Source organism: Ochlerotatus camptorhynchus, unplaced genomic scaffold (assembly GCF_037179485.1).
Source record: "Ochlerotatus camptorhynchus isolate MF236.1 unplaced genomic scaffold, CSIRO-AGI_Acam_v1.1 ptg000111l, whole genome shotgun sequence".
NCBI lineage: Eukaryota > Metazoa > Arthropoda > Insecta > Diptera > Culicidae > Ochlerotatus > Ochlerotatus camptorhynchus.
The window spans coordinates 390-144,568 of NW_027040601.1; the positions used below are offsets into that span (position 1 = coordinate 390).

General features: G+C 40.2%; 1 protein-coding gene and 1 pseudogene across 1 annotated transcript; one reads left to right on the forward strand and one right to left on the reverse strand.

Moving 5' to 3' along the window:
* Positions 1-20,839: 20,839 nt before the first annotated feature.
* On the reverse strand, positions 20,840-67,862 carry LOC135699499 (small ribosomal subunit protein uS5m-like; annotated as a pseudogene).
* A 52,799-nt stretch (positions 67,863-120,661) lies between these two features.
* Positions 120,662-124,679, forward strand: LOC135699500 (uncharacterized). Its single transcript, XM_065219780.1, has 2 exons — positions 120,662-121,196; positions 124,477-124,679. The coding sequence occupies exons 1-2, from the start codon at positions 120,662-120,664 to the stop codon at positions 124,677-124,679; spliced, it is 738 nt and encodes a 245-aa protein (XP_065075852.1).
* Positions 124,680-144,179: the final 19,500 nt, after the last annotated feature.

Consider the following 144,179-nt stretch of genomic DNA (forward strand, 5'->3'; position numbering starts at 1 on the left):
TATATAGCAAACAAAAAAAAACATGTAAGTTACCATCTCCAACTATCACAAGACTGCTTTCAAGGATTTTGGTTCCCAGAACCGAATTTTTAAGTTCAGTTGTATTTGGTTCTCCATCTTCTTCTTCAATTGTAGGCCGATTTTCTTTGTTGAAACCCTTTTTCCTTCCGCGGATTTCTCGAGGCATTGAAAAATGTTTAGTTTCGCAATATTTGACAAAGTTGCCTATTAGCCAGCATCCTCCATGTTGCTTAGTAACTTTCAAATGTTTTTGACAATGAGGACATCTGATAAAAGCAAATAATTTGCCACTTTCGGCTCCTTTAAGATGACTAGAAACCTTGCGGATACCGGCGAAGAATTCATTAAAATTCTGAATGTTTGTAGGATTGTACCTTCTAATGTTGCTGAAAATAAAATAAGAAAACATAAAAAGAAGAATTAAGGAAAATTAATGTAAACTCAAAAACTGATTCTAACAAACCTCAGTTGGGATTCGTAATAGTAAATCACTTTATTGTTTATGATTTTTTCCTCGCAAGAAACATGCTCGTTACTTCCCAAATTTCGGGTTTCCATGCTCGTTAGCACCTGTTTCTTGGAGTTCTGGTGAACTTTCAAATATTTGTTTGCTCCATTATCTTCGAACAATTTGCACAATCGATCTATGCAATCAAATAATCGGCAACCAATCGCATATCCGCCTCGATACCCGGTATGGAAGTAGGTTTAAGGTTTTCTACATTTAGGCTGGGAGTGTATCCCAGATAATTTAAGATATTTTGAATTTTGAGTGGTACTACCCCGAAGTCCTTTTGGACGGCTTCCCAAAATGCAGACTGAAAACGAGAATAAAAAAGAGCAGTCATATAAACATGTTGGGACAACTGGAATTTATAATGTATGATCAAAAGTCACAATCGGCCCTCATTGCGAGAAATATTAAAAAAAAATTTGATATTAAAATTGATGCAGATTTCTAAATTTTGCACGGTGAGGTAAGTGATTAAAATTGAGCTGGGACCGCTTACACAAGAGGAGAATCGTGCTTAGCAAACCATAGACGAGTGCACGGGTTCTGTATACTAAAAATGAACGCATGAATAATACACATGATCAACAGTATGATTTTTGCGGTGATTCCCATAAGAATTTCCAGTGCGAGTTCCTGAAAAGTTTGAGTGTGTCTTAACGTGTGGAGAAAGCACGATTCTTGGGCATATGCTTTAATTTTCTGAGGAAAGGTCATCGACTGCGTGACTGCCCGTCAGACAGAAAGTGTTTGAAATGTCGTCAACGTCACCATACTCAACTCCATGATGATGCAAGGTCGAAACCAGACCAAGGCGAAAGCAAGAAATGACTCGTCGGTTCCTACACAACTGCCGTTACATCAACCTGCTCAATTCAAGCCGCACCGACCAAGAAGAACGTTCTCCTGCTAACAGTCTGGAGAAAACCGTCGTGAAAATCCATTCGCGTTGCAATGACTACCGAGTAGCAGTAGAGTGCACTGTTACTTCTTCAGTAACTGGTGCAATTCTGAACAACAAGATCGATGTGAGAGATTGGTGTATTCATCCTGGATTCCAGCTAGAAGATCCCGATTTCAATACTCCTCAAGAAATCGATATGCTGATTAGCAACGATCTGTTATTCCAGCTACTCAAGTCCGGCCAGTACTGACTGGATAAACATCTTCCACAGTTGTGAGACACGAATTTTGGTTGGGTGTTCACTGGAGAATACGAAGAAACGTGTAACCAAATCGCATCCAATTCCCACACGATCACTGTCGACGACGTGTATGATGCTGTTCAGCGTTTCTGAAACATCGAAGAAGTTTCCGAGCAAGAACCCATATCAACCGAAGCTGAAGAATGTGAAAAGCATTTCCGCTCCACCTACGAACGCAACGAGGAAGGACGATTTGTTGTTCAGCTCCCGCTGAAGGAAATTTGAACCAGCTGAATGACTGTCGATCGCTGGCTTTGAAGCAATTCTATCTCCACGGACAGCGTTTGGTTCGAGATCCGCGCCTACGTGAGCAGTATGTGTAGTTCATCAGAGAATACGAACGCTTGGGTCACTGCAAACAGATCGATGAAAACAGAGATCTTCCAAATATTTCATAGTGCTACCTACCACATCATGCTGTTATGCGCCCTGATAGCTCCTCGATAAAGTGTCGAGTTGTCTTCCATGCTTTTGCCAAGCCATCGAAGAACATTATTTCCTTCAACAATTTCTTCAAGGTAGGTGGTACTGTCCAGTCCAATATTCTCGATATTGTCTTGAGATTTCGTAGGCACAAGTATGCATTCACGGGTGACATCGGCAAGATGTATCGTCAAATTCTGGTTGCTTTGATCCATCTGTGCCTTCAGAGAATTTTTTGGAGAGAGAGTCCCGAAAAGCCGTTGAAAGTGTACGAACTAACCACCGTTACATACGGTACAGCGAGTGCACCTTTCCCTGCTTAGTACAGTTGGCTGAAGATGGCAAGTCTGAATATCCTTTGGGAGCTTATGGAGCATGCGTATATATTCGAAGTATGCTTCAAAACTAATCTGCCGAACTACAGCTTCTTTGCAGCAATTCAAAAGTAGCTCCTTTATAACAAGTGACGATACCCAGGTTGGAGCTGTGGTGCAGCACTCTTACTGTCACGCTTGGTGAATGAAGTCGTACGTTCAATCAAGATGCCGTCCAATAGTGCTCTGGTCGGACAGTCAAATTGATGTGGCTTGGATGCGGAAGTCTCCGGACCAGCTGCAAGTGTTTGTGAGAAACCGTGTCGCTGAAATCTAACGTGAAACAGCAGGTTGTGAGTGGATGTATGTGCGCTTTGAATCCAACCCTGACGATATCGTGTCGCGTAGCCAGATGCCGAGTGAATTGGTGAAGAATAAGTTGTGGTAGAATGGACCAGCCATTCTGGGTACCACACATTTTGAGCAAACGTTGCAAAAAGAGATCTCTGAAGAACTCCCTGAACTGAGACCTGTACCCGTAGTGCTATCTGTAATTGAAGAAGAAGAGTTAAAAGTGTTTTCCAAGTACAGTTCATTCAGGAAGTTACAACGTGTTATTGCTTTGGTGTTACGTTTCATCCGCAACAATCCGTGTGAAAAAATCCATTCCCACGGTCCCAGAACTACGAAGTGCGATGGAAGTGATCGTAATGGTAGTTCAGCGTAAAGATTCGAATCGGGTGTCACGTGCCGAAAGATTGGTTCTTTGGGTCCAATCCAAATGACCGCTGAGCTACGAGTTGGAGGCCGCTCGGAGCATTAACAACTTCCATATGATGCAAAGCATCAAATTATCCTGCCAAACAGAAGCCCAATTACGCGAATGCTGATTCGTGCCAAACATGAAGAACATATTTATATTGGATCAACCGGTCTGGTTCATGTACTGCGTCGGGAATGTTAACATGAAGCAGGTGAATGCCGCTTCGACCATTCGAGCTGTTACGAGAACCTGTGTGATATGTTCCAGAGTTCAGCCTATCGATACAACTCAGTACATGAGGAATTTGCCATCCTGTCGAGTGACACCTGCACCTCCTTTTTCCGTTGCCGGTGTGGATTACGCCGGCCCGTTCCAGATCAAGCAAGGTATACGAAAAGCAATCATTGTGAAAGGATATGAGGATTAGAGTTGATGTCTGTCATGACAACAATAGCTGCGCTCCAGAGGCTTGTTAGCCGTATCAGCTGCACTCGGATAATGGAACGAACTTCCGTGGTGCTAATCATTAACTGAACCAAGTTGAACTGTTGCACCAACTGAACTGTTGAGCCAAAGGAATCGAATGGCATTTCATTCCACCTGATGCTCCTGAATTTCCTAGCGGAAAATGAAGCGATCCTGAACTCACGTCCACTATTTGTCACGTCCGTCCTACGAAGATGTCCAATCGTTTGGATAAACGGAAGCATTTGCAGAAGTTGAGAGAGCACTTTTGGAAGGTCTGGAAACGAGACTACCAGCTTGCAACCAGGAAAGAAGAACCAGAAACTTACAGTCAACGTGAAACCTGGAATGATCGTTCTAGTACACAACAAAACCTTGCCTCCGTTGCAGCGATTGCAGCTTTATTCAATATATTGACGTATACATCAAGAACGCGAAAAGGCCTCCCCCAATTAGCTGTCACTGTAATTACAATTAATCAGTCTAGCGTTCAGAATCATAAGGGCCTAACTGCAATTATCGATTATTTTAATCGATTTTCTCTTTGGATTACTACAGTTAAGTGAACCAATTTCACGAAAATGTTTTAATACAATGCTATAAAAATTCAATTGGCTAGCAAAAGTAACAACGAATGCACCGAGATATGTTAATCCAGCCGAAGAGAACATTAGCAAAAGAGAAAATCGATTAAGAGAATCGATCATCCCAGTTATATTATTATATTATGTTGCTATTGAGTTTCTTTTTTTACAAATTACAAAAAACATGGATCTCAAATTTGTACTTACTGTTGATGCAAAATTCTCCATCTATAGTTTCCAGGTATCTGTTAAAGAAACGTACTCAGTTAATATTTACTCAGTATTTATTTAACTTGCTCCTTCTCATGCTAAAACAGATAATACACGACCCGTTGGCTACCAGGTTAATAAAAAAATCTAGAATTTTGGTTACAGAGCAGGGAAGAGCATTACTATTTCCGTCGCCCACCGCCGTTTCTCGGCTGTCCTTCAATCAGTTGCGCTGATTTCTTATATGTGATTAATGTCCATCATAATCTAATTATCTACGGAACATCAGCTCAATTCGTTGAGGGACGGCCGAGAAATAGCGGTGGGTGACGGAAATGGGTCTTACGCCGAAGTAGTGCTCTTCCCTATTGACCAATTCTTTTCTTCTTAACTTTGGAGGTTAAAAACAAATTTGGGACCTTGTGGCTGCATTTCTTCCGATAGATACCCAAAATGCATTATGCACTTTTTTTTTCTAAATATTCAAAATTTCACTTCGCAAATTTCACCCGGCACCCGGATTTAAAATATTTTACTAACCTGACCATATTTGCCGCAAAATTTGAAAAGTAATGTTTCCAGATTTATTTGCACACGCGTTCAAAAACAACAAATAACAAAATGACGGCAGACATGACAGCAGAGATAGCACACTGAAAAAAAAGGATACTACAAAGTGGATGAGAAATATTAGGTCGGTTTGAAAATATTAGACGGGAATCAAAGATATTTGGAAAGTATTAGAAATATTAGCTAAACTATTAGATATAAATATTACAATGTCTAGCCCCTCGGCGATATCGCATAAATTTGCAATATTGTATGCAAACTTGTAAACAATTTCACTGTATATGCCAAATAGCTCTAAATTAAAATTCGGATTTTTTTTTCTGTGTGCATTTGATGTAGGACATGGAGTTTTGATGTCACAGTAAAAGTACATTAAATACTAAATTGATTTCTTAACTCGTTATCAGTGAAAAAGTTCGATAGGTTGAAATTCGGAAGCAATTTGAGAGTTCTATTTTTGAGGTGCTCTGTCGCTGTCCATGTAGTACAAGCCAATCCTGGACGATATGTCTTGGTTAGAAGCTCTTACTTGAACTCTTTAGCTAACTCTTTTATCAGTAATTTGTGGTCCTGAAAAGGACTGATGGGTTGGAAGCTTGGAAGCCAGTTTAGGACAATGCTGTGGAATTTTTTCCTCGATGTTCTTGGAGATGACAGCGATACTCATGCGTTGCACCTGGATCTATCGGTGAACAGTTTGGTGAAGGGCGATGGCATAGTAGTCCTCAATTGATGTTCTTGCAGAAGGTGGAAGCAGTCTTCATCCGTTGCATACAGATGATTGAGATTATTTCAAATTACTAATGTTTTCGTCATTTTGTGAACTATGACGGTATCGGTGAGTTCAACATGGATGAGACTGGCGAGCTGTATGTTGTTTGGAATGAAGGTGACGCGCTTGGCATAGATGTCCCACAGTGGCTCATGACGAGCAACTGAATCCGATCCGGCCTAACTGCTTGCAGGGAGCCTTTCGTTGTGTGCTCGATAACACCACCACTCCCTACACACCGCGTGTAGATGACATCCCGATTCAAACAAATTCCTATATTAATGGGTATTCGGCAGTATTTTTCACCGCGATTGAATAGACACCGTTCGGTGAGACCAGATGAAATTCAATTGTGAAATCTTTGTTAGGGAAAGCGATTTTCGCAGGCAATCGGTGATAATTTTAACTATCATAGCAACAGTTGCACATTCGTGCAATTTTCAAAAGTGAAATTTTGGAAAATGATAGTCTTAATTTTAACAGATTGTCAGAAAAATTTTCTGCCACTTGGCGTATTAAGATATGAAATCCATCATCTCTGGATCAAAATCAGACCACTTTCATGCCGTGCCCGACTTTGGTTTTTAAAATTACACCCAATGTTACCTTAAAAATACATGGTATGTTAGATTTAATTCCACTTATCGAGTCCATTCCGTCCAGGGGCCACCATATTGGATTTTTTCCGCACTTTTGGATTCCAAAATGGCAGTGGATGTCGGTTTCTTACTTTGACTGTAATACCAAGCTATTAATTTTCCGTTTGGTTTTTTGTTACCTCAAAATCAGCTAAGGTTAAAATCAGCCTTGATTTTCTGCTTTGTGATTTTGGTACTCTCAAGATCAGCTAAGATGATATCAGCCTTGATTTTCTGCTTTGTGATTTTGGTACTCTCAAGATCAGCTAGGATAAAATCAGACGTGATTTTCTGTTTGTGATTTTGCTGATTTCAAGATCAGCAGTGATTTTCGGCCGTTCCTGATTTTGGATTTTTTTTTATTTTTTCCATCACTGTGCAAAGGTAGCAGAGGAGTGCGAACCGGATAGGAAAATGAAGCTGCACGATAGGAAGCTAAACAGACTATGACATGAGTCTCAACGGAGTCTCACCGAACGGGTGAGCAGATTCCATCCACCATCACCACGACGCCGAGGGTTCACTACATTGATGGGTTGGTTGTCAACCGATCGACGACCGCATTCACGCAAGAACAATTGACACACCTCAACAAGGGGCTAGGATACGCGGTTATTAGAGTGTTCAACACAGATGAGGCTGGTGAGCTGTAAGTTGTTTGGAACGATGGTGCCGCGCTAGGCATAGATGGCCCACAGCGACTCACGAAGAGCTACTAATTTCGGTGCGGCTTCTTCCTCCTGCTTCGGCGAATGGATGGTCATGCAGCTTCGTTGTGTACAGAACAATGTTCAACGCCGCGCGCCGAAAGCACTGCTGCTGCTGCTGTTGATAACGACCGACCGGACACCACCATATATAGTGAGACCGAATGGAATTCGATTTTGAAATCTGTGTTAGGGAAAGTGCATTCTGCAGGCAATCGGTGATGATTGTGATCACCATTACAACACTTGGACATTTGTGTCCTATTGAAAATTGATAAAATGTTCATTTTAGCAGATTCGAAGAAAATTTTCCAACCGATTGGCATGCTTAGAATTAAAATCCATCCGCTATTGACAGAGCTATAAGTGGATAAGTGGTGGTTTTTTGAATTTGCACCCCCAATATGTTGCCGAAAGACGTAATCCTACGACAAAAGCTCCTTTTAACTTACTCACCTCAATTGATTTCCGGCTGCGCCACATTTTAGAATCTCAACACTGGTCAAGCTACCGCTTTCCATCAAGGTTCGATCACGACTGCATGCTCAAGTATCAGGAGTAAATTAAAGTAATCATGCAAATCTATATTTTCTCAGGAATAAATCATAAACGTAACTGAAATAATGATTCATTCAATTTCGCAACTCTACTGATGTTTTTTTTTAACTAAAAGATTCTCTAAAGACATTGACTAAATTTCATCGTTTTGCCCTTTTTTATTTCCCCCCTGAAATTCGTATACCTTGAACATCCATCATGAAGATGAATGTGAAAGATTTGAAATTACCGTTAAGTGAAATTATTGAAAGATAAAAGTCTGATGCGCTGAGGGGTTGACAAATCGGGTTATTACTGTGGTGTATTTTAAGGAAATTTGTTGAACAGATCAGAGCCATCGATTTAAAAAAATTTATCACTTGACTCCAACCCCCACTAACCGTCCATTTTCAATTTATCTTTCCATCATCAGCTACCATTGTGAAGGTCACCTTTGAGACGAATGGATTATCCCTGAAATTTAAATCGCCCCTCTAGCATGGAACCATCCCCGCATACAATTAATTCAACCGGTTAGTTTCTATGTTTGCATTTGACTGGTCCTACACTGTCGGTTCGGTATGAAATTTATTCCGACACCTAGCCCCCCCGAAACCTTTTATCTGCGTCGACTGCAGTAGCACCAGCAGTTCACCTTTGGTCCTTCCTCAGTGTGGTATGCGGTAGGTACTTGAACGCATGCAGCACAATTATTTGGCGTACCATGGGACCCTACTTTTTCCCCATGTAGGAAGCGCCCTCTATGCTCCATGCACAGGTTTCTTATGGTTGTGACTAATGGCATGAAAATACGGAAAGTGGATTTTATCTGTGGCCTTCCTCCGAACCGGGGGTAGCTGGCACCGCCTCCGGCACAGCACCAAATCTGCTGCCAAGAACAACCCCGTCTGGTTAGCAGAAAATCCAAATGCACCAGATTGGCCGCAGCAGCAACGTTGCAAAAGAGTACCTTCCAACAGTGCCGGAAAGCCCCTTTGCTTCCTATCTCTTTAATTAGAATTGTATTGAGATTATGTGAGATTACAAACGAAAATACAATTCTTTGTTATTTGCAATTTCTTTATCGCCTGGCTGGCGGGCGGTCGGGGGTCTTGCAATGCGGTCGTATTTTATGTGTTTTCGGGCGGGATTTCCCAACAACTGCTCGAACGAGAAGTGCAACGCTATATATATGTGCGGTCGTGGGCTATGTGTGGGAAAAGAAAACGAAATGAAATTGGAGAAATCCTTCCGCATGACTTTGCACACAGGATCTACAAAGGAAGCAAGACTTGAGCCTCGGACGTTTCTTTTCCATTTGCAGTAATAGGATAGAGTTAGCTAGAGCGAATAGTTTCTCTTTAGGATTTTTCTATTATCCTTCAATTTGTCCTAAGCTCAAACAAACGGAAATTCGTTTTCTTTGTCAACATTATTTCTGTATCAAATGAATTCAAAACTTGAATGCCAGTTCAAAAACGAAAACATTCTTCATGGCATCACATCGTATTCAAACGAACCAGCAATAAGCAAATCAAACGTTTTCTCGACCTATTCATTGTGGGCACACTGCTTCGTTACACTCAATTTTAACTTAATTCGTTTCCTTCATGGTTGACTTAATGGAACGGAATAATGAATTGATAAGAAGCGAAGCAGCAAAGTGAATGACGTCCGGACGTTTCCTGCATAAGCAAACCTGAGAAGGAAGCTTCTGCGGGGCTACAAATAACGCTCGGGGTGGACTATCTCGGTTCTGGCATACTACTTCATGGCATTCAGAAAGTTGCCACAACGTTAAGCGACCGGATAAGGGGATGTTGCCAATGCTCACAGGACAAGAGTCAGGAAAAGTAGGTATTGCTTGGTAGAAGTTGTCTTATCCTCAGAAATCTCGGTGAAGCTCGGTTGAGGACAGTATAATTTGCGATTCAAATTGATTCCATAAGTCACGATGGCTCACAATTTGGCGTAATCTAATTGAGCTCCATTAATCGCGTTATTGTGGCAATGAATTATTCCCGGCAAGGTCATAGGTATGCTTGAATAGATTTTCTGATTTTTCGATGGAATAATAGTAGGTTTCAAATTGTATTTTTTTCTGTATCGATAATATTATCTTATGTTTAAAGGAATAGTAATATAAAAGAAACCTCTGAATTTTGGCTATACTGCGATTGCGATATTGAAATTTTTACCTTCATTATCTGTAGAGTGTCCCAGAAAGTGTCAAAATGATAAGATTTACGCAAAATGTTACGTTTTAAAAATTTATTTGAGCTCAGTAATTCAAAATTTCAAAAGTGTATGAACTCGAAAACACTATGAAGTCTTAGACATTTTATTTATTTTAAGTTAGCAATGTAGAAAAGTTCAGCATTTCGAATAAAGCTTGAATCATGTAATATCTGGACACACTATTTGTTTTACTGCAGTGCTTCTAGCGGTCGGTTCTGGAATGTTTTGACAGTAGTATGTTTTGAAATGTTTCCTCTTTCACTGCTGAAAACTTTGTCACGTCAGTGCTGTGATTGGGGGTAGTCGCGGGTAGTCAACGACTACTTAGCTACAAACCGAAAAAATGTTTACAAAATATGTAAAATACAGCAATCCAATAAGAGCAATATCTCACTGCAAATGTTAAATATTACAAATACACTGCAGCCAGGTCATTCCTCTTGAACACTTGTGCCCCCAATTAACAAGTTCGACGAAAAGTTTAAAAAATATTGAATTTGAAATAGCTAGCGTCTGATATACAGGGGTTACTCAAAATAACTAGGATAGGCAAATTTTTGGTCAACTTTGGAGTGTTGTAACTTCGTCAAATATGATCCGATTTTAAATCTTTTAAAAGCATTTGACTGGAAAACTAATATTGTTCTACGGTGTAGCCACGAAAATAATCCTGATCACCGAATACCGGAGATATTCCGGGTTTCCGGAGGGCTTGTCTAACTTGCTAAATTTTTGGTGAAATTTTATATATGATGCTGGTTAAATATATATATATATATATTTAGTAAATACAACGAAAGAAGAACTATTTCTAAAGCGAATCATATGCAAAGAACTAAAATCGGCTTATAATCAACCGAGATATGGCAATTTCCCTGGAATCGGTTCTGGTGGAGGGTTCTGAATGCGGGCAGATCATTTAATCACTCAAAACATACCGTGCGACAGCTCTTTCTTCATTGTTTCTCGTCAATAGACTTTCGATAAACTTTAAATGCATCATTAACCACATTGCCCACTCTCGGAACATATGCCCCCCGGGGGAACCTGGAGCAGGGAACAATTGCATTTTTACACCAAAACATGCCGTGCGACAGCTCATTCTTCATGGTTTTTCAAGAATAGGCTTTCCATAAACTTCAAATGAGTCATTGACCACATTGGCCGTTCTTGGAATCTCGGGATACCCCCGAGGGATCCTGTAGCAGGGGTCAATTGCGTTTTTACACCAAAACATGCCATGCGACAGCTTTTTATGCAAGCTTTTTCATGAATAGGCTTTTGATAGACTTTAAATGGATTAGTGACCACATTGGCCGCTCTCGCGACCTCCGGTATGCCCCCGGGGGAACCTGGAGCAGAGGACAATTGCATTTTTGCACCAAAACATGTAGTGCGACAGCTCATTCTTCATGGTTTTTCATGAATAGTAATTCATTAAACTTCAAATGGATCAGTGACCATATTGGCAGCTCTCGGAATCACGGGATACCCCCGGGGAACCTGTAGTAGGAGGCAATTTCGTTTTTACTCAAAAACATGCCGTGCGACAGCTCTTTCTTCATAGATTTTCATGAATATTCTTTCTATAGACTAAAAGTGAATCATTTACCACATTGGCCGCTCTCGGCAATACACGGAATTGCTGTCTTCGGAAAAGTTGTTCTAGAGGTCAAATACCCTACAATACGGATATTTTTGGAATCGGGATGACACATATATTTTGAAAATCAATGTAGGTCACCATTTTGAAATCCGTCATCTCGGCCGTTGGTTTCGGGGAAAAAAAAACTGTCAAATACCCTACAATATGGGTATTTCTGGAACTGGAATAATGTGTAGATGTTGAAAATCGATGTCAACCACCCTTTTGGAATCCAATTTGGCGGCCTTAGAACTGACAAATACACTAGTCAACGGCGGCCGAAATCAATTTTAGACATCTACAGGTCATCCCGGTTTAAAAATGCCCACATTGTAGGGAAGAGTGGTTTCTAAAATCAATAGCCGCCATCTTGGATTCCCAAATACATTATTTCTCATCGCATAGAGTCTGCTGCAATACCCTCTTAAGTAAATTTTTATGCGCCCTTTAGACCTCTTTGAACTCGAAAATTATTCTTTGAAAACACATGTAGCAAAAATTACGCAAAAATCCATCCATCGAATGCTGCGACATCACTATCATTTGACATCACTATGTAAAAAAAAAAACAAAAATAAAATAAAATCTATACTAAACCCTGACTAAAAGTAAATTGGTACGTCCCTCGCGCGCCGCTAGCACGCCTCTAGTGTTGGGAAACGAAAATCTTTGTGAGTGGTTTATTTACACTTCTATAGAGAACAATTGGTGCAATTTTGATCAAAGTAGTAGATCGCGTTCAGAAATAACGTCAAATGGAACTCGAAAGAAGAAAAAATATTGTGCATAAACATTTGGAAATCCGAAGTGGTCCGGTTCCAAGTTGGCTAAAGTGCTGAAGATGCCGAACACAACAGTTTGTCGAGTGCTCAAAACCTACAAGGAAACCCTGAGTGTGGAAAAGAATCAGCAGACCTACAAAAAAAAAAAAAAAAACTTGGAATCGTCAGCTGCGCAGTTGAGGTACGCTAAAGCCAACCCCGGTCCTTCGATCCGAGATGTGGCCAGAAGGTACAACCCCAACTTTCAAAAGGTGCGGAACTTCCTTGCCAAGGAAGGATACAAGTCGTACAAAGCCAGTAAACATCCGAGCCGGCACATGAAGCAGAATTCCGTGACCATAAGCGTGCAAGGTTCTTGTACGACCGTGTTTTCACGAAACACAAGGGCTGCACTTTGATAGATGACGAAACATACGTCAAACACGATTTTAAGCAGCTTCCCGGTCAAAAGTTTTACATCGCGACTGAACGTGGGGATGTGCCGGGAAGATTCAAGTTCGTGTTTGCCGACAATTTCGCGAAGATGGCCATGATTTGGCAAGCGATTTGCGATTGTGGCCTGAAAACGGAACCATTCGTCACATCCTCGAAGATGACATCCCAAGTTTACATCGAAGAATGCCTGAAAATGCCGTGTATTGCCGTTCATCCGCAAGCATAGGGGTAATGTCATCTTTGGCTCGATTTGGCCAGCTGCCACTACTCCAAGATGATTCTGGAGTGGTATACATACTGCCAACAAGAACGATTTGGTCCCCAAGCTAATGATTCCAGAATTTCGACCAACCGAAAAATAGTGGGCAATTTTAAAAGCAGCGACTTCGACAAAGCGGCGGGACAGTCAAGGACATCCAGCGAATGCGGACAAAAATGAAGAAGTGTGCTGATCCCGTGTTCGTTTCCACTGTGTGGGCGCTGATGGGCTCCATCAAGAGGAAGGTTCAAGTTTCCGTTCTTACTGGAGAAATGTAACCATCTAATGCTGTAGCTTTGAAGTTTTAATAAAAGTACTGTAAAGCAACCATTAATGGACTTTTTAAACTTATTGAATCACGAATTACAGGTCTTTTGGTGCGTACCAATTTACTTTTAGTCAGCCTTTAAAAGGAAATAGAAATAATGTATATCATGCAAGCAAAACATTGTAGTTATTGTATGTAGTCTACTTTGCTTGACGAAATAAATAAATAATTAAATGTTAGAAAAGAGATGCCAATCACTTCTCACTTTTACTTACATCGTTATGTAAAATGTATGTAATGCAGACTTTTAGTAACAAATCCTGCAGGAGCTTCGTATCACATGCCGCATGTTTGGCTTAAAATACCCAAGAGAGGGTACAGCATCCAGGTGACACACACTTATTTCAATGGTAAAACACCCTTAAGCTTGGATCATGATGAACAAGTTCCGGAACCGTTATTCTATTGCGCTGCATACACTGGCGCTCCCCGCACCGGTAGCTGGTGGTTTAACCGATGAACACTTGCTACTTTTGTGACCGCATAGCACACGGTAACCGGTCCTGTGTTCCAATGCGTCCATGTACATAAATCTGTCATAGTAACCGGTTACAGCGCAGTAGGGGGACAAACTTGATACACTGTATCTATCAAACAACGCAGAATCTACATGTCAGAGCTCCCTTTTTCTCGCACGTCGCTGGGAGCAGGATCACCGTGGTATAATGAAGCAAAAAAGGCCCACTATAATTTGACTGGCTCCTGGGGTTGGAAGTACACCGAACAGTGTTAGAACGAAGGGGTTGTTTGTGGGAAATTGTATAACATTCTAGGTTCCATGCAATTATACGGCCCACGTTCGACGACGGGACTAGGATTGTTGATTTTCCAGCACATCCCTGAATGGGGCTTAAATTTTGATGTTTCAAAAAACTCCACACTCGGAGACAACGCACACTACAGAGCAAAGCCTCGTCATCAGCAGATGAGACAATTTATCGGCATGCCCTTTTCAGACTTTTCCGAACATTTAATTTTATCTGGTTGCTCAGAACCGCAAACCATATCGGTGGTGCATTCTGCAGTACTTGTAGCCTCCGATCGCCCTCAAAGCCCTGCGTAGGTGTGGGGGCTTGCGGGAGGAACAGGGCAAGGATTGATAGCATAAACCACATGTATGTAGTTTACGTTGCAGTCATGACGGCGTGTTTTGAAATTGCATCAGCGCTGGAGTTTTGACGCCTGGTAGGAAAGGGAGCCAAAGCTTACATTGAATTTATATTATCGAAATCGAAAGATTTATTGACTACGACGAGGCATCTACTGCGCTGGGGATGTGCCTATCCAGATTAGAATTAATCAGCCATGTTCATCAGTAGAGAAGACCTAGGCGCGAACGGGGTGGATTATAATTTTTGGACTTAGCGCAATTATGCTGTGGCAGTTTATCGGTTTACCGAGTTTACAACCAGATTTAAGTGATTTAATGCAATCGTTTACCTATCTACTGCAACGTTGTAGAATTGAAATCAGATTAGAGGAAATTACAACCTACACTAATCGTATTAAAATGTAGTTTGGGAGAGCGCTTATTTAGTTTACTGAGCGGAACATTTCGACTTTTATCTCAGTTTACAAAAATTGCAAAATATAGTATTGATGTGCTACAACGATATTGCGTTGGGTGGCAGTCGGAATTGTTTCGGAAAAGTTCTCTACGAACCGACCTGTTTGGGAATCGATCGCACCATCTCCAGCATGATGCACTTTATAAGTGGTTGCCATGCACTCACGCTACTGCCTGCCGCGGTTTCAACATTCGATCCCATATTTCACTTATTGACCAGCTCAATTCTCGATTTATGACCATCATTTGCCAAACAGATAATCGGCACGGAGCCTTCGCATACAAACGGCAAGCGCGGGTCATTTGGCAAACTTCGCAGTCACCAGCCCATAATCAGGCAAACTCCCAACGGCGGCAAACGATTCGGCAGAAATGAAAACAAGATGTTGATATGACAAATTCCACTTAGCACCACATCTCCGTCATCATGTTGTCGACAGCCGGCCGCTGCATATGATGGTAAGCCGAACACCATTCTTATGGCCACAGCAGCAGCCAGCGCAAATATTATTTCAACGCGAGCAATTTTCACAGAGTAAATATGATTTAGAGAAGGTTATGGGCACATCGACGTGCCACGGTGCGATGTGGCATTTGCAGATCGGAAAAGCTCTCGGACCACACCAAAGCCAAAGCAAAGAGAGACCGAATGCACGCGCTGGAATTCGGTCTTGCCGTTGGTCGCCGTCGGTCTACATTTATAGGTACTAGGTGAGGAGAGGCTGTTTTTCCCTTTGGAGATGATAAATTTTCACCAGTTGAAATCCCTGCAGCATCGACGGGCGATCGACCGACCGGGAGGTGGAATTTTCCGGGTCTAAGCATCAAAGCGCACGACACGACCGAAGAAAATATGTTTGCGATTGGAATCTAACGAACATGGCCAAACACGATTTTGGCATTTCCAAATAGTTTCGAACATTTCGGCCCGAACCGACTAGGAGGCTGATTGGCGTGGCACCGGGACCGGGAAAAAGCAAACTGGAATCTCATTTGGCAAACATGCGCCATCATGTGTGTGAGTGTGTGCGAGCGCGAGAGTGTTGTCGTCGGTGTTGTTGTTGTTGGCAGGTTCCCCGAATCCCCGCGGAGTCTGCTCCACACCACGCGTGGTTCTGAGACTTGGGTTGCTGCTTCGCACCAACAACCAGCCCCCAAATGCTGTTGTTATTGCTTATGGTGCTGGGGATGGGACTGGCAACCACGGTGCAGTGTGGTTTTGGTCCCCCATCTAAACGGCCAGGCAGGGGGATCACTTGGAACAGCCACACGGAAATAAACCATGTTGGTCACTGCGGAACATGTCCGCTTCGATGCAGCCAATAAACTGTGACTTGACTATGCGATGTGACTGCTTCACAGTTGTTGTGGTTTTGGCGGTAGGGCTTTCGATACCATCTTTTTTAGGAAAAGTTGCGTTCATTTTTACCATTGTAAAGATCATGGTCAACGAGGAAGCAGCCGTCTTCGGCAAATTTTTTAAGGAGGTCAAGGTCTTTCGAAGGGCAGTTAAGTAAGATAGGTTCTCACTATTTAGCGCTACAGTGCAGTGTGGTCCACTTAGAATCCGGACACTTTATTTATTCTATAGCAGCGCCTCTAGTGGTCGGATTTGGAATGTTTGGACAGCGATTTGATTTGAAAGAAGCCGCGGACCCAAAACCAAGCTTTTCAGTACCAAAAAACGGTGTTTAGGATCAATTTCATTTTCTTGTCTTCCATCTAGTACAACTTATTTCAATACTGCACGTATCGAGACGAAACTTTCTCAAATGAATAACGTGTACTTTCAAAACAAATCTCTGTAAAAATATTCCAAATCGGACCACTAGAAGCGCTGCTATAGAATAAAGGTTCGTTCGAAAACTCCCAGTGCTTGCAGGTCCTCCTCGAGCATCGTCCATGTCTCATGCCCGTAGAGTAGAGCCCGGTTTTATCAGCGTCTTGTACATGGTACACTTAGTGCGGAGATGCAGTTTACCCGACCTTAGGTTCTTGTGGAGTCTGATTTCAAATACAGTCAAGTCTCCTTCTCGTGAATGCGATAATTTCCCTAACTTCAACCACATATACCATGCAAAATTCCAAAATTTACTACCGTAACTCAAAATTATTTCTTTTCCCGTTGATCACAAATATCTGTTTAGAACGAGTTTACTGTAATACGGTTATCTTTATTTCACTCCCTCGTTTTTGCCCTCGCTCTCGATTTCTCTACCATTCTCTCTTATTCTCTCTAATTATCAAAAGGAAATCAAAATTGAGCATGGTTTGAACTACTAGCCCCTTGGTTTGAACTTAAATTGATTATGGTTTGAACCATTCGAATGATGCCCCACATTATAGCTGCATCTACCACCGAAAGGATACTGGTTCCGATACATGAACATGTATGCGTGAGTCCATATGCGGGAACACCGCTATGTCATTTATCTCAAGAACGAGTAAATATATCGTGTTTACTTATAGACGCTTACGTTTTATTTGAAAAAGCTCATCGTTCGACATTTTGAACTTAGACCCCTCTGAATGTAGCATAGCATAGCATAGCATATGCGATTGTACAAATCGTGAGTGGCTATATAATGGTCAACTAATACGTTTTGCAGAAAATATCGAGTGTTGACGCAGAAAATATCACTTGGGATTAGTGATTTTCCCCACACAAAAATAAAATCTACAATACAAGCATCGCATTATACACCTGGCCACATCCTTACAATCGCAGGGGAAGGGAGGGAAAGTTAATCCAACATCTACTTAAGAAGGTGCAGGGAACCCATACTACCTTCATAGGTGTCACAGGAATCAAAGAGTTGTGTTAGTGGGAGGGTGAATGATTTGGTAACTCTATTCGTCAATATAGAGCATTTGATAAATCAGTGACAAAAAATAAAATATAAATAGATAAAATGGAAAGATCTCACCCGATTGGCCTAGAGACTTTGCAGCGTCATGTTTTCAGAAATGCTTTATTTAATTTTCCTTGAACCACCGCAATCACTGATAACGCTCTTCTAGCTCGTACGTACAAAAGAGTGCACTCCACGCATAATCCCCCGATCACCATGTCGTTATTGCCACAAAATTCTGCAAACAGCTCACCGTTCTCGCTCATTTCGCCGAGACCATGGCGTCCCATGACACGCTCATAGTCAGTGTTGTCGGAGCCGATCTTCGCATTGAAGTCGCCAGTGTAGATTTTGATGTCACCCTTTGGAACCTTATCCACGACGGCATTCAGTTGACTGTAAAAATTCTCCTTGTCCTGTAGCTCGGCAGCATCGGTTGGCGCATAACATTGGATTATGGTAAAGGTTACGAACCCGTGTTCTAAATCTGGCAACGATTATCCTCTCATTAACAGGCTCCCACATGATGAGCGCAGCACTTGCCTGGACGCTAAGTAGGAGACCAACTCCACGATGGCGGGGAGCGTTTTCACCTCGAATACCAGAGTATAGTAGTACCTGTCCCGACGGCAGTTTGTGTTCTCCAAAGTTTGGCCAACGAACTTCACTCAGTCCCAGGATTTCTAGCTTCATGCGTCGCGCCTCGTTGGCGAGTTGTGCCAGTTTACCCTGCTGGGCTAACGTCAATACATTCCATGATCCAATTCGTGTCCGTTGTTTTGCGCTAAAAGTCGTTGCCGTTATATCAGTTCGATGTCTTTCTCTGTTGGTTTCTGTAACAATTGTAAAGGTTTCAGAGACAGTAGGTGGTTGGCCTAAAGTCTCCTATCCGCCGTGATGGGGCTGCCATCTTAGGTGTAGCTTCCGGGGAAGAGCATTTCTTATTCAGCCGCTGGATGCCAGTCAGACGCTGTTTGAGCCGCACCTCCATGGTGAACAGACGCTCAGGATGGCGAAGCATTTCCTCTATAACCGTGCTATGGTTACCGCGCCAGAGTTCGCGTCGCACCTCCTCACTCTGCTATTGTCGGATTGACAACATTGCCCAGGCTACGCCAACCAGCTGTGTCCATGTTTCAGCTGGCAGTCTTTTGTGATCATATGACTCGTGGAGGCGTGAGGTAGGAACTTGTGAGGACCGGAGCTAGGTATATCGCTCCTTCCAGATTGTCACTCACCATTTTGTAGCCCTGAACTTAGACCCCTCTGAATGTCAACAAAAAAAAGCTAAATATTTGATATGTTACATGATTAGTCCCAATAAACATTTTCCACATGGGAAAACATGTCACAAACGGCGATTGTTGATGAGTGGATACAGTGATCTTATCAGGATTTTACACTTGGTTTTGGTTTTGTCAACGTGCTCCCTGAAAAGAAGCTTGCTGTCTAGTGTTAGCCCGAGGTACCCGACCTTTTTGGACCATTCCACCACTGAACTGTTTAAGCAAATCTGATTATTCTCCGACGGAACAAATCTAGGAGATTTTGAGTGTGGGAAGATGATGACCTGGGTCTTTGCCGCGTTGATACGGATCTTCCAGCTGTTGAAATATTCAGACAGGACGTCCAGGCCTCTCTGAAGTTTGGCAGTCAGAGCTCCGATGACCCTACCCTTGTAGACGATGGATGTGTCATCTGCGAACAGAGATAACGATCCACCATCAGGGAGAGCCGGCATATCGGAGGTGAACAGGTTGAATAAAATGGGGCCAAGGATGCTTCTTTGTGGAGCTCCGGCACCGATGTTGAAAGCATCCGATGTGATGCCATTCAGAGAGACTCGGAACGTTCTATCCGATAGATAGTTATTTATTATCTTCACTAGGAAGATTGGAAGACCGTACTGCTGCAATTTGAACACCAGGCCAGCATGCCAGACATTTTCGAACGCTTTTTCAACGTCCAACAACGCCATGGCAGATGTTTTCGAAACAGACTTGTTTCATCTGAGAATGTTTGTTACTCAAGTCAGCTGGTGGACGGTCGAACGACCTTTCCGAAAACCAAACTGTTCCTCGAGTAAGATGTTAGGAGCCGGTGGTAGACTGCTCTTTCGAACAGTTTTGATAACCCTGAGAGAAGGCTGATTGGTCGATAACTTGAAGGAGAGGACGGATCCTTCCCAGGTTTCCGGATGGGTATGACTTTAGCTGACTTCCAACACAAGGGGAAGTAGCCAAGTCTGAGGTTGTAGAATCTGGAACTCAAGTGTTTGAGTTTCAGATTCAGGATGTTGTCGAAACCTGGGACCTTCATGTTTTTAGATGATTTGATAAAGGCCAACAGTTCGTCAGCCGTAATCTTAGATTCCTCTGGAAAAATGTTATGATGAAGATTGGTTGCATTTTCAGCAACCTTAGATTCATGAGGGCTATTATGGGAGCTGACGAAGTGTTGACATATCGTGGTAGACTTCTTCAGGAGTTATCAGGTGAACCACTGGGTCGCCGGGACGATCCAGTGGGTTCAGTGGTGGAATGGGTCTTGGCTTATTTTTAAGGATTTTCGTTAGTTTCCAGAACACAATCTGGGAGAGAGCGGATCTTGTTAGCAAAATCTTGATTTCTGAGGTCCACCATCCTGGCTTGGATGGTTTTTATAAGACGATTGCAATGGGTCTTCAATACACGTAAACCAGAACGCTGGTATTGCCTTCGGATGGAGTTACGGAGTCTGATGAGATCTTTGGTAATTCTATCAAGGTTCAGAGTATTGCTCACCTGTCTGGATACTGGCACTTGTTGTTCCCTGGCCCGAGATATCGCTTCCTGGATGGAACGTAGACACCGGTCAACGTCTTCGGGCGTCTCCGGAAGTACACCGTAGTCGACAGTGGAGTCGACACAGTGTTGGAACTGATCTCAGCTGACGCGATGGTAGTTGCGTCGGGAAGCTTGGAATCGGTTGACGGATGAGCCCATATCGGCCACCACCGGATAGTGGTCCGAACTCAGCTCCTGGTGGGTCACAGGTTGCGAGATGTTATCTCCCATGTTACTGACGAAGATGGTGATGGTGGAGTGTACGCCAGACCGGTTCAAGCGGGTGGGAGAGTCCGGCGCTATTATGGTGTAGTGAGCCTCTTGCAGGTGGTCGTTCAGGATACCGTTTTGGTTGTGTCGACTGTTGCCCCAAGCCTGGTGTTTGGCGTTCAGGTCACCAGCAATGTTGTACTTCTCACGCCGTTGAGTTAGTCTGATGATGTCTCTCCGCAGGTCTGGTGCCGACCCGTCCCTGAGGGTGACTTGTGATGGTAATAGGGCCGGCAGGCACACCCACCGCTTCGATCATATTCAGCTGGAAACTCGGTAGCAGTCGACAGTCAATATTTCTCCTTAATGCGATAGCCACTCCTCCCCCGCAGGAGCTGCTCCGGTCTAGCCTTACGAGCCGAAAATCGGGGAGGAGAACATTTATCTCCGGCTTCAGGTGTGTTTCGGTGATGACGGCGATGTCAATGCTATGTTCATTGAGGAAATCTACAACCTCAATGATTTTTCTCTTGAGCGAACTAATTTAATGACTTTACGGTCCATACTTTTACACGAGGGACATAACTGCACGAAGCTGTTTAGGAAGTGTCTTGGTGGTGCGCAAGCTTATGATCACCTCAGTCACGAGGATCACCAGTTCATCACTTGTGAGTGGAGAATTGTCTTCTGACTCACCTGACACAGCACATGCGTACGATAATCCCGGGGCAGTAGAGTCATGGCTCGGGTGGGCCGCAGCGGCAGTGAGGCGATGCTGAACTGAACGGAGGCTGGGACCCGCTTGATCTGATGGTGGATACCCAAGGGGGGGGGGGGGGGGCTGGTTCCTCGTGCAAGCCTGTTGTCGGATCTGGATGAAGACCGCTCGCTTGAGACATCTCCTATCGCTGCCCAGATGGTTGAAATCACAGTTTACGCGCTTATGTTCAGCTTCTTCCTTCTTGCAGGCGGTAGTATTGTGAGCCCCAGCACATTTGCCACAACGAGCTCTCATGTGAAAATCCTTCGTACCGTGCCCAAATGCCAGACAATTAGTGCACTGCGCCACGTCACGGTGCCGAGGGCGATACTGTTCCCACTGAATCACGATGTTGAATCAGCCGCAGAGCAGCCCTTATCGAAGTGCACCAGGTACTTCTGGTCCCGGAATGCACTGGTTTCATCTCGTCCCGCAATGGGAAAAATGTTGATTGGTTGCAGATGAAGGTGCTCCAATTCCGCTTTAATCTCCGCAACAGGGAGATTTGGAAGACCACGGATCACCATTTTCAATGGTTTGCTTCCAGGGACGTCGTGAGTATAGAGCTCAAACCGGTTCAGCTGAAGAAATGTGCCAACAGCGTTGTAGTCCGCCAGCGTCGAGCACAAGATTTTGATCCCCATGCTGCACAGCTTGAACAGTGGATGGATTTGATATTTAGCCAGCTCATTCCTGAGCAACGCGAGTTCCTTCGTCTAGGTGAACAGTGAGGGCACTTTTTCCCGTTTCTCAACTGGATCTATATCTGCTTCTTTGGGGAGTGCCGAGAACGGATTACTCTGAAGCAATCTTTCCGTGTGGTTGCTGGCACCAGCTTTCTTGCGAGGCCTTTGGTTTTTTCAGCGGGTGAGTCTCATGCAACTGTTGCGAAAACTGACGACACGTTGCTAACCAAAGCGAAAACTCTCGACGGGTACCACGACCAAACTGTAGTGTCTGTACCAAAGAAATGAAATGCGACTATTCCGACTGATGGCCAACAATAAAGTGAAGTCTTTATTCTCTAGAACTTAAAGCGAGTACAATATAATTCCCATGTGTTGGTATCACTTATACTATATGTATGAGTACTATGAACTACCTGTTTGCCCTGTTGTAATTTATCTTACTCGTTATGAATACTCGTCACGTCGACTCTACATTCCCACACTTCCTCAATAGTCCTGATCTGTAGCCAATTGATAATCTTACAAATATTCCGGAAGTTTGAGGCCCCGTTGTGGTCGCTGTCGCAGAGTGGAGGAATTCGAATCTTGTTGTTGTGCACCATTCTGAGTTCTTTGAAATTCTTTCGTATCGATTGCAACCGCTGTATCATTCCGTTTTGAAGTCTGCACTACCGGTTTGAAGTGTGATACGTTTCGATGACACATTTTGCCCGTCTCACTCGATTGAAGTTTAGCATCCGGTCCCGATCGATTCAAGACTACAAACTCCTCTGGATCGAAATTACTTGCTAATTTGTTTTCCTTGACCATCCTTCTAGCAATTACAACATCCCCTTCCTTCAGCGTGTTAGGTGCTCGACGTCGGCCGTGTGCATACTCCGTTCGTTTCAGTTTCCTCTCTTGATCTTTGTCACGTGCTTCTTCTATCGGTCTCAATCCAATTCCTGACATTGACGGAAGTTTGTCTCGCAACACTCTTCCGAACATCAAAGCAGATGGTGCCACACCGGTTGTAGAATGAGGAGTTGAGTTGTACATCAGAAGGTACATCCGCAGATCCAGTCAGGATTATGATTATCTTGGCTTATTTGTAGACGCTTTTTCAGTGCTCTATTTGCCATCTCGACTTCCCCATTGGATTGCGGCCAATAGGGAGTTGTTTTGCGTAGCTCAATTCCGAAGTCTTTGAAAAATTGTCCTAATGCTTCGCTAACAAACTGTGGACCATTATCCGACTTCATCGATTCCGGTATGCCGTATCTACAGAACGCTTCGTGTAAAGCCTGAACTGTAAGTTTTGCTGTGATTTCTCTCATCACAATAACTTCCACAAACCGGCTATAATAATCAATGAGAACCAAAAGGTTATGCCCAGACGGTAGAGGTCCCATAAAATCCACCGCGACATGACTCCACGGTTTATCAGGCATCTGAGTCGGGATCAAAGGTCGACAAAGACGACACGATAGTGCAATCCCTGCATCGTTTAACATATACTTCTACCTGCCTATCCATACCTTCTGCCTCAACCTTCTTTTCATGACAACAATACCTGGATGTCCTTCATGCGCTAATTCCATCACCGGCGATTGCTTGCATATGATATTATTCTTCGATCTCCGTTTTTGTTCTGTTGCAGAAGCACTGCACCCATAGCGGCGCTGGTGGTGTAGTAGTAAGCGTGATTACCTCTCACCCCAGCAGGCCTGAGTTCAATCCCAGTCGGCGCCGCCGGGATGTTCTGAGGCATAACATCTCTGATCACGCCTTCCTTCGGATGGGAAGTAAAGCCGTTGGTCCCCGGTTCATGAGTTGATGGGTCGATAGGTAGGGTCCAGGTGTGGGAGCTGCCTTCCTGGCACGTCGGTAGCATTGGTGCTCAGCACGGAAAACAAGATCGACGGAAAACAAATCAAGGAAAAAAAAAAAGAAGCACTGCACCCAATCCTGTTGGACAAGCGTCTGCCACCAAAATAGTCTCATCTTGGGGACTGAAGAAGCCTAGATGTTTTATGTCAGCCACAGCTTCTTTAATATCCTCGAAAGCTTTCTGCTGGATTCTTGACCGTTGAAACTTCTGACCACCACGTAGCAATCTCCGAAGAGGATCTGTTTTGGTTGACAAATGTGGAATAAATCTTCTGACATAGGTAACCAGCCCTAGAAAACCTCGCAGTTCCGCAATATTCAAAGGTTCCCGAAATTGGTGTACAGCCAAAACTCTGCTCTCTACTGGTTTTACCCCAGCTATTGAAAGCTCGTGTCCCAGAAATTACAACTTTTCTACGTTGAATACACATTTGTCCCAGTTCAGAAGTACTCCGTATTCCTTGAAACGTTGTAGCAGAGCATTCAAACGACTATCGTGTTCTTCTTGTGTGCGACGGGATACCACGCAATCATCAAGGTATACCATTACTCCTTCGAGCCCCGCAACAATTGTGTCCATAACTTTTTGAAAAAGTTCTGGCGCACAGCTGATGCCAAACATCATACGCTTGTATCTGAAAAGGTCGTATTTCGTGATAAAGGCTGTCATAACCCGTGAGTCTTTCGAAATTTCTAACTGGTGATACGCTTCCTAACAGCTCTTCGATTACCGGAAGTGGGTGGGTTTCACGTAGCACCGCCTGATTCGCCTGTCTCATGTCAACACATAGTCTGAGGTCACCTGACTGCTTCACAATAGGCACAACTGGGGAAATCCATGGAGAAGGACCGTCAACTTTTTCGATGATATCCGTTTCAAGCAAATATTGCAACTTTTCATGGATCTTGCCTTCTAGAGCAATTGGAGCGCGTCGATATGTCTGTTGAACTGGCTGTACCGATTTATTAATTGGAATTTCAACAACTTAAAGCGAGTACAATATAATTCCCATGTGTTGGTATCACTTATACTATATGTATGAGTACTATGAACTACCTGATTGCCCTGTTGTAATTTATCTTACTCGTTATGAATACACGTCGACTCTACACAAACGACCGACTTAAAACACCGAACGACTCGAGAGAGCGAGCGAAAAGAAAATCGGACTGTACAGCTTGATGGTCGAGCAGAGAATTTAAAAATGCAGGGAAATCTAGCTTCTTATCTACAGTAACTAAAAAAAAATCACTGTGCAGGGCCCTTCAGTCTGGGTACGAGATAGGCAAAAAGACACGTTTCGCAAACCCTCTACCCATCGCACATATTGGCAGCAGTTTTGCACCAAAACGCGATCCTTGTACGTTCGAACTTTGACCAAATATCCTCCATGTACACACAGTAGCTAAAATCAGGAATACCTACAGTAACCTCTGATGATGGTGTTCCGGTGAAGAAATCCTTCCAGTTCTGACCAGGAAACATAGGAAGGGCGCAACGTAGCATAGGCAATTGCGTGATGCGAAGAGCTCTCCGTCTCCTAACTTTTAGAGTACGTGCAAACAGGATCGGTCGGTTCGGTGATGAGGTGGACCAGGCGAGCTGTGGGAAACTGTAATCGAGGTTTATTTATCGACAGATATTCCGCAAACTTTGTGATTTACGGCAAAAACTTTGCGCTACATGTATTTTCACTCTCTTCTTGTTCGATGATCGGCCGGCCGGTGGTGGCGCTAGTTGTGTTTACAATGCCGGCCAAGAGCGGTGAAGGGGGACGCGAGATGCCTTTTCTCAAAGCAACGAACGCTCCACTGACTCGAAAGAAAACTAAGGAAATGAGTGTTGAGCGATTTTTGCTGGCAAGCAATCCCCAGTTGGGTATAGGTTTGGGGAGTTCCCATCCACTCTGAGGAATGGTTGAAAGTTTGAGTCGAAAAAACAAGCACCACTGGGAGAATGGGACAGGGGAGATTTACAGTGTTGAAGCAATGACTTCCTTGTTGTTGGCAACTTTGGCTCAGGCTTGAGAGCGGTAATTGAAATTTACTGGCTGATTGGAACTACGTGACAAATCTGGGGAATTTATGCGAGGCGCAGCGTAATGGAATTAACATTTTTCACCCGATTGGAGGTAAACAACTTTTCACTTTGGAATAGTCAACAAATAGGTTAATTGAACGAAGTTGCACAATTCATCGATCAAGTATTCAAAAGTTCTTAGCTGTTACGTTTTCATACCACGATAAAATAAACCCCCTCTTAAATTGATGTAAATCGATTTCAATTTCTTGTGCAGTTTTTTGTGTCACATTTGACTGCTGCACCCGGGCACCAGATGTCAAGCGACCAAAATGCTATCACATCGATTTAATCTTCAATTTGTTCCCTGATAGTCCTGACTCCAGTCTCCAACCTCACCGTTTCCCCCCACCACCCAGAGGTGGAGCCTCTGGAAGCGCGTCGTTTGTATCACAAGTTTGACAGCAGCATCGAAAAAAAAAACACCATTACAGTATCCTCCTGATAGATAAAAATGACAATGTTATATCACAGTGCAAACTTTGCACGGTGTCATCTCTTCAGCAAATCCCGCTTGCCCTGAACGTTGAAGTGAGAGACTGGCTTTTGTCGGTTTAATCGGAAGAGTGTGTGAGACAGGTCCCGAACAGCAGTTCCATTACAAGTTGGATTAAACCACCCATCGGCACCTGGGGTACGGATAGAGCGTCGCAATCATCGGGTTGCAATTCTTGGCGCGTGAAGGAGTGCAGCCATGCGACGATATGCACCGGTGATGGTTGACTTTTGCTAGTATGCCACAATTTTCGTATCCGAGTTACAAAGGAAGCTCACCCACCGAATCCACCCAGCGCCCATTTCACGCGCTTATCGTGCATTCCAAAGCAGACGCTCCGAAGCAGCAGCAGATTTCAATCTAGCACCCGGCAGAACCAATTCAATCGGAATGGGTAAATCGAAAATAGATATGACGAAAATTGTTATTAAATTTTATCGAAATTTAATTTTGATTCTGGGACGTGCCTTGGTTGCCAAGTTTGCAGGGGGTGTTGGTGGAGGTGGGTGGTAGTCGGGAGTAGCCGTACGTTACAAATCGGAGCAGCTACTGGCTGGTGGCAGGGAAATTCAATTTGGGATGCGATGCAAATTTGACGTGGAGCAGAGCAAAATGTAAGGTTATTGCTGTACAGTGCACATGAATTAGGAACAGTTTTGGATTGAATTTTCCGGAGAATTTGCCATGGTAATATGTAAACGTGCCATCAGCATTTCGAGAAGTGAATGGACCATTGATGACGGCTACTAGATTAAAACAAAATACACCATAACTTGCTTATGGATTTAAAGGGATTTATTATACTTGGACGGTTCTGTATAAATTATCCTTCTTCATCATCGGATTTAATACGTCCTACCTGGGACTTAACGGTGGCTCTCAACTTGGAGTTTCTTGAGAATTTCCACAGTTGTTAATTAAGAGCTAACACCATGTTTGCATTTAGTATTATTGTGTGGCAAGCAGGCTTCCGGAAATCTCACGCGTACACAAATGCGACAGCGAGCTGTGAGACGGAGCGTCGCATTACTCTCAAATCCATGGTGTGCTACATTATTGTACAAAAGAGAGACCAGAACGATGCGCGCGACAAGCTACACGCTCTCAACAAATTCGAGCGTTTCAATTTTTGTTTGTCTCATCGCATTGCTCTCTCAATGCGACGCATGTATTCAATCACATGCGACTGTTTCATTGAAACATCTCAATGCGCTCTCTCAGGGCGCCATCGCCGTGCGCTGTTTCGCATGCTTTGACTCTCGCGGTCCCATCATAAGTGATGTTGTCGGGTGACGAGATAAGGGACTGCAAGGGTTTGTTCACAGAAGACTTGTGGCCCTTTGCACATGTGGATTTTAAAATCGGGTAAAGTTTTTAGATGGTTCCAGAAATATCTTCTAGTATAGATTCAAGCAGACTCAACTCATGATTCCAGAGATATACTGGAATCACCGTAAGATCACCACTAATGATCCTAGGAAGACGCAATTGCTTGTCGAAAGGATGCTAAAGGAAGGTAAAGGAAGGCTACGTGAGCGGTGGATGGCAACCTTACGGTAGTTGGGATACCGTTAGCATGTTAGCACCCAAATAATACCGGAATATCTGTGGAACTATGTGTCCTTCAACAAGTCCTTATGCGGAAATATTCTAAAATACATTTTTTGGAAGCCTCTGAAGCTTTCAGCCCATTTGGTGGAAAAATAAACAAGTTATTCCGCATTTGCACCAAATTAAACTCAGAATCCCTCAGAATACTTTTACTCAGACCAGTAAAAATATAAATGGACGATTTTGAATGTAAAACAGCACTATGGTCATATGGTCGGCCTTAAGTCAGAAGGGACTAAGTAGCAAAATAAAAACAAAAAATGAGTTAATGATATCATAAGATCAAGAATTCCCTCAGCTACATTTCAATTTTTCAGCCAGATTTGAGAAATTAGAGTAGCACGAGAAAACGGTCAAATGATTTTTCCCATTACATAAGACACAATATTGAACAGCCAACTTTTATTCGTTTTTCTCAAAATCAAATAAAAAATTCACATTTCGGTCTGACTTGACCGATCATATCAACACGCTAGTAATGATAGAATTCTGAAGATTAATATTTTTATTTGTCTGGCTTGAGTGAACACTATTTTAAGGGATTATTTTCAACGCAGAAGTGTACTTTGCTGCAAAAACGTTGGTGGTGTTTCATTGCATACACACAAGTCTGCACTTAAAAATTAACCAAGTTTAACATGTTGTAAATGTGTTCTGTCAGATCAATTGAGTTGAAATTTTTGACACAAAACTTGCTTTTCCATTGACCTTTGTCCGATCAGCTATGCACAAATTTTATTTTTATTGTCACCTTCCAGCAGGTGCTTCAAAAAATTTGGTATTTCTTACACGTAAAATTCAACATATTTGTAGTTTTGCGTCAAAATTTCAGCGCAATTGATCATAACAGAACACATTCATAACATGTTAAACTTGGCTAGTTTGTATGAAAACGACCTTTGTCCGATCAACTCTGCACCACAGTGTACGTAGGTACGAAATGCTGGATTAAGGTTAAAGTAATAAATTTAGGAACAATTTGTGTCATATCTGTATTACGGATTGTTGCTAAGCTTCTTGCTTCAGGAATTGTATTGAATACCTGTCAATCAACAAAACTTACTATGGCAGCAACTGAATTCTTCAGATGTGTTAGCGCTCACAGGATAGTTCATATCAGCCACCATGATGCTGAATTGAAACAATCAATTTGCGACGACAGATTTCTAAATAGTTCTAGTGTTAGTACCGTGGACCCTCGGTGAAATTAAAAAAAAGCATATTAACGAGCAAATAAACCACAACTTGATTGTACATTTCGCTTACCAAAGCTACATCTCTTACTTCGTTCGTTATGAATGGGCTATTTTTCAAGTTAATCCTTTAATCAACGAAAATTGCCGCTAGGAAAACTTTGTTGGTCATAACCATCCGACACTTCTTCTCCATGTTCGATAAGAGTGTAGTAGCTAGGTCGCTTTCCATCGTTTCCAAAACAAAACAACACTTTCCCCACATCAAGAACACAAGTTGGTCCTCCAGTTGAGTTTGTTATTTAGATGTCGCATTGAAACGTCGCTTAGCGACGTCTCATTGCGAAAAGCGCATGAGCTTCGGCTCACGCGACGTCGCATGATACTCGTTCTCATGAAACGCATACATCCGGAAATGTGCTGTGCTTACAAAACAGTGCGACACACAGACATTATGAGAATGTGAGATGCGACAAAACTGAAGAGAGAGAAACAGAGTGCTACAAATCTCTTGCGCATGAGACTGCTATGATTATGAGACTATTCGTATTGCGTCTCGCATACGGTAGCGCGCGCACTGGAAGCCTGGTGGCAAGGATGAGGAACTTCAAACTGGATGCTCTTCAAAAAGTAAATTCAATTTCTATTCGTTAGTCTGTTATAACTGCACATCTTCTTCTTCTTCCTTGCATTTTAAGCTTATTGTATATCGCATATTAGCTTATTGCATGCTCTCAACATAGTGTTCTAGATGCACTTCCACAGTTATTAATTGAGAGCTTTCGATGGCTGTACCATTTCTGCACTAGTGTAATTGTGTGCCATGTACAATAGACTGATACAAAATTTGATATTTTCGTTCCACAGTGTTCAAATGGTTTAAAATCGGGTCCTGATTAGCCTCCAAAAGTTTTAACTCATTTGATAAGAAACTGACTTGGCACAAACCATTTGAAGTTTATATGGAAATTACTATGGGAAAACAAAACTTTTTGTTCATTGTCTTCTAGCCTTTTCCATATTGTATTGTTAACAAGTTCTATTGCTATTCTTATTGGAATTTTTATCAGCTACAACTTTGCAGATAATCGTTTTTCAGCCAAACGTCAAATTAAATAGCTATTAAAAAGAGATTGATAATTTTATGGCAAGATGTATTGTGGGAAACACTGTATTCTGCAGTGTGACACCGGTCAAATGTATCGTGTTTTTTATATTAATTTATTTGTACAGGCTCAATCGAATAAACTTTACAGAGCCGAGATATCATTTGCATTATACGTGATTAATGTCTTAAATCTAGAGTTAAAGGAATTGAACCGATTACTCGCGGTCGTCTCGAGGTTAGTGGAGATTTACAATTTTTTGGATGGGGAAAGGGAGAAGCAGGTTTGAAATATGATTTATTATACAAATATTTAATTAATCCTAAAACATGAACTTATTTCTATTCATCTTGAAAACAAACATTTAAAAAAAAAAAACTAAACGCACAATACACAAACTAAAAACAAGGTTAATCAAAATTACAATCTAAGGTTAGTATTCTTAAATAAACATATATGAGTTTCATAAACTCCAGATCACGTCTAGCCAAAATATCCCGAACTGGAACATAAATTGACGATAAATGAAGAAAAATTCATTGTAGGCGATTTGTCGATTGTAAATACCGCCTTGCATAGCGCCGACCTTAGCAAGTGAGTCCGCCTTCTCATTGTCCAACGAGCAATGAGATGAGACCCATGCAAAGGTGATGACAAAAGATCTTAAAGATAAAGCACTCAGAAGCTCTCGTATTTTCATGAGAAAATACGAGGAGTGGTTTACCGGCCTCATGGAGCGAATAGCCTCGACAGAACTGAGACTATCCGTAAAAATAAAATAGTGATCTGGTGCAAGTGAGGCGATCGTTTCTAGCGTATAGTGTATTGCCGCCAGTTCAGCAACATATACGGAACAAGAAGCATGAAGCATTCGGGAGACGCTATGAGATTCGTTATAAATACCAAAACCAGCGGACGCCTCTATTAGTGATCCATCTGTGAAGAACGATCTTGCGGAATCAACTTGGCCAAACTTCGCAGCATAAATTGACGGAACAATCATGGAACGATGATGTTCTGGGATTCCACGAATCTCCCGCGTCATAGATAAATCAAAATGAACAGAATTGCCGAAGTCGGAGAAGCATACACGATGGGGATTATGCTGTGAAGGGCTGACATCCTGAGTTATGTACACGTAGTACAATGACATAAAACGAGTTTGAGGGTTTAGCTCAAGAAGCTTCTCAAAGTTTTCGATTACCAGTGGGTTCATTACTTCACAACGGGTGAGGAGCCTGAGGGACAATTCCGAAACCCGATCCATGCCCGCCAACACTTCGAGACTCATCGTATGAGTCGAGTGCATGCATCCTAACGCGATACGAAGACAACGATACTGGATACGTTCCAGTTTGATGATGTGAGTTTTAGCCGCCGATTGGAAGCAAAAACTACCGTACTCTAAAACCGATAAAATCGTTGTCCGGTACAACGTTAGAAGATCTTGCGGATGAGCTCCCCACCACGTTCCGGTAATTGTTCGGAGAAAATTGATCCTTTGTTGGCATTTTCGTCTCAGATACTCGATGTGGGATCTCCAGGTGCAATTGGAATCGAACCAGATCCCAAGATATTTGAAGGACATAGAATGAGTGATCGGCTTACCCAAAAGTTGAAGCTTCGGTTGTGCTGGGCTATGCTTCCTAGAAAAAACGACCAACTCAGTTTTCTCCATGGAGAATTCGATACCTAGCTGGATAGCCCAAGTAGACAAATTGTCTAAGGTATCCTGTAAGGGTCCTTACAGGTTGACCCCTTTGGGCCCTGTCATAGACACTACGTCATCATCTGCAAGTTGTCTCAACGTGCAGTTGTCACTTAGACAATTGTCAATTTCTCTGACATAGAAATTGTACAAAAGGAAATGTATCGTGTTGGCAGGCAAGGAAACCTCATGAAAAGGAAAACGTCGCGGGTCGTAAGAAGCACATCTAAAAAGCTTTCAAAAATCAGACGGGCCTTATAATCGATGTTCCCAAACAAGGCTCTGATTCATCAAATGATGGAAATATAGCCAGATGATTTTTCGAGAAACCGTCAGTTTCAGCATCAATTACGGGACTCAACGCGGGATTCATTGAGACATTTTCCAAAATTTTATCAGTAATTATTTTTTTTTTATTTTTTAGCACTTACAACTTTGTAGAATATTAGAAAAACGAGAAAATTAAAAAAAAAGTTATGGAGAAAAAACGCGATAACTGGAATATTACCGTTTGTACTCCATTTTCACCCTATAACTTCGTCCACTTGAGAGATAGAAAGTTTAAACCATGGAAAAAATTTCTTAAAAAGACTTCAACTGCAATGTTTTTATAGGTGTCAATTTGAACAAGGCATAAAGTTATTTTTTTTTATCTGAGTGTATACCCCCCTTAACAAAAAAATTTCACTACTCAAATAAAGAACTTAAAAAATTAAGAAACATTCTGGAAGACAACAAAAAGCTACACTCAATAGTCTCGTCGCATATAGCCATGTCCCACTTTATTTGAATTTGTCGCACTGGCGCCGCCAAGCATAATTACCCCACACGCCGCCGCCGACCATTTTTGATTCGACGCACACCTCTATTTTCAGGTAATAAATAACCACATTTTAGCTATGTTTTGGCAAAGTTGGTTTATTCAACCTCCTCTATTAGGCTTGCATCCTCTACTCGACTGTCGAAGCTTCTCGGTAATCCTCACGAAGGTTCCTGCTGAATGTGGGTGTCTTAGTGGAATACCTGTATAAAGAGAGAAGAGATGAACTAGCCTCAGGCTAAAAATCTCTAAAATAAAGACAAAAAAAAAAAAAATGTATAAAGAGAGAGAGAAAGATTAGCAATTTCCATTTAATTCCACTACCTTATTTGCTTATCCTTGACAGATACGCGTATTTCGTCTACAATGTGCAGACTTCTTCAGTGTGTTGTACTAATACTCGATTAGTACAAGATACTGAAGAAGTCTGCACATTGCAGACGAAATACGCGTTTCTGTCAAGGATAAGCAAATAAGGTAGTGGAATTGAATGGAAATTACTAAACTTTCTCTCTGTCTGTATTCATTGTGAAAGTGTACTTGAAAAGTTGGTATATTTCTTCATGTGGCGCCATGGCACCGAACAACGATTTGAACTTGTTGAAGATATTGAAGGATTGTGAAGGTATCGATGAAGAAGCTGCGAAAGCAAAGCATGAAGGCTTTTTGACTCATTTGCCTGAGCATCGCGTTGTGACTATTCGATGAAAATGTAGGCCTAAGAAAAATGTTATCAAAGCCTTAGTTGCAACTTGTAAACACCTTGTTTATTTCTTGAATTTGAATTCAGTTTTCTATAAGTCTTCTTACAATAAATAAATAAATAAATAATGATGTTTTTTTTATAGAAACCCAGAAATACGTTCCAGCCAAATCCATTGTGGAATCGAAAAATATTTTAACAATTGAATTGATATTGAAGATAATTTTAATTAATATACCACCAAGAAGTAAGTTCAACATTTTTTTAAGTTTAATCGTAAAAATCCATGCTGAATTCAAGAAAAAAAAATCGTTTTCCCTATGCTTGCATACTCGCCTCAACTAGCGAATGGCTGGACTTAGGGAAAAAATATGTATGTGTAAATTTATCAAAACTGATCCGTAAATTAAAATATACTATAATTTTTCTAAGAATTATGTAATCTTATTAAAATATGAAAATCAACAAACATTTAAACATTATAGACTTTTTTAGCAGCAAGCTCTTCTTCTTCTTCTTCTTCTTCTTCTTCTTCTTCTTCTTCTTCTTCTTTTTCGCATTTCATGCTTATTGCATATCGCATATTAGCTTATTGCGTGCTCTCAACTTAGTGTTCTAGATGCACTTCCACAGTTATAAATTGAGAGCTTTCGATGCCTGTACCATTTTTGCATTGGTATAATTGTGTGGCAAGTCCAATCATACTTCTATGCCCAGGGCAGTCGAGAAATTTTCCAACCCCAAAAATTCCTAGACCGGACCGGGAATTGAACCCAGCCACCTCCGGTCTTGCTTTGTAGCTGCGGCTTTACCGACTGAGCTAAGGGAGGCCCCGCTGCTTACTCTTCACCAAATTTCAGAGAATTACTTCAACTTTCTTTAAAAAATAATATGAAAATGAATGCATTGATTTTTTTTCTTTTAGTGTATTTTTTTCTCAAATATCATTTAATTACCTACACGGCCAATGAGATCAATCCAAAGCTGTGTTTAGTTAAATAGATAGGATTCTCTCAGTCTATTGCTACTTCTTCTAGACTGAGTATTATTTTCGTCAATTTTCCTTATTTTCCGGCAGATATTTTAGGTTTTGCACAGGAAAATATGAGGCAATTTTACTCATCGCTGAGCTCCTGCACTTTTTGTGATTATGAGTAAACTGAACTCAAATTTGGGTTGATCTTATTGGCCGTGTTCAACTTCTTCTCAGAAGTCATTTTTATCAGATCAATCGTTTTCATATGATAGTTTTTTTTTTCAGTGTTCACTCGGCTGTCGACAAAAGCAGGCCACTCTCGATGTGTGCTACGCGATCGTCTGTTTTCTCGGCAGCTACCATTGTGTGGTCCTCCTCATTGTTCGTCATCAGCAGTTCTTTCGGTCGATGCGTCGTCGACTTTGGAAAGCAACCGTTTCGTGATGAGTGTGTGAGTGCTGACCACGTTTTGCGTCCATTGCTGCAATGGACGTGCTCTGACCCTCGTTGGCGTACAACAATGAAACTACTGGAAGCGGCTCCAGTTCTAATGGAGGAGGCTTTTTTGATAGCGGATGATAAAGTGTTTATTGTGTTGTACCTTTTGACTATAGTTTTAAAATGTATTGTATAGTGACCAAGAATCCTCGGCTCTGTAAAGTTAATTCGGTTGAGCCTTATCAAATAAATTAATAGACAAAAAAAAAATATGATAGTTTTTTGTTTTTTTTTTTTGAAAAGTGTAATCCATTTTTTGAATACACCCTTTTCAAAAGTAACTCTTGTTAAAAAATACATTTAGTTGAAAAATGCAACCATTGGTAGCAGCAAACATGAGAGCAATGATTCATTCAGTTCGGAAGGGTTCGAGACAAAACTGACATATTTTAGCGTTTTGGACTGACCAACTTTGAACTTCTTGAAGGAGGAAATTTTTTTGAAAATTTGAAAGCTTATCAGAATTTTTAAGCTTTGAATAAAAGGTTAAATTTTGGACTGAGAAAACCAGTCATGAATTTGGAACCTGGTAAATTTTTCATGATGGAAGATTGAGAAATTTCAGACAAGAATTTTGGCTTCAGTTAACTTAATTTAAATTGAAACTGATACTAAAATTACGTTATAGACCATCCACAAATGATGCGTGTTGTTGACCCATTTTGCGTTTGATTGAATTGATTGACTAGCATGTATCGGTCTCAAGGCACCGACATTTTCACGACTGTTCCATAGTGTGTGCCCAAATAAATGCGAGGCTAATGGATTTTTCATATATTCATTACGTAATGGAACCCATTCTCAAGATGAATGCTGTTACTTAGCCTCACTTAAGAATCCGAAATATTTCATCAACTGCCTTCGAAATCCCACAGTTAAAATGCCCGTGCTCAACTTTGCCTCGCCTGATGCCGGAAGTGCCATTCTGCACACTCACACGCCCACATGGAACCGAAAAACCAAAAACAATAGAAAACTTTCCTCCTAGTCCTAGTCCGCTACCACACCGAAAGTAAGAAATGTTCAAACTTTTTTTTGTTCTTCCCCCGGCCGGAAGTCGCCCGGCTCGCAAACTCCCGAAAGTGGAATTGTGGCGTGAAGCTCTTTACAATGTATAATAAAATTTATCACTCCCTCGACTCGCTTCTCGGTAGCTAGCCTAGCGGCAGTCAGCTTCCGGGAAGACGCATCTCCTTTGGGCCGCGCGTAACTTCTGACGGCCACATAACGATCCATTTAAGTACAATAAATTCCACAGGGGCGAAGGGAAAGGGGGCAGCCCGCTTGGCTGCCCACATGGTTCAAGACTACAAGGGGAAACAATTTCCATTTTTTCGCTACTATTCTGCTGTAGTTGTTTGGCGGCTGCTGGCTGGCTTCAAGTTGGCCCTAATTTATTCCATTCTTCAACCGACGAAGTATGAGGTGGAGCCCCATGGCTGCTGTCTCCTGATGCATTTACATATTTTTTAAGGCGTGCGGGGAAAATGTAAAAAGCTGGTGACAGAAAAACACTACTGAACGAGCAGTATTGGACCATATTCTGCTCGGCTGGAAGATGAAGGGTTTCCTGTTTTTATCTGCTGGGTTTTTGTTTTCGCAAGAGACTGGAGGTCAGAAATGTTTTCAGCGAGAAATCAATGTAGTGGAAGGGCTGAACTCAATGGGTTGAACAATAATGGTTTCGGAAAGTACACCTCATGTGGAGATTTTTTTAAATTATTGGTTGCAGACAGTGATCACCGGTAAGCTTGTCCACGCAGTGTCCGAAGCAATGTCTGTTTTTTTATCATTTACCATTGCACACAAGGAGTAGTGACTCAACTCAGTGAAGATGAAATGCGTTTGTTTTGAAAATATTCGCTGTCACGTACGAACGAAATGAACATAATATGAGTTCATTATACATCAGTGAATACGTGCTTGATTATCCAACCTAAAATAGTCAATATCAGAAGCAATCCTCAAAAGCAAAATAATCAATTTAATTTTGGGCAAAATGATTATTTTCAATATTGTCGACCCCAGAGTCTAAAATTTTGATATTATCATCAATTCAGCATTAGACAATAATTTTCCATCAATCTGTGTGTAAAAACCAACACAACACGTTCCACAACACAACGCTATATTTGTGTCAAATGAAAATATTCAATTTGCAATTGATCCTCAAAACAATCCGCACCAAGCTGAAGACGAATACTAATATTGACAACAATATACACGGTAAGAAAAAAGTACCCAACGGTCAGTTCACTTATACCTATTTGTGGCATGGTCATTTTTATGTAAATATAATTTAAGAATTGCCAAGTATTATTTTGACTTTATAATTTGTTTTGCAATTTTTTTTTTGAATTTCAATATTAATTATCGTTTACGTTATTTATTAACCATTTACATTTATTCATTTTGTGGAATAATTATACGCTCACTACAGTTTTCGTTTTTTGTGTATATACAACTTGGAAGCCAACCCTGAATGGGAGGCTCAAAATATGAATCCAGCATTTATCACACCCGCTCCGGAGTCATGAAAAATTCCATCATATTTTTCTAAACGCATTTCCGGCAAAAAGAAAACCAACATTGCTATATATGGGGCCTAGCGTGGGCATTTGATTTAGGAGGTTGTTTTTATTTTCTGCGTTCTACTGAGATCGTAATTCAAAGCAGAAGTTCCAGCCTCAGAACGCTCACAACAGTCGCACCGGTCTCCATGGGCTGTTCATATGGTTCGTATTTTGAAATGCTTTTCCACTCCCACTTGAGCAAATATGCACAGCACACGTATCTCCAGAGGCTTTTTGTCATATCGTTTACGAAAGAGCATCCCCGGTGCTCGTTATGGCTTCCTTTCACAATGTCGTCATTTATCATGCATGAATTGTTTTTGCAGTTAAAAACCCATGGGTGACCGTGCGAGGATTGGTACGCGAGTGTTTTAAACGTGCGCTTTTCATCACTAGGGATTGTTGAAATTTGTATTATTGTGCACCCTTCTCAATCTTTCCCGACTCTCTCCTAGCGTTAGCGTTAGCGTTAGCGTTAGCGTTAGCGTTAGCGTTGTTATGATATACTTTGTAGATTGGATACTAGCGACACTCACGTATCTTCTGAAATTCTCAGTTAGACTACTTTCAGGAATAATGCTGAGGAGTAAACATTGGTTCCAATCTAAACAAGAGTAACAGAAGCATGACTGTCGCTATTCCCGGCCACGCCCATCTTTACCATAACTAGGGATAAGGAATGAAATGTTGATGTAGTACTTACTTAACGAGAGGCCACCGACTTAGCGACACCCTCATAAGTGCTACGGAGTTGGAGGGTTGGGTAGGGTATTCGGTTAGGATTCACCTCAAGTTGGCGATGCAACCAAAAGTATGTATTGTTTATTTGTTGTTTATTTAATCTCTCGATAGCCGGCTATCGAAAGAACATATTAATTTTGTTTAGTGATAATGAATTTTAAGAGTCATGACGGAGAGCTTGGGATTAAACCCATAATTTTCTGCTCAGTAAGCAAAAACGATCCCTCCAGGGTCATCGAGCATCTCAGAACCATAACGCTTCGCGACAATACAGGACTACGTTTTCGCTTGATATGCAAATAGTTTCCAAGGTTAATGTTTAATATCAAATATACACATGATGGTGGCGATTTATTGTGCTGTTGAAGAGCTTGGGGTTAAATCTATGATTTTCTGCTCAGTAAGCAAAATCGATCCCTCCAGGGTCATCGAGCATCTCATAATCCACAGCGCTTCGCGTCAAAGTACGAATATATGGATGAACTATCTATTATTGAATAACTATTATTTACGATAATTACATGAATAAATAAAATATAAACTACAAACAAAACGTGACTGTTAAAATCTCAAAAAGATATTCTCACAAATATATTTCACGCCACCAGGAATCTCAAAACCAGTAGACGTTATAATGATACTCTGCACATGTTAGACACAAGAAAAGGCCAAAAACAAGCGTCCGAAACACAAAACCCGTCAAATCCACTTGCAGTCACAATCAACGATTCTACGAATCGCGAGCGCTCACGAATCATAAAACCGCTTACTGCGACACTCTGAAAGCGAAATTGACAGGTTCTATGCATCAAACACCCGCCCTCCAATCTCCACCCGCATCCAACAGCACAAATCTCCACTACAACATCTAACGAATTCAAAACTCCGAAAATCACCCATCTATAGCAAGTGAGTGGAAGCAACCCTGCATGCAACCATTCTTAATGATACACTTGTTCTGCCTATCTTTCTATTAGGCCTGTGGACATGCGTTAGCTTCGAAACTTCTAACCAAACTGGGTAAATTTTCAGATCACAAAAAAAAAAAAACTTAAAAAAAAACTTTCAAAGGTAATTACAAGTAAGATAAATATTGATTATTTTACGCGAAAACGAGCAAGTAATATTAAATCTCTTGTATCATATGCTAATGCAAATTGACTGTAACAAAAATAATATGCTTAAATAAAATAAAATATTAATAAAATTAAATGCAAAATTTACTAGAAGATCATTATTTTATTGGTGATAAGTTTCTAATAAGCCCTCCCAGTTCCTCTGTATACAGAACAAATCTGACACTATAATCAGAATTGCTCAGTCTGCATGAAGCAGCCGATTTCATCAAGGAAGTTCTATTAACAACTAAGAATTAATCGTTTGAGGCATACTGAAGCATTAAGAAGGTGATATGTGTCACTATAGGAAATCATCAACGTTGCAATGATCAGTGAACGGGCACCATATGGTACATTTTCTCACCATGAACCTATCATTTCCAGCCTATCTGAACTATTAAATAAATGGAAGCCATAACATGGGTTACGCTCCCCCTAAGCGGGCCCTCCGCATCCTGTCTCTGTCTTTATCTCAAATACCAAATGCCAATGGTATGAATGTATCTTATATCTGAAAAATCCAAACCTGTTCTAATCCACCTGAAATGACTAACGAATGGAAGACTTTGACTACGCAGCCATGCAATAGTCTCATTCCGTGCCTTATGGCAACTTGATGATTCTATTGCGCTCATCTTTTGGCACCACCCAGGGGAGACTTGGTCCTGTACCCAATGCTTAACTTATCTCCATTCCACTCAGCTACTCGCAATTTCTTGTGATACAGTGGGCGGAATATTATTATATGAGACAATTCAATGCAGACGTCTTTCCAAATTTGGCAGATCGACAGGTAATCGGTGAGTTACCACGATAGTTGCTATTCAACAACTCGCAACGTCCCATCGTCAACGCCTGCTATGAGAATTTCCCATTGCAGACGCCAACGAAATGATGTCATCGAGCTATCGATCAACTACCCTGGTTATCGCCTGGTACCTTATAGCACGATGCTAGGAGGCGAACCGGAAGAATCGATGAGCTACCTCCCCCTCTCCTAGCCAGCTCAAACTAATCGAGCGGTGCCAATTAAAGCTGCTGCCTCCTGGAAAGCAAACTTAAATGGTGGTTTGCCAGTAATTGCCAGATATCCATTTCGGAAGAAGTTCCTCGTACTACGCGCCTTGTAGCAAACTCGGTACTTTTTTCTCCACAGGAGCTCCAATCATGCAATCTACTGGAGAATTAAACCTACAAGCACACAATAATTACACTGCTGGGAAGTTGAAAGCAATCTGCTGTGATTAGTGGCAAACTACTGCTGATTGTGAGCTAAGCTGCAGGGGGGCTCAGACCAGCTCCAGGCAGCAACGAAGGAACTCGTTCTGCCGGTTAATTAATTCTATTGATATAGATAAAAGGAAGGATTACTAGAGGGAATGATTCATGATCGTTGAAAATATATTGGGATTTTTAACAGAAAGTGATTTGGGTTCTTGATCAAACACATCACAGGTATCATTTTTCGTACATGTAAATACTTTGCTGATTTCCGAGCATAGCCTCAATCTGTGTTATATCGTTAATTCCCAACAATCAGCTTGAGCTGATTAGATGCTGAATAAGCCCTTTCTTAGCTGACGAAGCATATTTTTACCAGCATATGTTTTTATTAAGTTTTCAATAGTTGGAAATGCTAAACGTCGATATCAGAAAATATAGAGCTGATAGCTTCGCTTAGTACACCAGTGTGAACATTGTATTCAGAAAGCGGAAAGCGAGCAAAGAAAAGTTTTGCGGAAGGTACGAATCGGGTCGAGCATACCCTTTACCAAACTCATCCGTGTATAAGGGGTGATGAGGGGTGCTTCCCCTCGCCACCAAAGGGGGACGAAAGTAATCCGCTTCACATTTCATAAAACGGATTTCTATGAAATATGCTTAAAAGTTTAGATTTTCTAAGATAAACTCGAGGCGGAATGAAAATAACATGTACTTGCCGATATTATTCTATTTCATTCACTATTCATCGATAATATTGGATGTGGTAGAATAATCGAGCATTATGCTAAAGTTGTTTTTAGTGCGTTGTGTGATGTGAACTGTCACTTAATTAATTTCTCCGACTATAAATCAATAAATCAAACTTTAGAGTACTTTTTGGAAAAATTTGAATAAATCTGGGACTTTCGTCCCCCTCGCTTGCCCCCACTAGCAAAAGAGATAATCGCCGATTCGTTCTTGTACCTCATTTTGTTGTTTTATTTTTTTTGTGATTATTGGATAAGATTCCGGACAACACTTTAAACGTTGCTAAGTTTACTAATTTTCAACGGCGCCGGTGGTGTAGTGGTAAGCGTGATTACCTCTCATCCCAGCAGGCCTGGGTTCAATCCCAGTCGGCGCCGCCGGGATGTTCTGAGGCATAACATCTCTGATCACGCCTTCCTTCGGATGGGAAGTAAAACCGTTGGTCCCCGGTTCATGAGTTGATGGGTCGATAGGTAGGGTCCAGGTGTGGGAGCTGCCTTCGTGGCACGTCGGTAGCATTGGTGCTCAGCACGGAAAACAAGATCGACGGAAAAAAACAAACCAAAGGAAAAAAAAAGTTTACTAATTTTAATGATTTGTATATTTGAAAATCAACAATTTAAAGCTCTCTTAAAATACCTGTTACACACTCAATTTTAACGATTGATTTTTTCATGAATTAAAAAAAAAAGTTTAAAATAGAAGATATATTTTCTTAGATATTTGAGTTTTTATCACTTGATTAGAATGTTTACTCCTAATTGCTAAAAAAACATGACATTTTTTCCTAGCAAAACTTTGTTTTCTCTACAACTTTGTCTCACACGCTATTTCGATGCTACTCATTTTTGAGTCGAAAATCACTCAGTTCAGCCAAAAGGGAAGTTACTCAAAAATGAGTAAACATGATTTTACTCAAATTTGAGTAAACGTGCTATTGGATGGAACTGGGTAACGGTTACTCATATGATGACATTTGTCAACTGAGTAAACCTTACCCATTTCGATATAAACGAATAAACGCCATAATGAATGCTTTGCGTTTAATTTTTTTCGTCCGGGAAGAAAATTAAAAAAATAAAATTATGAAAATTATAATTTCTTTTGCAATTGAAAACCATTTATTCACATGCGCTCCTAGTCGCAACCTTCCAACAATAAATTCTATTTGTCCTCCGGTGTTGGTCCCATCTTGCACTCCGCGTCTCTGTCGCACCTTATCTTGATTCCGCATATACTCCCACTTTTTCAGATAAATTTCGTAGGATCGGTACTTGGTGTAGAACGGAGGCCACTTCTTCTTCTTCAGTTGAACCTTCCATGCAGAATTGCGTAAAGTCAAGGATTTTATTGCTTTCCAATTCATCCTGGGTTCGGCAAGCGGTTGGACTTGCGACCGCTTTCGGAAAATTACCATTCTCCGGACGAAGGTCAACGACGTGCAATCATTTGGATTCTGCAATTGGCTGATGATTCCTTTTTTGCAACAAACTAATGAAGAATGCCTTGATCACATTAGTCGAGCCCTCGCATTTTGCCCGAAGATTCTTCATTCCTATCACTTCGCAAACGTCTTTGATGGCTCGATGACATTTCAAGCCGTAGCCTTCCGGTTTACGCTCGACGAAAATATCTGTCGTACCAAAAGCACTATAGAAGTCGTGGAAAACAGTATGACCATTGTTCGAAATGCATCAATTTCTGACCGGCACGATTTTTTGTCTGTCGCAACGCTGCCTTAATATCGATGGTCTTGATGAATCCGAATCCTGCCAAACCGTCGTCGTTTCCTGTCACTTTCATTGCTGAAACGCGTCTCTTCCGACTATGATTGCCCTTTATATTGACAACGGTCTTCAGTTCCAAACGTTTGGTGTCAAATCCTTCAAACTGGTCCCCTCCAACTGCATACGGCGGTCTTACACTACGGCTGACATTTTGTATCCAGGCCAACCTCGCTCAAGGGGACTGAGCTTCATCCGTTTGAAGTTCACCATCGCGAATCTTCTTGAGCTTGGCTTCCCGCTCCTTATCTTCCGGAAGCTGCTGCTGTTGTCCGTGACCTCGAATAATCGGCGCTGACAATCCTGGCCATACAATGTTGGCCTTACCGAAACCAGGCGCCTGTCCTTTGTTCAAATCCTTGGGAGTAATACGTCCGGATCCCTTGCCTCGTCTTCGTTTCTTGCCGGCATTACTAACCGAAATGTTTATATCAGAACCATTTACCCAGAATATGGGTAGATCCCACTCATCAGAGCAAAACCAGTTTACTCATTTTTTGACAACTCCATACAGCATGCAAAAATGAGTGCGATCCACCCAGTCACTGAGTAGCCTCAAAATAGCGTGCAGACGGCAATTTGATCCGAAGTGACTTTTTCGGGCCGTTTATTGAAAAATGGCATAGACGGCATCTTGAAAAAGATTAAAACATCAAAAATTGAAGTGGATGTAGATTATTGCTTATAACACACAATTATGTAAAATTTTATGAAAATTAAAGAAGGTCGAGTTTTTCCGATTCGTCATTTGGCGTGGAACTGCTCAAATGTGAATTTTTGACTATAACAAACAATTATGCAAAGTTCCATGCAAATCGGAGAAGGTCACGTCAGATTGGTAAGTCATTTGGCACCACATTTTTGTTTCGATTGCCGAAAATTCATATCTGTGTAATATTTTGTAATTTCTGAAGGGTTGTGACATAGAATTAAATGAAATTTGCACAGCCTTATACCATTTTAAAGTGGTATTGTTATTTTTTATAAAATTTGAAAAATATGCCTAAATTCACCTATTTACACATATATTGCTAAGTAGCCAAACAAAAATCAACCCGTTTTTAAATCGTCACTTGTTCTGTGGTTAATCCTTAGACTTTTTTTTTAAATTTATTATTATTTAAGTTGATTATGCATTCATATTTTTCTTCCATTCTTTTTTTGAGTGATGTCGGACGTATTATTAAATTAATATTTCCATTAGCCTAATGATAGTAATAATTTTAAACATACAATGTTCACCAGCAATTCTTTGATGATTTATTCAAAAGCACGTATCTGCTTATGTAAATAAATATTCAAACGTCAATTTGACGAAATTCTTAGTTTGCTCACGTAAACTAACACCTCCATAAAAAACTACAAGGGACAGCCCTATGGGGTTTTATGCAATGGTGACGTATGACTACGTGGTCTTATATAAAAAATGTTATTTGCTAACTGCAGCAGGAGCTTGTGTTTTGTGTAGTAATAGGAATTTGAGCGGGGTTCTCTCTGTTTATACCCTTTAGTATGACTATGATTGCCCAGAAAAGAACGTTTTTATACGCATTTTAGTTAAGACATGTTCAGAAATTTGACTCTTTTGGAAATATGATAGTACAGGCTTTAAGCCTTTGGAAGATGATGATGACGTGTAGGCAGCTGGATCTGAAAATCCCATATTCTTCGATTCAATTATTGGGCACTCGCAAGAGTCTCAGCCCGCCTGCTGCTGGACAGGGGTTGAAATGGTGTCTGCGATAGGTTGGAAGGCCGCAGAATATCAGTGTCCATCTAGTTAAAGCTCCTCCCTTTTTAAATTTTTCTCGTTAAACTCCATCTCTCAACAAGTTGGTAAATCTTAGCCTTTAGCAGAAAGACGCTAGGTGATGTCGGTTACGCACTCAAATAATTGAAAATTCAATAAATATTTAAATGGAAAAAATCTTTACGATTAATCGATAATCGTTTAATTGGACTTTAGGTATCCCTAGAAAATAGTGTAATATCATGTTTTTTGGTGGTCCTTCGACCCAAGAACCAAATGCGGTGCGATGCTAGTTTACATTGCTAAAGTTCTGTCCAGCTAGAATCCGACACTTATTGTGTTGCAGCGGCATGGAAAGTGATCGCTGGAAGAATTATTTTACAGCGGTTTGTTTACCTACACACCAAAAAATTCTGAATTTTACTGGCGATGTAAACATCCATGTATGCAAACATTCATACATGTAAACTTCCTTTTCACGTAAACTAGCAGCTTGCAAGAAATGTTGCAAACAAAGGTGGAAAGTTGCATACAATAAATGGAATATTGCATGACATGTCTCATAAATTTACACGATTTATAGTGTAAATTTGTATGATTTATGACGCTTCATTTATGTGCATCATAGTAACGGAAATTTACACTACTTTTTTTTTAGCTGTGTAGGCACCCACTTTCTGTGGTATAAATTTCACGGTGTTTTGTGCAGTGAGTCAAAAATGATTCCAGATGGAAGCTGAGAGGAGAGAAAAAATTCTGCACACCCACGTTGATAATCCAACGTGGTCCGCAATAAAAATCGCAAAAACGTTGAAAATCACCAAATCAACCGTGTATGATGTGCTCAAACATTTCAGGAAGCGAAAGAGCGTGGATCGAGTGCCTCAAGGTAAGCGTCGTAGTGGAACATATGACCACAAGCTGAACCAGAAGGTGTTGAGAACCGTCAGAGCAAACCCTGGACTATCAGATAATGAAATCGCACAAAAATACACTGCTGCTTGCAGTACCGTTCGAAGAATTCGTTTGCGAACAGGATATTGTTCTTATCGAGCCAGCAAGCAACCAAACAGAACGTCGAAGCAAAGTTGCGTCACCAAAACTCGAGCTCGGAAATTTTACCAGCATGTTTTGACGAAGTACCAAGGATGCCTGTTCATCGACGATGAAACCTACGTCAAAATGGATTTCGGACAGCTTCCTGGCCAAAAATTCTACATGGCGACGGCACGAGGAGATGTTCCTGCGAAGTTTAAGTTTGATTTTATGGACTAATTTACCAAAAAGCTGATGATTTGGGAAGGGATATGCAGCTGCGGAGCAAAGACCAAAGTGTTCGTGACGAATAAGACGATGAACTCGAAGCTGTACAAGGAAGAATGCCTCAAAAACCGCGTACACCTTACATTAAAGCCCATAAAGGTCCCGTGAAGTTTTGGCCAGGAAGTCATCCAGTGGTACCGCGATAATAACGTAGATTTCATCGATAAAAACATAAATCCACCCAACTGCCCGCAGTTCCGGCCCATCGAGAGATTTTGGGCAATAATGAAGCGCAAGCTTGAAAAAAGTGGAAAAACGGCTCGGGACGCGATTCAGATGATTAAAATGTGGAACAAATGTGTCAAGGAAGTTGACTCCCGAGGTATGCAGCGTTTCATGGGAGGAATAAAGAAGAAAGTGCGAATTTTCATTAGAAATGAAGAGAAATGATTTGTATTGATATTTTTTTTCTTAAAGTACAGTGAATTACCTTAGTGTTGATGTATTAGCCTTATTTGTGCGTCCATTCGTTACCAAGATACAGATGATTTTATTATTCAGAATTGTAGCTTTATGACGATGACTGAATTAAGGGGCTTAGAAGCAGAGGGGTGAAAGTCAATTCTCTTCATCGATTTCCTCTTTTGATGGCCATGGCTTCACTAACCTATTTCGTACTGTTTCTGCTATGCTCTTCTATCATCCAGAACAACAAACGTATCAATTAATGTGTTTGCCGTCGAGTTATTAATTAAACAGAAAGTCGATTAAGAGAATCGATCAAAATCATTTGCACTTCTGCTTCCAAGTTTGGATACAAGATTACAACTCTGGAGAGCATTTTGTGTTGTCTCCCTATTCGCACACGCCCGAAGATCGGAAGCGAATGCCACCTCGACTTGTTTCGTCTACTAGCGATTCTCTGATTACAGTGTTGGGGAAGCAGCATATGCATGTACGTAATTGGTGGATTTGTTAGTTATTCCGACGCTTTAGGACAGTGCTTGACATTTACCACATTTTTCAATACTTTCTTGTTGAAAATCAACAGTCGGAAGTATTGCTTTTGATGTATAGAAATATTTCTGATCAGTTGATAGCGATTGGTCCATTTCTCTTGTAACGGTCATGTCCAAGAAGGGCAGCCGTCTGTTGTTTTCTTCTTCTACAGTGAACTGAAATTGTACATACCAATCCTGGCTGATATGGTGCTCAACAAATTGTTAGTGACAGTGATTCAAGATCTAGGATTTCCAATCCCATTCCTAAAGAAATATGTGGACGACTTCTTCTTGGTTCTACCACAGGAAAAAGTTCAGTCTACAATGGATGCCTTCAACAACTACAATGTACATCTTCAGTTCACTGTAGAAGAAGAAAACAACAGACGGCTGCCCTTCTTGGACATGACCGTGACAAGAGAAATGGACCAATCGCTATCAACTGAATGGTACAGCAAACCGATAGCCTCAGGGAGATTACTCAACTACTACTCTCTACATCCGATGCAGCAAAAGGTCAACGTAATCATGAACTTTACGAAACGTGTTAAGAAACTTACATCGAGCCCGGATAACCAACGAGTTAAGCAGATTGTGCACTTCCATCTTCGACGAAACGACTATCCCACAACACTGATCAATCGCATCGTCAACCGTGTTATCCCTACCAATGACACTAACAACATTGGAAACAACAGTGAAAAACGAAATACTCAGGAGCAACCAACACAATATGTATCTCTCCCATACGTTCCGAATCTGAGCAATTCCATCATCAGATGTCTGCAAGAGGACTATCCGTCGATCAAAATTGCCAACAGCAATATACACACTGCCAAGATGCTATATACAAACGTGAAGGATCCAGTCGAGCCGTTGCTGCAACATAACGTCATATACAACATTCCCTGTCGAAACTGTGAGGGATGCTATATAGGTATGACTACGAACAAGCTGAAAACCCGAATAAGTGGCCACAAGTCCAATGTAAACAAACTTGAAGGCCTACTAAATTCGGGTCACACACACAATGATCAAGCAATGATCGAGATAGGCAACAAAACAGCACTAATCGATCACTGTATAAAATACAAACACCGATTTGTACTGGACCAAGCCAAAATTATGGACAGATCCTTCATTGCGTCAAGATTACCAATGTTAGAATGCTTCCACATATACAATACACCACGTACCGTAAACTATAGGACAGATGTTGAAGGTATAAGTTCTATATATTCAGGAGTTCTGCATACAATAATGAAGTCGAGCCACAAAACCAAAACAAATGTCCCACATCCACCACCTTCAATTCCACCACCTCCAATTCCAACAGGTCCACTACCACATTCCTTTACCGCAGCCCCACCAGAGTCAACCCTATCTCCAGTTTCACAACATCACAACAACCAATGAAGCCCATCACCAACAACGATTATCCCATTTTTACAAACCAATACCCAAGCAACAATAGTGAATCAGAAATAGTATCTCTCTCTCGATTTTGCTCTCCTGTATTATACCATGTATCGATGTATGTCAGAGTCCATTTTGGTGTCATAGTAGGTGGTAATATAAAAAAAAAAACAGGTAGCAAGAAAACAACACAGAATATCCACCAACGCATTTATCTCTCCAATGCGGTAAAAGCTGTAGGTATTTTAAGCTTTCAAAAAAAACTAACTCTAACGTTTGCAGATATCTTGGAAGAGAACCGAGAAAAAAGCTATGACAACCGATCGTGAAGCTTCAGACGCTGAACGAAAAACGGTACAACCATAGAGATAACTCTAAGACAAGTAGGTCCCGAAATAACGTGCTCAACTTTTTGGCTCACCTCTGGTACTATCTTCGGTCCCAAGCTTGTCGAATCACCCCTCGAAACATAGGTAAAACCAATAACCCCTCATTTTATCTGTCAAACTTTCATAGTGAATCAAAACAAACATTGCGTAGTACTAGAATTTCGACTAGAATAGGGTACGTTAATCGTTTGCTTGGGACCAATAGGCTACTAAAGTGGTGAGCCAATTTAAAATCGTTAGTTTCGTATTGATTGTTGGTACAACTTTATGTGAGTCTTTGTGTAAAAAAAAAATAAAAAAAATAATGTTAGAGTTACAATGCTAAATGTTCAATGTATTAATTGTAAATAAAACTTGTAGATCCCCTGAAGAAGGCCAAGTCCCAAGGCCGAAACGTCGGACATAAAACATAGTAGCGTTTTGATTATCCGTTAGACTGAAAAGCCGTAATCCTTACAATAATTTCTACTGCAGTCGTTTCCGAATTTACTCATAATAAGGTTGCATGTGTTCATTAACAAGAATGGAAAATCGTAAGCATCTATTTTTTTTAAAATCGTAGGCTTGAAAAAAAAAATGGGATCCAGGGAAAAAAACAGATCTTTCCATCCATGAACACCTTTGATGTCCATACTGAAATTGTTGTAGTTTTAAATGTTTCGCACTTTGGAAAATTTTTAAGATTTTATAAACTTTTATCTTAACTTGAAACTGTCATCAAGATTTCAGGACACTATTTCAGAATTTAGATTTGTTTTATGATTTTAAAGTTCTGTTTTATTTTTTAGATCTCAGGAGTTCTTCAAAAACCTTCGAATTGTTTTTAAATGTTTCTTAAAATCCCTTTGGGGTTTTATCCAAGATTTTAAAGAAACTTCATCAAAGTACAAAGTACAAAGTACAAAGAATGTAAAATTTTGAAAATACTACAAGGTTTAAAATATTATATTTTGATTTGAATGTCTCCATGCTACGAGGCCTCTCTTAGCTCAGTCGGTAAAGGCACAGCTACAAAGCAACACCATGCTGGAGGTGGCTGGGTTCAATACCTGGTCTGGTCTAGGAATTTTTCGAGTTGGAAAATTTCTCGACTTCCCTGGGGATAGAAATATGATTGAGCTTGCCTCCCAATTATACCAATGCAAAAATGGTACAGGCATCGAAAGCTCCCAATTAATAGCTGTGGAACTGCATCTAGAACACTAAGTTGAGAGCACGCAATTAACTAATATGCGATATACAATAAGCTTGAAATGCGAAGAATAAGAAGAAAAAAAGAATAAGAAGATGCTACAAATCTTGATTATAAATTGTATGTATTCATGCTTTTAAATCTGAACAATTAGCATTATAATCTTGAAGATTCTCTTTCAGTCGTTTATTTTCAAAAATTCTTCACTATAATACTTTTTCTGGATGTTTTCAATGGAGAGATGTTGACAGTTGATCCATCCCTTAAGACCAGTTAAGACTGGTGGGATCAAATCTCACCAGTGTCCAAGATCACGCTTCATTTTCGTAGACAAAAAAATCAACAAGCAAGCAACAGCGGATGATGGTGGCGCCGGTGGTGTAGTGGTAAGCGTAATTGCCTCTCACCCTAGCAGGCCTGGGTTCAATCCCAGCCGGTGCCGCCGGGATGTTTGGGGTATAAAATCTCTGATCCCGCCTTCCTTCGGAAGGGAAGTAAAGCCGTTGGTCCCCGGTTCATGAGTTGGTGGGTCGATAGGTAGTGGCGTCGGTAGCATTGGCAAAACAAGATCGACGTAAACAAATCAAGGAAAAACAATTGTCAGCTTAATTTTTACATGTTGTGAATAGTCTCGCAATATCAGAGGAGCTTGTAAAATCAATATCAAGCATGATATTGTATGAGAGTGAATAAATATCATATTGATGAGTTTGCCAACACTGCTTATGACCATCGATGAACATGGTTTTGAAATCTCAGATTATTTGATATAGGGGAATTTACGTATTCTCGTCAATCTAAGCAGCGTCTGCACTTCTACTAGCATTTTCTCAGCGTCACGCACATATATGATGTGTCTGTTTGTTTACATTTATCTGCTGCTTGCTTCTCTATCCATTCCAATCGACAGAATTTTTCAAAACGTTTTGAAAGCGTTTTTACAACGCTCCAAACTTCTCAGGTGAGTGTGACTATTGTCGGCAACCTTCCCATTAGAACTGCGTGTTAACCAGCTGTTCTATTATCGGCAACTCGAAATCAACCCCATTTTGTAGTGCGTATGCTTTATTTGAAGAAAAATGTAGCATTACTGGATTGCTCGATCGTTCAAATAAAATCAGATTGAAGCTGAAAGGCTAAACAATCGTTTGGACACATTCAGGGAAGTGCGTTGATGGGAAAACATAGTGAAATTAACGTTTAAATTTTGGTTGCCGAAAACAGTCAATGGGTGCCGAAGCCAACATTTACCCTACCACATAATTAATTTTGGACAATAATGGTAGTGAAAAAGCTGAGTTGTCCAATAATCACTTTTAGCTGCAGACAGGCTTATACAGGCAAAAATTAACAATATTAACCATTTTTTGCCTGTATTAGCTAATCTGCAGCTAAAATTGTTTGTTGGGAAACGCTCTTCAAACCATTTTGTTAGCTTCAACCTGTAACTGAATAAACGCAGCTTATGAACATTGTTTCCGACTGCCAACTACCACCTCTGTGTAGTGTGTATTATGCCGTTTCACCGTACTGAACCGTCGGCTTTAAGTCACCTACTGTCAGCATCGCAGGAAAAGGCAAAACTCAGTGACGCTACTCAGTTTGCTGCCAGCCTTTGACTATTCGAGGGAGAAATAGAACACGGCCCAATGAGATCAACCCAAATTTGAGTGCTGTTTACTCATAAATCAACAAAAGTGCAGGAGCTCAGCGTTTTTCCAGGAAAAAATCCTGAACATGAGAAAAGTCAAGATTGGGTTCACTATTAGTTCAACTGGTACTACTTCCAGACTGAGTAAAATTTTCATCAATTTTGCTCATTTCCTGGCAGATTATTGAGGTTTTCAACAGGAAAACATGAGGTAAAACTCGTCACTGAGTTCCTGCACTTTAACGGCGCCGGTGGTGTAGTGGTAAGCGTGATTACCTCTCACCCCAGTAGCAAGGGCGTAGCCAGGTTTCGAGCTAGGGAGGGGCGAAAAAAAAATTACCATGGAAAATTTGGCCGAATGCCATTTCACCGAACGCCATTTCCTCGAAAGCCTTTGTGTTGCCGAGTTTAGGGGGGGGGCAGTCACCCCCCCCCCCCTGCCCCTATCTGGCTACGCCTATGCCCAGTAGGCCTGGGTTCAATCCCAGTCGGCGCCGCCGGGATGTTCTGAGGCATAACATCTCTGATCACGCCTTCCTTCGGATGGGAAGTAAAGCCGTTGGTCCCCGGTTCATGAGTTGATGGGTCGATAGGTAGGGTCCAGGTGTGGGAGCTGCCTTCCTGGCACGTCGGTAGCATTGGTGCTCAGCACGGAAAACAAGATCGACGAAAAAAAAAACAAACCAAAGGAAAGTTCCTGCACTTTTGCGATTTATGAAAAAACTAATCTCAAATTTGGGTCAATCTTGTTGGCCGTGTAGGTAATTTAACTTGTTCTCTCTTAAACGCCTAGTGTGTGCATATGTTTCGACATTTTCGGTTGCGACTGAGGAAGGAAGACTTGAACCTGTCACAAATTGAAACGAAGTGTTACATTGTACCACAACAACAACAACAAGCTAATGTCAACATCAAAGAGCTCTATCGGATTCTAATGCAGGAAAATTCTGTCACTGCACGTGTTATTCCTACAGTGTGTTGTTTTTTTAGCTGATGAACAAATCCCTCAAACTAGACAGCCTGTTTTCCTACCGAGTAACAAAGATAGGCAAATATAATGCTGCTCGCTGGTGATGGATACTGTTGATGAAGGTGGTTTAAAGCCAAGATGTAAATGAGTTAGATGTTATTGTTACAAGCATTCTGGAAGGCTAATCACGTTCTACGAGTCCCCGAAGAGTTCACCGTTGCCATAGTCGTTGTTGTTGTGGCTTCTGCAACAAACTCCTATCTCGTAAGGTTGTTTCTCACCACATAAAACAACAAACATGGGTTAGCCTTAATGATGTGCCTTACCAACGGCATTGGTGCAGCTGAGGGGAGTGAATGCTGAGGAGAATTGTGTAGACAAGACACTCCCTAGAATTTCACGAGCCATTATGTTGGAAAATTGTCTCGCTTTAACAGTTTTATTGCAAAATTTAACTTTCTTGTTAATATCTCTGGAATCTGATGTTCAATCGGGACGAAGTTCAATAGGATTGCATCAAATCAAATCAAATCGGTCCAGCAATTAAAAAAAAGTGACTACCTTTTCGGGACGAGATGTCCTAGGTCATGCAAAATATCCTGGAGTACTCATCATTGACTATATCGGTAAAAACTCTTAAGCAAATACCTGAATGGTTTAACGTTATGGGAAAATAGTTACAACCATATTCATGGAGTCTTTGCGCATCAATTTGTGAAAAAAAAAAACCTGTATAGCAAATCCACGCCAACTGACGAATCGAGCAGATTTTATCGTTTTATTCCATGAAACTTTGCATAATTTTTCGCTATGGGCAATACACCCAGTTTGTGCTAGAACTCGGCACTAGTTGAAAAGGCTATAAATCATGGCACGAAAACGAAATGACGTCGGATAGACTTTTGTAAGATATTGTTTTTTTTTTCGTAAGCGGTAATACAGTTTCCTACAACTATGTCTAAAGACGTCATTGGTTCCCTAGTTTATGAAATAAAAGGCTCAATGAGCAATGATGTCCAAAAACTCTTCAAAACAGGATTGTATTCAAATTAAAGCTTATTTTATCGCAATTTACCGTAATATTCCAAAAACTGTTCTTTCTTTTCAGTTAACAAACTATTGATGCACTCAAAAAATCTCACTATTGAACATTTAAAATAATTTTAAAAATTAAATCCATGAAATCACTTCAAGCCCATTATCACCTGTAATTATACCCTGAAATCCCCAAATACCTCATGAACTGTGTAAAGGTATGCTTTTTGAAAAATTTACTGAAAAGTTCTCATGTATTATCAAAAAATAATGCTGTGAAAAACATTTTCTCCAACATATTGAAAAACGCCTAAAATGCATTCATTACGCCATTATGTCCTTTCATCTCGTTTTTTCTATACCTTATACAACCCAAGTAACAATTCAGTAACCATTTAGCATCCACTCTGATTTATGATGGTTTTATAACGGCAATGAACAATCCATTTAGTTTAAATATAGCATTTTAAAGTGTAAAACATTCCTTTTATAGTCTGGCAAGAAAGTCAAAAACTGCCTTGTTTTAAAAATAAATTTAAAACAGTTATCAATAATTATAATATTATTAATAAACGTCATTAGCAATTGTTTATTAATGTCATGATAAAATACTTTATAAACGTGTTCTATCATTATAAAAGCAACCATAAAACAATTAGGTTTTGCATTAGAGAAAAAAGCATTTTGCTTTTTAGCTTTTTTAAAGCGCATCATTAACTCCCCAATTACTTTGTTTACAAATTGAGCTTAAAATATGGTTCCTCATAGTGAATAAATGCCAAATTTATGACAAGGAAATCTCGAAGGATAGACGAAGTAGGATGAAAAAATCAAGTCAATATCTAATAAATTTAATTTTTTAGAAGAACCAGCACACCACCAACGACTGACCATCTGTCGGAGAAGAGTAAAGTGAGCGGGGCCCTCGAACTCATAAAACATTGTCAGATCTTGCGATGAAAATCGAAATAACAACCGACAGCAAACCACTGAATCTGTTCGTTAGCGGAGATCAGCTGGTTTCCGATCCAACGCAGCGATTTTATTCGGCGAAAGACTCTTCGAAAATTTCATTCAACCGCACATCCCTGCATTATTGGATGGTGCACTTCTGTAACTTCTGTAAAAAGAGGATCTTTTTCGGGAACGATTGCGCTTCCAGCTGTTCGAAATGCGAAATGTTGTAAAACTAGAATCGCAAATTATCTGAGTAACTGCTCACAATCCATCGGGAGAAAACCGCTTGGAAGAATCCTGGATCTCACTGCGCAACTATCGAAAGATAAACAAACTTTGACGTTTAACTTTTTGCAGGCAACTTTGCCTCCATTAATGCTGCCATAAATCTGAACGGGTTTCGATCAAGCAAAATGGCTTTAGAAAAATACAATTCAGCCTGAAAGTTTTCTTCATAAAAGCCATTTTAAAACCTCATTAATTTGTTAAGGAATTCTTGAAAGCAAAACAACTTTTTCACAAATGACCCATGAAAATCAACTTTTATGCCACCGCCATGTAACAATTAGTTTGCTTGTTTTTTACAATCTTCGATTTTCAATCAATATTTTCCTAGATATAACTATATTTTGGTGAATTTAACATTTAACATTTAAATGTGAAAATAATAAAAAAATAATCTCGGCCAAGGTCGATCTGAAGAATATATTTTTTCTACAATGTTAAATAATTGGTCAAATCGATGTTTAACGAGGGTGGACTTAATTTTTTCGATGTTTTCACGTACATTTCACATAAAATTTAATATGGCACTTAAAACAAGACCACTTAATGAGAACTGTTGTAATAAATTTGGATATTCAACAAGATTTTTATACCATCAGTTTCTATTTTTATTTTTTTTTTTTAAATCGGATTCATAAATCCTTTTCTATCTTGATTGATGATTTCCTAGTGAATTCAGCATGCGGCTAGGGGAAACGGCTCGGAGAGGGTTTTTATTGTTGCTAAATAGCTTTTGTTATAGCTTTCAAATGGTTCTCAATGCGTTCGTCATACAACCTTTTGCAGTAAATCAATCTTGAAGAACTTCGAGAATACACCCTTCAGAACCTTCTCCAGGGTGGGCCAACTAGACATATTCTAGTCTTAATGAGGTTATGGTGGATGCATTAATTACAAAATAGCCTTGACCAGGGTTTTATGAATGTTGTTTTATACTTGCTTTGTAGTATTTCATAAAACTTAAAATGTTACTTGGAAAGGATACTCAAACTAACTAGGATAGGCACGTTTTTGGCAACTTTGTATTTGGACTGTTGTAACTTTGTCAAATATGGTCCGATTTTTATTCTTCTAACGCATTCGACTGGAAAACTAATATAGTGGTGAAGTCAGCCACAAAAGTAACCATGGTCACCGGATACCAGAGATATTCTAGGTTTCCGGTTGGCTTGTCTTACTTGCTAAATTTGTGATGTGATTTTCTATAGGATGTCGGTTTAAAATTGATATTTTTAGTAAATTCGCAAAGAGAAGAACCATTTCCAAAGCAAATTATATGCCAAGAACTAAAATCGGCGTATAAATAAATGAGATACGGACATTTCCCTGGAAGCGGTTCTGATTACTTACCTTACCAATCAGGCTAAGGCCTTGTTGTCCTCTGCTGTCCGAAGAAGTCGTCTCCACTCTACTCGATCCATGGCCACAGTTCGCCAGCCTCGTAGTCTGCGAAGGGTCCGCAGGTCACCTTCTACTTGGTCGATCCACCTTGCCCGCTGCGCGCCTCTTCTTCTTGTTCCTGTTGGGTCGCTTTCTAGAACCATTTTCACTGGGTCGTCGTGCGGCATTCTTACGACGTGCCCAGCCCACCGTAGTCGCCCAATTTTTGCAACGTGGACGATGGATGGTTCTCCCAGCAGCTGGTGCAATTCGTGGTTCATTCGCCTCCTCCACGTTCCGTCATCCATCTGCACTCCACCGTAGATGGTACGCAACACCTTCCGTTCGAAAACACCAAGGGCGCGTTGGTCCTCCACGAGCATAGTCCAGGTCTCGTGGCCGTAAAGGACCACCGGTCTAATCAGCGTCTTGTAGACAGTCAACTTCGTGCGGCGGTGAATTTTATTCGACCAGAGCGTCCTCCGGAGTCCAAAGTAGGCACGATTCCCTGCCATAATGCGTCTTTGAATTTCTCTGCTGGTATCATTTTCGGCGGTCACCAGTGAGCCCAAATACACGAACTCATCGACCACCTCGATTTCGTCACCGTCAATCTGAACTCGGGGTGGGAGGCTAACATTGTCTTCCCTAGAACCTCTTGCTTTCATATATTTTGTCTTTGATGCGTTGATGGCAAGTCCAATCCGTCTAGCTTCAGCCTTCAGTCTGATGTACGTTTCCGCCATCATCTCAAAGTTCCGTGCCATAATGTCAATGTCATCGGCGAAACCAAGGAGCTGGATGGACTTCCTGAATATCGTGCCACTCGTGTCTATCCCAGCTCTTCTGATCACACCTTCTAACGCGATGTTGAACAGCAGACACGAAAGTCCATCACCCTGCCGTAACCCCCTTCGAGATTCAAAGGGACTCGAGAGTGTCCCCGATACTCGAACAACGCACGTCACTCGATCCATCGTTGCCTTGACCAATCGCGTCAGTTTATCCGGAAATCCGTACTCGTGCATAATCTGCCATAGCTGATCTCGATCGATTGTGTCGTATGCGGATTTGAAATCGATGAACAAATGATGTGTGGGCACGTTGTATTCGCGGCATTTCTGCAGAACCTGTCGAATCGCGAAAATTTGGTCCGTGGTAGCGCGGGCACCCATGAATCCCGCCTGGTATTGCCCCAAAAACTCTCTTGCATATGGTGACAGACGGCGGCATAGAATTTGGGAGAGTACCTTGTAGGCGGCGCTCAGCAGTGTGATCGCGCGGTAGTTGCAGCAATCCAACTTGTCGCCCTTTTTGTAGATTGGGCATACGACACCTTCCATCCACTCCTCCGGTAATATCTCCTCCTCCCAAATCTTGGCAATTACCCAGTGCAGCGCTCTAGCCAGTGCTTCACCACCGTATTTCAATAGCTCACTTGGTAGTTGATCTACACCAGTTGCTTTGTTGTTCTTCAGCCGACCGATCTCCTCCTCAACTTCTTGAAGATCAGGGGCCAGTAGCCTGTCGTCTTCTGCGCGTGCTCCAAGGTCTGTTGCCGTGCCACCTTCGTTTTCTGCTGCTTCACCGTTGAGGTGCTCGTCATAGTACTGCTTTCACCTCTCAATCACCTCACACTCGTTCGTGAGAAGGTTACCGTCCAAGTCCTTGCACATATCGGCTTGCGGCACGTAGCCTTTGCGCGAACTATTTAGCTTCTCGTAGAACTTCCGTGTGTCGTTTACGCGGTACAGATTTCCCATCGCCTCGCGATATCGATCTTCCTGCTGACGCTTCTTCCTTCGGAAAACCGAGTTTTGTCTGTTCCGCGCTTGTCTGTATCGCTCCACATTCAATCTCGTGCGGTGTTGCAGCATTCTCGCCCGTGCTGCATTCTTCTCCTCTACAGTTTGCATTCGTCGTCAAACCAGTCATTTCTTCGGTCCGGGATTGCAGTACCTAGTGCCGCTACAGCAGTACTACCTATGGCTGAACGGATGTCCCTCCAGCCATCTTCAAGAGAAGCGGTTCTGATGGGGGGTTCTGAATGCGGTCAGGTTTTTTATCACTCAAAACATGCCGTGCGACACCTCTTTATTCATAGTTTTTAATCAACAGGCTTTCGAAAGACTTTAAATGCATCATTGACCACATTTTCCGTTCTCATAACCTCCAGGATGCCCCCGGGAGAACCCACGGCAGGGGACAATTGCATTGTACCAACAAAACATGCACTATGACAGCCCTTTCTTCGTGGTTTCTCATAAATAGGCTTTCGATGGACTTTAAATGAATCAATGACTACGTTTGCTGCACTCGGAACAACAGGGTTTCACCGGGGGAACCTGTAGCAGGGGATAATTGCAAGTCTACAACAAAACAAGGAATCCGACAGCTCTTTCTTCGTGGTTTTTCATCAATAGACTACAGTTTTCCCCGGAGGCATTCCGGAGGTGCCGTTCCAATGTTCCATTTAAAGCCTATCGAAATCCTATTCATTGACTTCATGCGGCAAGATTTCACCAATACAACGTTGCTAGTGTAGCAGTGTAAAATCGATTTGTTTATTATTTTCAATCACGAAATCAGCTGTCAAAGTGTTCGACTTGGCAGCGGTTTGTTTTTATTTTCAACCAGTAAAAGATTGTATTAGTGAGACTGCTCACTAATACTGACGGTGGTAGAGAACTCTATGAAAACTTATGAAGAATGAGCTGTCACACGGCATGTTTTGGTACAAAAATGCAACTGTCCCCTGCTACAAGTTCCCTAGGGGTCAATGTGATCAATGATCCATTTGAAGTTTATGGAAAGCATATTAATGAAAAACCATGAAGAAAGAGCTGTCGCACGGCATGTTTTGAGTGATTAAAAGATCTGACCGCATTCAGAACCTTCCATCAGAACCAGATTCCAGAAAAATGGCCACATCTCGGTTGATTATAAGCCGATTTTAGTTCTTGACATACCATTCGCTTTGAAAATGGTTCATCTCTTTGCGTATTTACTAAACATATCAATTTTTAACCAGGATTCTATAGAAAATCACATTACAAATTTAACCAGTTAGATAAGCTCTCAGGAAACTCGGAATATCTCCGGAATCTGATGACCATGGTTATTTTTGTGGCTGCATCATGAAACTATATTAGTTTTCTAATCCATTGTTTTTAGAATAATTAAAATTGGACGACGCTACAACACTAAAAAAGTGCGCCTATCCTAGTTATTTTGAGTATCCCCTGCACAATGTTTGTCACAGATTTCAGAACCCACTTTAGAGCGTGACGTACTTAATGGATCATTCTTTAAGCTCTGCAGCTTAAATGAAACTATGATGAAACTACGCGCAATCGTTTCTCCAGAATTTTCCCTTCGATAAATTTATTGTTCATGATCATGAGCATGAGCATGATTGACCGCCCGTGGATGCAACTTCGTTATTACCAAATCAGCTGTAATTACACAGAGACCATTGACAGAGAACTGTCAAGTCGTTGCAAGTCCAATCATCCTCAATGTGTAAATACTGGTGATCTAAAACTATGCAATACCAGTGCCGGCGAATGTTGGTCAAGCAAGGAATGGGTAGGAATATGTTGACGTAATACTCGCTTGAAAGCCGAGAACATCTCTGCACTTCCACGAGAAATCACTGGGATATTGGATACAAGGGTTGGAATTGTAGCAGGATTCGTTTTGGTAAACGATATGCTGAATTGATGTCCAAATGATTAAATAGCACGAAGAAGCGTAGGATTGAACTCAGGTCTTCTGCGCAATAAGCAAAATCGATTGCCACTAGGGCACCGAGTTCCTTATACCACAAAACAATTACGATCAAGTTTTCGTTCAACTTGTTGTTACTAGGTTTAGATCCCGGCTGCGACCTCACCGACGACCATGATAACAACTGCTCTTAAGAAAGATTTTATATGCATCACGTCTTTTCTAAAACTCAAATATTGTTTCTTTTACGTACCCGGCCCTTCAATGGAATTTCATAACGCTGTACAGATTATTATTAAAGAAGCCGCTTTAAAGTAAAACTCTATAATGTGAACGAGCTTGAACCCATGATTTTCTGCTCAGTAAGCACAATCGGTTGCCACAAGGCCACCGAACTCCTTATTTCACCTAATAATTACGACCAAGTGCAGAGTTGCTTGAAAATTCTAACTTGATGCTTTAGTGTGATTCCATTAGAGTACGGCACACACCATCGACTGGAAATGCTCTCACAACGTGGGGCTTAAGGGGGTATTCCCGATCTTTTTTTTTTTCAAAAAATCAAATTTTTTTTTTCACGTTTTTTTGTACTTTAGACTATATACTTTCATCCCCCCAAGCCGTTTTCCGATCAGCGAATTCGGTATCCAGGCATAGCTGACTAATGGTAAGAACCCCCAAATGGTTTTAACTAAAGTCAAAACTTTAAACGCGTTTTTCTCGAAACCACATTTTTTTTATCGGGCGAAGATTTTTCTCAGAAACTATAAGAGATATTGACTTGAATCTTTGCGCATTTTGTTCCTTATTAAATTCTTTGGAGCTTCTCCCACTTTCAGCCAAAAATATTAACATTTAACATTGTTTGAAGCACCTTAAAGCTGCAAAAAAGCGGGCTAAAAATCGCCTGTTTTTTCATATGGCCGCCATTTTGTTAATTTGCAAGATTTTTGCTGCCAACGGGAGAAGCTCCAGAGAATCTTATGCAGATTATTAATTTCATCACGAAATCTGTTTCAGATGAAGCCGTTCCAGAGAAAAGTCTTCGCCCGTCCAGGCGTTTGCGGCGAACAGGGGTCTGTTTGCCGCCATTTTGTGACGTCAATAATGTCTTTTTTATGTCGAAAAAAATTTATTTGTAAACTTTAATGTTCAATAAACAAGAATCCCAAAGAGTTGGGCGCATTACTATTCATTTTCCTTGAAAAAAATTAATTGAAAAACAGGCCGAAAAAAGGCAAAAGATTGGGAATACCCCCTTAAGGTAGTGATGAAACGTCGCTAAAACTTTTCCTCAGCCGCAGACAGTAATGAGCAAAGGCAGGCGCACACTTTTTGCCTGTAGATTTGAAGACATACTTCAAATCTCCGCGTACATCGTACGGGTTATAACCTATAGGCAAACGGTGTGCTTTTGGCTTTGTACTGTCGCATTAATGGCCCTTCGCTCATTTTCAACTTCAATTCAAATTTCATACAGCCGTACTCTAACGGAACTATCCACCGACCCTTTTCTAATGATCATTCTCTAGCTAATAAATTATCACACTAAAACTTCATGTTAGCATTTCCAACCAACTCTGAAAATCGCAAACTTCGCGTATGAAGCAACATTAAAACACTTTGAATACGGCCAAGTTCTTGTTCCACTTGCTGTTTCTACGATGACAACTACTCTTGAAAAGGATTTCTCTTGACAACCGAATTTCAATATGATTGTTAAATATTAATAATAAATCAGATTCACTGAACAATTTTTTTATGGAAAGGATCTTGAGATTAAACCCATAATTTTCTGACCAATAAGCAAAATCGGTTGCCACTGGACCACCGAGCTTACGACGATCAAATTCCCGTTGAAATGCTGTTACTAGATTTCGGTCCCAGCGGTGACCTCACAGACAACAACTACTCTTCAACGGAATGTGATATGGATTTCCGATCAACATGTCTTAAACAGATTATCTTCAATTCAGTAAGCAAAAGTGACAGCAATCAGGCAAGCTGATCTGCATAATTAATTTTTTGAAACGTTATTTGGTAAATATTGTATTAAATTTAAACACATAGCTGGAAAGTATCTCATCCGAATGTTCTGTGATTATCCGGTTATTTAATTTTTCACAAATTGCTCTTCCAAGTTTATCGCTTAAAAAAGTTAACTTTATCGAGTCTTTATTTCAAAATAAAAAAATACTGAACTAAGATTTTGGAAATTCACACGCAAAAACTCTACTCGCAATTTAAGCCTTAATTAAGGAGATACACGCGATTTAAAATTTGAAACCCCCAAACACCCCTCACATCGCGATTTAGGCCTCAATTAAGGATTATACCGCAATTTAAATTGAATCATTAAACTCAATCTGAACGAAGGCTGAAAAAAAGTTAATCCATAGATGTTCTATCATCGGAGTGCTGAAAGTAAACTTAAATAATTTAATTAAATAGATATAGGCTGATCGGAGACTAAAAAAAGTTAATCATTATAATATAAATTATAACAATATCCATCATCGAAGGGCTGAAAAAATAAATCAATAAATAAATAAAACCTGAACGAAGGCTGAAAAAAGTGAATCCAAATATGTTTCTTCATTGCGGAGCTGAAAATAAACTTAAATTATTTGTGGTTGTTGTTTCTTTAGACATCTGATAAATTTAAATAATTGAAATTAATCGATTCAATGGAAGTTTTTTAACATCTATGTAACATTTTCTGTTTTGTGCTGTAAATCCAAAAGATGCACGATAATCGGATATGAATAACGATCCTTCCATATAATTTTCACTATCTGCCGGTTAGAACTTTCATCACCAATCACACGTCAATCTCAAAAACTAACAAAATCAAGAAATCAAAAACAGTGATAACTAATTTATAAAATCACTCTTCAACTAGAACAAACTCACCAAATCCAATGGTGTTTATTTACACATGATGAATTCAAATTGAACTTGATTTAGAAATTGCAGAAATCGACCAGGAACTCGTCCAACATACACAAAATGTATACATTCTGCATATGGCAGACGGGCCCGAATCTTTCTCCACGACATTCACCGGCAAACCAACATGCATGACCGCGCACTTCCTCCTCCAGTGATTCCCTTCGATGAACTTATTGTTCAAGAATTCAGCTTCCTATTTTGCCCACAGTGCGCTGATGTGTTTTGTATAGTTCTCCCCTTCAGTTCTTTTAAACTTATTACCCTTAAAGAAAAAAGAGAAGCCGCATGGATTTGGCCAATACTGTATACTCTATGTAAGTCACTTCTTTTACACGTGTCTGCAAATAGGGAGAACGGCTCTGGCGAAATGGTTAACATCGTTACCTTTCACGCCAAAGCACTATGGGTCAGAATTGAAAATTTCGCGGCAAAATAAAAAAAAAAAAGTTTTTTTAACCAGTCGGCCTCAATTTTGATAGGAAACCGAAATCAATACTGGGGTCATTTTAAATTTAACCGTGCTTGTCTTCTTTTAAACATGGTAATATAATGTACGATGCCCATTGGCGTAGCTAGAAAATTTATCTGGAGGGGGCCGAAGGGGGGCCTGCTGCACTTTTTTAATTTTGCAAAACTACGGGTTATCAAAAACTCACTCAAATTGCGTCCAATGCAACTTAGTTTTGGGTACATTTTTTTCTGTGACCAATAATATGACATTGAGGCTTACTATTATTTTAATGGTGAAACCTTTGTGACTTTTGAACAAGCAATGATCGTTTGTTCATGTTTTTTTTGTAATAAAATCACAGTCCGGATCTTGTAAATGTAAGCATCTCAAACTTAAGAAAATTCTCAGGGCTAGGTAATTTCATGAATTTTTTAACTAATTTTTTTTTATTGAGCAGTCAAATCTCAGACATAGGAACCAAAATTAAATTCTAGTAGTTTGAATTTTATAATTTTATAAAATTCTAGCTGTTTCAAGGTAAAGTGCACACAGAATAAAATTTAATACATTTTGGGCGTAGGAAAATGATCAAGATGCACAATTTTTCGACGTAAGACTACGTCAGTGATTTCTATAAGGGGGTAAACTTTGTGAAAACTGAAAATGGAAAATGTAACGAAATTATGAAAGATTTTGAACGTTAATAACTCAGCAGCTCCTAGACCAATTTCAATAATTTTATCACCAATCGATCAGAAATATTTCTACGCATTGATAGCAATGCTGCTGATTTTAACAAGAAATTATTTAAAAAATTGGAAGTGTAAAGAGTTGTTAAAAAGCGTCGAAATAACTAACAAATCCACTAATTACGTGCATGCATATGCTGCAGATGAACAATCCTTAACATTGTTAATATTAAAATAAAAATAGTTTTGTGATCCCAAACCCATATGTTTTCAACATTTCGTAACTAATAAAAAAAGGATATTCGAAAAAAAAGAAATTTATACATATTATATATATGTACAAATTGAAATTTCTGCCCGGAAATTAGCTAAAAATTTGTAACAATATAGCTAAAAAACCAAGGCTGGGGTCTTCCCTATAGAGAATGTACAAATATGGCCATAAAATCAAGATTCATCATTCAAGATTCCAGCTGATTCAATTAGCTGGAAAACTTCTGAATACTTCCTGATCAACCTACAACCTACAACCTACCAAATATCCAGTGAACTTTACTTATATGTTGGAATATGGAGATCTTTCGAATCTTTTCTGATGTCTAGGAAGGATATTTGAAAGCCTATCCTGTAACTTATGCAACGTTTCCTGAACATCTACAAAACTAAGGTATTACAAAATTTCCTCAACTTCTACGAAGTTCCCTGAATTTATTCCATATTACATATTTTTTTCCATTTCTTTAAATTCTACAAAGATCTCTGAACATCTTTGCACTTCTGGAAAGACACCTAAGACATCTATAAATATTCTTGAACACCTAGAAAGTTCCTTGAATTTAGCGAAGTTCCCAAAACCTACAAAAAGTTCATGGAGCTTTTTTGGAGTAAGATCTCTGAAAAACTGCAACGAAGTTCCCTAAACTGAGGTGCAGATCCCTGAAGTTCTTAGAAGTTTATTGAACTATTTTTAGATCTTTTAAAAAAATCCCTGAACTTTTTCAAAATTCCTTACACTTATATGAAGTTTTATACAGCTCCACAAAATGCTACGAAATCGAAAATCTTCTACAAAGTTTGCTGTTGAGCTTCCCTAAAATAAAATAATGTTCCGTTAACTTCTACGAAGCTCTACAAATTTAAATGAATTCTCTACTTCTACGCATTTTTCAGAACTTTTCCAAGCTCCTTTTTCTACGAATTTTTCTGAAGGTCTATGAATTTCCCAGAATATCTACCAAGTTTACTTAATTTCTACGATCTTCCCTGAACTTCTATTTGAAGTTTTACGATGTTTCCACAAGTTAAAGAAAAATTCCTGGGCTCATGGCCAATTTATAGAGCCTGAAAACGTCTTATTGCCATCGATTTGGTATAATATAATTTCTCAAAAAATTTTCTTATAGTCCAGAACATAACAAAAGTAATCAACATAAAGGTCTGAGATTTTGAAGCAACTACATCATGAAAAAAAAATAAAGTTGTGCATGTTTGTTGATGAAGACATTAAGGGAAAGTTCACCGGTCCAAAAAAATAATTACGTTTTGTTTTTTTTCTAAAATGATTGAAAAAAGGTATCAAGAATCTAAAAAAAAAACATTTTTTCTAATTTTTCAGAGAAAATTCACGTTTATTTTTTATAAGTCTTTTTTTTTCCTTTGGTTTGTTTTTTTCCGTCGATCTTGTTTTCCGTGCTGAGCACGTCATTATGACATAAAATTGAACTCAAAAAACCACAAAACATCGACTCTTTGGTTTTTCTGAGAGTCCAATTTTTTTTTCATGATGAGATAGAAAAAATATTTTTACATGTAATTTTTGACATAAATCTAAGGAAGAAACTGATTTTCTTGGATTTTTGATAATGATTTCCAATATTTTTAGAAAAATAAAAACGTGCAAAAAATATTTTTTTTATTTTCAGGCCGGTAAGCTTCCCCTTAAAATAAAATGACAACATTTTGTTCACCATTTCATCATGTAGATGATTATATTATATTATATGTGATTACATACATACATTTATTTCTACAAGATAAGACATAATCAACAATAGTACGCCACAATACTCGGTTTGCGGCTGCCGCTCTCCATCCTCGGTCATGCCCAATGCTCGCTAGATCACGCTCTACCTGGTCCGCCCATCGTGCTCTCTGCGCTCCACGCCTTCTTGTGCCAACCGGATCAGTAGCTGCCCACCGCATCGTTCCGGCTTTGGCCACCTTCTGGATGCTGGGTTCACCGTAGAGTGCAGCGAGCTCGTGGTTCATTCTTCGCCGCCACTCACCGTTCTCCTGCACACAGCCGAAGATCGTCCTTAGCACACGTCGCTCGAAAACTCCGAGTGCTTGCAGGTCCTCTTTGAGTATAGTCCATGTCTCGTGTCCATAGAGGACCACCGGTCTTATTAGCGTTCTGTACATGGTACATTTGGTGCGGGAGTGAATCTTTTTTGGCCGTAGTTTCTTCTGGAGCCCGTAGAAGGCACGACTTCCACTGATGATGCGCCTTCGTATTTCACGACTCACATTGTTGTCAGCCGTCAGTAAGGATCCAAGGTAATCGAATTCCTCCACTACCTCGAAAGTATCCCCGTCTATAGTGACATTACTTCCTAGACAAATCCTGTCATGTTCGGCTCCGCCTACTAGCATGTACTTTGTTTTTGAGGCTCTCACCACCAGTCCGACCTTTGCTGCTTCGTGTTTCAGGTGGGTGTATAGTTCTGCCACCGTTCCAAATGTTCTTGCGATAATGTCCATGTCGTCCGCAAAGCACACAAATTGACCGGATTTCGTGAAAATCGTACCCCAGCTGTTGAGTCCGGCTCGTCGCATTACACCTTCTAGAGCGATGTTGAAGAGTAGGCATGAGAGTCCGTCACCTTGTCGCAGTCCCCGGCGAGATTCGAATGAACTGGATAGTTCACCCGAAATCCTTACGCAGTTTTGCACACCGTCCATCGTTGCTTTGATCAGTCGGATCAGCTTCCCAGGAAAGCCGTTCTCGTCCATGATTTTCCATAGCTCTGTGCGGTCGATACTGTCGTATGCTGCCTTAAAGTCGATGAACAAATGATGCGTTGGGACCTGGTATTCACGGCATTTCTGGAGGATTTGCCGTACGGTGAAGATCTGGTCCGTTGTCGATCGGCCGTCAATGAAGCCGGCTTGATAGCTTCCCACAAACTCGGTCATTTTAGGTGATAGACGACGGAAGATGATCTGGGATAGCATTTTGTAGGCGGCATTCAAAATGGTGATCGCTCTGAAGTTCGCACATTCTAAATGGTCGCCTCCGGTAGCTGTTCTGTTTCCCAGATCCTGACTATCATCCGGTGCAGGCAGGTGGCCAACTTTTCTGGGTCCATCTTGATGAGTTCGGCTACGATACCATCCTTACCAGGTGCTTTGTTGCTTTTGAGCTGCTGAATGGAGTCCTTAACTTCCAGGAGTTGGGTCAGTTCTGTCCTCTGCTGCACTGACGTAGTCGTTTCCTCCATTGCGCTGGTCCCCGTGTCTACGTTCTCCTCGCCATCCAGGTGCGCATCGAAGTGCTGTTTCCACCTTTCAATCACCACACGTCCGTCCGTCAAGAAGCTCCCGTCCTTATTCTTGGATATTTCGGCTCGTGGCACGAAGCCGTTGCGGGATGCGTTGAGCTTCTGGTAGAACTTCCGTGTTTCTTGGGAACGGCACAGCAGTTCAATTTCCTCGCACTCCGCTTCTTCCAGGCGGCGTTTTTTCTCTCTCGAAAGAGAGCTGTTTCCGCTTCTGTTTATACCGTTCCACGTTCTGTCGGATTCCATGATGCACCCGCGCTGCGTTATTCTCCTCCAAAATCGCTCTGCACTCCTCGTCGAACCATTCATTCAGTCAACTTCTTTCCACGTACCCGATGGTGCTCTTGGCTGCGTCGGTGATGGCTGCTTTTACTGTACTCCAGCAGTCCGCTAGAGGGGGCACATCGAGCTCGCCCTCCTCTGGCAACGCTGCCTCGAGATTCTTCGCGTATGCTAAGGCGACATTCGGTTGCTTCAGTCGCTCTAGGTTGTACCGTGGCGGGCGTCGGTACCGTACATTGTTGATGACGGAAAGTTTTGGGCGCAGTTTGACCATCACCAGGTAGTGGTCAGAGTCGATGTTAGCGCCACGATAGGTCCTGACGTCGATAATGTCGGAGAAGTGCCGTCCATCAATCAGGACGTGGTCCATTTGCGATTCCGTCTGCTGTGGTGATCTCCAGGTGTAACGATAGGGGAGGCTGTGTTGAAAGAAGGTGCTACGTATGGCCATGTTCTTGGAGGCGGCGAATTCGATGAGTCGTAGATCAATCCCGTTCGTCAGCTGGTGGACGCTGAACTTTCCAATCGTCGGTCTGAATTACTCCTCCTGGCCTACCTGAGCGTTTAGGTCTCCTATGATGATCTTGACGTCGTGGCTTGTCATCATCAGTGCTTCCGGAGTGAGGGCTGTGCACGTTGATTATGCTAAAGTTGAAGAATCGGCCTTTGATCCTCAACCGGCACATTCTTTCGTCGATCGGCCACCAACCGATCACGTGCTTCTGCATTTCGCCCATCACGATGAAAGCTGTGCCCAGCTCGCGTGTGTTGCCGCAACTCTGGTAGATGGTATGATTGCCTCTGAACGTTCGCACCATGGATCTTGTCCAACACACCTCCTGCAGCGCTACGAAGCCGAATCCGCGGTCTTTAAGTAGATTGGCGAGTATTCGGGTGCTCCCGATGAAATTGAGAGATCGACAGTTTCACGTGCCGAGTTTTCAATCGCAAGTCCTATTTCGTCGCTGGGGTCGTTGCCGTTGGCGGTTCGTATTCCTCTGTTGCTGATTTTCCGTTGCAATGCTTTTTTACGGCTGGATCGCAGGGCCTGACACCAACCACCTAACTTTCCGGAGGACCAGGGTGCACAGTTGTGCTTAGAGTCTTTCATTGGCACTGGTACGTAGATCAGCCACCCCTAACATGGGAAACAGACGCTGTTATGAGCCGCTCCTCCTGAAGAACAGACGCTCAGGCTTGCCGAAGCAACCCCCCTTTCCTGTCAGTCTATGACCAAAGTTCCCACCGTGGTTACCCGATCTTCCCTAAGGTTGCTCACAGTTCCCGGCCGATACCACGGGGAGATAGGGATAGGAGTTGCTGGGAAGAGACTAGTGATCTCAATGGGATCTGTATTGCGCATTACTCAGCATTTGATTATATTTTACAATTTTAAATTTTCCGGAAACGGTACGCTGTGGAACTTTGGTGTCTTCAAAAGAGTTGCTCTTTTTTTAAAGATAAAAAACTTTTCTAAAGTCATCAAGTTTCTGTAATATCAGAGTAAAAAGTTAGATCGTGGCGCCATCTTTGCAGATGAGTAGCGAACTATCTGTTTATAGATTCGGTTATAACGAGAAATATCTTCTAAGCTACCAACCCCCGAATATGTTTCGTTCAAGAGATATTGGGTTTGCCGTCTGAATTGCATTTCTGTCCCACTGTGCAAAGTCACGAGCAGTCCTCCAACTAATTAAGCTGATTTTTTGTATGTGTTCAGTGTCAACCATATACTAGTCACCTTTAGAAAATCAGCTCAATTGGTTGGAGGACAGTCGAGAAATAGCGGTAGGTGGGCTGCACCACCCACCGTGCTATTTTTGTACCTGGTTCATATTCAAAGCTTTGAACAAGAAAGCAAACGGTATGCCATCTACCTCAGTGCGATACCTGTTTTTGTAGAGACGAGCACGTGATCCATCTTATTGAATTAAATCTTCCCCAAAGAGAATCCTTTCCACACTTGTCTCGGTTTCGAATTTGAAAAGAAAACATCAAACGCTTGGAATTCCTCTGTATCCCCCCAACAATATCCAAACACAGAACAATTTGAGCACATGCTTGGGAAAATGCTTGATGCTTCCGCAAAGAAGGATGAAAGCCTAGGCTTGTGAAATTAAATTTGAACCGATTGTTTGCTGTTATGTATTCTCTCGAAATTGGGCCATGGGTGAGAGCTAGTGAGCTTTAATTAATTGTGAACACATCCATGTTCGACTGTGACGCGTTTTCCTGATGAGCTTATTTTACATAATTAATGAAGTCGCGATCTGTTCCCGTGATTGCTTTGCAATTAGAAAACTAATTAGGTGTTTCGGCTGAATTTCAATCGTTCTACAATCAAAAATGCCTGTTCGGTGGGCTTCTTTGTAAGCTTTTAAATCAAACAATATAAATGTGTTCCAATATTTCACTGCCAGAGTGAAAAATAACAATACAATTTCCACTTTAGGAAAAGCGATAATTGGACACGCGTTTACACAATGTAGTGTGTCCCTCCAGAATCAATTAAGTGTCCGTCCCATTTTCAACACCCAACGGCAAAGTTCTCGGTACAGACGAGTGTGAAGAATTTGGCTTTCAACAGTTTGATCACGTTTCAACGCCGGCAGCTGGTGCCAATTCGAAATTCTTTATTACATTAATCTTCCACACTATAAGCACACAAAACAATACCTCCAACGCCATCGAAAGGCCCACGTTATCCTCCGAGCGGATGCCGGTCGTTGTTTTGATATTCGATCCTGCCACCATGGATGGGCCCCGAGCAGAACATGGCAGAACGTTGTTGTTCACTGATGGTGTCTCTATCAGTTTGGCTTGGTTCGCTGCCTTTGATATATCTCCTCTCTGTTCCGGTGCTAGAACGAAGTGGTGATAAAATTGTTCCTATTTGGTCCATGGTCGCCACGCGTTACTGTGGCCCACCGAGAGGGAGGCTGAGTGGAAAATGGATGACGTCGGACGCCTTTGGGATTTCCGGGGTAAGAGCAGAAGCAGCAACACAGTACGCCCGGCACAACCATAAAGAAAACATGGCTGCTATTTAATTTTACAACACCGACGCCAATATCCCAGTCATTAAAGACGTGTGTTCTGCCAGCTGGTGCTGCTGGTTTAGGGGTTGTCTTAGATCTTAGGACAAAGGGTCGATGGGCTTCTAGGAGAATGCTGTTTCAATAATTGAATGAGATGCTTGCTGGGCATTTTGTGAATTTGTTAACTGCTTTATCAATAACATTTGTACCCCAACGTCATTAAGTAAGAAGGTCATGGATTTTGGCTGAAACTGATGAGTTGCCATTAATATTATACAACCCTCGTTAATATTCAGGATGAATCAGCAACATGGAAAGAGCGTAGTGCTATGGTCCGAACAAGTTTCTCCTACTTCACGATTTTACGGGTCAAATCGATGGCAATGAGTTATGATTTATCAGCTATTTATTTATCAGCTATCAAACATCGTACAACTGATTTTCCCAGTGTTTTTGTTGTTCTTACTCAAATTTTCTTCAACTCCATCTCTGTTTTGAATAGTTTTGGGATGTTTTCGAATTGAAAAATAATTGCCCAGAATTTTTCAATTGGGCAAAGTTCCGGTGAATTTGGTGGGTTCATATCTTTTGGCACAAAATTGACTCCGTTGGCTCGGTACCACTCCAACACGTTTCGAGCGTAGTGGCAGGATGCTAGATCAGACCAAAACAGAGTTAATCCTTTATGCTTCCTTATGAGTGGCAAGAGACGCTTCTTAAGGCACTTTTCCGTGTAAATCGCACCGTTGATTGTTTCGGAAGTGATGAAGGGAGAGCTTATTTCACCACATCCGTAAATCGCCTACCAGATCAGCAACTTCTTTGCAAATTTCGATAATTACTTCTGTCGAACATCCTCCGAAACATCGAACTTAGTCTTGGCAACGAAATATTCTTGCCCAGGAATTTGACGGAAGTCGGCCCTGAAATAAGTTTCATCATCCATCACGATGCAATACGATTTGGTGAGCAAATTCGTGTAAAGTTTGTGGGCGCGGATTTTCGCAGTGATGTTTCATTCTGGTTTGGGGCTTTTTGCACCTTGTAAACATGTAATCCATCACGCTTCTTGGTTTTCTGTACAAAACCGACTGTATAAACCGACTGAGCTGCAGCCCACACGAGCGTTCATTCACCAAAGAAGGAGGAAGAAGCCTCCCCGCTACTTGGGATCTTTCTTCGTGAGTCACTGTGGGCCATCTATGCCAAGCGCGTCACCCTCGTTCAAAACAACATACAGCTCGCCAGCCTCATCCGTGTTGAACACCTTAATAGCTCAGCATTGCTAAACCATCACGACAAAACGATCCTTTTCAGGACCACCATACATTTGATAGAGTATTTTTTGGACATTTCAAGCTGCATTGCATTAGGTCCTAAGTAACATTGATCGATTCTCTTCGTCGACTTTCTCTTTTGTTAATAACTTGAGCACACAACCGTTTCTTTTTGTGTTTGTTGTAATAGGTGCTAGATAAAAGCTTCTTTTATCAATCAATGGGAATGTTATTACATGGCCGTGGGGATACACAGAGAAAGTTGAAGAAGAGAATCTGTCAATGTTACTTAGGACCTTATGCTTCAGTTCAGCTTGATTTTCCAAGGTCATAAATCCAATGTCAGTTCCCATATGTTTAAATCCAACATACCATATATTTTTAAGGGAATTTAAGGGGTGCAATTTCAGAATCCAAAGTCGGTCGTGGCATGAAAGTGGTCTGATTTTGATCCAGAGATGATGGATTTTAACTCTGAATACGCAAATCGATATGAAATTTTTCTACGAATCTGTTAATATTAAGGATTTATAATTTTTCAAAATGTCATTATTGAAAATTGCACGAATGTGCAAGTGTTGCTATGGTCATAAAATAATCACCAATTGCATGCGAAAAGCGTTTTCCCTAACACAGATTTCAAAATTGAAATCCATCCGGTCTCAACGACCGCTGTTTATTCACACAACGAAAGGCTCTCTGCAAGCAGCTAGCTATCAAGACTGCCCTCAACCGCTGATCGGATTCAGTTGCTTGTCGTGAGCCGCTGTGGGCCATCTATGTCGAGTGCGTCACCCTCGTTCCAAACAACATACAGCTCGTCAGCCTCGGCCGTGTTACCCTAATAATAGCTCAGCATTATTCAACCATTACCATAAAGCGGTTCTTTTCAGGACCACAATAAATTATTGTTGTTTAAGAGTAAATTTTCATTGAACGTTTGCTCGCCTTGCTGCCAGCCACATGACCCCCAAAGCTCTTCGATAATGTACCCAGCAACCAAACGTTTGTGGTCAAATGCGTCAAGTATTGAAGTGGCACAAAAAACTCTCGCAATGACCGAATACCACATGACCATGTCAAATAATCAGAAACATTTCATGAGGTTTTCTCCAAGACGCTAGAAAAAGCAAAACATTTTCAAATTTATATGGTTGATCTCGAATATTTTGCAATTGAGAAAACAAAATAGCAAGAAATTTCTCCAATAAATTTTTGCATTTTTTTATTATGTATTGAATGAACCAAAACTTTTCCGTGCAAAATTAAAGAACTAAAAAACTACAAGATTGATTTATTGTTTAAATTTTCTTATTAAAGGGTGTCCACGATGAAATTGCCACACACAAAATTGATTCGCAAAATTCGAGTTTTCATCCGATTGCCATCAAATTTTCAGGGATTGAGAAATAACTATTAAACTTAATTTTACCATTTAACTCGTATTTTATTTACAGTCCATACGCAAATGCCCGCACCTTGGCCTTAACCCCGGCCATAAGATTCTGCACAACCTGTGAATCAACCGTTTTTTGCATGTAAACCCATACTTTCTTCAGTTCCTCGACTGTCTTCACTACCTTAGGTCGTTTAAGAAGGTGCTGCTTCATAATCGCCCAGTACTTCTCGATGGGGCGGAGCTCCGGAGTGTTGGGAGGGTTGAACATTTTCGGCACGAAATTGACCTTATTGTCCGCATACCACTTCAGCACGTCCTTGGAGTAGTGGCATGAGGCCAAATCCGGCCAGAAAATTGTTGGGACGTTGTGGTCCTTCAGGAGAGGAAGCAGCCGCTTCTGGAGGCACTCTTTTATGTACACCTGTCCGTTCATCGTGTCCTGGGTCACGAAAGGTGCACTCCGCTTCCCGCACGTGCAGATGGCTTGCCAAACCAGGAATTTCTTCGCAAATTTGGACATCTTCTGAGTGCGGACATGCTCCGGAACGCTGAACTTATCCTTGGCCGTGAAAAACAGGTTGCCGGGGATCTGTTTGAAGTCGGCCTTCACATATGTTTCGTCGTCCATGATGCAGCATTCAACTTTCGTCAGCATGTTGAGGTACAACTTCCTGGCACGGGTTTTGGCGGACTTGTTCTGCTTCTCGTCGCGATTAGGGGCCTTTTGTACCTTGAACGTTCGAAGCCCAGCCTTAGTTTTGGCCTTCTGGACAAAACTTCGGCTTAGGTGCAGCTTCTTAGCCACATCCCTAACGGAGGCGTTCGGATTTCGGTTGAAGGCCCCAACTACGCGGTTGTGATTTTTGGTGTTGTACAGAATACTTTTTCCTTCACTTCTGGGCTTCCGATCGGTGGTCAACCGTTCCTCGAACCGCTTAATCACTCGCGACACCGTGGAATTCGCGATTCCCAACGTTTTAGCGATGGAAGAGATCCTTGTTCTCGTGATGAATGCGCAAGATTTTATCACGCACGAGCTGTTCTTTCGACTCCATTTCCGCGAGTTTTGATCACAGGACTTTAAAACTTGCAGGATGTAAATAATGCACTATGAACTAAATCCACCCAAATTTTCATTAAATTCTACCCAACGGTTAAAAAGTTAGAGCAATTTCATAGTGTGGCAATTTCATCGTGGACACCCTTTATTATTATAAGTATTTGATAAGGCTCAACCGAATTAACTTTACCGAGCCGAGTATTCTTGTTCACTATACAATACATCTTAAAACTATAGTCAAAAGGTACAACACAATAAACATTTTATCTTTCGCCATCCAATAAGCCTCCTCTACCAGAACGGGTGCCGCTTCCAGTGGTTTACTTGTATGGCAGATTCGCCAACGAGGGTCAGAGCGTTTCCATTGTAGCAATGGACGCAAAATGTGGTCAGCACTCACACATTCATCACGAAACGGTTGCTTTGCAAAGTCGGCGACGTATTGACTGAAAGAACTGCTGATGAAGAACAATGAGGAGGATCACACAATGGTTGCTGCCGAGTAATCAGACGATTGCGTGACATACATCAAGAGTGGTCTGCTTCTGTCGACAGCCGAGTGAACATTGTTTAAATTTTCTGGAAACCATTTTCTAAGTTCAACTTTAGAACCATAATCATAGTGGTCGCTAACTTTGCCCATCAATTACACAAGTATTTCGTATGAAAGGTCATATTTCACTCCCGTAGATCGTTTCAAAATATTGTTAAGAACATTCCCTCCCCAAGACATTAAATGCATTATTTCAATGCAAACCATTTTTTTTGTAACGCAATTCCAAGCATTAGATTTCGTTTTCCTAAGCAATCAACTGGCTTTTGCATGAATCTGTGGGTAAGTATGCTCCAGGTTGAAGAACAATGTGATTTGGAACCCTCGCACAAAACAGAGAAGCAAAAAGCCACACGACGGGGCGATCCATAAATGAATTTGCAAGAAAAACTATCAGCACCGTCAGCAGGATCAAGCTCGCGCGTGACGTTTTTTCATTCGCAATAATTGATGCATATTGTAAAATATCTTTTGGTATTTCAATTCAAAATATTTTGCGATAATTGAAACGGAACTATTTTAGAAATCACCCACCTTTTCCATTTCTAAAGAAATGTTTTTCAAATCAAAAATTTCCAATTTTCACATGTTGTTTTACAAGTATTTGAGGATATTCTGCGAAAATTTAAGCCTATTTGATGAAAATATTTTTGAAGATAATTAGATAAATTGAACTATATCTTCAAATATTGAAGAAATCATCCACCTTTGCCATTGACCAATAAAATATTATTTAAACCAATTTGATCTTCAAATTTATCAAGTTATATAATTAGTATTTGAGTATATTTTGTAAAAATTTCAGCCTTGTTAATGAAGGTATTCTGATATATCTTGGTATTTTTTAAAGATAATTAGATAATTCTACGAACTTTGGCATAACTTCCCTGAACTTCGGCAGAACTTCGGCAGAACTTCTCTGAACTTCGGCAAGAGTTCGCTAAGCTTCAGAAAGAGTTCCCTGAACTTTGACAGGCCTTCTCTGAACTACGGCAGGACTTCCCTGAGGTTCAGCAGGCCTTCCCTGAACTTCGGCATGAGTTCCCCGAACTTCATCATGACTTCCCTGATTTACGAGAATTGAAATGAAAGGAATTCCCTTAACTTCAGCAGCCCTTCCCTGAACTTCGGCAGAACTTCCCTGAACTTCAGCAGAATTTCTCTGAACTCCGGCAGAATTTCTCTGAACGTCGGCAGGACTTCCCTGTACTTCAGCAGGACTTCCCTGAACTTCGGTAGAACTTCTCTGAACTTCGGCAGGAGTTCTTTGAACATTGGTACGACTTCCCTATAGTTCGGAAAAACTTCCCTGAACATCGGCAGAACTTCCCTGAACTTCAATAGAACTTCTCTGAATTTCTGCAGAACTTCCCTGAACTTCAGCAAGACTACCCTGAACTTCGGTAAGGCTCCCCTGAACTTCGGCAGGGCTTCCCTGAACTTCATCAGAACTTCGCTGAAGTTCGGCAGGCCTTCATTGAACTACGGCAAGACTTCCCTGAGCATTAGTAGGACTACTCTAAACTTGGAATCATGAAATTGAAGTTGTCATTTCAGTAGTAGAATTATTATAACTATACAATAATATTGTGTTTACGAATATGTTCAAAATATCAATACTTCCCATTTTTCTAATTTGCAATGCTTGTTGGTATTGGTGCATTTCGAATTGGAGTGTGGTTTGAACGGGTGTGGAATCAGTATCAACGGGAAAGCATTAACTTTCACTTTAAGAGAATTATGCAAAAACGAAATCTTGCCTTAATAGAAGGGGCTGTAAATTTGCATCAAATAGCTTAAACGTAGGTACCGTCCGGTAGGCTCAGATTCTGTGATTGATGTGTTTTCCCTAATACATATTTCACTTCCGCACCGCTATCATTTCCAAGAACATCGAGGACAAATTTCCACAGAATTGTTCTAAACTGGCTTGCAAGCTTCTAACCCATCGGTCCTTTTCAGGACCACAAATGACTGATAAAAGAGTTAACTAAATACTAAGAGGAAGACGAGACAACACGGTGGTGAAAACGAACCACTTTTCTGTTAAATGCGAACCAGCCGATTTGAAGTGCGTAATATAGAGATAGAGATAGATATAGATAGATATAGATAAAGATAGAGATAGAGATAAAAGAGTAAGAAGCCAGTTGTCTTCTCTTCCTCTTAGACTTAAGAGTAAGAGCTTGCATTCAAGACATATCGTCCAGGATTGGCTTGCACTACATGGACATCAACAGCGCACCTCATAAAAAAACTCTCAAATTGCTTCCGAATTTCAACCTATCGAACTTTATCACTGATAACGAGTTAAGAAATCAATTTAGGGGAAATGGCTATAGGGTAGGCTTATGGATCTAAGGTTGGGCCCATTGCTTAAAATGAGCTATTTATCAATTTTATCTAGATGCACGGGAAAAAAAGAGTTCCCATATTCGTGAACCACAGCCGTTCACGGTGTATATTTGAGACAATTTTGTTCTGGATAGCTGGCCGTGATTTTTAGTTCACGGTCCGTTCCCGTTTTCGGGAACGAATTTTTTTCCGTGTGAACGCGTCATTGCGACCGTACTAATGGATATTTTTGGTCACTATTGAAAATTTAGTCGATTGGTGAATTTATGTATGGCTCCAAATTAGGGGCATTTAGGCCGACATTACATCCATTTCCCCTACTATACTTTTGCTGTCACATCAAAACTATCTTTCGTAATCCTACGGCAAATCAACGGACAATTTCTTGTTTGGACGACATGACTGGAACTACTGTATGCATAACATTGAAACGTGACAGATGTAAACAATACACTATGAATAAGATTTACTCAAATTTTAAGGTTTTTTACTCATACGGTTCAAAAGTTACAGAAGATTTTTGGTGTTCCATTTTTATCGAATACACCCTTTATTATCCTTTGAACACAAAACACAAACATTTCGCACACCCGCCACTGCCTCAATCGGCTAGCGAACGAATACTATGAATTTGAACATGCGATTTCAAATCAAAACATTAAAGGTGTCAGAAATACCGGGTTGCTGGGTTGCCAGGTTGGGTATTTTACAAACATCGCACCTTACTCTATGACCGGCACAATCGGCACACTGACAAAAAAGATGACCCAAGATTGGTGAGTGGCGTGACCTACCCGAGTGGAGTGACCTACCCTTTGTTACATATACATGACCCCTAATGCAAGTGTTACAATATCTTTTTTTCGAACGAGGATTCAAAACACACTTTTGCCCCAATCCAGGTAACCATTTGATGCGTAATAAGTGTTGTCTCAAACGACTTTAATTCAGCCTTTGTTTGGATCATTGTTGTACATAGATCACGTTAATCTTTGTTCAGCTTTTAAACATCTAAATCTGGTGATTTTAATCAACCGAAAGCTTGACAGTTACGTACATTATAAGCTTTTTAAAGTATTCAATTAAATAACAGTCTTTTCCAACCCTTGTTCAGCTTCCTAGTTTATTTAAAAAAATAATGGATGACCGCTTCACATCTTATATATTTTTTAGGCTGCTTCACAATGTTTGCTGACTAATTGGGAATACATTAGAGTGTTTCAAAATAGGTCAAATCTGGGATTTCAAACGCTACCCTCTGGAATGGTAATTTTGGGGGTCAGAATCACCCTGCCAAAATTTGAAGCCAATTTGGTTCACGGGAAACCCTCGCTCAAACGGCTTGAAGTTTGTATGGGGAAAATCGACAAAATGTATGGGGGAGCGAGCCACTTTCACATTCGCGGCTCTAGGTGGCGCTGTAGTTGGTCGATTTTTTCGTGTACAAAATGTAGCAACTTTGGAGTATTGGGAACATCTTGGCTCAAGACCGGATGTGAATCCGAGTTACCTCCGAAAAGTTATTAGCGTTTCAAACGAACACCACCTGCTTTACTTCTGGGGAGGGCCTAACGCGCTTGTGCAGTTTTTATTTTTACGAACAGGTATACGAATAGCAATGTTTGCATAGGTATAACTTTTTTGTTTAACCATGAAATTGGTTGAAATTTTCACAGTGAGTAGAAAAATGTTCGAAATTATGGTCTACTAAAAATTGGAAAAGATTGGCCAAGTGGTTCTGGTTTTATTCTGGGTCTCCGAGAGGCCATAGGGGGGAGAAAAGGTACCAGTTGTCTAGAACAAGGTGGTGCTGGAAATCCACAGCAACAGGCATCTATGGGTAGTGCTGATTAATATTTTAACAAAATCAACCCATAACCTGGTTATAAATACTGAGCGTCCACCGGAAGGCCTTCCGATGACCCGGATCAACCTTAATCTGGATTATTATGTATTTTTGATCATAGTAGGCCTTGATTATTCTCTGCAACTATATGAAATGTAGTAAATTGATGATTTTAGATATATAAGCGTTTCAATGGCTCCAAGTGGTCACCAGATGATCCGCCGGAAGATCCGAAACATTCGTAAAATTTAGTGCTACAAAAATTCGATCAAAGTAGGCCTTGATTTTTTTCTGCAACAATGAGAAATGTTGTAAAATGGTGATTTTAAATATGTTAGCTGTCCAATGGCTCCGAGTTATCACCAGATGGTCCGCTGGTAGATACGGAACATCAGTAAAGTGGAGGCGAACCAGCCCAAGGCTGAAAGCCTCATTAATAAAGTTAAAAAAAAAAAAAACATCAGTAAAATTGATTGCTGTGTAAATTTGATCAAAGTAGGCCTTGATTTTCCTCCGCAATTATATGGAATACAGTAAAATGTTGATTTCTGATATATTAGCTGGTCATTGGCTCCAAATGGTCACCAGATGACCCACCGAAAGATCTGGAACATCCGTAAAATTGGTTGCTAAGTAATTGCAACTGTATATAATGTAGAAAAATTATGATTTTTTTTTTATATATTAGCTGTTCACTGGCTCCAAGTGGCTCGCCGAAAGATCCAGAACATCCGTAAAATGTATTGCTGCGTAAATTTGATTAAAGTAGGCCTTGATTTTGCTCTGCAACTACGTGAAATGTAGTAAAATGGTAACTTTTGTTATAAATGCTGTTCAATTGTTCCGAGTGGTCACGACATAACCCGCTGGAAGATCCGGAAAATCTGATACATTTATTGCTGTGTAAATTTGATCAAAGTAGGCCTTGATTTTACTCTGCAACCATGTGGAGTGTAGTAAAATGGTGATTTTAGATACATTAGCTGTTCAATGGCTCTGAGTAGTCACCAGATGGTCCGTGAGAAGATCCGGAACATCCCTAAAATTGATTTATGTGTATATTTTATCAAAGCAGGCCTTGCTTGTTCCCTGCAACTAAATGGAATGTAGTAAAATGGTGATTTTTTTTATATATTCGCTTGGCTTCGAGTTATCACCAGGTGGTCCGAAAAATACGGAACATCCGTAAAATTTATTGCTGCGTAAATTTGATTTTGCTCTGCACCTATGTGATAAAATAACCTGAAAAAAGGTTTCTTGGTACATACTCCCAACAAACCCCCCGCCGACTGTAAAATGTCAGGAGCGACAGCACAATACCGAACAGCAGCTTTTTATCCTATCGGAACTCAAAAATAAGAACGGCTATTTCGTAGATATCCTCCACGGTTCCATGAATACCGAAGAAACCAAAAGAGCTAGCTGCCAGGACACCCAATTTCGTCCTGCCGCTCATCGGAGAAGTGATAATGAACTCCGCCCCCAGAATCAAAGCCTGGAGAGGTAATGTCACCAGCACACTTAACGGAAACCTGACTAATTGAGTGTTGTTTTCAGCACAGTTCTAAACCATCCCTTACCCCGCCGAATTGGACGCATATAATCAAATCTCAAATATTCCTGAGTTATTGAAATTTTTCTGTTTTGGTCTATGCTTGCCATAAATTGGCGCTAACTCAAAAGCTATGCTACTTCGCACAAAACTCTTGCCTCCATGGTAAATTTCCTACTTAATAGTGTCATTTTTACTCTAAGTAAGCTGCATAACTTGTGTTTTCCTACGGTTTTTCCCTTATTATTAAAAAAAAATACGTGATAAAGTGTATTGTTTTGTCTAACCAAAAGGTGCCTCTCAATGCGTTCTACAACTCTATCTTTGACACCAATTTTCTATCTTGTTAAGTTTTGTCAAAATTTTGTACTAAACACATCATGTTGGGTCGGTAATTAACGGTTGCGTAAAACACGAATTCAACCCCACCGTGCGTTGCTGTTGACGTCTGTTTGCAGCACGCATAGCACACTTGATCGCCAATGTGTCTAAATGCAGCTTACTTAAAGTAGAAATTACACTATTAAGTAGGAAATTTACTAAGCTGTCCAATGGAGACAAGAGTTTTGTGCTTGAGCCAATTTATGGCAAGCATAGACCAAAATAGAAAAAGTTCAATAACTCAGTAATCTTTGAGATTTGATCATATGCGTAGAACAATTTTTACTTCAAATATGATCTTTTATCGCCCCTTAAATTATTTGCACTAAGGAACCGAACACGCTGTATAACATGCCATTTGAATTACTCTTCGTGTTTCCAATCTACCACCAACGAACGTTTCAAACTCGAAATCAAAATCAGTTCACTAAACTCTAATTGAACTCAGTTTTACTTTGTAGCGCAATCTGTCACTGTCACTCTGATTCGATTTCCCGACACCTAAGCCGTGATGCCGCTCGAATGCTTGCGTCATTTGAGATCACGAACCAGCCACTTAGCTCGAGCAAAACAATCAGTCCACTCAGCAATACAGAAGTGCGCCCTCGAGCCTGCCGGACGTACAACATTGAAACCAATTTGCCATCAGCTGACAACGGTATAATTAACTACACAATTATTCCGCATGTAAGCATATTTTGCATTTATTGTCTCCGGTGACATATTCGGTGACATACGCGCGATGACCATCAGCACACTAGGAAACTGCATAAGTCAGCATCTAATTATTGCAATGAGAAACGATATGTTACTACATGCCGTAGAGTTCTTCCCCGCAGCTCTCAGTCTGCTCGTAAGTAAACGTCTTGGGAAAATCTTCCGTACCACTTTGCCCATCGTACAGCATTCCAATACAATTACGCAATAGTCGTAAATTCCTTTTTATTTGCTTCCTTTAATCGCTTTTCAGGAACTCCCTTCGAAAAGAAAGTTTCCCCCTCCGGAAAAACGAGAGCAACAACAGATCCTATCTGCAAAGGAACATTTCTTCTGCAGCCTAAATGCCAAAATTCCGACTTGTTCTTTGTGTAGAGCGACGACTTGTATGCATAAGACATGAGGCCGTAGGAGGCTGGCCCACCTCCTCCGCCCTGAAGATGGACCACTTCTTTGGCAAACAATGCACTCTGCTGTTGCCACCCCCGCTGGCGTAAAAACCTGAACCCGGCCGGAGAGCAACCTTTTTGCGGGAAGAGTATTTTTGGAAAATCGTATTACCTTCCATTCCATTGCTGGGCCTCAGCTCGTTACCGTTCGCCGTGATTTTAATGGGCTTTTCATTTCGACAAACCATTTATCAAACTCAAACAAAGCCCTGCCCTGTCGGTTGAATGTGTAGGTTGGTACGACGGAGATGTACTCGCCCACGAACGAAAGATGCCATCAAGGCCGTTCACTACTGTCAGTGGAATATACACACCCAAATTCCGCACAAAGAGGCGCACTTCTCTCATGTTATCTGTTTCACGCATTCATTCAGTATCTCTTTTTGACGTTTTCCCTGTGGAAAAAGGAAGAAAGCGTACAGTATACCTTACAATTGTGCGCACAATTTGAACCTCATAGTCAAGTAGTTTTTCCAGGAAAATCGAGGACAATTTTACTATGTCGCTGAGTAACCTCACTTTTTTGAAATTTTGAGTCGAATTCGATTCAGTTACTTAGTTATTCTCATTGGCCGTGAGGGTTTAAAGGTTAAGTAGTGGTGATAGTTATCTGTGTACATATTGTGATGCTTCACAACAATTTAAGTAATTACAATTAGACTTTAGTTCACGTAGCATCGCCAACAGGCCTTTCTTGGGTTACTAAGTAAAGGCACGACAATAAAGCAAAACCATGCTGTAGAAGCCGGTTTCGATTCCTGTTCTGGTTGTGGACGTTTTCGGGTTGTACATTTGTTTCTATGGCATTTTTGACAAATTGTGTCCGAAAACCATTCGCCAAAATCAATATGCCAGAATTATTTTTTGCCAGAAATCAGTTCCTCAGAATGTAACATTTGCCAGAAACAGTAATGCAGGATTCTTTAATGTTAAGGTTTGAAAGCTATAATCCTTCACGTGATGAACTAGCGTACGGCTAAAAATCACGATAATAAAGAAAAGAAGAAGAAAAGATATCATACTTGGATACTATTCCCGCAAAGTTTAACCAAAATCACATTTCCCACTTTTAAGGAAGTTTGTTCGATGTCGTGGGAAACTGTTAAAAAAGGCACGCTAAACATGTATTATCACAAAAACAACATTCTCGGGAAAATTTATCTATGTAAAGGGTGTCCACAGTTAAATTGCATCACTTAGAAGTACAGTCAACTTTCGCTCGATGGGCTAAACCCATAGCCCACTTAGTGAAATGCTTTCGTTGGTTGGGCTGAGTTGTCAAAGCTGATAATTGCTTGCGAATACATAAATTGTCTATTATCATCAAAATCGTTTAGTAACTATCCAAATTGTTCATCCATGAGCCCCTTGAAAATAAATCTGCGATGTCAGAAATGACGTTTGACTTCGATTTATGTGGGCTACAGCCCAACTAAAACCTAGCCCACTTAAAGATAGCCCAACGAGCGAAATTCGACTGTACTCGCCAAAAATAAGTCTCTCAACCGATATTCATGGAATTTCCTGAGGGACTCGGAAGCATCGAACTTGTCTTTTGGTTACTGGTTTCCTGGAAATTGTTTGAAGTCCGCTTTTACGTATGCTTCATCGTTCATGCAGTGTTGTTTTGTAAAAATTTGTGTACTGCTTATATGGCGCGTTCCAGCTGTCCTATGCTGTCGTTCATTGCGGTTTGGTGCTTTCTGAACCTTGAATAAACGTATTCCAGCTCGTTTCTTGGCTTTTCACGACATCCCGAAAGGAATAGTTGGGTTTGCGTTTGAAGGTAGCAACCCGCTTTTGATCTTCAACGCAGTAAGGAACTCTTTTTCTTGCACTCACTTGCTTCCGACCGACAGTTTAACGTTTTATGACACGAGAAACAGTAGATTGTTGGATTTCCAACATCTTTCCGATGGATTGATGCAAAAGATGTGGGTTGTTGAGGTGAGTGTGCAAAATTTTCTCTCACTCGCGCTGTTCCTTCGACTCCATTTTCAAAATTACTAGAAATTTCACAATGAAATTCACGCTGTGTTAACAATGCACACTGAGGCCATCTCACCCAAAATTCAAATAAAATTAACCCAAACTTCAAAATGTTACAGCTTTTTGAAAGTGATGCAATTTAACTGTTTAACTAATTCAATAAATCAAGTGGGGCGACCCCGGCGTAGTGGTTGGCATCCATACCTGTCACGTCAAAGTTACGAGTTCGAATCTCACCCCCAGACAAGTCACGAATGACCCAAGAGCCAAATCAAGTGGAATTTCCGGTGATTGTTGATGGAAACCTTTTGAGCGAACTTGAAAAGAACTTGAAAGAAACTGGAATGCTGGAATCTCAGAATCCGTCGGGAGATAAACATCCAAGAAATGTTAAATTACTTTGAGAGCTAGTCGAAAGACATTTTCAGCGAAAGTTTAAAAGAAGTCCGAATTAACATTCAAGGCAAGTCATAACGACTCCTGGCGGAAGTAAGAAGGAGCTTCGTAAGAATTTTTTGAAGAAAGTCTGAAAAAAATCACAGATGTTTTCTACAGAATCTTCCGGAGAAAGTCAAAAGTCCTTCTGGGGGAATTTGGAAGACGCCTCCAGAAGAAGTCGTGAAGAACATTAACCTCAGATTGTATATTGATTGTTTTGTGTTTAGTGTGAGTGGTTTTTCTTAAATGATTCTTTTGTAATAATTGTACTGTAGATATCAAGTTGAATAGGAATAAGTTCATGAGGAAAAATTAAATATTTTTATCGTAAACCATATTTCAAGCCTTCTTCTCTCTCTTCGTATCCATAAAACTGTAAATCTCCACTAACCCTGAGACGACCGCGAGTATTTCGTTCAATTCCTTTAACTCTAGATTTAAGACATTCATTATTTTTAGGGAAGGATCGTGGTTTCCGGTGGAGTATTCGGGAACACACACATACACTAGTCACCAAAAACGGAACGGCAAAATCGGCGGAGTAGACACTCAAGTTCACGAAGGGTTAACAACACTTTCACTCTTACTTCGCACAACACTTAGTTGAATTTAAAATATCTTCATTTTTCAACGGTTGGAATTTAATAATAATTTTTATTACCTTACTTCATCTATTTAACCTACGTTGTGTTGGAAACATTTCATCTAAAAACTTGCATACAATAATTGCAGTGCAGTACTAGAACTGCCAGCCTTTATGGGCAACAATCAGTTTGAGAACTGTCAATTATATGTAACGCAAATGATAACTTGGCTCTGTAATGTTTATTCCATTAACCCTCCGTTACTCGCGCTGGCCAATTTTGGTTTTATGAGGGTTCTATAGACCACGATTCAGACTTGTAGAATGCTATAAAACCTCTATAAAACTTGCAATGTTACTTGGGTGTTGTACCATAGAGGTAACTCTAAGACCAGAAGGGCCCGAACAAACGAGCTTAACTTTTTAGCTCAGCTCTGGTACTATCTTCGGTCCCAAGCTGATTAATTCACCTCTCGAAACATAGGAAAATTAACTAACCCCTCATTTTATCTGTCAAACTTTCATAGCGAATCAAAACAAACATAGTGTAGTACTGGAATTTATACTAGAATGGGGTTTGTTAGTCGATTTGCTTGGGACCAATAGGCTAGTCAAGTAGTGAGCCAATTTGAAATCGTTAGTTTCGTATTGATTGTAGGTTGTACTTTGTACAACACACATGAATTTTCCATTGCCATTTTACCAATAGATCTGAAACCAACGAGTAACCCTCATTTTTTTTTATCTAAACAAGCTAAACTTTGATTACAATAAACACCTAATACGGATAATAGGGAAAATGTAAATGGAAACCGCGTAAACTGCGACCATACTACGTGGGATTTGACTTAATTGATTACGAATTGGAATATATCGAGATCCTGACCAGATAGAATGTTACTGTCTCCGACAAAGTTGTTGAGGAGATCATAGGCTTGTCGCTGGCGGACAGTAGTTCAGAATTTTCAGAATGTGAAATTATCGCATATGATATATCTCGAGATCCTGACCAGATAGAAAGTTACTGTCTTTCACAAAGTTTTTCAGGAGGTCAAAGCCTATTGCTTGGTGCTCAAAAGTTCAGAATTTGCTCACTACACCACGCTAGTATACACGATAGTATACACGATAAATTTTCATATAAAATATCTCGAGTTCAAAACCAGATAGTCCTCGGCATAGTTGTTCAGGAGGTCAAGGTTTTTTTGCAGGTGGACAGTAGTTCAGAGTCTTCTCACTTTGCGGCGCTACTATACATGTGAAACTCTTGCATATAAAATATCTCTAGATCCCGACCAGAGATAAAGTAAATGTATTCGGCAAAATTTTTCAGGAAGTCAAGATCTTTTTTTTTGGGTGACAATAGTTCAGAATTTTCTCACTATGCGGCGCTAGTATTTACGTGCCTTTCTCGCATATTCAATAGCTCGAGATCTTGATCAGATAGAAAGTTGCTGTCTTCGGTAAAGTTGCTTAGGGGGTCAAGACTTTTTGGCTAGTAAACAGTAGTTAAAAATTTTCTCACCACGTGGCGTTAGCATACATGTACACTTCTCGCATATGCTATATTTCGAGATTCTGATCAGATAGAAAGTTACTGTCTACGACAAAGTTGTTCAGGAGGTCAAGGTCTTTTGGCTGGTGGACAGTAGTTCAGAATTTTCTCACTTAATGGTGCTAGTATACATGTGAAATTCTCGCATATAAAATATCTCAAGTTCTTGACCAGATAGAAAATTACGTCAGCAAAGTTGTTCAGGATATCACAAAATTTTTGCTCGTGGACGTGAAATATCCACGTATGAAATATCTCGAGATCCTGACCAAATAGAATGTTACTGTTTTCGGCAAAGTTGTTCAGGAGGTCAAGGATTTTTGGCTGGTGAACAGTAGTTCAGAATTTTCTCACTGCGCTGTGCTAGTATACACGTGCAATTCTCATATATGCTACAGCTCGAGATCCCGAACAGCTAGAACATTACTGTCTTCGGCAAAGTTGCTTAGGAGATCAAAGCTTTTTTGCTGGTGAACAGTAAATAGTTCAGGATATTTTTGGTATACGGCGCTAGTGTGCATGTAAAATATTTGTATATGCTATGGCTTAAGGTCAGGAAGTAACTGTTATCGTCAAAGTTGTACATGCGGCAAAGTTCTTCCGGATGGTGAACATGCAAATGTATTTTGTTCAAAGCTCTCTCATTTTACGTCCAATTTTTGAACTCCTTAGGTTATTTGAATGGTATGAATAGTATAACATAAGGGTTCTACTACTACTTTTAATTGCAATTTTTTTTTTCGAGTCGATTTTGAGAAAATCAGTCATGATTCTCCAGAGTAAATTATGAAAAATAGTGAACTTTGGGTATTTCTATTCAAAATTCTCAAAATGGTCTAAAAAGAATGAAAACTGGACGTTTTTAAGGGCGTGTCCTTAAACTTATGATTGGTAGTGTGCGGTTTTATAAATTTCTTCAATCAACTGAGCAAAAGTGCCTCACTCTCTGAGTTAGTCTCGTTGTCCGTGCACACGTAAACACAGGGGTTTTTTTTTTGTTCAAGACCCCTCGATAGGACATTTTGAAATTAGCATTAAATGAGAGGGAGACTCTAAACATTAATTTGGAGGAAGTATCAGCGATATAATGTTTTCTATCTAAGATACGTATTACCACTAATTTAACAGAGGTATACAAGAGGAACGACTCACCCCAATTTATGTATCCACAAATCTGCATGAAAATCTTCACCAGTAGAAGAAATCCAGAATATATTTGTCTCATCCCACATAGGCTGATGTAAATTGTATTTTTATTTTATGATATTTGATATGCGAGAATTGCCCGCCAAGTTTTGAGAAATTTCTGAACTACTGTTCATCAGCCAAAAGATCTTTATCTTCTTAACAGCTTTGCCAAATACAGTAAGTTTCTAGCTGTTCAGAATCTCGAGATATTATATATGCGAAGATTTCACGTATATCCTAGCGCCGCGTAGTGAAAAAATTCTGTACTGTCGACCAACGAAAAAGTTTAGATCTTCTGGTCAACTTTGCCGATGACAGTTAATCAGGTCTCGAAATATATCTAATGCGAGAATTGCACGTGTATACAAGCGCAATGATGTGAAAAAATTGAATTTCTGTCCACCTGAATCAACTTTGCCGAAGACTGTAACATTCTATTTGGTCAGGATCTCGTGATATTTTATATGTGAAAATTTCACGTGTATACTAGCCCCGCTTAAGAAATTTTTAACTATTGTACACAAAGCAATAGGCTTTGACCTCCTGAATAACTTTGTCCAAGACAGTAACTTTCTATCTGGTCAGGATCTCGCAACAAACCACATGCGAAAATTTCACGTGTATTCTATCGCTACGTAGTGAGAAAATTTTGAACTACTGTCCACTAGCGAAATATATCTGATCAGAATCTCGAGATATTTTACATGCGAGAATTTCGCGTGTATACTAACGCCACGTAGTGTGCAAATTCCAAACTATTGTGCACCAAGCAATAGGCATTGACCTCATAAAAAACTTTTTCGAAGACATTAATTTTCTACCTGTTCTACCTGTTCGAGCTATAGCATACCCGAGAATTGTACACGTTTACTAGCACCACATGGTAAGACAATTCTGGGCTCCTGTCCATCAGCCAAAAAGTTTTGACCCCCTGAACAAGTTTGCCGAAAACAGTAACTTTCTATCTGCTCAGGATCTCGAGCTACTGTATATGCGAGAATTGCATGTGTATACTAGCACCGAGTAGTGAGGAAATTCTGAACAACTATCCACCAACGAAAAAATCTTGACTTCCTGAACAACTTTGCCAAATATATTTACTCTCTATCTGGTCAGGATCTAGTGACGTATCACATGCGAGAACTTAACATGTATACGATCATTAGTGAACTAGTGAGAAGATTCTGAACTACTGTTAACCAGCAAAAAGGCTATGATCTCCTGAACTAAGACAGTAACTTTCTATCTGCTCAAGATCTCGAGCTATTGTATATGCGAAAATCACACGTATATACTAGCGCCACGTAGTGAGAATTTTCTGAACTACTCCACTGACGAAAAGATCTTGACTTCCTGAAAAACTTTGTCGAAGACAGTAACTTTCTATCTTGTCAGGATCTCGAGATATTTTATATGAGAATTTCACGTGTATACTAGTGCCGTGTATTGATAAAATTTTGAACTTTTGTGCACCAAGAAATCTAGAGTAATATTTGAAATGGGCCTATGTCCAAAACGTAAGCAAACCATAAAATGAATTTAAAATTTTTCCGGCGCTATTCAATTCATATATAAGAAAATTGAAGTATTTTAGGCATTTTTATTGTTCACAATAACAAATGTATCTCAGTATACAACCTCCAAAATATGCGAAAAGCTTTCAAAATTATATGAAAATCGATAACAATTTAATTTCATAAATTAATAAGCCTTTTTGTGAATCTTTCAATGGATAGGCCCTTTTTGTTAAGCCGTTGTGCTTGTCATAACGGATGGTACGCCCATTGCTAAGCTTTTCCGCAACGTCAAATAAATTCAAAACAAATCATCGGCCCTGCCTCAACCAGTAGGGCCTAGCTTTGGTTTGAAAAATTTCAATCATCGGCCCTTCTACGTCACTAGGCTTACCAATGAAATGAAATAAATGAATGGTTGGCCGTTTTAGCGTTTTAGCCTATTAATGAATCGAAAAATATCGTTGATCGGCCGTTTCAAAAACCGAGCTATTTTTAATGATTTTTCTCGATTATGCGGAATTTTCCTACATGATTAGTGGCTATCAAGCGGTGCTAAAGAATGGTATCAAAACCCGATTTGTTTACTTTTTGGACATAGGCCCATTTCAAATGTTACTCTAGATTTATAGCTTTAGCTGATTCCAAAAGTATAAATTTAGGAGTAGGTACGGCTAGAATCCGCAATTTATGGCAAATTCTCACAGGGATAAAACATCGATCGGGCAAACGGTCAAGGGATAAAAGTTTGAGACATTGCAAAATTTAAACAGCAACATTGAAAGCAAAACTTGAACTAACACAAGGATAGATTAAAGATTTAATCCAAATTATGATAGCATCATTTTTTGCAGTAATCCACCCAATTAAAATTTCGTAATATGGTATTAATGGAGTGAATACTGTGAAGTTACCTGTTTCGTAATAGATTTTTTTTTTCTTTCCTTATAGTGGCATTCATACCAACGCACCGGGGAGGACCTTCTTCCAGCATCCTAAAACATGCTCATCCAGTTGAAGTCGTACGTCACTGATGGTTTCTAGAGGATGTTAATTCTTGATAGAGCTGGAATTAGGGCGTAACAGCTTTTGTAAACAATGACTTCTCTCGATGATTTCTCGAAACTCAAGGCACACCCACGCAAACCAACATAACCAACGGGAAGGGGAAGTCTTCCCCTACCAGATGGTGACGCTGATTTGAGTGAGGGAGCCTTGGCTTTCTAGAAATCATCGAGAGAAGTAATTGTTTACAAAAGCTGTTATGCCCTTATTCCAGCTCTATATAGAATTATGTTAAAGAGAGAGTATTGTTTCTGTCACCGGAGATGAACCAGCGTTCGGCTGAAACTCTCATTAATAAAGATAACTAACTATATTGATGTCTTCATAATTTCTTATTTCCAAAAAGAGCTTCATGTCGTCGGCATTGATGAGCATTTTTTTTTTGAGAATGAAGGAAATGTCGTTTACATACAGAATAAAATGAAAAGGTCCCAAATGAAAGCTTTGGGGGACTCCTTAGGTGACTTGAATTGGGGTTGATTTCTTTCCATTGAATTTAATTATTTTTTGGCGGTTAGTTAAACATGATTCATGCCATTTCAGGAGTCCTGGCTCAATTCCAATTGTTTTCAATTTAAAGAGTAGCATTGGTATGTCAATTCGGTCAAATGCCTTGCCTAATTCCGTAATGAGGGCTTCTACGTGATTTCCATTATCCAGTGCATTTAATGTATAGTCTATAACGTCCTTTAAAGAAGCATGTCAGTAATTCTATTTTTGGTTTGAAGAAATAATTTTTCATTTACAATTGCCTCGAAAAGCTTTGGAATGCAAGAGATAATAGCTATTCCATGAAAATTACGTACGTCAGGCGGCCAGATTTAAAACTTGGTTCTAAAAATGAGCTTTCCCATATTTTTGGGATGGTTCCGGATTCCAGTGACATATTTAAAAAGCCAAAACAATGGAGCAGTGAGTTCCATTGCAAGACTTTTTAAAAATACTGGAGGCGTTCCATCAGGCCCAGGACCTTTTGAGGCGTCTAAATTCTTTAAAGCACGCAAAATATTCTGCTTTCAAAGTTGACTGACGCCAATGTCCCTTGAAATTTCAGGATAAAATGCAAAATAATCACGGTCACGATTTTCTTCGGAAAACTTTTTATAGATTTCTTGAAGAAAAAAAATGCAAAAGGATTACAATTTTTTTCCGAGCTATCCCCGACACATTCGTCAAGATGCATTATTGATGGAAAATTGACAGATTTTTATTAGGTTCTTACGTAATTGAAGAAATTCTTTGGACAGGACTGTATTGAATTAAATTCTTCAACTGCATTACTGATGGCTTAATCCAGTTGATCGCATATGTCTAAATGGTTGGTTGGTTGTCTTTATTAAGGAGATTTTATGTCTAAATAGATAGCCAAATTTTCACTATTATTGTGTTTTTTGTAATGTTTATGTGCTGTATGCTTACGTTTTTTTTTTAAGTTTATTATTTGTCTGTTATACCAGACTGGATTCTATGTGTTTCTGTTGCGTTTTTTTTTCTTCAAAGGTATTTCTTCTGAAATTATACCTGATAAAATTTGGTAGATGATGTCTACAGCAGTTTCGACATTTCCTTCATTCCTTAGAATTATTTGCCAATTGACGCTGTTTAATTTATGTTAATTTTTTTCGTAGTAGTATATAGAATGTAGTATGTAGTTTTGGACTTCACTTTATTCCAAATCAATATCCGAAACAACAAACTAGAAAAGCGAACAAAAATTTCGTAGTCCTACATCAAAAATGCGGTCGTGTCTTGTACACCACCCTCCAACTTTTTTCAGAAAGAATATTTGCCAATTGACGCTGTTTAATTTATATTATTTTTTTTCGTAGTAGTATATAGAATGTAGTATGTAGTTATGGACTCCACTTTATTCCAAAACAATATCCGAAACAACAAACTAGAAAAGCGAACAAAAATTTTGTAGTCCTACATCAAAAATGCGGTCGTGTCTTGTACACCACCCTCCAACTTTTTTTTTCAGAAAGAATGAATATTTAGCATGCTTTTTCAACTTTTTCTTCTCTAAATCATTTTAGTGACTGCAGATTTTGGAGAAATTTGTGAAAATTGATTCCAAGGATTATTATTATTATTTAACTTTATTAAAGAGGCTTTCAGCCTTGGGCTGGTTCGCCTCCACCGATTTATTCCAAGGATGTCATTGGTACTTCAATACAAAATAGTTAATTTTAAAAAGTGACATTTTTGCAAACTCCCCTAGACATAAATCCTGGCTGTGCCACTGGTAAGGGCTGATAGAGTCATAAGGCTAAAAACGGGGAGCCACTGTATATAATACCGATTTAAAATAAAGTACCATAAATCTTCGAGGATAGTTTTCTACTGGAAACTGGCATGCCAACATATTGAAGCGATTTTTACATCGGTTAAAGTTTCAGGACAACCCACACCACGTTACTACTACTGCTGACATTTTATTCAGCGTACAGGTCTACTTTCATATCACCAAAATAGTTCAAAGCCTCTATCATTATTTGATTTGAAAAAGCCAAAATAGCTCCTAAAAATAAAGCTCCTAAATAAAGGTTTATGAGTTTGTGACAAGCAATGCATTAGGTTTAGGACAAACGTAACGAAAGGGGGGAGGTGGGTTAATTTTTCCTCAATTCAGCATGAAATAATATATTAATCGCCCCTTACATTCGACAGCATTTCCAAGATCTTGTTCTCACGACAGGATCCTGCACAAAGTATGCGAAATACACATAGGGTTACGGTATGTAATGTGGGTCTAGTCCTTTCATTCGGCCTATCACGCAAATAAATAATTAATTAAGGAATATTACACAAAAAATAAGGAAAATATTGATCACTGATGGTTGATAAATGTGTACCACACACAAATCAATTTATATCACAACATTTCAATACATTTTCAGCTCTCGTAAGTAATAAAACTGGTTGAGAATATCACAATGTTCGGAGTTTTTAGCCGCCATGACTTATAAGGTTAAGATGGGAAGGTTGACTGACGATCATCAAATGGCCTGATTATGGCATTTATTGATTGGAATTACCTGATAATACACACTAGACGTAAAACTTACAGTTGCTGTTTGAATATTTTATGTTTATTTTAATTGTTTAACAACGTTTTCACAAGTAAAACATGGACCCAACTTTAGGGACACATTTCTTTTCTATGTTCCTAACTATGGCCCATGAAATTCATTTGACAGCATATAGCAATAAGAGTAACGTCAACAATGTTGTTTTGCATTTGGATGATAAGGAACGAACAGGAAGGGAGATTTTTTCTGCCAAACCTGTATAATGAACATCACAATGTTCTGATTTAGATATTCTGCGGTCAAAAGACGATAAGCGAAATTTTTAATTTTTAATTTTTAAATTGAGTGATTTAATGTAGTTTTCGTAAAATTTTCTCTAAGAAATGTTTTGAGGAATGAAGAGCATTAAGTTAACAGTGATAGTGATAAAAAAAATACATCAGAAAACGTTACCAAGAGCGTTTTTTTGAGGATCAAACAAGATAGGACGAAGTTGCATCCATAAATAGACCCAATTTGGGGACAATAGACCCATATTACATACATTTCCCTCGTGAGTTATTGTCTTAAAAAAAGTAAGTTTTTCAACTTTTCGTGGTTTCTGATAGCAAACGACATGATAAGCATATCTAAGCATACCATTTAGCAGTAGAATATCGTTTGCAGGTAAATTCATTGATGAGTTATGATTAAAAACGTAATCGATGGCTGCATATTAGACCGAGGTTAGGGACGTATACCCTATCTGTCATGTATATTGATCAGATTTTATCAAATCAAGACCAACAATTGAAATGGCCTCAATTCCACTTTGTAAACAAACCTTGCAAGGCCATTTTCTTGCGAATCGAAACCTACATTCGCAAACCTAAACCACAATCGGGTAGATGAGAATTTCCCCTAGGGTAAAGCGCTACTTCGTCGTAATCGCCCATTTCCGTTCTATCGATCAGAAAAGGATCAATTATATCAATGATTTCACCGTGTACAAATCAATAATACGTTTGTTCCGATGCGTTAGTTCATTAGCTACAACATAAATCCTGTTAGAGCGCATTGTATGAAAATTTACGCTCATTGTTCTCAAAACAAAAGGAGCGAATCCCCTTTTTCTGCGTTTTTCCGTAGGACGAAGAAAATCTAATGGCATTTCAATGCGTTAGGGTGGAATTGAAACTCGTAGAACGAATTTATAATCAAGAAGCAGTATTAGATTTTAAACAATATCTCAACCATTTGTGACTCTTTATCAAATCCACGGTACATATGGAAAGGTGAATAAATTTAGAAGTCATCTTGGACAGAAATATTCCATTTTTGGTTTAAACCCGTTCAGAAAAGAGAGGTAAAGCACGGGTTGTCCTTAGTAAGACGGAAATTAGATCAAAAACCCTACCTGTTCATGCTGTTGGTTTTCCTTGGCGGACTTCGGTTCACGAGAAAATGGCCTTGCAAGGTTTGTTTTCAAAATGGAGTTAAGGCTTTTTCAATTGTTGGTCTTGAAATGGGCTCACTGTTCATGACCAGTATAAATCAGTAATCCATCAAAAGCTCATCATGCCAATGCTTTAGTTAAGAATTAAGCTGAATGCTGAATAACTTCCGATTTCTAAGATGATGCCTGGAAGTCAAATTGCTTTTCCCGGGGCGCACGACTCTGGCTTACACTTTATTCATTCGAAATCCTCACATCACCCGTCAGTCTCTGTTAATTAAACACTAATTGCAGGCCAAAGGAGTTAATGAGAATTTAATGATACTTTCAATCATTACGGTGAAGCACCATATAATTCGCAAATCCCTGGCCGTAGCACTTCAACTGCTTCTCCCACTGACTGCAAGCAGCAGTGTAACACCGACCTGCCCCCATCGGATCGGAGTTCATTTCCCCCGCTGGAACATCAGAACAGAAAATAACTACTCCCGAGCTGGTGCTTAGCAGCAGCGAGTTCACAAGGTTTCCACGGATTAGAAGCGGGAGGCGAGGAGGCGAGGAAATGCAAAGATGACAGACCGAAAATTTGTTGCTACTCTTTCGATCCAATTGTAAGCAACCGGTTGACGGTGGTGGTCACTCAGCAGCGATGACCGTAAGAGGATTACCGCTTTCAAATCCCTTCGAATGACAACCACCCGATGAAGGTTGCTTGGTTCGATTCGAAGGTAAGGAGTGGTAACGGTAAGGAACATGGTTTTAAATGTGAGAAAATGATTCCCTTCGCAGCATGCCAACTGTGCTGCACCGAGGGTAAGTTTGCAGAATTTGAAGTTCGGGTTACCAAGTTGACAAAGATGGAAATTGACATGGGGATTCTGCTCTATTGGTGACCCTAATCTCTAATCCTTTGTACTATTCGAACGGAGTGCAAACCTCCGAATGCGAAGACGACCCGGTCCAAAACACCCACAAAGTTCTAGTCTGAAACTATAAACTAAAAACGGAAAATTTCTCCCGTTCATAGTGAGGCAGGTATTCAGCCATTGTGGAACTTTACTGTCATTTTCAGGTTTCCTATTCTCGTAGTTTTAATTTTTTTGTACGCTTGGTAGTCGTTGCCGACTAGCGGCGGGGGTGTCGCTTTAGCCAGATTTTTACCTCTTTCACTGTAATTTATTGTTTGTCATTTTGTTCTCGGATTTCCCGCCGGGCTGTGTGTGTGTGTGTGTGTGTGTGTGTCGCTGCTACCGTACTGCTTCCTGGTTAAGCGAGTTGCTACCATCGCTGCTACTACTGTGGCCACCCCGAGGCGGATGCTTGGACTAAAAACACCCACACGTTGCGGGGAGAATCCTCCGGGGGACACCGGTTTTTTGTGGGCTTCTTTTGTTCCCCTTTATCTGGTCCACTCTTTTTCGTGCAGCTCGTGCTCTGATGTGGATGAATTTTCGGAGGGATGCATTTCCCTGGAATGTTACACTTTGCTAAATGTTGGGAAAGTTTCTTCTTTTTTATGTTTTAATTTCGTACAAAGCATTTCCGGCTGCTTTTGACTGGGAAGCCGAAAGCTTGGGATAGTTTCAAATTATTTACGAGAATTCGAGGACCACTTGCACAAAGGATGTCACGCGGTTTTAATGGTCGTCGGTTGAGTAACGGAACGGCGGAGCTGTGTGATACCTGCTTGTGAAGGACGTTGTAAAAAGGGTTATTTTTTAGAGAAGTTTTTTTCTTTCTTTTATAGCACGTTGCTTGAAGCCATTGTATTTTGAGGATCAACACAATTAAAACTTTCCGATAGCCAGCAATGTAAGTGAAGCATTGTGTCGGCTATTTCAAGAGCAAATTTTCATCATGTCCGATCCGAGAAAAATAAAGTTTTGTTTTAATGACCGAAAAGTTATTCCTATTTTCAATTTAACACATGGAATCTCAAAGTGATAGCAATGTTTAACATTTTAAGAAGGGTTTTAATCATACAAAGCAGATCGCTTTCATGCTAAAAAAAATCTAAGGTTGTATCCCAGACACGACCGCAGTATGCCGTAGAACTACGCAAAATTGATGTATGTCATGCATTTTTGACTATTATTTTTTTTTTCTTTGGTTTGTTTTTTCCGTTGATCTTGTTTTCCGTGCTGAGCACCAATGCTACCGACGCCAGGGAGGCAGCTCCCACACCTGGACCCTACCTATCGACCCATCAACTCATGAACCGGGGACCAACGGCTTTACTTCCCTTCCGAAGAAAGGCGTGATCAGAGATGTTATGCCTCAGAACATCCCGGTGGCGCTGACTGGGATTGAACCCAGGCCTGCTGGGGTGAGTGGTAATCACGCTTACCACTACACCACCGGTGCCGCTTTTTTTTACTATTATACTTTATCTTAAATTTTTCAAGTGTTTCAATGTTTCAGTTATGGTTTAAAACTCGCGAAAATTCATCTTAGCAAAACCAGACCACCGTTAATCTTACGCATGAGATAATGTATTTAAATTTAATGTAATGGTTAAGAATTGACAGAATTTTCCCTACATAACTACATTGGGTTGATCAATGTTGAGCTATTTTGCTGTGATCAATGTGCACTAACTTTGTCGTCGACACCGACTACAATAAGACCTGACACTATTTTGTCACACATTTGTTGATCTGCACCTCAGTATAGTGATGATCATGAAAGTGGGTTACCACCCATTGTAGCACGGTAACTAAGTCCGACAGCAGTGGGCTCTCTTCTCTGTTTGTCTTGATCAAGCTTAATAACCTCTGATTGTCCTCCACATGTCGCTGTCACAATGTTTCATTGTGATTAATCAACACTCAACACTCAATATCAAATTTGGGGTGAATTTGAAAGAAAGGGAACTTGGAGTGTAAAGCGCATTGCCAACTGGACAATTCTAAAGCCTGATCAAGTGAGTGGGGTATGGGTTTATTTGATTGAACGTCATTTCCAATTTATATATTGATACATTCAAACCATTGGCATATGGTATTTGAGATAAGACTGAGATAGGATGCGGAGGGCCCGCTTAGGGGAAGCGTTAGCTATGTTATGGTTCGTTAATTAAAAAGTTCAGATAGGCTAGAAATGACAGGTTTATAGTGAGAGAATCTACCATATGGTGCCCGTTCACTGATCACAATCTGATTCTCATTGTCAGGCCCTGCCCAAGAATAAAGGGATTGACGATGATTTTTCAAGTTTTATTTTACATTTGCATATAATTGTAATTTAAGTTTGTGTTTGTAATTTTAAGATTGAGTTGTATAAACTTGACGAATCATACATCTATCATAGTAGTAATACTGTGTTGCTTGATCTAACAACCACTGCCTGCAACTAAAGTTGGAGGGGCCGGCAGAGCTGAATACGGATCTAAACTAACATAACTCTAATACTAAAATCATCACGAAGCTAACGCTCATTCGTTGCACCTTGAGTGTAAGTCATAAAGTAGTTTTATTTATTTTCGGTGGACATTGGCCAAAATTGGATTTTTTATATAAATGTAATCCTAAAAAGGACCTAGATTATTTAATAGTCTAGCAACTTCAAGTCTGCGTTACAACACTCAATAGGTAAAGTACAACATTTTAGATGAATTTGAAACAAAGGGAACTTGGAGTGCACTGCCCACCGGTTGATGCTGAAGTGACAGAGCACGAACTTGAGGTTACTAGAGTATTAAATAAACTATTTAGGATTATATCTGAAAAATCCAAATCTGGCCAACGCCCACCTCGATTTCAGTTGGAACTGCTGCACCCAAAGAAACCCCGACTGACTGGTTGTGTGCCTGCTGCTAGCCAGAATACGATGCTAATAAAATTCAACGAATACCTTCTCTTGGATTATGAAAATTATGTGAAGTTCTTGGAGAAATTTTCGGCGGTCATAGATGGGGATAAATGGGGAAAAAATGAGCACCGATGCACAATGCAAACACATATTTACGTATCCGCTCTCCAACATACTTAAAAACCTAATAAGTGACGTCCAGAAAACGTTATAAGCGGTCAATGTATTTCGCGATACTGCAAAGATGCGCTCGAACCTACACAGCAAAAATATCTGAATTTTAATTGTGATGTAAACATTCATTCTCTTAAACTTGTATGTCATTTTATGCAAACGAGCAACTTGTAAGCAATGTTGTTTACAAAGATAGACTTTTGTATACAATATTAGCAACATTTCATGAAATGTCTCAGAACTTTACACGATTTATAATGTAAACTGTGCATCATATTGAACAGAAATTTACACTACTTTTTCGAACTGTGTACCTACCCAATGTTTATGGGCGCATATTACGTCTCCCGGACTAATCAACATAATCTATATAGTACTTAGCTGAGTGCCTTAAAATCTCCCATATCGATAGAGCCAGTTTATTTTTCAACCGGCCATCGAACGGTGCACCCAAAATAAAAACGTTGATTCTCGGTTATTTGCTTGGATTATTCCTCATCATTCATCAACCGGTTCATGATTCCGGCATTCACGCCATCGATACCTCGTACTTCCTGCCGCGAAACAACATAATTCCGTATAATTACTTCATCCATCTGATAACGCACGTGCACAACAATGATCCCATCTTCCAGGGAACTGCAGAGATCTACAGCCAGGTCATCGAACCTAACCAGGAAATCACAATGCATCTGCAGGAGCTTGTCATTCAATCTACGGAGTTGTCTCGAATCCCTGAAAGCATGCGAGTTCCAGTGAAGATTGACACAGCAACGATACCAGAACGGAACTTGTGATCTTCACCAGTCAAGCCCCTCTTCCGGTGGGCAAGTACATCCTGAAAGTAGTCTACACCAGAAAGATGAGACGCTACTAAAGTGGATGCTTCATGTCCTTGTACAGAGATGACTCCGGCAAGGTTCACTACGTGGGATCATTTCATTTCCAAGCGACCCTTGTTTGGCGCGTGTTCCCATGCTTCGATGAACCGGATCTGAAGGCTACATTCACCCTCTGAATTAGTCATCACACAAAATCCCAATTATCGGGTAACTCAGTTCCAGACGACTCCGAAGATGTCCACGTATCTGTTGGCATTCGCAGTGACGGATTACGTTGCGAAGGTTGATGGTAGGGAGCAGGTTATGGTGCGCCCTGACGGATTGGGGCAAGTCGATGAAACCTTGACAGCTGGAACGAAAATTATTGCCGCGTTGGATGCCCATACGGGCGTGGCGTATCATGACTTTATGGCGAAATTGATGCATATCGCCATACCGGATCTGGGTACCGGAGCCATGGAAAATTGGGGATTTGTCACCTACGGGTATTGATATGCACCTCAGTATAGTGCACAAAAACGCCATGCATGTTGTGAGATAAAACAATTCCCAAAAAATACGTTAATTTTCTTCAGTAACTCCATCATTAGTTTTAAATTAGGTCTCTGAAGCAGAGAAGAGATTGAAGGTTGCATTTTATGATAACGCAGAAGACGGTACTTTCAATATTGAACAAATGTTGGTTCATATGACAGCGAAGTAGGGGAGGAAGGGGTATAACGATCATACGGGACACCTCTTTGTTCTACAATTTGGAGGACAACCCAAACATAAAATTATCATGCATCATCATTATGTAGTTTACAGCGTGTTCGTAGAATGATGCAAAATAGAATACTGTTACTTTTTTTTAAATCAAACGTTTGGTTTCCAATAAGTAGGTGCTTAGTACAACATTAACTGAATATAAGAGGGATTCAGTTATTGAATTTCAAAGTCAGAGCAAAAGCTCGTATACAGGTTCTCCACTTGTTCAATGTTTTGATAGTAAGTATCATAGTTAAGGTACACCGGGGTAAGTTGAAACGGTACACAGATAAAAATTCTGAATTTTAATTGTGATGTAAACATTCATTCACGTAAACTTGTATTTCATTTCACGCAACCGAGCAACTTGTGTACGATGTTGTTTAAAAAGTTTGGCTTTTGTATACAATATTTGCTACATTGCATGAAATGTGTCAGAACTTTACATGATATTCGATGTAAACTTATATGATATTTGACGCTCCATTTATGTGCATCATACTGAACAGAAATTTACACTACTTTTTCGAACTGCGTAGATGCATATCTTAGCGGAAGTGAATATTCACTGTAATTATTTCTGAGAGGCATTGTGTACTACCGCAAATGACTATTTTAAAAATAATCTCAGTGATTATTCACTTCCGCTAAGAGATACATCTATCGCTTCAACTTCCCCACGCGTTTCAACTTGGCCCGGGTATTGGATTTTGGTTGGACCTATTTATATCATTTTTGCACTGCGTCTAAATGTATGCCGTGTTTTTACTAGGAAAATAACATATGGACATGAAAAATGTGTGTTAGGCAAAAAAGTAAAACTTTCTAGTTTCTAATAATAGGGTTCTTAATCTAATTTCCATCTCACTAAGCATAACACACACCTAACCTCTCTATTTCTAACGAATAATGAGCTCAAAAAAGGAGTCATTCTGCTATAGATGACTTCTAGATTTATTAACCTTTATAAACGTACCATTGGATTTGATAAAGAGTCACAAATTATTGAGATATTGTAAAAAATCTAACACTGCTTCTTGATTGCAAATTCGTTCTACGAGTTTCAATTCCGTCCTAATGGGCTGTTTACACTTATGTTATTTCACTAGCAATAGTTGCATCTCGTAGGTTTTTTTTACACGGTTTTTTTTACACGGTACGTATCCCCCGTGTAAAAAAAGACCTGAGTGTACATTATTTGAAATTTTAATTAATTAGCCTACATGGCTCTTCATCTTGTTTAATTTGAAATTCTAATTTTATATTTGCGTTTTTCAACTAGTTAGTTTACAGAATACCCCTTTGGGGGTGTGTTTTATTTGAATTGAAAAAGTGAGAACCTACGTAACTACGAGCATAACTTAAGTTAACGTGCTAGATCATTTGTTTAGGACCATCCTAAGGATTTTGTTCTGGATCCTTTGGAGTTTAAGGTGATGGCATTTGGCGCAACTCTCCCAGATTGGCATCCCGTATTCTTTTACGATGAGTAGGGGCACGACAGCAGCGCTTTTTATATCTTTTCAGGTTCGAGCAGAACAACGTTCAATCAAGTGGTACTCGATTATGACGACTGGGTTCGGGAAAAACGTTTATTTCATAAAAACAGTGATAAAATTATTATTTGTACATTTTTCAAAAGTTATTTATTTACTTTATTTCCTGCATTTAATCTAAAAGATTTGTAATGTAATATCCTATCGATTGATGTATTTGGATTTCAATTTCATTTATAAATGACAAAGTTACAAGCTTTCAAAACCTAACACTATTTCACCACACATATTTTTTGATTCGCATTCCAGTATAGTCAATAAAGATGTAGTTCTGTGTCAAAAGCACTGGTTTTTTAATCATAAGTACTGGTTTTTGGGTCATCGTTTGATGGCCCCAAAATGTTACTTAAGTCAAAGTGTATCTACTAGGATTTTCGGCAGAATTATCGATCACGTCTCCTTACAGCTTCAAAGCAAATCATTCGAAATAAAAAATCTCCTTTCGCAGGACAATATGATTGTGCTTGAGTGCAGTATCGAACCCCTTTAGATACGGTTGTGTTTTTAGTTTGTTCTCTGTTTTGTGCGTGCGTTCGCTTTCATATTTTTCGGCTGCATTTACCGGATTAGCGCTGGCGCTCTGCCTCCCGGACGGTTAAACGTGGTGTGTGATTGGTGGCTTTCTTGCTTTCTGGGAAGTTATATCTGCGTTGTTTGATTTTTTCTCCCGGACCAGAAATTAGTGGCATCGCGAGTGATAATTTTTAATTTCACTTCATTTACGCGCTGCAAGGTGCGTGAAAGAGCTCGACACGATCCTTGTTGATGTTGGCTCGCTTGCAACTATTTTTACCAAAAGTGCTTCTGAACGTGTTTCGCAGTTGGGTGTGGTGAAATTCGCGAATTCGCGGTTTATGTTCAGTGAAAATTCCGTATCACACAATTGCTCACCGAGTTCCCTTTTTTTTGCCAATTATATTCTCGTGTAATACGCCATCGTTCCGTCATATATAAGTTTTGTAAGCAGCAAAGCGTACATTTAATTGCCAGAGTATTATTTAAAAGTATTTACAACTACTTATAAGACATCCTGCACATTTTCAGTTGCATTAATTTATGAGAAGTCAAAAAAGTGTTTTCAACTTTCTTTATAACAAGCCTCCGAAAACCTCATAAGAAACTGTCAACTGTCTCACGTAACAGTTAACGGTCGACTGGTCCCTGGAAGCTGTTGAATCCTCCCCAGTGCTGACTAACGAAGAACAGCAATGCGAAACGATATATCGTTCCACAACCAGTCGTGATTGCAGTGGTCGCTATACCGTCCAGCTGCCCTCCGTCGATTTTTCATGCTTGAGCAGAGGCTCCAGAAGAATCCTTAATTGCAGCAGTTGTATTGTCAGAACATCGACGAATACAAGCATGTTCATCACTGCAAGTGTGTGTTTGAGTCTGATGATTCGCCAAACAAATTGACATATTGTCTACCCCACCATGCGGTCCTAAAACCTACAAGCTCCACGACTAAGCTCATTTCGTAGGCATCACTATGTCTTTACTGAGGACGTTTCCAAAATGTACCGTCAGATCCTCCTCAACATCAGCCAGACATCTCTATTGCGAATCTTCTGGAGGAAAGAAATAACTGATCCGCTGGAAGTGCTAGAACTGTTAACTGTCACCTACGGGACATCTAGTGCATCTTTTCTGGCTACCCGAACTCTGAAGCAGCTGGCTAGTGACGAGGCAGAACGCTTTCCCATCGCGGCAAGGATTGTGGAAGAAAACTTTTACGTTGATGATGTCCTTTCTGGTGCCGATACCGTTGAAGATGCTATTCGATACCGAACAGAGTTGACCGAGTTATTGAAGTGTGGTGGATTCTCAATCCACAAATTGTGTGCCAACGAGGAGGCCATTATCCAGACAGTGCGGGAGGAGGAAAGAGAGAGGTTGCTCACGTTTGAAGATGCTGACGTCAACCAGTCCATTAAAACTCTGGGGTTGCTGTGGGATCCAAAAGATGATGTTTTCCTTTTCATTCCTCATTCGTTTTGCTCCCATTCAGAACCTCCAACCGAACGCTCTGTCCTTTCCGAAACAGCAAGGCTTTTTGATCCCCTTGGTCTGGTGTCTCCCGTAATAGTGATGGCAAAGGTTATAATGCAGCAGATATGGTTGAGCCAGTTAAACTGGGATGATGTGCTCGATGGAAAACTTCTACAAGATTGGCAAACCTTCCGTGAATCTCTCCATAAAATCCAACAGATCAGAATCCCAAGGTATATGGCATCATCTGACGCTGTCTTTTACGAAGTTCATACGGCGCATGTCTTTACATTCGTGCAGTCTCAGTTCAAAGCGTTAAGGTTTTTACAATACCAAGACTGGAGCTTTGTGCAGCACTGTTGCTATCCCGATTGGCCTCCATGGTTATTCCTGCCCTTAAGACGGATTTTCGACAGATCACGTACTACTCCGATAGCCAAATTGTCCTTGCCTGGCTGAGAAAGTCACCAGACCAACTGAATTTGTTCGTCCGCAACCGTGTCACGGAGATCAATAATCAGACACAGGATGTCCAATGGAAGTATGTACGCAGTGAAGAGAATCCAGCCGATGTGGTGTCTCGTGGACAGCTTCCTGAGCAGATTGTCGAAAACCATTTGTGGTGGAATGGACCAACATTCCTTCACAGCCATGAATACGATATGAATGAACCCGATCCCATTCCAGATCATGAGTTGCCAGAATGGAAGTCCACTCTAATTCCTACACCTGTCGTTCATCCTGAGACTCTTCCATTTATGACCAACTTTAGCTCGTTCCGAAAACTTCAGATAATTTTCGGGTACATTTTAAGATTTGTGAAGAACTCAAGATTGCCTAGGTCTCAGCGAACTCTTTCGAAGTCTCTCACTATTCCTGAGCTGAGGCATTCCATGGAAATTATTGTCAGACACGTCAGACATCGAACTACTGGATGACATAAACGCCTTAAAATCTGGCCAACCTGCTCGTCGACTTGCTGAGCTTCGCCCCACTCTTACTAATAATATTTTGCGAGTTGGGGATCGATTGCAAAACTCCCGGCTGCCCTATGATGCCAAACACCAGCTGGTACTACCAGATAAGAATCCTATTACGGAGTCCCTTGTGAGAGCTTTACATGAGGAAAATTTGTACGTTGGTTGTCAGGTTTAATTTCCCTGATTCGTCAAAGGTTTTGGATTCTCAATGCTCGGAGCACCGTGCTCAAAGTAATAAGGTCCTGCATCGATAGGTAGGGTCCAGGTGTGGGAGCTGTCTCCCTGGCGTCGGTAGCATTGGTGCTCAGCACGGAAAACAAGATCGACGGAAAACAAATTACGGAAAAAAGTGCATAGAATAGACAGTGAGATTTTTTTAAATTTATTGTTAAGTTTTCATGACAAATTCTAGTGGAATTATATTCAATATAGGACACACGAATCATGTATAAAATTATGCCACGATGACTCTTATATTATTATGAGTGATCAATTTTTTCGCAACGAACTACTTATTTTAACAGGCATGAATTATGAAATCTATTTTGTTGGGAGAGAACTGACAATTAATGAGATTTATGACAAAATGTATTTAAATATGAGCTAAGAAATCGACTAAGCCTACAAAAGTTCATAACAATATTCTACAATGTATAAGTATAGGTATTAAAGACGAACAGGACGAAATCAATTTTGTATCGAATTGTAGATTCAATTCGCAGGTAGATTAATATCAATATATGTTGCAAAAAATAACTGTAAAAATCAACATTGTCTTTGTGATGTTCATAAAGAAAACAACAAGCATCCTGATGGACTCGTAAGAAAACAAAAAAAAAATTGATTTCAGTGATTTTTATAAAATATCAAATTTTGGTTTTCACTGTATTTCTTAGAAATTCTAAAAATAATATCAAAATATGAATTCAACCGAAATTAAAAAAAAAATAGCGTATCGAAATATGTTATGTACATGATTTCAAAAACATAGTTTGCTATAATTGTGTTAGTATTTTGATATCCGATTTTGCTCGGTTGCTGCTTTCAAAAGCAAACCTACCCAAGTAACAATTCAAGCTGAACAGTAAGAACAAAAGCTGATTATTGGTTGATTTAAAATGTACAAAGTTGAATATAGCTGATTAGTAGTGTATGAAGCTAATTGTATCCCCATAATTCATGCTCAATAAGTTACCTGATCTAAAGATTGAACAAGCCTTATTTTAGCTTAACACTACTCCACAAATCAGCAATATACTACACATATTTTTTATAGCCTTACTGGTTACTCAGTATCACTCGTTAAATTTCCGACATTTTAGTTCTTCTAGATTCCCTGTCTTCCTTTCTAATCCCGAGCAGCGGCAGCAGTAGAGACAAAGTAGAGGAGATTTTTGGGAATTGATACAGGTAGAAGTGAGCTGCGACGACGTAGGAAATATTAAAATTTGTATGTCTGTGTTTTGACTGCTATATTGCACTGAATTTTCAGACAGCATTCCATAAATAGAACTCAATTATGGCACTTAAATAGATTCCACATGACCATCGAAATAATTCGCGCACTTGTGTCTACATTGTGTTAACTACACTTGAAAATGAGAGGAATGTTTAACTGTCACCAATTGTTGTTTACAATTCGGCATTGCTGTATAATACTCTTCCGGTTGCTGTTATTCAACTTAAATTTGACGTGTTTCAAGTTAATGATCATACATTTTGCCACACATATGCTTAAGTGGTCCAGTAGGTATGATTGATGCGTGTGAATCAATGACTGCCGGTTCGAATCCCGAAATGCAAAGGTAATTTTTAGACTTTTAATAACAATATAAATAGATAAATCCAATTAATCAGCACCTTATTGCAGTCCCATAAAAATATATAAGATATGAAGCGGCCTTCCACTTTTTTTTAAATAAAACTAGAAGGCTTAAGCAAGAGTTGGAAAAGACTGTTTTTTAATGCCTTATAAAGCTTATAATTTATATAACTGTTAAGCTTTCGGCTGATTAAAATCACCAGATTATGATCTTTAAAAGCTGAACGAAGGTAAACGTGGCCTATGTACAACAATTATTCAAACTCAGGCTGAACTAAAATCGACTAGACAACACTTGTTAAGCATATAATTTTTACCTGGGTAACTATTCCGTTCGGGATTTCGCGAAAAAAGCTGCACCTGCCAAAAAGTTCCGTGCAGAAAGCCAAAAAACGAGCAGGACTACAGAAAGCACCAAACCGCAATCAACGACAGAATAGGACAGCTATAATGCGGGCACGTAAGCTGTACACACAAATGTTGACAAAACCACACTGCTGTACCATGGACGATGAAACATACGTAAAAACGGACTTCAAACAAATCCCAAGAAACCGGTTTGTGACTGCGAATGCGATGTTCGAATTTTCAGAATCCCTCAGGAAACAGCAAGTGTCGAAGTTCCCCAAGAAAGTCATGATTTGATAGGTGATTCGTTTGTGCGGCAAACGGAGCAAGCCTTTCGTAACAACTAAAAACGTAAATGGCCAAGCCTACATCAATGAGTGCCTGATAAAACGACTTCTGGCGCCTCCCTTAGCTCAGTCGGTAAAGGCGCAGCTACAAAGCAAGACCATGCTGGAAGTGGCTGGGTTCAATTAATCATGTTTTGTTGTTTTTGATATCATCCACATCCAGAGGGCCAGTCACTTTCGAATGTATGGAAATGGTAGGAAACCATTTGGAAATGCATGAGCATTTTCAGTTTTTATTCATAATCGTATTTATGGGCAGTTTTAGATGCACAACAATTGCACGATTACATAACTATGGTGATAAGGTAAACACTCGTTTATTTGTTTCCTTCTGGGAAAGCATGTTTAGTCACAAATCGTGGATTTTCTGATATTCTCCATACTGCAAAAAAGATTTTCCTAGCACTCAAGGGGCGACATCTCTCGGATCTTCAGTATAGCTACTACTCAAATTATATAATTAATTCCCGGTCCGGTCTAGGAATTTTTCGGGTTGGAAAATTTCTCGACTTCCCTGGGCATAGAAGTATGATTGGACTTGCCACACAATTATACCAATGCAAAAATGGTACAGGCATCGAAAGCTCTCAATTAATAACTGTGGAAGTGCATCTAGAACACTTAGTTGAGAGCATGCTATAAGCTAATATGCGATATGCAATAAGCTTGAAATGCGAAGAAGAAAAAGAAGAATGAAACGACTTCTTCCGTTTCTAAAATAACACAACGTTCCTAAAATTGTTTGGCCGGAGCTAGCCTCTTGTCACTACTCTAAGGACGTTCTGGAGTGGTACAAGACGAATGGGGTCAATTTCGTGCCGAAGGATCTCAATCTCCCAAACATCGGCGGACAATCGAAAGATACTGGGCTATTATGAAACACGAACTTTGTAAGCATCGTTAAGTTGTGACTACGGAGCAGGAAATGTTGAAATCATGGTTGAAAGTAGAAAAAATGTCGATTGAACCGTTGTACAAAACTTTATGGGTGGAATTAAGGAGAAGTATCGGGCATTTGGATTTGGTGAAGAAATAGAGTGAAATAAAGTTACGTAAGCAATTACATTACCTGAAAACTTCATGAAAATCGGACAAGAGAATCATTTTTCTCAGCTTATTTCAGAGATTGCACACACTTAGAAAAAATCACCGACTTCGGTAATTCATTTACCGAATTCTCAACAGCTGAACGGTCGGCAATGTTTTCGGTAATAGACAGTGTTGGCAAAATCAGAAATCAATTGATATTTTTTCCGCTCTCATGCTCTCGTAATATCACGTGTGATATTGGAGCAAAATATTATGCTTGATCAGCGAATCCAAACATGTAAAGCGACCAACGATACAGACAAAACGGTTGCTACGACTACCATGACAAACTCGCTCTGTAATATAGTTCGATCCGAGTGGTAGAAGGATAATGATATATTGCTTGCCTGCTTTGTTGCAATATACACGGATGAGGACATAGCTTGATATGAATCGAGAAAAGACATAACAAAACAATTTCCATTAACACACGTGTATCATCTTCGGCTTTACTTCGTGAAGCAGCTTGCCAACAATTTGCTCGTTTCCTTCTACCGCCCCGAGTGAGTTGTGTCACACGGGCTGCTTGTGATGAAAAAGAAGGAAGAAGATTATATCATTATTGCTTTCCACTACTGACATAGCGTTAATATTCGGTTCGTTGATCGCTTGTCTTTTTGTCATTTGGAGATATTTTTGATTCCTTGTGCTTGATATTGATTTTACAAGCTCCTTTGGTATTGCGAGACTATTCATAACGTGCAAAAATCAAGCTGAGAGTTGACTCAACACAAAAATGATTCCATTGCACATCGTTTTCTTAGAAAGAGAAAGCATAGTTTGATATCTCTTTTTAATCTTTACCGATTGCAGATGCGGAGAGACTGATGCCAGCCGTTATGGAAGTTTCGGTTACATTCGGTTGTAAAGCAAAAATCATTAAACTCAATATCACCACATTTTGGTGATATTTGCAGTTGGTGAGTTTTGTTAGTTTGATATTCTGAGCTGCGATATCACAGCTTGCAAAATCAACCGCAGTTGTTTGCTTGTTGATTTTTGTCTACGAGAATCAAGCGTGATCTTGGGCGTTGGTGAGATTTGATTTTTTGATATTTTCCCAACACTGGTTTTGTCACTATCGACAAGGCATAAAAAGTAACAAGGACTAAGATGTGTTCCTTGGATTACTAAAAAATCCTGTTCCCCTATTTTGAGGTAGTCATGACTAGGAATCGGTGGTAGATCTTACATCCCGTAACGTACCACGAAAAGGTGATCTACCCACGTTACGGGGCTACCGAGACCGTTATCGAACTCAGTAATGGGACGCTTTGTTAACCGAAACTTCAGTAAAATATTTCACCGAAGTCAGTGATGAAGCTGATTTACAGACTTTCCGGTAAAAGTGTTTACCGTTTTTGTTAAATTAAAATGAAATTACCAAAATTCGGTCATTTCATTTACAGTTTTCAGCAATAATGCGAGAAAATAGCGAAACATCTGTAATTTTTAGCATTACCGATCAAAAACGGTAATTTTTGTTACCGAACTCAGGGTCTCTGTTAAAGTGTGCATGCATGAAATATTTTGATTAAAAAAGTTACAGGCAAAAGAGGGGGCCACCCTTAATACAAATTTAGAATAAATGGGCCGACACTTTTCCTGCAGTGTTTAGATGTTTGGTGTAATCAGTGAAGTCCCTTCTTTTTAGTGATATGAACAATAGTTGTGGTGGTTTCACTCGTGCAATAGTGCTTTAGGTAGTCTTCGACCAACACTTGCAATCATCTTACCACCAACTTCTGTACTGGGCACAGATTCCTCAGAATCACTTCTCAACCACCATCCACCCCGGTTGGTATTGCAGCAGCAAAATTCAACACCGACCAACCGGTAGCAATTTTCATCGCCGGAAATGCTTGCAGTCAATTGCGAACCGACAAACATTCATACACTTCACCCAGCTCAACATTACTGGCCTAGTGGGTGAAGTCATCCGTGACGAAGCAATTTCGAACTGAACTCAGGAGCTACCTAAGAATATACCTTGGGGTCCCAACTGTGGGGTATGAGTCACTCGACAGAGAACAAATTACCTTCCTGAATAGGTTGGTTGGGGGTTGATGCTTCAATGCTCCCACGACAACACCGACCAACGCAACCGGATGGCAACGGGATACGCTCGGGGAGAAGATGCGATCATCATTTACATATTCCGGCCCAGTGAGTTTATTATCTGGCCAATAAATATGCAAATAGAGGGGAAAATATCTCCGCTCCACCGCCGCCGCAAACTATGCACTGCGCCATCCTCCAAACCTCCGCATCTCGGCTGTGCGAGAAGGTACGAAGGTACAATAACGACGACCCAGCCTCCAATCGGTTCAACATCACCCCGGACAGGTAGGAAAATTGCTGTCTAAGCCAACCCGTGTGTGTTCACGGCCGGCCGGGTGGCGGTGTGCATATCCGGAACACATTTCAGATTATGTTCGATGAACGCAATCAAAGGGAGAGCTAATCATACAACCAGTTACATGTGTTTGCCAAATGGGGTGTTGTGAGTGGGGTTCCTATATGCGAACGACGGCGTCGGTGTGATTGAGCCGGGAAAGGAATCCCAAGCAGCAGTAGTGGGAGTGAAGGGATTTTCTAACATTCTATTGTACACCGTATTGAGCTGCTTTGATAGCTGATCCATGAAGTAGATCATCAACTTGGTCATTATGGATTTGTTAGGATGATAGTGATTTGATTATTGGCTGGTATAATTTCAATAGCGTAACAGAAAGGAGCACTGGTCTGGGGGAACAGGTAGATTTCCACAGTCTATGAAACGAATTGAATGAATTCGCACGAATCCTCATGATTCTGATCAAGTGCAAGGTATTTAGATATCGGCTATGTATTACATTTAAGGAGGATAGATCTTAGGATACATTTTCAGATTCATTTATCGGATGATGCGAAACGGGGTAATGGAATAATATGAAGATGCCGATTATAACCATTCCGTTTCAGTTTGGTGATTCAGCGTGAACTTAAAAATTAGGGTGCTGCTCGCATCTGGCATGCACAGATGATCTTCTAGAAAAAACAAAACTAAAATCCAAGTAGATTTGAGAATAAATATAACGTCGTTCGGACTCATCAAGGCGTTCGTCGATGGCTACCAGGAGGAAACTGGTGCTCGCGAGGTTGTTGTCCGGTTGGAGCACCTTGTTGCCATCTGGAATGATTTCAACGCCATGCAAGCCGAACTCGAAACGCTGGATGAAGCAGCCATCGAGACTCACTTAAAGGAACGTATCGAATTCGAGACGTCCTACTTCAGGGTGAAAATTGAACCTACGTCGCCACGCACTTCTTCGTCTTCTTCTTTACCTACGCAAAGTCCTCTGTCGTCACATGTAAGGTTGCCCGACATAAAACTGCCAGTTTTCGCCGGAAATCTCGAGCAATGGTTGAACTTTCACGACCTCTTCGTTTCGTTGGTTCACTCGTCGCATGAACTGTCGAACATCCATAAATTTTATTATCTTCGTTCGTCGCTCTCTGGGGATGCTTTGAAGCTCGTGCAAATCATCGCTATTAGTGCCAACAATTACCAGGTCACCTGGAATCTGCTATTGGAGCACTACCAGAACCCTGTACGCCTAAAGCAGTCATACGTCGACTCGCTGGTCGAAAAGTTCGAAGTCAACGTGAAAGTTCTTCATCAGCTTGGGGAGAAAACGGAATACTGGGACAATCTGCTGATCCGCATGTTGAGCATCCGTTTAGATCCCACTACCCGGAGAGATTGGGCAGAACACGCATCGACACTCAACGCTGTATCGTTCCAGAATCTGATGATTTTCATTCAACGTCGAGTTTCGGTTCTTCAAACCATCGGAAAGACCAGCAAGACTCCATCACCGATCAACTTCCCCAATAAACCGGTTCAACGAGGGGTTGCCAGTCACGGAGCAAGTTCAACCAACCAACGAAAGTGTTTTGCTTGCTCAGATCATTACCCTCTGTACCAATGTATGATGTTTTCCAATTTGAGCGCTGATGAGAAGGAGAGAGAAGTTCGTCGTCACCAATTGTGCCGTAGCTATCTGCGTAAGGGGCATATGGCCAAGGAATGTCCTTCTTTGAGCACTTGTCGCAAATGTAAAGGTCACCATCACACTCAGCTTTGCCAAGGTTCCGCTGCAACTAGCTCGAAAGGGAATTCAAGCCGACAATCTACCGAACAAGCATCAGTTTCTGTATCAGCAACACTCGATGAGCATGCCAGCTGTGCTTCCGCTGGACGCGGACAAAAAATTGTACTCCTTGCTACCGCCATAGTCATCGTAGTCGACGACAACGGGAAGGAGCATGCTGCTAGAGCCATGCTAGACTCCAGCAGTGAATGTTGCTTCGCTACTGAATCGTTTTCGCAACTCCTCAAGGCCCAGCGTAAACGGATCCACCTTCCTATCTCCGGAATTGGACAATCTTCCAAGGAATCGCGCTTCAAGCTCCTCTCGAAAATCCACTCTCGCGTCTGCGACTATTCCACCACCGTTGGACTTCTTGTGCTGCCGAAGGTCGCAATCGATTTGCCCTCAGCTGCAGTTGACACGTCGTCTTGGAATATTCCGCATGGCATTCAACTAGCTGATCCTGCTTTCTGCCAAAAAAGTCCAATTGATCTCATTCTAGGTACGGACATTTTCTTTGAACTGTTCAAAGTCTCGGGTAGAATCCAGCTTGGCCCTGATCTGCCAACGCTCATCAATTCCGTCTTCGGCTGGGTTGTCTCTGGGAAGAACACCCAGTGCCTCTCAACCACTCCAACCGTTGCCAACGTCGCTGCTGTTGCTGATTTGAATACCCTCATGGAGAAATTCTGGTCCATCGAAGAAGATAGCTCAAGCTCTAAACAACACTGTGCAACATGACTTTCTTCGACAGAAAGTTTTGCCATATTTCTGGCGGATGAAGACTCATCCAGGAAAACCAACAGCAGTATCTTGTAGAGGGTGTTTACTGGTGTAGTAAAAGGGTAAATTAAGAAACCAAAATTGGAACAAAATCAAAATGATACACTAATCAAGGAACAACGAAAAAAAATACAAATCAAAGAAAATTCATCAAGCTTTGTGAATGTTTAAGGATATTCTCTTGAATAATTTCATAAGTTGATACAAAATTAATCATGAATTTTAATATAACGTATTGATCGCGTACGGGTGGTTGCTAGGTTGTGTTGTGATACGGATAAGTACGGAGACGAATAAATGAAATAAAACACATCGAATTGCTTGGCTGTCGTGCTATGACGAAGTCATACGAACTACTGATATATTGTTTATTTGGATTCGGTTGTATAGTAGCTACAGTGGGTTGTTGTACATGTAGATGACGATGAACAAACACGTATAATACACGAAAGAGCAAAATCAAACAGTGAATGTGATCGTTCGTAGCTCGTACAAAATTAGGTATCCAATATTTGAATTTTCTCCAAACAAGTGTCTGAATATTGAATTGTGGTAGCCCTAGCTAAATAACACTTGTTTTCCAAAAGTTTCCATATTTTCGATAAAATATTATCTTAGCTAGCTCAATTTAAAGATACTTAACCAATGTACCGAGAAAACGAACCCAAGTAACAATTTTGGTTTTATGAGGGTTCTGCAGCCCATGATTTAGACTTGTAGAATGCTTTAAAACCTCGATAAAACTTTCAATGTTACTTGGGAAAATAAATAATGTGATTACCATACATTTTTCGACTATTTTTTATGGCACATACCTTAAGTGTCTGAATTATGAATCAGAACGGTATACCATTTGGATTTCATATTTGTTATGATTACTGACCATGTTTATAATGCTGTTAACCTAGAACCTGAAATGAAAAGTAAAATAATTATTTTGTGAATTCGATTAAATTACAAGAACAAAATTTGTAAACACTGTACTTACCCATCCTAGAATTATACCTACCTACTTGGACTACTTACCTTGTACTTCACTACACACAACAATCGATGCGAACCACTACACTCTAGACGATGCGCTACAGGCAGCACGATACCCGAGACACGAAGAGGAGAATAAAGTTTAGTTTGCATTCGATAGTCGCACAGAAAAGTTCGGTAGTTATCATTCCTCCGTCGCAAAAGGAAATCGCTCCTCCAGAGAAAGCCTCTACTAGGGAAAAGTGCAGTGTATCTTTCCTTTGTGTCCTTCGCCGTCGTCTAAAAAAACCCAAAGGCTCTCCCAATCGTGCACCTGTCGCCGTTCGATTACATCAAGGCTGCCTACGACTGAAGAATCCAGCACGGTAAGTGCGCTCCCCAACAGTTTTTGGCGCCGAAACCCGGGAACAAGTGTTGCAGAAACTGCTGGAAGGTACGCCATTGTCATCGTCGCACACTGGGGCAGATCAGTGATTTTCTCGGAAAAAATTAATAACTTTTGAACAAAGCATCCAATCAGAATACTGTCTTGGGTAAAGTTGTTTGTATTAGTTAAGCGCTTCTTCTGAATAAATTAATTAGTTCGCAACTTGGTCGTAGAGATGGTGCGCGAATCTAACTTTTGAATAAAGCATCCTAGACGTATGGTGTTTTCAACAAAGTGTTTTATCTATTAAAATGAAGGAAAGTTGCAGAAGACATAAAACTTCCATAACCTTTAGTTTCGGAGATATAGGGTGTATTGAAAAATATGATGCCAAAATTCTTATTTGTATTTTTTTTTGTATATTTTCATATGTTTGCTCTGGTTTCTGCATTTATTCAAACGAAAACAAACTAGGTGCAAATTTTCATTGCACTATTTGTGGAATTTATAGTGGTTTCAGTGAAATATTCTCGAAAAACATGATATTTTGCCTCTATTTTAGGTGGGTGGGATTCTCGAAAGGGCAGCTAAGGGCAGCTGGACTTTGTCTCTTTTGCTAGCTCATGTCATTGTCTAACATATACCAGAAAACTGAAGACATGATATTCGATGATTTTTTTTAATTTCACCTTTTGTAAACCGTTACAAGTATCTCTACTAATAAGGAAACCTGTCAGTTATGTATAATTTTTATTCGTTAAACTTTTTAAATTGCAGAAGCAGTAATGGTTTAAAGATTGGTCACTATTTGTCAAATGAATCCGGTGGTTGTAATAATGCCAATACCTCGCTATTTTTTTATTAATTGGGCTGAATTTTTCTTCGGTCTTTTTCGCAGACTTGTAATTAATGGATCTGGTTGTAAAAATAGTTTGATGTGCTTGTGTGATCTATTATCTTTACTAAAATTAATTTTGAGACACTACTAAACGAAATGCATGTTGAGCATATGGCATAGAATAAACAACTGTTGAAAATTTACATTGAAGGTGAATCCATTATAGCAACTTTGTGGATTATTGCTCAACACCGGAAATTGATCACTGAACTGATACGAGAAAAAAATTCACGCTTATGGATACCAACTACTGAAACATTGACGCACATTAATAATTCTCGATTACTTTTTCGAAGAGATGTATCAGCTTTGTAAACAATGCATTTGATCGTCGGTTTGGCGTAACTGGTAGCTCGCTCACGTATACTAACACTACCATCAGATAGGGGAAATTTTCTCCTGCATGATAGTGGTGTTCGTATGCGTGGATGAGCTACCAGTTACACCAAACCGACGATCAAATGCATTGTTTACAAAAGCTGATACGTCTCTTCGAAAAAGTGATCGATAATTGTACGTTGTACACGATCACGTTGGCACGGCAGCACACCTCTAATAAATTTGTTATGGTTATTTTGCTTAACGACGTGTTTGGGGTATCATCCAAACCATTTGTGGAAAAGTTCAACTATTTGGGCTATTGTTCGTTTATGGTATTTGTTTATTAGGGACAGCTTGTACGATGATGTCACATATACAACTTTACCTGGGTAATGCAGCTGATTGAGCTGACGTATACATGGTGGAAAGGGACGGATAATCGTGTAGTAAACAGAGTCAAAAACAGATGATAGCATCAAAAACATGGCCGCCAGCCCTGGTTCGCTGGCAGCTCATATTAAGTAAACAATCTCAAAATTCAGCACAGCATTTAAAAATGGTGACATGTCAAAATTTTATATAATGTTTTTTATTAAGTGAAACAGTTCATTTCAATGTAAAGGATGTTTTTATCGGTATATATAAAGTGAAATTAAAAAAATCATCGAATATCATGCCTTCAGTTTTCTGGTATATGTTAGACAATGACATGAGCTAGCAAAAGAGACAAAGTCCAGCTGCCCTTAGCTGCCCTTTCGAGAATCCCACCCACCTAAAATAGAGGCAAAATATCATGTTTTTCGAGAATATTTCACTAAAACCACTATAAATTCCACAAATAGTGCAATGAAAATTTGCACCTAGTTTGTTTTCGTTTGAATAAATGCAGAAACCATATGAAAATATACAAAAAAATACAAATAAGAATTTTGGCATCATATTTTTCAATACACCCTATATCTCCGAAACTAAAGGTTATGGAAGTTTTATGTCTTCTGCAACTTTCCTTCATTTTTAAAGATAAAAAACTTTGTTGGAAACACCATACGTCTAGGATGCTTTATTCAAAAGTTAGATTCGCGCACCATCTCTACGACCAAGTTGCGAACTAATTAGTTTATTCAGAAGAAGCGCTTAACTAATACAAACAACTTTACCCAAGACAATATTCTGATTGGATGCTTTGTTCAAAAGTTATTAATTTTTTTCCGAGAAAATCACTGATCTGCCCCAGTGTGCGTCGCCGGTACCGCATGGCTTGTGGTATCCATTGTTTCGGATTCATCGTGGTGAATTGGCCCTCCAGGCGGATCAAACCATCGAAGATCGCCTACCATTCTTCTCGGCATCACGATACTCTGGATTCTGGGACGAAGTTTGGAATCCCCCACAGCGAACGGGCAAAGGATGGTAGAGGTAACCTCATTCATCGATACCAGGTGGGTGCGATTATGTTTCATTGTTGCCAATAAAGATGGCACCACCGAAGAAACGTGAGGCACGTTCTACGGCTGCGAAATTAAAAACGTATTTGCGGCAAAGAGCAACCATTCTTGGCTCTGCCGCGTTGATCAAACACTTCAATGATCAATATCAAGAGGGTCAAATTCACCAAGTAAAAGTGAGGATTGAGTCCCTTGATCATTTGTGGGCAGATTTTGCACGGGTGCAGGAAGAGATCGAAGAGCTCGAAGGTCATAATGAAGGTGACGACGATGCTGAGCCAATATTGTCCGAGCAACGCATTCGTTTTCATAATTTGTACTTCGAGCTAAAGGCGTCGCACGTCAGCAAGTTGCCAGAAATTCCCTCTACTTCAAACGATCGTCGTCCTCCGGTGCAACCAATGCATTCTGTGCGGTTGCCGGAAATCAACATTCCCGAGTTTTGCGGCAATTCATCCAACTGGATTGTCTTTCGGGACATTTTTCGGTGCATGATCCATGCAAGCGCTCATCTTTCGTCGGTGCAGAAGATGCACTATCTGAAGGCGGCTCTCAAGGGTGAAGCCGCTCGCATGGTCGCCAATCTAGAAGTAAATTCCGATAACTATCCGATCGCATGGAAATCGGTTTGTGAGCGATACGATAATCCTAACCTCCTACGGAAACATCATTTCGCTGCCCTTTTCGCAATTCCTTGTGTGAAAAGGGCTTCGTCGTCGACATTATACGACCTCGTCGATGAATTTGATCATCATGTGGGCATTTTAGAAAAGCTGGACAACCCGGCTAATCTGTGGAACACGGTACTTGTTGAGACCCTGAGCAAACGGCTCGATTCTAGCACGCTCAAAGAGTGGAAAAACTCATGTGAGGGAGAAGAACGTCCTACCTACCAGAAACTGGTAGAATTTGTGCGGAAAACGTCGCGAGTACTGCAGTCTGTCAAGCTGCTGCAGCCTTTACCTTTCGAATCAAGGCCTACAAAACCCAAACCGATTTCCACTCACATTGCAACAGAGATAACAAGCAAATGTTCTCTTTGCAAGCAAGCACTCCCACTCTTCAAATGCGATCAGTTACTCGGAATGGAGGCGAAGCAACGCTTTGAGCTGGTGGAGAAGCATGGATTGTGCATCAATTGCCTGAAGGGATCACATCTGGCGAAAAACTGTAGCAGTGGTAGCTGCAGGAATTGCTCGAAGAAGCACCACACTCTTCTGCATTGGTCGTCGCCAACCGTAGCTGTGAAATCCGCCGGTCAAATAAATGTCAAATTGGTATGCTCTACGGTATCCAGTGAGGTGTTTCCTTCCGAGCAAGACAAGTTGAATTCGTCCGCAATCGAAATGCAATCGTATGCTTCACCACCATCGCGTCCGATATCTTCGCATGTCGAACCCGGTCGCCGGTTAGTTCGTTCCCGTCGCGATCGATCGGCAGTATCCTCGATTTGGGCTCTTCTCCTGTGGCTTCCTACGTTGCCCCGCAAAAAGGTTCCGTGAAGGCGCACAGTGATGAAGTTTTTCTGTCAACAGTGGTGATGAAAGTGAAGGACGTCAGTGGAAATTACCATTGCGCTCGAGGAGTTCTGGACAGCTGCTCTCAAGTCAACTTCATATCGGAAGCACGGGAGCTGGAACTGAAACGTGACCGGATAAGCGTCGATGTCAGTGGAATTGGTCAAGGCATCGTTCACATTCGCTCGAAGGTAGTCATCAAAATCTCATCTCGCTTCGGAAGATTTGATTACCTACTCGAATGCCTTGTCATACCACAAATCACGGTCACACTCCCTAGCAAGCACATCGATATCGCTAGTTGGAACCTCCCAGATAACATTCCCCTCGCAGACCCCAGGTTCAACATCAGTTCTGATCAGATCTGTTCTACTCATTAATGGAAACGCATAAGGTACACTTATCGGCTGGTTACCCGATGCTCCAAAAGACCGTCTTGGGGTACGTCGTTGCTGGAAGATTATCCGAACCATCGAATGCTTCATCAATCTGCATCGTGAATGCAACTGCAAGTCTCGAAAGTAAGTTACAGCGCTTTTGGGAGGTCGAGAACTTCGACGACCATAAGGCGATGACACCCTTGGAAGAAGCGTGTGAAGAACACTTCCGATGGACGGTGACCAGGACGAGTGATAGTCGCTACATGGTTCGGCTTCCTCTACGGGAAGAAATGCTTGCTTTGTTGGGAGATTCGTTTGCGGTGGCGCAACGTAGATTTTTGGCGATCGAGCGGAAGTTTGCGGTGAACAGTGACTTCAAGAACGAGTACGTTAAGTTTATGGAGGAGTACAAGGTACTAGGCCACATGGAGTTGAGTCCTCGCGTCGAAAATCCCCAATTTGTCCTGCCACATCATGCCATCTTCCGCCCGGACAGTTCTACCACGAAGACCCGCGTGGTATTTGATGCTACCTGTAAGGGAAGTTCCCAGTTGTCGCTGAATGATGTTTTGTACGTTGGCCCAATTGTTCAACCTCCTTTGCTCGCAATCGTTCTCAACTGGCGGATACCTCGGTACGTTTTCAAGGCAGATGCGGAGAAGATGTTCCGCCAAATCTGGCTCCATCCATTGGACCGCAAATTCCTGCAAGTTCTTTGGCGCTTAAGTGGGTTTGGTAAAACATGTTATTGCCTATATCAAAATATGAAATTTTGATTACATTTTGTTTTCACTCTCTGCTCGGGCTGCCATGGTTTTTAATGCTTTAGTGCGAGTATGCATTGCAATTAGTTCATAGTTCATCGTTAATTTGAGTAATGAAGAAAACTGAATGCCATAAGCCCACTCTCGCAACGTTCACATTAAATCAGTGTGCAAACCCTTCAATCAACACATAAATAATCATCATTTGCTTTGCATCATAATTACAGGCTTACATGAGAGTAAACAGTCTTTGAAAAATAAAACCTACCCATCCTGATGGTGGTTAATTTGCTTCTTTCGCGCTTATCATCGCCGTCACCTGCGAAGCTCTAATCGAGTGTTTATTCGTTTTCTTCCATCGCTTGGAAACCTCACACCAATGTTCAGATGATTTGCCAACCTTCTTCTGGTGGAGTCATGCTGTCACACATGTGGGCCCTTGCGGAAGTACATGCATGCAAATTAAACCGAACCGGCCCACATTTTCCATCACGAACAGCCGGATAGCATGTCGGAAGGTTGCTTGTTAAAAGTAAAATTACAAGAAAACCCAATATATTACTCCGGGGGAATCGTTTTGCCTTACACGTTGAGACATATTTCACATCGGAGGTAGCGGAGGAAGCCGGGATCAGCATCAGCGCCAGTAACAAATTGGTACTGTTTGCACGTGTAATTTATTTAAATGTTTATTTTCGCGATATTGCATTACAGCAAACATGCACGCGTGCCACTGACTGCTGCCAGGATCAACAACAGCGGCAACATCAACGACGACGACGGTGACGATATCAGCCAGCACGCAAGTGAAAGGTTTCGCATTATACAAGCAAACACAATGGAAAACAGCTCCCCGAGTTTACTTGCCACCTATGCTGACTGGGTTGGGCGTCGGTATCACCACCACCCACTTGGCTGCTTGCGCTGATATGGCTGCTGTAAGTTTCATTAAGCTGGTATGCAAATATCTTGTCGCTTGACATGAAGAAGCACATCGCGAGACGTGTTAGATTTAAGCCACGCTTCAAACAGTGTGTTCAACTGGTAATGAAACGAGAGAAGGTGACGGAGCTTTTACCTATCTATGGTGACATCTGGAGCGAGACAGCTTTTGTTGTGAGTTTGAGGAATTAGTAAATTTAGTCCGTGTGAAACAGTTGCGGAGCGTAATTTCATAAATTGTAGCATCTTCATAGTGTATTGTTGTCTTGATGAAAATAGCAAACGATTTGAACTACTCGGTGATGATGATGATGATGATCATGAGACTACAACCGATTGTCAGAAGCAACGAGCCATCCTTACATCCTTAAACATTTTTTCCTCTGTTCGGGACATAAAACTACTGTGACCAGTAATTTGATCTATTGTAGTATATCTCGTGTCCTTAGTTTAGTGCATGTCGTATTACTGCATCACTATTAAGAAATGATGAAGTATTCGGTTTTGATACAGTTGTCATTCTTGCCTTCATCGCAAGGATCCGACTCTTCTTGAAAGGTCCCATTAATTATACCCTTCGGAGTGTTGAAACACCCTCCAAAGGCGCGCCCCTTTGTCAGTCAAAATTGGATTCCTTAGCAACAAAATTAAGGAATAACACCGATAATGACCATGCATCGCTTGCTTGGAATTTTTGGAACAGTTAACCCTTTCGCGGAATGTAATCGTTGCTATGGTTCGGAAGGCAGCCAATTTTCAGCTGACGGACAGCTTCTTCTAAGTCGGCTGCTTTGTTGTTGTTAACCGGTTTTGTCGGAGCTATGGAGCCTCCCAGGAAGTTCTGGAATTGGATTCCTTTTCTCTTCCGTTGGCAGCATTGCTAGAATTATCCTTTGGCATTTCCTTGTGATTATGCATTTGAAAGCTGCACTCGATTATGTTTTTCTCTGTCTCTAGGCGGATCCATCTCTTTAGTTTTATTTGTAAACAGTGGGAGGTTTTGTGATATACTTCATTGGCACCAAAACGCATCAATATATGCTTTTTGATTATGGAGTATTTGGTCGTGACATCAATAAAACAAATGCCGAGCAGGTTTATGATTGATTTACTGGACAGTTTTATAAAGGAATGGAGTGCTGCATTCAATTCAATTTTAAAACTAGACAGTTTCTGATTTTCTCGTCAGACTTTAAAGGGCGTTTAAAACAGCATAAAGCTGAACTACGAATCAAAAATGTTTTGCACTATTAAATGCTGTATTTAAACTTAAAAGATTGCTTATTGTCGTTAGAAAACCACAATAAATCAGAGTGAAATCCAAAAGGCTGTTATATTGTAACTTGGGTTCGCTTCCTGGTCCGGTTTAGGAATTTTTCGGGTTGGAAATATTTTTGACTTCCCTGGGCATAGAGAATGATTATACTTGCCACACAATTATACTAATGCAAAAATGGCACAGGCACCGAAAGTTCTCAATTATTAACTGTGAAAGTGCATCTAGAACACTAAGTTGAGAGCACACAATAAGCTAATATGCGATAAGCAATAATCTTGAAGTGTGAGGAAGAAGAAGGAACTAAATTGTTCCTAAATTGCCATTGCATTTGAAAGTTTCCCGGACGAACCTGGACTTGACTTTCACCGCGCTGATTTTGAAAGATTACTTGAAGTGCTTCACCAAACTGACTGGTGCATCTTTGAATCCGCTGAAGATATTGAACTTGCTGTAGATAACTTCACCAGTGTGTTGAATTTGTTCAACTGCGCAGGCCATCTTCGAAACCACCTTGGGGAAATACACATTTACGACGACTCAAACGTCTAAGATCCAAAACATTCCGATCCTACTGCCAATCTCGTTGTTCTTCTGCCAAGCACGTGCTAGTAACAATTATCGTACGTATCGCCGTTACCTGTACAAACGCTACTGCAAACGACCTCAGGAAAATCTAAGCAGACATCCACGACATTTTAGGAAATTTGTCAACTCTAAACGGAAGGAGAATGTTGAGATGTTTCTGGGCAATGAATTCGCCACTTCCGCTTCGGATCGGTGCAATTTGTTTACCACTTACTTTGGAAGCGCATTCAATGTTAAATCACAGAAGCTTGTAGAAATACACCTAGTGGTGTCTGTTCTCTGAGAAACTTTGCGATCACGTCGAATCAGGTGGACTCCACAATAAACAAATTGAAATACTCTGTGTCCAGTCCAGATGACATACTGTCATGCATCCTGAAGAAATGCGGCGAAGAGTTGATTTTCCGAGTTCGAATGACACACTTTCGGCACGTAGTTCTATCCAGAATCTCATCACCGTGGGCGAGTTTGAACCCGGTCCGGTCGCCAATGTTTGGTGGTGATTCGGTGGCCGACGGTGCCGTGAACCAGCAAGATTTCCGTTTGCAAAAGTGCTTGGCTGCTGGTCTCTCCCCGATGTTGGAGCTGGCGAGCAATCTGAAGGATGCCTTGATACGCCCAAGACTGGACGGGTGGTAGCTGGTGGCCAGGGCAAGGTTCCTGGGGAAAGCGCTAGACGTGAACCTCCTCCCACATGACCATGGCAATTGACAGAGACAAATAGGAGACTCCAATTTCGCTGTTGCCGTCGTCGTAGTCGCTGTCATTGTCGCCGTCGTTGTCGCCGTAGTACATTTGAGATTTATCATCAACCGCTGAAACTATCGCGTATCTCTGTTGTTCATTACATAGGGGAAATGGCTCTAATGTTGGCCTATGGATCTAAGATTGGTCCCAACGCTAAAAATATGCTATTTGTCAATTTTATCTAGATGAACGCGTCATTGGGATGGTACTGATGGATTTGGTCGCTATTGAAAATTTAGTCGATTGCTGTATTTATGTATGGGCATACTTGGCATACACAGTTTTGGTCATAAACTGCTCATTTGCTAATAACTTTGCACACATTTGACAAAACGTAGTTCTGTTTGAGGCAGTAGATATAATAAAGTTTTAGCTAGTAGTAGGTTTTAATTCTAGTAATAAACTGTATTTATTTTTGCGTTGTAAAAATGAAGTGAGAATTGCTTACTGAGCAGAATATCATGGGCTTATTCCCAAGCTCTCCCACAACAGAATAAACCGCCATCGTTGGGTTTCGAGAGCATAAAGCGCAGGTTTAATTTTTTAAACCATGAATTTCAGAAAGGGTGTATGCGTGAAGACATTGTAGGCTGCTTTCGGTCCGTCACTTCATTTGAATAGCTTTTAGTGGAGTCGGTTGTAGATTGTGGTAATATAAGGGGAACGGTGGCTACAAACCAATCGTTTTTGATTATTGAGTAGAAGATCATGGGTTTAAACCCAAACCTCGTTACATCACTGAGTTGATCTATCCAGGCCCCTATTGTAGAAAATCGATAGTAATAGAAATCGGTGGAACGATTCGAAAAAGTAAAACGTATATAGCAGTGCCGATAGCGTAGTGGTAAGCGTTATTACCTCTCACCCCAGCAGGCCTGAGTTCAGTCCCAGTTGGCACCGCCGGGATGTTCTGAGGCATAACATCTCTGATCACGCCTTCCTTCCGAAGGGAAGTAAAGCCGTTGATCCCCGGTTCATGAGTTGATGGGTCGATAGGTAGCGTCCAGGTGTGGGAGCTGCCTCCCTGGATCGGTAGCATTGGTGCTCAGCACGGAAAACAAGATCGACGGAAAACAAAATCAAGGAAAACAAAATAATACGTATATTTAGATAAATGTGACGTAATCCTGATCCGGTTCGGTTAGTTACATTCGGGGATTTTATTTCATTGTTATAGCTTCTTGTAACCGATAATGAATGATTGTCGGTCGTAGTTTGTTGTGATGTTAGGAGCACGGTGGCTTTAGAGCGACCGTTTTTGCTTACTGAGCAGAAGATCGTGGGTTCAAACCCATGCTCCTTCGTGCTATTGAATCGTTAGGACATCAATTCAGCATATCATTTACCAAAATGACTCCTGCTACAGTCCCAACCCTTTTATCCAACATTGATCCAGTGATTTCTCGTTCAAGAGCAGAGGTGTTCTCGACTTTCATTAAAGCGAGTATTTCGTCAACATATTCCTACCCGTTCTCGACCAACATTTGAACGTGGCTGTCGCTGGTATTGCCTAATTTTAGATTACCAGTATTTTCATATTGAGCATGATTGCTAGTCCCAAGCAACGTCTATTGGTTCTCTGTGAAATTACAGCTTATCTGGCAATAACGGGCGGTCAATCATGCCCATGCTCATTATAGTGGGTCATTGTGATCATTTTTAGTGAACAATGTTTTTTGGTTCCATTTGGGGTCCCAAACCACTGAGCAAAATTTGAAAACTACTGGTAGTAACCCAGGTTTCCGTATTGCGTTTGAAATTTGTATGGAAATTAGTATGGGAAAAACTAATTGTTGGCACTTTCATTCCTAGGGACCGCAATTTCACTTGAACCATGCAAATAGTAATGTAAAAGTATAGTCCTGAAAGTGATTAATAACTTTGCACAGAATTGTACAGTGCTAAAATGTCTGTAAAAAAAGTTATAGCTGTTCAAAGATCGATGTTTCGAATTGAATGCCAAAAATCACGTTTCTTGCCAACACTGCCGGTACCAATGAAAATATGATTTCAAACTGAAATAATTTCGGAAATTCTTATGTTATTGATTTGGTATGTTCAGATGAATTGTTCAAAAAGAATTGCTCAATTTTAGAAGCGAAGTAAGAGAGGAGTAGGGACTTACCATACCCCCACCCCCGTAACTAAGTAAAGCTTCAAACTGATATAACTTCGGTGTTTCTCATCTTGTCAAGTTGGTAGGTCCAGATGTGTTATTCAAAAATATTTCCTCAATCTAATAGGTGTAGTTGGGTAGGGGGGGGGGGGGAGGTAGCTTTATGCATCCCCTCCGCCTCTAATTTATATCAATAAAAGTACAGTTACAGACTGAAATAACTTCGGAGTTTCCCGTTTTCTTGAGTTGGTATGATCGGATGAGTTATTCAAAAATATTTGCTCAGTCTACCTTTTTTTGTATCATCAAAAACAACATCCACAATCGTTTTTTGTTAATTTTAAATAGAGTAGTGGAAGGAAATGCTCTGCCCTTTTGAACTACGCCTATAAGATTGAGCAAATGCTTTTGAATAACCCATCCGAACATATCAACTCGAGAAGACGGAAAACTCCGAAATTATTTCAGTCTGTAACTATAATTCCATTGATATAAGTGAGGGGGCGGAAGTGATACAGTAAGCACCCTCCACCTCTATCCAACTATGCCTATTAGATTGAGAAAATATTTTTGAATAACACATCTGGATGTACCAACTCGACAAGATGAGAAACACCGAAGGTTTTACAGTTTGAAGCTTTACTTCCATTGATATGAGTGAGGAGGTGGATGGTATATTAATGCCCCCTGTCTAACAACGCTTAGAAGATTGATACATTGTTTTTGAATAATTCATCTGATTATTCCAATTCGATTAGATAAGAAACTTCGAAATTATTTAAGTTTATAATCTGACTTCGAGTGTTGCCAGAAAAAGTGATTTTTTTGCATTTAATTCAATCCATAAATATTTGAACAGTTATGACTTTTTTTTAGAGAAATTCAAGCACCGTACATTCATGAGCAAAGCAGTTAGGCACTTCCTGAACTATATTTGGAACTTAGTTAGTTGAATAATTCAAGCAAAATTGTAGTTTCTAGTGAAGGAAATGCAAAAAACTTGGTTTTCTAATATTTATTTCCATACAAATTTCAAACACAATGCGGAAAGCCGGGCTACAACTAATGGGCCCCAAATGTTGCACAATTGTTTGGAACCCCAAATGGAACCAAAAAAGGGTTGTTTTTGCTTGATGAGGTCAAGGTTGCATTTTTTCATATAACGGTGAACCACCCTAATTGCTCATGCTCAAGACTTAAGCGAGTTCCTCTTTTTCTTCTCAACCTTCACTATTTTTGGCGTGACGAAGCTTGGTAGCTTAGTGTTACCGTTGCAATTTCACTGGTTCAGATCAGTAACGGAGTAGCTACTACGACACGCACGGTCTTTTTAAAACATTACATTCACTATTTTTGGAGCCATACCTGAGCATAGTCAATATTTACGGATATTAAAATTTTTGTTCTGTGTTGTTACAATAACTCATTATTATTACTCATTGCTGATATCGATCAGTATTAGGAAGATGCAGAATTTATTTTTAATTTAATATTTCATTTAATTCACAATATCATCCCAAAACCAAATTGTGCAAATTTAATACCAAAACAATGCCTCATAGGTAATCTTTTGGAATCCAAATATAAATTTTTGTTATTTACATAGTATTTTGCATGCAATTTTTTTTGTATTTAACCTCTTATTAAATTTTGATATTAGGAACAAAATTGGGTATTATTAAGTTCGGATATCAACGACAAGTATCAACACATTTAATTTATACGAACTCCACCAGCAACAGCTCCGAATACAGAATGAAAACTCTATAATTACAAGACCACTGAGGGATCACCTCTCTGGAGCCCCGACCCACCTCAACTAGGAAGTTCCTAGCTAGGATCCAGCCTCCAAGAGACGGATGAATGTCTCTCTAATAATAATAAAAAAAAAACATTTGTTTGACCAAATGTTCCCCCAATAATCAAGACCGATAATCTAAACAGCATAACCGGTACTTACACTATTCATTCCACAGCAAACCTTGCACCATGAAATCGCAACGCAACAGAACGGTTAACCCTCGGTTGCACTTTTCCCTCGTCTTTTTTGAACATGGTTGAGCACACACTGACTGCTATCTAAAAGATACCATCCCCCCCTATAAGACCCATCTCATTAGGAGCTGATTTCTTTGGCCAGAGAATGGCAACATAATCTCAGTCAAGCACCCGTCTTATCCCATTACGAACTGTTCTTGAATTTAAAGTACGCCGCTACCGTATGTCGTCCTTATGTATGAATGGGTGGTCCCATATGGAGCAGGATGCAGAATCCAAAAAGTCCTAGCAAAAAATTTGCCAGGCAACCGAAGAGGAAGACAGCAGCACAGTCAAGAATAATGCATCAGGATATGCATGTTACGTACGGCATAAATCCTGGTGACTTTCACATTTACGCTCATAAATGTAAAGTTGTGATAAGTACCCCGGGGGAAAGAGTCGGTACGATGGCTGCAAGGGTTTTTTTCCTTCAGCTGGGTTGGGAAGGAAGTGGCGACGTGAAGTTAAGGAAAAGAAATTCCTAGAAACAGTTCTAGTACGTGTATTTTGCATTCATTCAAATTCCGGGCTGCTGGAAAAGCTGGTGAAGAACCATTTTGACTTGAATGGCAGTTGTTTCCTGCAATGGTTAGTTCTATTTTAATCTGGAACTACTGAAGATAATCTTGAAAGTTAAACAGGGAGTGGAAAATAGACAATATATAATTAAAAAACAAAAACTTGAGTTAGGTGTTTACATAATAATGCAAATTTTTATAAATGTTGTGATAACTATTTAAAATCGTGTGGAAATTCCCACGGAAGCAGATTAAGAGCATGCGGTCTAAGCTTCCATCCACAGTGCATTGGAATAACGAGGCGAGTACAGAAAGGTACCGTTGTTTGCGGATGGAGTAGTAGCCGGAATTCGTTTTTCTAGATAGTGTTTAGATCTAATGACAGGGCTACTAAGCACAAGCCACAGCGGATTTTAGCAGCAAATGCAATGCTATGGCCAGGCATGGAAAATCATTCACATTCATTTCATGCATTCATTTACATTCATTTGCCTCTTACTTGTTTCATCAACAGCATTCCGCAAAATAATGTATAGCGCTTTTGTAGGTTTTGTTATTGTTTTGTTATTGTATCTCTTATGCATCATGAATTAGAGCGGACAGAACTCGTTACTGTTTTACAGTGAAAGTAAAATACATTCACTGAAAAACAGTAGTGGATTCTTTTTGCTCTGGTTCGTCATGCATAAGAGATACGGATTTGAATTTTTAACAAAAGTTGTAGCTAATAATAAATGTAAATGAATGTAAATGAATGCACGAAATGAATGTTAATGATTTTCCATGCCTGGTTACGGCTATATCTATATGACTCACACATTTATTTACCTTTCCATAGATACCGTAAAATTTGACAAATCTAATCTAATCTAATCTAACACCAACACAGTCAGTTCTTGAAAGCATCCTGGAAAATGATGGATATGACGGATTTCACGCCAACTCATCCAGTGGTTGGCAGCACCCTCTCAGAACCTTATGGAACTTTGTGGGTGTGGAGACTTAGCAATTTTAAGCAACTTTGCGTACTTATTTTTTTCAAAATTTATCTCGCCTAACATTTGATAAGGGTCAAAGTTTTTTGTCGATTTTTTTTCAAATCGATATAGCTTAAAAATGACAAGCCCTACAAAAAAGTGATGTATGGCGAACTTTTAGCAAATAATCTGAAATTTTATAAAAAAATTTAAATAAAATAAAAAATCGGTTTCTACACTCTAAAAAAATATATTTAAAAATTAAAAGTCATTTTCCCAAAAATGGTACCCCTCAGATTTGCTTGATATTTTTTCTCATGAAAGGCAATATAATTACCTAACTTTTCTTCATACATCGCAAAGTGGGCGCTTTTAAGAAAAAAAAGTTGTTCGAACAACAACTTTTTCATGTTAATTTTTTTTTAGCGTGTTTCACTCAAAGTCGAATAGTAATACGCGCACAACCTTATTAAAATTCGATTAAACTTTATGGGTATACTTTTCGATAATCTGGGCGAAATCTAGCCTAACATTTGAAAAGGGTACAGAGAAGTTACCTGCAAATCGTCCAATAAGAGTTCAGAACAAAACGTTCTAATGAGGAACAGCCATCTCAGCATGGTTTGCACTTTCCTGTGATGGATTGTATTATAATATATGCATACACTCTATCCAACTTCTATAAAACCACCCTCAAATTGTTCCAAATCAACAGGTAAACTAAGTAAAAATCACTTAGTATGTTTTATTCATGAAAAGATTTCAATTCATGTATTTGTGATTAATTTAATTAGAAAAATAATCATTCATTTATTTTTATGTATTAGGTGTGTCCATTAGTAAGCAATATGCATATATGTTTATACCTCATCTCTCAAGTGAATACATATAATAGCGCAGGTAACTTAACGATTATTTAAGGCATGCCTAAAATAATCGTTAAGTTACCTGCTATATAGCAGTTATATAACAACGCAGGTAGTCACATGAGAGATATAAGGTATAAACTTAAAGCACCGCAGTCTGTTTCTACCGACATAATCTAATATTTAAGTTTGGTGATATCACAACAATGCTCATAGTTGCTGTAGTGCATAGTTGTTGAAAGTGTAGTGCTGCATAGTTGTTGAAACGAAAAAGTGTTTATATATACAACAATGGAAAAATCTGCTGAATTGATTATTAAAAGGGTGCAATGTAGTGCCAACATAAACAATCGCAATTGCAGCCGCAATAATTTACGTAATTTATCATCAAGTCTCATAGAGAAAATACATTCATGGGGCTTTGATCATCAATTGGATGTAACAATGCGTATTTGTGAATCGTGTCGTGGAATTTTAGTGCACAATAGGACACCTCTCCCGAAAAAGAGGCGATCGGATGGAAAAGAATCAAGCCATGCTCGGAAGTTTGAAGAGCCGCAACCATCAACAAGTCATCAGCAATCAGAACATCAGGAATTTGATGATACACTAGGTAAATAATAATAACTTTAACTGTTTCAACTGTGTGGTTTAAGGATTGTACATCGAAGATACAACTTCATTTTCAACATTTTTTTAGAGCACGAGCTGGATGAACCGCTTATCGTACAAATTTGATCGATTGGTAGGCCAACCTCGGTGAACAATCTATCAAATTTTCACGACTGTACGATATGCGGTTTATGCAGCTCGTGCTCCACAAACATGGGGAAAATTCAGATGCGGCTTCGATGTACCGTAAACGGGGATGTCTTTGATAATGGAGGTAACTTTGATAATGCAGCTAATCCAAAAAGTTATGACTTAATGCTCTTCGTATTCATTATTTTGGAAGGGAACATCGGTTTCCTATCCAAAATATTGCGTACGATGTGCCTTAAGTCATAAATTTTTGGCTTAGCTGCATTATCAAAACCACCCCCGTTCATGGTACTATCACCTTAACAGCGTTATATATTAATGTGTGGTAATATTTTTTTTTTCTTTTCTTTAATTTTACAGATACAGATCCATCGCTAGAATCAATCCCATCAGCGGATCAGATCCAAGGTCCATATAATGTGGAACAATTCAATTGTATAGCTTCAACCTTACAGTTATCACCAATTTCATCGAGAAGTATGTGAAGTATGAATTATCGTGTTCAAAAATCTGCAGAGATCACAAAGGCAGTGCGTAAAAATATATTTGGGATGGATTCAGACGATGTCAACAAATCAAATGATTTTGACGAAATGATCATGCAGTTAAAGGAGAAATTTAATTTGCCTTCTACGAGTACAAATGACAAATTAAAAGTGTTATCAGTGCTCCCTAAATCATGGTCAGTGAATCAAATAGTTAATGAGTTTAATGCACCCCATCATACAGTGAAACAGATGAAAAGGCTAGTCAGAGAACAAGGTATTCTTTGTAGTAAGAAAGCAAGAAGTGGTCATGGATTTAATGATACTGAAAAACAAATTGTTTTAAATTTCTTTGACAGTGATGATATTAGTAGGCCTATGCCAGGAAGTAATGATTATGTTTCTGAATATCGAAATGGATATAAAGAGCATGTTCAGAAACGTTTATTGATGATGTCTCTTAAAGAGGCTTTTATGATTTTTGAAGAGAAATACAAAAGTGTTAAAATCGGATTTACTTCGTTCACTCAGCTCCGACCAAAGCATTGCATACTGTTGGATAGTACAGGTACACATAATGTATGTGTCTGTACTATACATGAAAATGTTAAATTGATTATTAATAGTGTAAAATTTGATTCATATAAAGAAATTGCAGACAAAATACTTTGCAGTAGTCCTATTAGAACCATAGATTGTTTTTATCGTACATGTGAAGAATGCATTTCCACAGATAGTATCGTGAGGGAACTTACATCAGTATTAGAAGCAGATGATATGGAAGAAGTTTTATTTCAACAGTGGTTGACTACCGACCGTTGTAATTTGGAAACTATTATTAAACCTGCAGATGAGTTTGTTCAATATTTGACGGAAAAAGTTGAAAAGCTCATAACCCATGATTTTATTCATAAAGAGCAATCATCTTACCTAAGTAATAAAAAAAATTCTCTTCAAAACGGTGAAATTTTAGTGATTTGCGACTTTTCTGAAAATTATTCATTTATTATTCAAACTCAGCACAGGGGTATCATTGGAACAATAATCAAGCTACGATACATCCTTTCGAAATTTACTACATAAAAGAAAACAAGTTGGAAAATTTAAGCTTTATTATTATTTCAGAAGTATTGACCCATGATACAATAGCAGTTCAATTATTTATATCAAAATTGTTAGATTTCATTAAACAATCTATTAGTTTCACAAAAATTACTTTCATGTCAGATGGAGCAGCGGCTCATTACAAAAATAAAAAGAATTTTGCCAGTTTGTGCAACTTCAAGTCCAAGTATGGATTGGAAGCAGAATGGCACTTCTTCGCAACGTCTCATGGGAAAGGCCCATGTGACGCAATTGGAGGAACTCTCAAACGAATGGCAAAGAGAGCAAGTCTTGCTCGAGATTATGGAAACACAATCACAACTCCACAAGAACTGTATGACTGGGCAGTTAAACAAACAGATACAAGCATAACAAAATTGAACTTCTGCTTCATATCAAATGATCAATGCACAAAGATGTCCGATGAACTCAAGGAGCTGTTCAGTCATGTAAAAACTATACCTGGTACACAAAAATTTCATTGTTTTGTACCTATTTCTCAAAACATAATTTCTACTAAGCGATTTTCACATTCAAAGGAAACTCCGAAAAATTTCACTCTGTTTCCGATAGACTAATAATCAATGAAAAACTCAAATTATGTATGGAGAATTATAGGAAAATAAATTATGCACTAAACAAAAACACTAGAGTTTTCATTTATTAAAACACCATTCGAAATGCAGGAAAATCCTCTGTATTAGGCCCTTTCAAATGTTAGGCTAGATTTTTGTTTTAAGCACGCCCAGATTATCAAAAGGTCAAAATCTTTATGCTCATTAAGTTTCAACGGATTTCAATAAGGTTGTGCGCGTATTACTATTCGACTTTGAGTGAAACACGCTAAAAAAAAATTAACATGAAAAAGTTGTTGTTCGAACAACTTTTTTTCCTAAAAAGCGCCCACTTTGCGATGTATGAAGAAAAGTTAGGTAATTATATTGCCTTTCATGAGAAAAAATATCAAGCAAATCTGAGGGGTACCATTTTTAGGAAAATGACTTTTAATTTTTAAATATATTTTTTTAGAGTGTAGAAACCAATTTTTTAATTTATTTAAATTTTTTTATAAAATTTCAGATTATTTGCTAAAAGTTCGCCATACATCACTATTTTGTAGGGCTTGTCATTTTTAAGCTATATCGATTTGAAAAAAAAATCAACAAAAAACTTTGACCCTTATCAAATGTTAGGCGAGATAAATTTTGAAAAAAATAAGTACTCAAAGTTGCTTAAAATTGCTAAGTCTCCACACCCACAAAGTTTCATAAGGTTCTGAGAGGGTGCTGCCAACTCCGAAGACGAGTTGGCGTGAAATCCGTCATATACCTCCATCATTTTTCTTGTCTATTTGATACATCAGGCATAACATTTGATAACGGCACAAAAACATTTGTAAACAATCTTTCTAAGGCCCTTTACACGCGAACCAAAATACGCCCACGCAAACCAATAACACTTTTGGAAAGGTGGTTGCTGCCCCTAAATGATGATGTTGTTGGTTTGCGTGGGCGTACTTTGGTTCGCGTGTAAAGAGCCTTAGAAAGTTTGTTTACAAATGCTTTTGTGCCGTTATCAAATGTTATGCCTGACATGTTTCACATCGAAGATGTGTCACACATATCAAAACGGCCAGGCCTACTGTGCAGCATTTAAGGGGCAAGATGATTTCCAACATGAGGGAACTACCGAAAAACAAGAGTGAGGTGTGCTCCGGGGATGCTCGGCAACTTTTGGCCATCACAGATGACAACGGCGAGAACAGTGATATCGACGAAGAGGAAACTGCAAGCGCTCTTTGAGATTCATACAATATGAATCGGAACGTAATAAACATTAAACGTGAAAGATTTTGGTATTGTTGATTGACAAAATCCAAAAATATTTAAAGTACATAAGCGATTCAGTCAAGGGTCGTTTGGGGGTGGTCTGGTTTTGATCCCGAGTCATTTTGTTAGTCACTAAAAATAACCCAGGTTGCTTGGTTATCCATTTGTATGCCTCTTTTCACACCTACTCGACAACAGTCCCGTAGTTTCACAAAATCGCCATTTCAAATTCTGAAAAGTGACAAGTTTCAATGCAAGTATTTCGGTTGAGGGTCACGTGGGGGCGATCTGGTTTCTTCACCATTTCATAGCATTTTCTTGTGCTTCCAATTGCTCAAGAATGGCCTGCTCGTTTTTGCCCGTTTAGAAGTTGTTGGTATTGAAAGTTGGGTAATTTTCAACCAAAAAATGTAAATAACTTTTCAAATATTAATGATAGCAATTTGCAGTCTTCTGAAAAGATATGTAATTTGATATTTCTAACATCTTTGTGCAACATGCCAAACATGTAGAAATATCTAGGGGCAAGCCAGCTTTTAATCATGAGTAATATTGGAGCTAATTTTGAGTAACTGTGAGTAACTCGAGTTGCTCATTATTGAATGCATGGCAACACAGCAACCTGTTTTTGTGCGTGTGTATTTCCAAAATATCACGGTCAGATATTTGACGAGGCAAGCATTCCAGAAGTCTACAACCCACCATCATCCATCGACGGATCATACTGGATCACTATCTTAAAATCTCATAATCTTCGTACCTTTCTGCTAAACCTTAGGAAACAGATTTCACCTGAACGCAGGCAATCAACATTCAATGTTGACCATCAACATGGAAAAGATTGCACTCGTAAAACATTCAAGTGTTTTAGCATCTCTGAGAAAAGTCAATTCATTTGCATAACATCTTAAATAGAGTAATACCAAATTACATTTCCAGAACAACATGTGAAAAGGGCATACAAGCTTTTTGTAAACAAACCTTTGTAGGCCCTTTTCTCACCAACCGAGGGTCACTCACGCAAACCAGCAATATCATCGGGAAGGGGAAAGTGTCCCCTACCCGGTGATGTTAAAGGTTTGCGTTGGTGTCATATGGGTGGCGAGAAAAGGGCATAAGAAGGTTTGTTTACAAAAAGCTTGTATGCCCTTTTCACATGTTGTTCTGGATTTGTTTTATTCTAGGTAATGCTCCTGGCTATGAAAACATGTTTACATTGGTTCAGCTGGAAATCGATGAGAAATGTTTGCAGGCAACCCATTACTTCTCTAGTATATCATCGAGTGGCATCATCACTAATACAGCTTAGTGGTAGTAAGAAAATGTCCTAAATGAATACTGATTCACACGGTTTTCTAGAATATATATTAAAATAAATTTATTTCTTTTTTTGCGTAAATTTACAGTTCAAATTGTAGATACCTAATTTGTTTGATACATTAAGTAACCCATCGAAATGGACATTTTTCTGGATGTTTCGGCAACGATTTATCTGTTGATGGCATATTCTCCAGAGCTAGCTAGTTTTCTATCTTATTATCCACTCGTACCCAAAAGCTACCACTTGAATCCAAGCTAATATGTACATATATCCGATATAGACCCTTCAAATGATTTCACAAAACAGATGCGAAAGATCTTTGTGGATGGATTTATTTGGATTAGACCCTTTGGGTGATCTTAAAAACATACATCCTGCTCATATATTTTTTTAAAAGATATAACATGTAAAGGTAATGTGCTGTAAATGAATAAAATTGAACTGGCTATTTAGTATTTAAATCATTATAATAGTATAATTCGAAAAATATCTCTCTGACAGTTCATTCTTCAAACAGTTTTTATTTCTTATTTGTTGATGAATGTGCGACCTCATGTGCGACTACTATGATTAATTTTGAGTAGCCATGAGTTACTCAAATTTACTCGCTGCATAAATATTAACTCTGAGGACAGCTGACTTGCCCCTTGAGAAATATTGTAGAAAAAGTTACAGATACAAATTTGATTTTAACGATGTCTCCACAAAATAACCTATATCTCAGCATCTATAAGAACTAGAAAGTTTCAGTCTTCAGCAAAGTTGTTCACAGTAATGTTTTCTACAGTTTCGCCGCAAACAATTATTTTGTATCTCATCATACTAAAAAAATTAATTTTGCATCTCACTTTTAGATGGATTAATCTTTAATTTTATTTTACCATAAGAAGGAGTGTTGTAACCCAAGAAACTTCTCAGAAGACACCTAGTACCTTTAATCAACCATTTCAGCGTAAATAAAAAAGCGCGTGTTTTGATACCCTTGGCACCACTGTGCACTGTAGAACTGTCGTCACCTTGTTGTTAGCAAACCTTTACGAGAAGGTCACAAGGAGTCTCAGCATCGAAGCGAAAGGCTTTTTCTGGACGGACTCCACGATTGTCAAGTGTTGGATTTCTTCGTCGCCGTCAAGATGGAAGCAGTTCGTAGCAAATAGGGTTTCGGAGATTCAGCACATCACGAAACAAAGCGTGTGGAACTACGTAGCCGGACTAGAGAATCCACCCGACATAATTTCTCGTGGAATGATCCCAGCGCAGGTACAATATGAATCGCTCTGGTTCAACGGTCAGCATTGGCTAAAGTTGGACGAGCACAACTGGCCATCTGCTCATCAGATACACGAAGAAGACATCGATCCCATGGATCTCGAAGCCAAGAGCATGGCGACAGCACTTCCAGTGGTAACTACAACCGATATCTTCAGCCTCAGATCATCGTATACACATCTCGTACGATTGACTGCTAGGCTTCGCAGATTCCGCCACAATTCGCAACAGCAGAACGGTGACAAACGACGGCGCGGTCTTCTTACAACGCTCGAACTGGAAGATGCTTTGCATGCGTTGGTAAGCCTCTCCCAACAAGAAAGCTTCTCGCTGGAATTAGCTGATTTAACAAACGGTAGAGAAGTTCGAGGGTCGTCGAAGATTTAGTCACTACACCCGGAGCTCAAAGACGGAATACTCCGCGTTGGCAGCCGTCGCAAGTACCCGTATATCCTGGATCACCGTCATCCATTTACGTACATGGTCGTCCTTCACTACCATCGAAAGATGTTGCATGGTGGACAACAGCTCATGGTTTCGACCGTTAGAGAGCGGTTCTGGCCAACAAACGCCCGGAACCTAGTGCGAAAGGTCATCCACGACTGTGTACCATGTTTCGGAGTGAAGCCCAAAATTTAGCACCAGCTCATGGCAGATCTTCCCCCCGAAAGAGTCACCCCGTGTCCACCATTCCAGCGCGTAGGTGTGGATTACTGTGGCTCGTTCCAAGTGTCGTATCCGTACCGGCGCAATCGCCCGGTGAAAATCTTCGTTGCCGTCTACGTCTGTCTAGTAACCAAGGCCGTTCACCTGGAAATAGCGTCAGATCTGTCCGCTCAGGGATTTATTGCGGCCCTGAAACGGCGAGGCAAGCCGGAGATCATAATGTGCGACAACCAGCAAATCCAAACACATAAAGCAACCAACGATACAGACAAAACGGTTGCTACGACTACCATGACAAACTCGCTCTGTAACATAGCTCGATCCGAGTGGTAGAACGATAATGATATATTGCTTGCCTGCTTTGTTGAAATATACACGGATGAGGACATAGCTTGATATGAATCGAGAAAAGACATAACAAAAACATTCCCAATAACACTCGTGTATCATGTTCGGCTTTACTTCGTGAAGCAGCTTGCCAACAATTTGCTCGTTTCCTTCTACCGCCCCGAGTGAGTTGTGTCGCACTGGCTGCTTGTCATGAAAAAGAAGGAAGAAGATTATTGCTTTGCACTTCTGACATAGCGTTATTATTCGGTTCGTTGATCGCTTGTCATTTTGTCATTTGGAGATATTTTTGATTTCTTGGCGACAACGGAAGAAACTTTGTAGGTGCGAGACGACAGTTGGGCGAATTACGTTGCCTGTTCAACAACCAGCAATTCCAGACATCCTTCGTCAGAAGTTCAGCTGAAGACCAGATTCAGTTCCGGTTTATTCCAGCGCGTTCGCCAAACTTCGGTGGACTGTAGGTATCTTCAGTCAAATCGTTCAAGCTGCTCCTCAAACGAACGATTGGCGTGCACACTCTCCTGTACGACGAGATGCAGACAATCCTAACTCAGGTGGAAGCAGTGTTGAACTCGCAGCCACTCACGCCGCTCAGTAACGACCTGGACGACTACGAAGCGTTAACGGCGCCGGTGGTTTAGTGGTAAGCGTGATTACCTCTCACCCCAGCAGGCTTGGGTTCAATCCCAGTCCTCGCCGCCGGGATGTTCTGAGGCATAACATCTCTGATCACGCCTTCCTTCGGATGGGAAGTAAAGCCGTTGGTCCCCGGTTCATGAGTTGATGGGTCGATAGGTAGGGTCCAGGTGTGGGAGCTGCCTTCCTGGCACGTCGATAGCATTGGTGCTCAGCACGGAAAACAAGATCGACGGAAAAAACAAACCAAAGGAAAAAAAAATATTGTAGCTTAGGTTATTTCCGTTGATATCGTATATAGTTTTTATATATTATATGTTACATATTTAACAAACATATTTAAAAATAATTTTCGTGTTTTTCGCCTCTTCGAAAAAAACACTCAAACCATCACTTATGAAATGTATTTCTGATATTGCCATTACAAATTTAATATTGTCTTCTTATTGTTTATGAAGTTTTCTGATTTAACGAACTAAATTGTTTGAGTTTCACTCATTTTTTTTTCTACTTTCAACGAGCATTATCAAAGTAACCCCAAATCAAAATACTGAAGTTCGGTCACAAAACTAAAAAAATAGTGCATATGCTTTAATTTTCGTTCAACATATTACAAACGAATTAACTCTTAGATCCTCAGTACTTGTTTTAAAAATATAAAATTTGAAAAACATTCATTGCTGTAAACAATATTTATATACTTAAAAAATTATCAATGTTACCCCGTTTTAAGGTACCTTGAAATTAAACGATGGTCCAAAATCTTCATCTTCAGGAAGTTCATTGAGATTTTTAAGATCTCTGACAAACTGCTATGAAGTTCCCTGAACTGAATCGAAGATCCCTGAAGTCTTCTATCGTTACGAAATTTCCTGAACTTTTTCAAAATGCCCTGTACTTCTATGAAGTTATAAGCAGTTCCTCGAATTATTACGCAGTCCACAAAATTTCATCAAAGCTTGCTCCACGTCTACGATTCTCGTTGATTTTTCGCAAAGCTCGACGCACGAAATTATCTGAATTTGTGCGGAATTCTCTGAACTATTTCAAGTCCATGAGGTTTTATCAAAGCTCTGAAGTTATAAAAAAAAGGTCCCTGAATATTAAAGAGGTTCCCTGCCATTAAACAATAAACTTCTACGAACTTGTATAAAGTTCCCACTTCTACGAAGTTTTCCGAACTTTTCCATGATCTCAGAACTTCAAATAATTTCACTAAATTTAGTTCATGTTTCATCTGACATATGTTGGTCTAATAATAATACCAAAGAAACATTCAAAATCAGGACAGTGCTCTAGTGAAAACAGTTAAAGGAACATAAGAGTCAAACGAAGCATAAGTGTTACTAATCACATTAGCGACAGTATGAATAGCCTAATTCAGCCCATACTGTCAATTACGAGCTGCGAGGTGTATGAAGTGTCGTTGTCTTATAACTTTTTCAGGTACGTAGAAGAAGAGTTACCGAAGCAGTTCGATGAAACTCTACAAAGTTCACTGAAGCGGTGAGCTTCTACAAAGTTAGCTGAACTTTAAAGAAAAATCTGCACTTCAAGAAAGTTTTCTGAACTTTTAAAAAGTTTCCTGAAGTATCACGAAGTTTCTTGAGGAACCTTGCAACTCGGATAGCAGTTCGTACCCTGGTGTATTGGCTGTAGGTGCATTGTCAGACAGCACCAGCAAATCAACAGAGGAAGTGGTAGAGGTGCTGCATGAAGAGGTGGTGATAATGGACGTGCCCTCAGGAGGCCGATAAAGCATGCAAAAACAATCATCAGCATCCTCGGCAGAAAGGGTTTGCGGATCTGTCAAGATTCGATCCGTTGCAAGCACAAAAAAAATATAGGAAATCGATTTAGATCTCCATTGTAATATTTGTTTAGTCCTTCGGCTCCGCAGAGCTTTCAAAGATATTGAGCCTTCTAAATGAACATTTTGGAAAACATGGTTTTCGATTCAGATACTAACCGTTGAGTGTGACAAATATGTTGGATTCATCCCAAAATTTACAATCCAGTTTTCTTATTTCTCATCATATTTTCAGGTTGACTACTACTTGGGACGAAGACACCATGCTTTTTATCTAAATATATTTGAACAGTTCTCAAATTTAAGTACATGTTTGAATTAACTAGCGATGTCGGCTACAGCTTGAAAGGCTGAATATACTGATGGATGAATCAATTTCAACAACGAAGTTTTTTTAAAGGGCCCTCCGAACTATTCGTTCTCTGCCAGCTGCAAAATACCTATCAATTCGATCCACCAAGATCAATCGGATCCAAATCAGGCTGCAAAATATCCCAAAATTTGAGCTAATTTGGTGGCGAACTGATTCTGCACTGGCTCTTTGAAATTTATATGGGAATTACTATAAGAAAAGTGCATTTTTTGTCCTCATCGTTCTAGCCCTGCACCATAATGATTAACAGAAAAGTTGTCCATCAGAGCCTCCCCCCCCCCCTCTTACGTGAAAATTTCCCCGCTACAACTTTGTTGAAAACAACTTTTTAATTGAATGTCTAGAAAATTTGTTACTAATTAATTTCCAAGTTAATAACTTGCTGGTAGGATTAATCGGCTGTTTTCAGGGCAACACTGCATCTTGCACTTATGACATAATAGCCTCGATTTTTTGTCTTATTATTCCAATGTTGTCTGCTGAGTAGTAAATGAACCATGTCAGAAGAACATCATCTTCCTAATCAATTAATAACTAATTATCCTAAATCAATATTTTGAACCATGAAAATTCCATGCGCATGGATCGGTAACAAATAACCCCGCCGGTAATTGGTTCGTAATCGTTTAACTCATCTTCCGCTTGAAATACTTCTATAAACAATCACAATCTCTCAACCCTCAAAAACTGAATACCAACTGATTGAAATCAATCAGTTGACCAGCAACACGAGAATGTGACAGGACTACAACAGTTATCTGCTGTTTTTTTTTATCACCAACCAGCCACTTTTAGCATGCACGCAGGACGTAGGTACGCTGCCGATCTCCCTGGAGCTCACCGAGCTTAGCTCATGAGACACAGCACATGTGACACGAATGAGGCACGTAGAAACAAAAAAGAAACGTGAAATAATACGTCTCGAAATGTACGAGGCACCTACGATCTTATAGAAAGCGGGATGGATTCACGTGTACATTAACTCTGCTCTAAGGGCGTCTATGTTATGTTTCGCTGTAACTGTTGTGAACATTAGTACACCCTTTCCTTAAAATTATTGAGGACGTCTTGTCATGCCTCAAAAGTTATCCTTTTGAAAGTACTGATCTTCAGAACATTATGGAGCATTAGGTTTGATCAAATTATTTTTTTTTTTTTTTTTTTTTTTTAATTGCGTTTATTTTTCCAGGCTCATTTGCCGTAGCTTTGCGGAGCCGATATTCATTGTTTGGATGACAAAATTTCTTAAAACTAACGTTAGTAAAGCGGGGGCCGATTACTCGCGGCTATCTCGAGGTTAGGGGTAACAAATTGTAACAAATGGATGGCAGGGTAGGGATTGAGAACACAAGGTTTGGAGAGCAATGTGCTTTTTATCTCGAACTAAGCGACCAACTGACGAAAAAGACAAACATGGGGGTACACCGATGGGCAGCTAACAACTTGGGGGAACACAAGATGACACTAACTACTAAATCCTCAGATCGATCCGTTTTAAAAACACATAAATTAAATTAAAATATTCGAGATCTCGGCTCGCCAAGATGTCTCTAACGGGCCGCATAGGTTGTTTTCCTCGGGCCCTAAGGGATGCGGATAACTCGGATCTAGCAACACAATGTAGGGTGCATGACCAAAGCACGTGGTCGATATCGTGATAGCCACTACCACAAGCGCACAAATTGCTGCCTGCGAGCCCGATTCGGAAGAAATGCGAGTCTAACGAGTAGTGATTGGACATGAGCCTTGATATGACACGTATAAAGTCACGGCTCATGTCCAATCCTTTGAACCATGGCTTGTTCGACACCTGTGGGAGAATAGAATGTAACCATCTTCCCAGATCACTCTCATTCCATTTTTGTTGCCAGTTGGTGAGGACGTGCTGACGGGTAATTGAGAAAAATTCCGCAAAGGCGATTTGTCGATCAAAAATATCGCCTTCCATAGCGCCCACCTTAGCTAGCGAGTCCGCTTTCTCATTACCCGGAATTGAGCAATGAGATGGGACCCAAGCTAAGGTGATAGTATAGGAGCAGTTAGATAAAGTACTCAATTTTGCTCGGATTTCGGTCAGGAAATACGAGGAGTGCTTCATCGGCCTCATTGATCGAATAGCCTCCAACGAGCTAAGGCTATCAGTAAAAATAAAATAGTGATCAGATGGTAGTGAGGCAATTTGCTCTACTGCGTAAAATATGGCTGCTAGTTCCGCAACGTATACGGAACAGGGTTTTTGCAGTTGATATGAGGCGCTATGAAATTCGTT

Bases quoted from the DNA above. Each gene is read 5' to 3' on its own strand.
- LOC135699500 (XM_065219780.1), top strand. From the start codon at position 120,662: ATGACACCCTTGGAAGAAGCGTGTGAAGAACACTTCCGATGGACGGTG. The intron at 121,197-124,476 runs GTGGGTTTGGTA...TTCGGCACGTAG, and splicing joins GCAAGTTCTTTGGCGCTTAA to TTCTATCCAGAATCTCATCA.